The 128,250-nt window shown below is 39.0% G+C and overlaps 8 protein-coding genes and 1 long non-coding RNA gene across 14 annotated transcripts; 2 read left to right on the top strand and 7 right to left on the bottom strand.

Annotated features, from left to right (window-relative positions):
* Positions 1 to 6,175: 6,175 nt before the first annotated feature.
* LOC116246403 (40S ribosomal protein S18) lies at positions 6,176 to 9,934 on the bottom strand. Its single transcript, XM_031618270.2, has 4 exons — positions 9,782 to 9,934; positions 9,385 to 9,545; positions 8,651 to 8,839; positions 6,176 to 6,435 (listed from the first exon to the last, which is right to left on the bottom strand). The coding sequence occupies exons 1-4, from the start codon at positions 9,782 to 9,784 to the stop codon at positions 6,330 to 6,332; spliced, it is 459 nt and encodes a 152-aa protein (XP_031474130.1). The 5' UTR covers positions 9,785 to 9,934; the 3' UTR covers positions 6,176 to 6,329.
* Positions 9,935 to 11,717: 1,783 nt separating this feature from the next.
* On the bottom strand, positions 11,718 to 17,277 carry LOC116261534 (cysteine synthase). The gene is made up of 11 exons (XM_031640342.2): positions 17,125 to 17,277; positions 16,262 to 16,310; positions 16,058 to 16,167; positions 15,912 to 15,969; positions 14,962 to 15,225; positions 14,743 to 14,880; positions 14,583 to 14,634; positions 13,322 to 13,401; positions 12,858 to 12,917; positions 12,500 to 12,580; positions 11,718 to 11,961 (listed from the first exon to the last, which is right to left on the bottom strand). The coding sequence occupies exons 2-11, from the start codon at positions 16,301 to 16,303 to the stop codon at positions 11,869 to 11,871; spliced, it is 978 nt and encodes a 325-aa protein (XP_031496202.1). The 5' UTR covers positions 16,304 to 16,310; positions 17,125 to 17,277; the 3' UTR covers positions 11,718 to 11,868.
* Positions 17,278 to 27,679: 10,402 nt separating this feature from the next.
* Positions 27,680 to 41,567, bottom strand: LOC116263813 (receptor-like protein 7). Its single transcript, XM_031643638.2, has 4 exons — positions 41,217 to 41,567; positions 40,734 to 41,146; positions 30,605 to 31,060; positions 27,680 to 30,296 (listed from the first exon to the last, which is right to left on the bottom strand). Exons 1-4 carry the CDS (start codon positions 41,565 to 41,567, stop codon positions 27,680 to 27,682), a joined length of 3,837 nt encoding a protein of 1,278 aa, XP_031499498.2.
* A 7,390-nt stretch (positions 41,568 to 48,957) lies between these two features.
* On the bottom strand, positions 48,958 to 50,403 carry LOC116263732 (UPF0481 protein At3g47200-like). The gene has a single exon (XM_031643525.1). The coding sequence runs from the start codon at positions 50,401 to 50,403 to the stop codon at positions 48,958 to 48,960; it is 1,446 nt and encodes a 481-aa protein (XP_031499385.1).
* Positions 50,404 to 55,684: 5,281 nt separating this feature from the next.
* Positions 55,685 to 56,878, bottom strand: LOC116263659 (receptor like protein 26-like). Its single transcript, XM_031643419.1, has one exon. It carries the CDS (start codon positions 56,876 to 56,878, stop codon positions 55,685 to 55,687), a length of 1,194 nt encoding a protein of 397 aa, XP_031499279.1.
* Positions 56,879 to 63,420: 6,542 nt separating this feature from the next.
* Positions 63,421 to 64,725, bottom strand: LOC116263478 (probably inactive leucine-rich repeat receptor-like protein kinase At3g28040). Its single transcript, XM_031643253.1, has 2 exons — positions 64,176 to 64,725; positions 63,421 to 64,061 (listed from the first exon to the last, which is right to left on the bottom strand). The coding sequence occupies exons 1-2, from the start codon at positions 64,723 to 64,725 to the stop codon at positions 63,421 to 63,423; spliced, it is 1,191 nt and encodes a 396-aa protein (XP_031499113.1).
* Positions 64,726 to 66,743: 2,018 nt separating this feature from the next.
* Positions 66,744 to 80,613, top strand: LOC116264021 (uncharacterized). Of its 2 annotated transcripts, none has more exons than XR_007574508.1 (3): positions 66,744 to 66,894; positions 68,204 to 68,350; positions 79,814 to 80,613. It is a non-coding gene; the product is annotated as an uncharacterized LOC116264021 (long non-coding RNA). The 2 variants fall into 2 exon arrangements; XR_007574507.1 differs by lacking the exon at positions 79,814 to 80,613 and adding an exon at positions 70,731 to 71,240.
* An 8,768-nt stretch (positions 80,614 to 89,381) lies between these two features.
* Positions 89,382 to 91,053, top strand: LOC116266146 (uncharacterized). 2 transcript variants are annotated; one of them, XR_004175277.2, is made up of 2 exons: positions 89,382 to 90,047; positions 90,267 to 91,053. XR_004175277.2 is itself a non-coding variant. In XM_031647253.2 (2 exons), exon 2 carries the CDS (start codon positions 90,136 to 90,138, stop codon positions 90,742 to 90,744), a length of 609 nt encoding a protein of 202 aa, XP_031503113.1. In that variant the 5' UTR covers positions 89,737 to 90,047; positions 90,129 to 90,135; the 3' UTR covers positions 90,745 to 91,016. The 2 variants fall into 2 exon arrangements, 1 of the variants encoding a protein (XP_031503113.1); XM_031647253.2 differs by having other exon boundaries at positions 89,737 to 90,047; positions 90,129 to 91,016.
* Positions 91,054 to 98,517: 7,464 nt separating this feature from the next.
* On the bottom strand, positions 98,518 to 102,303 carry LOC116249625 (uncharacterized). Of its 4 annotated transcripts, none has more exons than XM_050076545.1 (3): positions 102,170 to 102,303; positions 99,389 to 100,205; positions 98,518 to 99,307 (listed from the first exon to the last, which is right to left on the bottom strand). In XM_050076545.1, the coding sequence occupies exons 2-3, from the start codon at positions 99,603 to 99,605 to the stop codon at positions 98,847 to 98,849; spliced, it is 678 nt and encodes a 225-aa protein (XP_049932502.1). In that variant the 5' UTR covers positions 99,606 to 100,205; positions 102,170 to 102,303; the 3' UTR covers positions 98,518 to 98,846. The 4 variants fall into 4 exon arrangements, with proteins under 4 accessions (XP_049932502.1, XP_031478652.1, XP_031478660.1 ...); XM_031622792.2 differs by lacking the exon at positions 102,170 to 102,303 and adding an exon at positions 102,023 to 102,150; XM_031622800.2 differs by lacking the exon at positions 102,170 to 102,303 and adding an exon at positions 101,909 to 102,144.
* Between the last annotated feature and the right edge of the window lie 25,947 nt (positions 102,304 to 128,250).

The raw sequence follows: 128,250 nt of genomic DNA, 5'->3' as shown, positions 1-128,250 counted from the left end.
CAAAACCCAAAACCCATGCACATCTTGAAAATGTCATCTATTTTAAATATCTACCAAGTTAGTGGTACACTGTCACCATGTCCGGGCTCTGACTTCAATGCAAGCCAAGAATTTGGAGGCGAATAGAATGGCTTTGGGGTTTTATGCGCGTCTTGCATCTCACTTAGTTTTCATGATATATATATATATATATATATATAAAGAAAATTATATAGTGATTCTAGTTTTTTCCATCTAAATTTGCATTGCTCTATCTAACATGATGGACTGTTAAGAAAACAAAGAGTATTTTTGTCATCTAATATTAATTTAGAATTTTTTTTTGCTTTTTTGTCTCTAAATTATTCCAAGATGCTTTGGATGGACAGCCTTATTTTAAAGATCTTATTATGAGATATACTTTTTTTTCCTCACATCATCAATTTGCATTGAGGAGCCAGCCAACGAGGGTTAGCTGGAAATGTAAAAGCTAATTCAAAGAGAATGGCTTTATTTTGCACTTTGGCTAATAATTTTCTTATTGAAAAAAAACTTTCTTTTTTTTTTTTTTTTTTGGTTGAGAATGCTTCAATACAAAACCCTATGACAGTTTTTTCTTTCTTGAAGAATACTTCAACAAACTCAATCAATTCACCGTCTTTGTGGTGCACATGTGAATCTAATGAAGTAAGCCGTTGTGGATCCACGAATAGGTCTACGACTAGGCACGTGAAAGCAAGGACTCCTAAAGATTAGGGGACCAGGAACCGATAGATCGGGTTGGAACCCAATGTAGCCATTACCATATCCAAGAAGGAACTATGCTCCACCGTATTCAACTATTTTGATATTGCTTAATAACAGTTGAAACTAAATTCAGATGTTAATGGAATTCGATATTTATTCGACTGGGTATGAATAGCTCGACGTAGTATTTTTATCCAGTTATTCATGGGATATGGTTCTTTTTTATCGAACCAAAATCTTCAATTTGAATTTTAAGTCAAATAACAAATGTATATAGACCATTAACATCTAGACTTAAATAAATTGTTCTGGACCGTGGAAAGGGAGAAGAAAGAGGAGCTTTATATGTAAATTTAAAAAAAAAATCACTTATTTTATATAAATTTTTTGGAAAATGATATTTTGACTTTAGTTAAAATTTATAATTTTTAATTCAACCCCCTTCGTAAAAAAAAATTGGTTTCGATCCTGGGTTTATGTGAAAATATAGGAAGTTTAAACTGTTTAAAAATAATGTAAAATAAATTTTAAGTGGGCAATCCGCTGACGTTGTAGCAAGGGAGAATAAACAATGGTGCTGACATCCCCAGCAAGTTGGCGGCTTGACTTTCGTTTCTCCTTGCGCTTCATATACCAAATTGTTGGGCGCATCAAAAAAATGAGAAGCGTAATTGGATTTGGTAACACCTCTGCTGTCTCCTTTAATAATACAAGAAAAATGACCACGGTTTGTTGGATCCAAGCGCCCTGCGAATAGCTTCACATGGGAAGCATGGTGGGGACGACGAACCTGTAGGTTATTGATTATTGTAAGGGCACTTGGTCTCAGTGGTTGAGCTAAAATCCAAAGTAACTATATATATATATATATATATATATATATATATATATATATATATATAGATGTGTGTGTGTGTGTGTGTGAGAGAGAGAGAGAGAGAGAGAGAAAATTGTGCTCCATTTTGCCATTATTAGGTGTTTGTGTTTCATGCATTTCTGATACCAGCTGATCTGATAGCTTAGCAGCTTAAGCCTTGAAGATTAAATTGATCTTGAAATATTGTGTTTGCTAGATGTGGATCTCAAATCTATGGTGATCTTTAATTACTAAGGATCTCATATGTGCAGCCAAACAAAATGGACCTCAAATTCATGGTTTTTTACAAGTGTGGCTCTAAGATTCATGCTGCTGCTGAGAACTCTGGTTCGTTTAAATAGTGGATCTCACGTAGTGCGGATTTGATCCCACTTCAAAATATCCAGCAGCTGCTTGGTTTTTGTATAGCTTCTTCTTGATCAACAAAGGTTAGGGAGACCTCTCTCTCCGCAGGTTTGCATTGAAAGTGGTGTAGATTTGAAGATCAGCTTTGGATGCGAGATTAAGACTATCAAACGCCTTATAAAAACTTCAAAAAACTTTTAAAAAAGGAACAATAAATAAATAAATCAGGATTCGTATTGTATCGATCTGATTGGATTGGAATCAGCCTATCGCACCCTAATTTACTGACGCAGCCCATTGCTCACACCGATCCAATTTGTTTTCTTTACACATTGATATCTCAATTCTTTTTATTTTTTTAATATCTAAGTGCCCTTTAAAATAAAAAACTTAAAATATTGATGCGCATTTAAATAAAAATTTCTCTACTACTTGTGTGGTTCCTCTTCATTCCAAAACATTTTGGAATGCCCCACATAAATTTAGTTCAGAAAGCCACAACACTTGAAAAGAAAGGGGAAATAAACAAAGATGAGGAGAAAAAGGAGCTAGATTCCCTGTCATGGAAAGGACAAGCTGATGAGAAGGATGACCTACCCAGAACAGATTACCAGCATTAGAAAAAGGCGCACACAACTCAAGGGAAGCAAGAAGTTCAGATCCAGAAAGATTAATATAAGCCATTTCCTGGGTTTGAGGTGAGTGATTGTGTCTAAAGAGACAAAGAAAGCAGAAATTATATAATCTCAAGAACACACACACACACACACACAGAGAGAGAGAGAGAGAGAGAGAGAGAGAGACTCAGTTTTAAATGTTTATTAGAGCAGAAATAAAACTTTACATGACCTTCCTGACCTCAAAGGAGAACAGACGGAAAAAGCGATGGTAGAAGCTCATGACTGAGCTAAAAAAATTGAAGGCCCCAGGAGCAAAATTTTTAGAAATTCAAAATTTTACATATAAATTTTAAAAATTTTAGTCTAATTTATATAAAAAAATATTTTTTAAATATTGAAACTATAGTTTAACCCTTGCAACAAAAAAATATTGGCTTTAACCCTGCTTGAAGCATCTAGAAAAATGCAATTTCTAGTGCAGGATAATTATGTAAAAAAAAAAAAGAGTCCATACCTTTTTTTCTCAGAGGTTCACAAAATTTTATTTTAGAAACTCATTTGATGGTTTCTATGCAGTAGTGGGTGTTTGGATGACCCCCCAAGGTAAAAAAAATGGTTTTACTTCCAAATCACCATTTTACGAGCAATTGGATGACAAGAAAGTGGGTTTCAATAAATTCTTGGCAAAAATAATTTTTCAGAAGGGAGTGAATAACCTGGCACCCCCAAGTTATTAAAAAAAAAAAAAAAACTGTTTATGTTCTATTATCTAAACGCACAAATCATTTTTCCAAAACTGATTAAAAAAAACTATTTTTCATAAAACTTTTTTTTTAGTGTGCCATCCAAAGTTTGACCATTACGAATAAAATTACAAAATTATGGAAAAAAAAGAACAACAACAACAACGAAAGCAGATCATGAATCTAAAGTTTCTCTTTGGGCGTCCTTCAAAGGACGATGTTTTCAACCTTCAGTCGGTTGAATGCTACTACCACCTCTAATATTATTACGAATGCAAAGGTTAATCTTCTTTTCGAAAGACTTTCAATTATACAAAATACAGCGAAATACCAACAAAAGAAAGTTAAAAGCTTAACCTGGATATATCAATCCAGAATGTAATCCAACTTGAAATCCAAGTTAATCTGTCTACCATTTTGTCATTGCCTTCACGATCAGATCCGAAAATCTGGATCCAGTCTAGCGGGGGAGGAGCCAGGGGTGTGGCGTCAAGGGCAACGGCCCTCCCTTAAAAAAAAAAATTTTGAAAAAATTCATTTATCCTACATAAAACTTGTGCAAAATGATATTTCGACTCATGTCAAATTTTTAAAAGTATGCCATAGTTCGAGAGAGGATGAAGCCCCCTCCTTCTCCTGCCTTCCTCAGGTGCCAAGGTTGTATGCCTCAACTTGTGCATGACTGTTTATTCTTACCTACAGCACAAGAGGAGAGCAACCTTGCCACTTAAACTAAGGACCAGGCGCCTACTGACCACTGACCCGACCTAGTCGCACTACACTGCTTAGAGTGCTGCAGTCAAGTTGGACTAGTCAACTGAAACTCAGCTCCAGCCCGGGCAGTCTCAGCTCAAGCTCGACTTAAGTTCAAGTTCAAGCTCAAAATTATTTGCCCAAGCTTAACCCGGCTTGGGTTTAAGAAAGCTCGAGTTGGCTGAACCTTGTACAAAGGTTCACTTAAACAAACTGCGACCATGAGTCTTGAACCAGAGCCTCTTCCTAAATAAAGAAACGGCACTCGTTCAACTCATCATTTCTCATGGCAATGTGGAGAAACATATGTTGCAGACGCATATTCAGGAGCTTGGTCAAACTCAATGGAACTGAGCCTGCATAGCTCGAGCTTGGTTCATATCACTAGGTGGTATCACTGTTAAGCATGTTCTGGACTTATATAATGAATGAGTTGAACTTGAGCCAGGCTTATATCAGTTGAGCTCGAGTTCCTCGACTCGTTCTCGAAGGCTAAATAATAGCTAAGGAAGCAACCTAGTTTCGTTGGTCAAGCATGTAGCTCATGCGGGCTAAATAAAAAGACCATATTTCAGATTGCTTATCAGGAAATCTGATTCATGTCTAGGCAAGAAAACGTTACTTTGTCTGATTGTTGTTATACTTCTGGAGCACAACCCGGATAGAATATGTCAAGCAACAGACCGGATTTTTTATTTTGCTCTATGCTTTTGAAATACTTACGAAATGAGCATCTTAGGCAGTTTCAAGATACCAATTTGTATTATGAAAATACGTTGTTTTGTATGTTTGAAGACAACACCAAATTATGTTTTGCCCAGCAACTTATATTCGACAGAATTATGAAAAATGGTCAGGCTGCCTCAAGGAGAATATCCTAATTTGTCGGGTTGTGTGTTTGTGAAAAGATGGATCTCTAGTTCGCGACTCATGGCCTTCATGGACACTATATTTTGTCTCTTAAGTGGCAAAGTGTAGTAAGTAAATTGAAAGGTGCACCATTGCTTCGACCTCATAGGTAAGGAGAATGGGGTCACCTTTAGGTTTTTCGTTTTTCATATGATGAGTTGTTATCTTTTTAGGCAGAAAAATGGCTAAGTTAAACGAGTCAGCAATTCAGTTGAATCGGTTACAAATCTTGGGAATGGTGGCACTTCCATTTCGCCAACTGCGTGCTCAAACCAGCTTGAACCACATCTGCTCTGATAAAATCACCGTTGATCCTAAAAATGGTGAAGCCAATTCTGAAACCGTGCTTAATCCAACAGCTGGCTATACGAATGGTGTACCCCATTCTTCTTACCTGACGCACTTCCTCACTACCACATCTGATTTAAGGCGAAGGAGGGCATCCTCCTTGATGGTTAGCCTACAAAAATTACAAGGAAAAGTTCCTCACAAGCAACGCCAGAAGCAAACCTTTCGTTTGGACATAATCCATGAATTTTCGCGAGAATCTCTACTCTTTCTTTAGCATCTGAGAAGCCGATCACACTTTGCCCCGACTTTCTTATTGGAAGGATCCCTCATGTTATTGAAATGTTTTACCAGGGAAAGTAAGGCAGCCAATATGAAAGGCCTGTAGTCACTTAGGCCGCACCTGGCACCATATGAACGACGGTAACGGCCTTCACCGCAGATGATTTCACTGCGACGATAGAGTTGCACTTTATGACACCAATTGGCGCGACCTGTTCAGCACTCTTCACGAGGTGACCACAAGAACTTATCATATCAGGCGAAAGTGGTTTAGACAGTTTTATGGCAGACCAGGAAGAAACGAGAAGCCCATGTGAGAGGACATGTAAAATTGGAGTAATCAGGTGAAAAAGGCCGTCCTGTACTTTCGCATGAGGCCATAACTAGTATTCCGGATTCTTGCAGGTCTGCAATAAATACTTTTGAAAACAACCGAATCACTTAAAGGAGATCTAATGCATCTGAAACAATCTCAAAGACAAACCAGCAGCCCCCCACCCTCTCTAAAACACACGGATCAACTAGGATTGACCACGTCATTTTGGAGGTCGACGGGGGAACGCCAGGCTGAGACTTGGCCATCTCGTCAGCGTGCATCTTATACTGTATAAAAACACAACCACGAAACAAGGTGAAGGCAACACTGGACATAATAATGTCAAAATTCAACTCCCATAGTTAACATATATGACTCCATCAAAAAAGAATGCGGACAAGTCGTTCATGTGAGAAACCCAAACAAAAGCAGCAGAGGCTCGCAAAAGCAACAGCGGAATGAAAGACTCCTCATCGCTTCTTTGACACACCAACAGTCTTCCCGCGACGGCCGGTTGTCTTGGTGTGCTGCCCACGGACACGGAGGCCCCAGTAGTGACGAAGACCACGGTGGTTCCTGGTGAAACCAAAGAGAGAAAATAAAGTAAACATCTCAGGGACTAAATATCCCCACTGTGAAAAACAAAATTAGAAGCAAGAATATCAGAAAAAAAATCGTCAAAATAACATACAGATTCCAAATGAAGATGTGGTTAGGTTTTTCGAAATTTAAATGAAAAATAATGTACAAACACCACCTTAGCAAGAAAGAACAAGCACGCATCCTTGCTTTAGTCAAGGGACGATGGTAATTGTTCTATGCCCGCAACGGAACCGAACAGCAACAGAAATAGGCATGACGGTTCTTTTAAAAGGCAATTAACAAACATTTTCTTGTATCAACTTTCAGGACAATCACCAGGCATGGTTTTCCAAATTTCTTTTCGATGGGAAGCAGAACGCAATCCCTTACAATAAATTAAAGTTTAAAGCTTGTATTGTTACAAGCAGCATGCTGGAATAGAAAAAGCTTAGGTTTCTCCACAAGACCCCGTCGCTGGACTGTAATGAATTTGAATTTGGGGTAGTACCTAGAATTAAAACATGATAAGAACATGTAAAATTTTTCAGGCTACCGCAGGCAATATAGGCTGGGTGAAATAGAACTCTTGCACATAGATTAATGGCAAGACTCTTTGGATCAGCCATGAAAATAGTATCACAATTTGCGGATGACAATGTGCTTGTGTGTGCACGAACTAATGCACAAGATGTGAACACGAGCAGAGTTAAAGCCCAAGTAGGCAGGAAAAAAGTTGAGACAAGTGTCACAAATATAGCATTTTATTTGAAAAAACGCACAATACGTCAAATATAAGTCAGCTGTACAAAACGTCAAGAAAAGTCTTTCTCAAAGAGACGTCAGAAAACAAAAAAACACGAAACAGAAGAGAGGGAGAGAGATAATGGAGATTAATTATTAATAAAGAGAGAAATAGATTACAGAAAACTGGATGCAATAAAGAAGAGAGGGAGAGAGAGTCCAGCGGTTCATAAGAAACCCCTAACCCATAAGTCCATAACCCATTGCATTAACTCCTTCATTAACTCAGCCTTCATATCATGCTTCTGAATAAATTAGGTCTAGCATAAAGACCAAACAAATTCATTATTTTGTAAAACTTACACATGGCTATATTTTTACCTTATTTTTATAATTTTTTAATTTATTAAAAATTTTGCAGAGATATATACTTTTGCCATATTATACCCAAGAAATAACTCGCAATGTACACTATATATATATATATATATATATATATATATGTGACAATGAGTCAAACTAAGCTCACCCCCAATTTCGGCTCAAGCTCAAGTCCAACTCAATTCAGGCTTGAACCTACGAGCTCAAACAAGCTCATGGTAACTCAAATTCAGATTCATTAAGCTCGAGTGTACTCCAGCCCTAAGCTTCACTTAATGCCATCAACCGAGATGAGTCCAGTCAACTGAAAAAGAAAATATTTATCTTTGGGAATAGGTGATCCATGACCATCCGATTGGAATGGAAACACTTGGTATAGAAGTTACTATAGACCCGTTAATATGGTACGTAAATGGGCTAATATATATGCATTCTTTTATTATACAAGCTTACCCTCACTTAGCGGGTCGAGTTCACTGTAGCACTAACTCGATCCATTGGGCTTTGCCACCTAGTCCGGCACTTTCAACTACATAACGATTAAGTTTAAAAAACCAGCTGATCACAACATAGTAGCAGCAATTGACAATGCTTGGCTCTGAGAGCCAGCAACCCAGAATAAGAACATTTTGATTGATAAAAAAAGGTAATATACAGCTTACAAACAACAGAAGCTTTCAAACCAATATAGTAAGTAGAAGATGTACCTTTCGAACAAGCTAAAGCTTTTCACAGCTAGAAAAGGGAATGGCTTTCAGAAAGGAATTGATCTCAGTCCGGGAAACTCAAAACAAAATATCAGCTTAGAAAGCAATTTTGTTTTGCCTTTATGGACTGTTAAAGAAAAAAGCCTCTTTTTCGTTCTTCAAATCACACATATGTGCCCAGTTTTGAGAAGGAAAACGTGCAAGACCTACTCAATGCGAATTAGGTTAGTCTACTGCATTATTTTCTTTACCTAAAATCATATGTAGAGCAACAGACAGGGATAAGGAAGCTTAAGTGAAGCAAACGAATGTAATTGTAACCAATACATACATGTGCATAAACAAAGAGAATGAGTACAAGGTCTAGAAAAGGAGTATACCTGATCTTCTTCAAACGCTCTAAATCATCCCTCAGTTTCATGTCCAACGCATTTGAAACAACCTGAGAGTACCTCCCGTCTTTGTAATCCTTCTTCCTGTTGAGAAACCAATCTGGGATTTTGAACTGCCGGGGGTTCGCAACAATCGTCATAAGTTGCTCAAGCTCAGCAGCGGACAGTTCACCAGCTCTATATAATCAACAAAAAAGAGACAAATATATCATAAATTGCTATCCATCAGCACATGTTCTAAAGAGAAATCACAGATGATCTCACAAAGTAACTGAAAGGATGTATGGTACCATTCTCATCCAGAGTTCGCAATTTTCCCGACCCAACATACTTTTCCGATATAAGTGGACCGCCTACCCAAGACTAACTTCGCAATAACCCATACCCACATTTCAACAGGCATATCAATTAAACTTTAAAGGGAAAAAATACCCTGCTTGATGAACCTCTGAAAATAAAAACTATTACATTAAGCTTAGGAGGTGAAGGCAATACGCCCAACACAACTAATCTACCCAGAGAATGAAAATCATCGAAAAACTAAGGAAAACGATCTAAAATAATAAAACAAATTAAAGAAGAAAAAGCTACGAAATGCTAGTTCAAAAGAAGATCACGATATCAAAGAACGATAGGAAGACAGAAAATTACATAACAACAAATGCATAATCGATCAGAAAAGAAGAAGAACAACAACAGAAAGGAGGATAGCAGGAACTAACCTCTTGTTCATGTCCACATCAGCTTTCTTGCAGACGATGTTGGCGAACCTGCGCCCGATACCCTTGATGGAGGTGAGAGCGAACATGATCTTCTGCCTCCCATCAACGTTAGTATTCAGGATACGGAGAATGTGCTGGAAATCTTCGTTCGCGATGAGAGACTGCAAAACCCCCAAAAACATAAGGACGATAAAAATAAAAAAGGCAAAAAACAATAAAAGAATTCGAAACTGCTCAGCAAGAAAAAACATAAAAAAGGAGGAGGCTTAACTAGGGCTGTTTAACCAGAAAGAGAGAAAGATGTGGAAGGAAGTAAATCAGGGTTCCCTGATCTGGAAAAGGGGGTTTAAAACAGAAGAAGAAGAAGAAGAAGAAGAAGAAGAGGAAGGACGCTTACCATTGTCGCTCTCTCTCTCTCGCTCTCTCTCTGCTGTGAGACGAAGAAGAAAGGGAGGAGCAGACGGCAGGGTTTTAAAGAGGGGAGAGCGAAGGGGACTCATGAAAACCCTAAAAATGTCATACGTATAAAATACGCCATACGGTTCCAACGAATGGGTCGGACCTTATTCCACCAGATACGATCCGTTCGCTACTTGATCCGACCGTCAGCCATGGTGCTCGAGCTCGGGCTACGGATGTAAACAGTAGGGGCTCACATCAAATTCTCATATAATTGGATCTGGATTTGGACTTCAGTTTAAACTCTAATTCTTAAAACTGAACCCGAATGGACTCGGATCGGCTCTTTATGGAAGTCCAATCAAATATTGGATTAAAAGAAAAAAAAAAAACGCTATGAAGGTAAAATCAATTACTCGTAGAAGTGAATCTTTTTATTTAACATAAAATGAGATTCCTATAAATAACTGAACTGTGCTCATTCCAAAGCTTCACTCGTTTGGTGGAACCATTTGGTCCTCTACAGTGAGCCAGATTTGGGTTGAAGTATCGGGCTTAATACTCGATCAGTTCGACTGGATAAGGCAAGTTTGGTCCAATTACTAATGCAGTTCAGATCTTGTTTGTTGCATGTCATTCAATCAACGTTGCAGATGAATCTAAATAAATGCCAAATGAATCCGAGTAGCCTGCATCTTGTCCATATCCAAATTACAAGTCCGGTCAGGTGAGCTGTATATAGAAGATCTGCAACATCAAATCCACGAAATTCAAGGGTTTCATATTGAGATATCAGTGGCTCAGGCATGACCCAATCCGGGATCTGATTTAAACGAGATTCAAAGAGCTATCCAGATCTGAGTAACGATGCTGAGTATGGTTTGGAAAGCTTCGTGTTGCACCCAAATCCAAACGTGGATTGGTATCAAGATCCAGAGGCTGTGAATAACAGTAGTAATAATAACAATAGTTGATACTTTGGAAAGGGTTCATAGAATATACTGAACTCAGTAAGTATAAGAAGTATTCTGACCGAACATAAGTCAGTTGATCATCTTGGTGAATAATTTATAAAGTTGGTTGTTGTTTTTTTTTTAACTTAAAAAAAAATCAATGTTAACATGATACTATGGATTAACAAAGTTTTTCGAATAACTCATAAATCAATTCATATAGTCATCATATTTACTATCCAGTCGCTCGGCATATTTCTAAAGCGATTTTCCGGATTGTAATCTTAAATTGATATCTATATCAAGGCCAATACCTTCTTAATTTAGGCAGATCTGAGCATCAACTGCTGACCTCCTCTCGTACCTTAAGATTTACCATTAAGAAGGCATATTTAACCTTGCAATGCGGTCCATAACACTCCCAAATTTATACCATTATAAAAAATGACACCTTCTGTCAACTAAACCTAAGTTCTCACCAACCTCAAGTTAGCTTCATGAGATAAAATGACTTAGATAGCTCCAGTATAAACAAATTTCATGTTTACTGGTTCAAATTGGTCTCTTTAACCATATACATTTGTATTCATATGTGTTAAAAATATATATCCAAATTTTATTATTATCTATGTAGAGTCATTTTCTTTTACTAATGACAGAAAGTTGGTCTAGAGAAACTTAGGCGTGCCCAGAAAATCTAATATTTTAATATAATTTCTTAGAAGGCCAAATGGTAATTGGTAACCTCCAACGGACTTGATAGGACTTTTGTTTGGGAGAAGGTGCGGCTGATGCTACAAGACCTCCACAGAGTTAATAGATGACTTGGCAAATCTTTGGACAACTAGCTAACCGGATGCTTCAGTGTCCACAATTAACTGTCAGGATCGACTCAGTTGCTTTCAACAGCGGGACAACACCAGATATTAGGGCAATCAACCATCTCGCCAGAGAGATTCTCAAACAGTATGACACACTTCATGACGGAGAAATTTCACGAATGTCCAAGCACCACCTTCAATTACAAATTAACATCCTTGAAGAACAAGCTATGTTTATTTGGATGCCATTACAGCACAAAATATTAAGAAAACAAACACCAGGTGATCTGTAGTCGGCATTGCAAATTCTTTCAGGGCTCAAAAGTCATGCTCTCGGCTTCTTTCTTGATGGAGTCGAACAGCACGGAGGACAAGTAACGCTCACCGAAGCTGGGGAAGACAGCCTGAAGGAAAGAGAGAAAGTTCAGTAACAGATGTAAACTGCTAGTTCACCGACAAAGTAAACAAGCTTAAACGAGTCGATTCGAGCTTGAGCCGAACAATATATTGGTCAAGCAGACCGAACTCGAGCTCAACTAGGGTTGTGTACAGCCCTAACTGTAGGATTTTCTCATAATTTTACGTTCAAAGGACCAAAATCAGGATACAAATTCCACGATTTGGCGTAACAACCCAAAACATAGCAGTGGTAAAAGTTCCTGCTTGGGCATGGACATATGTGGAAGCAAAGAACACACATACATACATACATACACACACACACGCACACACACACACAGGAAGAGAGAGAGAGAGAGAGAGGCCTATCATGCCTCCGTTGTGTACAGAACTAGCTTGTGCTGTTTTTACTGGAAAAACAGCCAAACATTCAGGATGAGTACATCCTTCTTGCATAGTAAAAGTTTGAGACTTGTTAAAGCAACAAGGGTTGTGTCGCTCATAAACTGCTATTGCATAAGAAAAAAAGGAAAAAGAACTTACAACTATGAGTTTTCCTGCGTTCTCTGGTCGCTTGGCAATTTTAATTGCAGCAGCAGCGGCAGCTCCTGATGATATACCCACCTATTTGTCATCAATATAGCCGAACCAATGTCAGTGCATCAACAAACGAATCAAGCATAAAGAATAAACCGCTGAAAATAGCTAATTATTTGCGTTTTGCAAGATGGTAAGAACGGCCCTAATATAGTTGACAAAACTGGAACACATCAAAGTGCAATTGACTTGTCATCGGAACTCCAACCATTGGAAAATGGACTTACAGTGTACATATTAATCAAGCAAATGCATTATATGTTCCAACAGTAGTTGCAGAATGAGGTACAAGAAATTAACTCACCAGAAGGCCTTCTTTCAAAGCAAGCAGTTTTGCAGTTTCAATAGCTTCTTCACTTGATATCTGAAAAACGAAACAAACATTCGATCATATTGTGAAAACAAATCTGGATTGTTCAATACGGCAGAATGGTAAGGCAGTGCTTCTAACACATGAAACAAGAAGATACAGAGTAGGAGTGAAACTGATGATGTGAGAATATGTCAACTGATTCAATGTTTCTTCAGAAAACAAAAGTTCCATTTTGAAATTATTTTTTGCTCAAAACTGCCAGTAATGTACCTATGTATAATAAAGATGTTTAGCTCATTCTTTTCAGACTTGCTTGGAACAATAACTACTACTATTGACATCATATGAAAACAATAAAAGTAACCAAGATGAGTAAGATCCAAAAAAACTAAAGGGAAAGCAACAGATAGGGTTGATCTTCAAGCCAAATTACAGAGCCAGAGACAAAGATTTACCTGAACAACTTCATCAACAATATTGACTTCCAAAACCCCTGGAATAAATCCGGCACCAATTCCTTGGATCTTATGTGGACCTAAAACATTTTGGCGAATAGCATTACACGAAGGCTAAAAGGATCACATAACAACAAGATATGCAGTCATTTCAAGGAATGAACAAAGTCGGACACTGGAATATGACTGCTCCAGTTGAAATCCACACGATGTCTCTACCATAAAGGGAGTTACAATTTGCTCTTGGCCATTTACAGCATATGGCCTCAAAATATATCGTTTATTCAAATGCCTATTTACAGCATATGGCCTCAAAATATATCGTTTATTCAATGTCTATCTTTCTTATGATGAATATACTAAAGCAGCAGATGCATGGGAGGAAAAAATCAAATAAACAAGATCATACATCATCCTTCTAAGCCCTGCACACCCTGGTTTCCACCATCTGCCCTCTTAAGACCATGCATGCATTTGCCTACAAACTCACCAAACCATTGTTGCTGTCTTCTATTAATCAAATTTACCTTCTGGCTTTCTAAGTAGTAAATTGTTACATCAACATCTCTAAATATATTTATCACACAAAAGGTAACACGCTGGATTTTGTGAGACCATCTCACAAAGAGATCATCAATACACCTCCCTGAAAGATAAAAAATTGCTTCCTCATTGAAAGCATGAGTCATCATCCATTCATGCTAGAGGGAAAATGCAGTGGTAACAAGAACGGGAGAGCTTGAATGAAACTAGTGCCTGTGACAACTCAAGGCTGATGCTTGAGATTCGTAGAGTACTTCTCCAGGAAATTAATCTTCTTCTGTTTCATACTTAATCTTCGTAATGAGAAAAATAACTTATTATACATCTGCTTTTATGATTCTGAACATGTCGACCAATTAACCACAAATTATAATAACTGCATGTGACCAGCCATGTGAATGCCCTCACACATTAAATACCCATTCAAGTGCACATCTTAAGGGGTCATGAGATGACACTGAAACAGTTTGGTGAGCTTTTTCTGAAAAAAGTTTCTAGGAAAAGAAGTCGTACCTGATAGTTGGAAGTGAAATTTTGGCAAAGCCGTAAAATTCAATTGTCAGATGTAAAAATTCTCAAAAAATATTTTCACTGCTTTAGTAAGAATAAGTTTGTCTAAAAGTTACATTTCATAGGAAAAAATAATTGCTATTAAACAAACCCTAAATCAACAAATAGAATTGTAAAGCAAGACATGCTACCAGCTACAAATGCTTACCTGGTTTTCCTCCAGACAAAATAGCGCTTTCTTGTGGTTCTATACCATAGACCTGAAGCATACAACAGAACCACAGAAATTGAGTAGCTTCAGTTATTAATATCATCAAACATTCAGCTTAAAATATCAAGCATTGAACTCAATATGAGTGCATGCGAACCTTTAAATTAGGATTCTTTTCCTTAAGATATCGTCCAGTACCCGTAATGGTACCGCCAGTTCCAATTCCAGCGACAAAAGCATCAACTTTACCAGAACAGCCTTTCCAGATCTCAGGTCCAGTTGTCTCATAGTGAACCTATATGGTTGCCAACCTTTTGGTTATCACCAGAAACAATCTACATAAAGTTTTTTGTTAAAAGATATCTCAATTCTGTACCTTCGGGTTAGCGGGATTCTCAAATTGTTGAAGCATATAAGCATCGGGAGTCTTGTCTAGCAACTCTTCAGCTTTCTGAACAGCACCTTTCATGCCTTTAGCTGGGTCTGTGAGAACAAGTTCAGCTCCAAAGGCCCGGAGGATAGTTCTTCTCTCAAGACTCATAGAAGAAGGCATGGTGATTATGAGCCTGTAGCCTTTGGCTGCCGCAATGAATGCTAATCCAATACCAGTGTTGCCACTAGTAGGCTCGATCAGGACACTCTTCAGCATTCAAGAAAACACAAAGAATGAACACGTCACACACACACACACACACACACACACACACAGCGATAGAGAGAGAGAGCTAGCTAAAACCCCAAACATGGCACCTTAACCAGAACTGAAAGCAGGAAGCGTAAGCAAGAGAAATATTCCATGCTATGTTGACTGAAAAGTTAAATCCAAGGTCGAGAGATAAGAAAATCAAGTAAACATATTCTGCAACGAATACTTATGTAAAGATTGATTCAAACAATGCAACTAGAGGGATCAACTAGCAAGATACAATGACAGGGATGAGGCCCTAAGAATCAAAGTCATCAAATGCCGATATTTCATCAAGGCAATTTCTTACGATTATGTTATAAATCTTTATCTCAGAGATATCTAAGAAAAATCTGGACCTTTGAAGGAAGTAAAACAACAAAGAGAGAGAAAAAAAAGAAAGGAAAATCGTTTCCTGTTTGTTTACATGGCAAAATGCAATAACAATAACAAAATTGTCAAAAAGTTGAGAAAGATAGAGAAAACTACCAGCAAAAGTGTTTGTATAAGTGACACTTTTTCAAACATGGTTCATAAAAGCCTTGCAGAATTTTGCAGAAATTGCTCACTATGTCTGATGCTCACGCAACAAGGCAATTTACAGAGACCGAGATTAGATGAAACAAGAAAAAATTACCAACCTTTCCAGGAGTTATAAAGCCCTTCTCTTCCGCATCAGCGATCATACTGTATCCGATCCTGGAAAAGCAAATCCAAACACTCTGAGTACGGGATGTGGAGTTAAGAAGAAAAGGTAGCTGAAGAATTTATATATTCATCTTCATACCTATCCTTGACACTAGAGCAAGGCTCCATCATCTCCAGCTTAGCAGCAATGCGAGCAACACAACCCTCTGTAATATTGTTGAGATATACTAATGGAGTTTTGCCAATCAACTGCTCAAATCAGAATAAATAATTAGCATAGTTCACAAAAGCCATAAAGGAAACTGACGATTCTTCAAATGGAGACTTGAATAGGAAGGATCACCTCAGTGACATCGTGTGCGATTCCAGGAATGTCTTCCGCCATCTTCAGACTGTAAAGAAACAACAGAAAACAGAGATAGGCCTTAATTCTCCCAAACGCCACAGGTACTTATAAATGCAAACGTTGATGATAATGGCAGCATGTTTAATACTGAATCGACGGAGCGATTTCTTTACTTTCACATAAAATATTGTAAAGATTTACTCAAACAGCCAGAAAAAGCTTCGCATTCTTCGATCAACTTTATAAAAGGGGGCGTGAAAAAGGGGGGGGGGGGGGGGGGGGGAATGTGGATCATAACAAAATAAATGACAATTAATTACTTCTTCAAAGAGCAATTTTCTCCGCTAAAACATAGATAGTACGATAAAAGTACCGTTAAAAAATAAAATGAGGTAACGAAAAAAAAAAATCTCCAGCCGAAAAATCCACCGTAGATTAACGAGAACTCCAGTAAAACTGTAAAACTATCGAAAGAAGCACCGCAATGTCTTCATTTCTTAGAATACCGAACGCGAAGTGTCCAGGATCGTCAAAATACCACAGAAGTTAGTTCCTTCGAGTGATAAAAGAGGAAAACGCAAGCCATTATCGCCCGGAAGTTCTCCGGAAGAGAACCAAAAAGCTTCTACAATTATACAATCGCAAAAAAGGTAGCAATTTCGTAAAAATTCAGAACTTTCATTTACATAGAAAAGCATCATCCATTCATAACGACTCGCTCTTTCACTCTCTCTCTTTCTCCCTCTCTGCCTACTAACCGGGAAAGAGAAAGGGCAAAAATTCTCTCACTGGCCTGAAAAGAGCACTAGAAAATGGAAAGCTACATCATAGAGTAACAAAGTTTCTCGCAATTCTTTTACCGATCTTCTCTTTGGCTGAAGGCTGCAACTCTTCACACTGAGATGGACGAAGCGAGCGAAGGAGTTGTGATTCGGAAGGCGCAGAGAAGGTACTCTACTTCCCCATTTTATAGCGGCCGACGAGAGGCGTGCGATTTTTAAACTCATTTTATAACCCAACCCAAAAATGAATAGAAAATCTCTTCCCCTCTCTCTCTCTCCTTCTCCCAGTTTCTCTTTCTAGATTTTTTTTTTTATTCGGAAGTGTTTGACCCGGAGAGTTGCAAAAAAGGAGGAGACGAGGGGCGGCACTCTATCAATTTTGCAAAACACGACGTCATTATGATAAAAATTCCGGAAGCCCCTCAGGTTGATTCGAATCTTCGTTTTAAATATATTATATTACATTAATGTTCTTTTAACTTTTTCGTGGAAGCCGAATTATAGCTTCAAAACTTAACTTTATTAAGAGTTAAAATATGTTTTTTTCAATTTTTTTATAAATTAAATTAAAATTTAAATTTATATATCAATCACTTATCCAAGATTTCCCAATTATAGCTTCAAAACTTTATTAAGAGTTATTTTTTTTTTCAAAATTCTTTTATAAATTAAATTAAAAATTTTAAAATTTATATATCAATCACTTATCCAAGATTTTTATATGTTAAATTTGGAGACAAAGAAATACGAGTTAAGGCATTTTGAAAAATTATTTTACAGGAATTTGTACCACAATGGCGGCTTAAGAAAGGGACTCACACGATAAAATGAGAAATATATAATAAGGAGACAAAAAGTCTCCTACATACAAAAGCAATTGGCAAAAACAAAAGCAAAAAGATGAAATATACAATACAATGCACAATGAAATAAGAAAGGTATGAATAGAGAGGAAAGAAAGAGCGGCACCGTCACCCAACCGCAGACGGACCATGGCGCCTTAGCTGAATGACAAACTGGACATCCCCTGCACAAGACAAGCCATATAATCTGACGAAGAGAATGTGTCCCTGAAGACCTTGTTGTTGCGCTCTTCTCAAATGCGTCACCAAGTTGAAATGAACCACAACCTCCAAACACGACCCGAAGAAGCAGACAAGTGGAGAGAAGGACAAAAGAGGAAGAAGAATGCCTGTTGATCAGATAGGTCTAAAGTCTGTCCAATATTTTTTACTTAATTTCAGAAAAAGGGTTTAATGTTTTCTCCATTGATCGAAAGCTGATGCTAGGGGCCGAACATTTAAGCCAGTGCTATATGATGCAGCTTGCATGTTAGGCACATACGATAAAGCGTCGTGCTATGTTGAATTAGCTGTCCTTGTGAACTTTCAAAGACAAAGACATAAAACTTCAAAACATCACTTTTTCCAAACCAACCCATTTGACTAAGTTTTAATTGTTAGGAAAACTACAACCCACATTAAGACATTTTATGAATAAGATAATTTTAGCTACTATAGTGCAAGTTGCTCAGCCAATTCACTTTTTTTTTTTCTTTTGAAAACAGCAGCAGCTTCATAGATTGGGGAATGGGTCAATATTTGATTTATTTTCTTCAACTTGACGCTCTTCACATTTTTTTTTCTTTAGATCGTAAAAGTTTCAAAATTGAATCTCTCGCTGTATGACAAAAGCAAGATGTCCTTATTAGATTTCGTACCCGGTCGCCTAAGCTATATAATTGGAGTTGTAGCCCTCTTCTTTTATTGGTTGTGACCAAATGAATTCAGAGACTTGGAGTAATTTCTACTGAAATAATAAATTAACGATTATCGTGAATTGTTAAGCTTGCCACATGCCATCTTTTGTTTTATTTATTTTATTTTATTTTTTCCAAACAAATAAATCTTCACTATATACTAAACTGTAGAAGCTGTTGAACTTATCAGTTATTAATAAAAAACCTGCTTAAGTTCTTAAATTTTACATTCAACTGACGTACTCACTTTTAATATATATATATATATATATATATATATATATGTGTGTGTGTTAGTGATTGGTAGAAACCAGAACCAAACCCTTTAAATATAATATTTAAAGTATTTTTTTTTAAATCTAACGTTACCAATATAATCTTAAGAACAAGTTGATGCAATATATATCTTAAGTTGATCATCTTCTGGGTTTTAATAATGTTTTTTATAATAGAAAAAAATGAATGGCTCTCATAGCATCAACATTTTGACGATAGAAAAATCAATATTTTTCATAAAAATGACTTTGGATTCAAGGCAACGTTTTATATCAAAATAATTTCTACAAATATATTAAGATGTTTATGTCTTATTCAAAATAAACTTTTAGTGACCTAAGTATCTTAGCTTTTATCAATCTCTCCCTCCCTTCCTCCCTCCATATCTCTCTCTCTCTCTCTCTCTCTCTATATATATATATATATATATATGCGTGGGTGTGAGATGCAAAGCACATAATGCAGTCTGCACCCAACTGGTTGGCCACAGGCATGGTAGTCCACCCAACTGCTGTAAACTGGTCGGGATTCTGTTTCCATCTCGGGTTTAACAAATCCAAGCTATTGGGATTTTGCTTAAACAAATGCAAATTGAGAGCTAGATCATATGGAGCCAGCTACAACTAGACTAAGGTCTGCCTAATATAACACCCCGACTTTTAAGCTTAAAGCCTTAAACGCGATCAGGGCTTTCTTGAAACTTAGTTGTAAATCCAAGACTACTTATATTTTTTCTTATCATCTATGTATTGCCTTTTATGTGATCCCAGATAATTGGATTTAAGTTAGAGGGAGGATTTGATTAAGTATGAACATTTGGAATCGATCAAGTTGGGGGTTATTAAACTATGGGCTAGAAAATCTGCCCCTAGAAAGCAACAAAAGGCTCACCCAAGTCTAACCCAACAGTCCCCACTTGCGCAAGGTTTGGTGCAACCATTTCAATGTGTAACCTAAAGTTTGCTCTCATCAATGTGACTTTTCTCCTTGAGAAACAAACCAATAGCTGCTCAATTTTGACATATTTGGAAATATTCCACTTAATATTTAATAAATCGCAAATACGTTCACAACATAATTCACATCCACACACCAAGAAGAGACTAGCAACAAAAAAAAAAAAAAAAACCTTTGCAGATTGTAACGTTTTAATGTCTGTCACTCATAAAGAGGATGTACAACTTACTTGATTAAATTACACTCTTATTTATAATTTTGGAACAGACAGGCAGCATTTTATGGGTACATGAAGAGATGAGTTTTTAAAGGTTTGGGTGGGCAGGTAGGGGGACAACCTCAGTGAGATTTGAACCCGGAACCTCTTGATTGGTGTTGGGCACATTTTGGATAAGGCGGAACATGTGGGGAAAGCTTTTCTTTAATAGTGGCAGAAGGTTGAAAGCATGAGGACTCACGCATGCAGTGACGCCATCCTGGGGAATTATTGAGACTGTATAGTTACCAAATTGCGTGCTGCAAGGAAGGAAGTCGTAGTAAACAAACTCACTAGGACCCACAACGGGTTCAAGATCTGCATTTATGGTTAGGTGGACCGCGTTGATTGTTTGAGATGTTCGATCCATAATCGGCCGTTTGAATGCAGACAAGGAGAACGTTGGACATATTCAGAAAGTGTGTGTTTTTAGTAGTGGATTTTTAGTTGGATTAGACATCTTTCTTCTAAATTTGTTGTGTGAGCAACTGGTTACATTTATGACGGTCGGAGAATAGGATTGAAGGTTCCTTTATTCTTTCTGCCTATGGGGTCGTGGGCTGCGTCGAAAACTGGTGGAGTCTATTCTCCCTCTTCTTGGAGTCTTGGGCTGCACTAGAACCTCGGTAGGACAAATGTCTTGTTTACTCTACCAGGTCCTCACATAGCACAGGACCCACCACAAACCTTTTTTGGAGGTTGAATTGTTAACCTCCTGCTCGCCTATAAAAATTTCACGATGTTCAAGTCGAGCTTCTACTAAAATATTTAGACGACACCATTAAACACGGCTTTAGAGGCAAAACGAGGTTTTTCACAAACCCATTTTCAATTGTCATTCAAACACTCTTAAACGCCATTTTTGCTGTCAAAATGGCATCATAATCTGGCTTCTTCACACAAAACATTGTTTTTGGTCATCCAAGCACAACAGTAGTCAACATAAAGTAAAAATTATACAGGTAATCAAACACAACCTTAGAGTCCCAAATCAAGGTGAGTCCTCTTTTAAGTATATTTGCAGGACAATTTGCTTAAGGAGGCGGCCCAGGAGTTCTGCAACAGAAACAAAAAAAAAAAAAACCGTCACTTTAAAAATAAAGAACTCAAGTTTCCTTGTTATTCGTGAGTGCAAATAGCTAGTAAACAAATTTGTAAATTGACATGATTAATTCTACGAATTTGCACGAGTAGGGTCCATGCGAGTGGCTGTAATCCTATCATTTAACAATTGAGTCAGATGTAGTAATAGTTTCACCCGACTACATTATGCAAATCTTATTTACCCAAGAAAGAAATGCCTGAATAAATGGCAGATTCCAATCTTAGTGCTAGTAAAAGGCTTGAATAACCTGACTGTTTAGGTTTGAGAAACAAGCCGAGCTGCAGTATAAGAATTGGTTGAGCTTATGAAAATGCATGTTTGTATTGCATACATTCACATACACACATATGTGACATACGCACATATGTATATTTTTTTTATAATGTTTACGAAATCGCCTTCCACGCAAAACCTCTTTCAAGACTACATTCTTATATCTCTAAGGTTTTGGTTTGCTTTAGAGTCCACTGTTTACAATTTAGAGGAATAACATACCGGGGCATGAAGTAGCCATTAGATTCGAACTCTAAACCCATTGGATATGAGTTGTCCTGCTGCCCAAGGGCGTAGCCGGTGGAGAGGGAGAGCACAGGCCTTGGCCCCATTTAATATATATATATATATATATATATATATATATATATAAATTTTAGAAAACTTTGCTTGTCATATATCAAAATTTTGCAAGATGATATTTCGGCCCCAATCAAAATTTAGAAACTTTAATTCGGCTCTTCTTATAAAAAATTTCTAGTTTCAACCCTCGTACAACCCTTAAGGCCACACACAGCTGTACGAGTTAAGCTAGTTTGAGCTTGAGCCTGAGTAATATATAAGTTGAAGAAAACTTGAATCGGCTCGCCCGAAGTTTGTCGTGGCAGCTTACAAAACCTTGATTTTACATATGGGCACCTGAACGATTTATTTATTTTTATAATCCAAAATTTCTGGTTCCACCACTAGATGTACACTGGTATTTTGAAATTTGTCATGGTACATTCTACTTGCCTTAATTTATAATTTATAAGCCCAACTTCTCACAGCTTCCAATTTGTTGCAAATTAAACTTGAAATTAACATCCCTTTCAACTTGCAAGTTTTTTAATTGAAACATTTGGTAAAACCAACAAAAATTTGGCTGAGTCTTACCATGTTGATTATTTCATGGTGGCTGTACTTGACCATTCTCAGCGGTCAACTTGGTAGATGATACTGATGCTGAAGGGTCGAAGCTGTCTCCCTCAACTTAAATTCTTGGCTCCGCCACTGCTTAAGTACAGATTAATTAATTTGGAAGGGATCAATTTAGATCCGCTTAGTGCGGCACGGGCGCGGGCGCCTGGTAAAACCATGTAAATAAATGAGAGCGATTAAATTTTCGAGGGTGAAGCGTTCAAGTCAAGGGTCCGGCATCTATCCACCGGCGACCACACCATTTGGTGGGTTTGCTTTCATGGAACCGAGTCCGCGCTGCCTTCCTTTCCATGGTAGCGTTTCACCGAAGTTGAGATTGGGCAGCCTGGCCTGATAATGAGTCATGTTAAGGGTGGGCCGGCTCAGCTGAGTTATTTATATAAATATAAAATAATACTGTGAATAAAATTGTCACCTCCCCTAATCAGCTCTATTAGAAAGCGCGTTAATGGTATTCATTAGAACTTAAAGATCTCTGGGGCGACCACCGCTGCAATATGGATGTCAGATTATGAAAAGTCAATAAATACAATGGAATTGGAGCTACACTTAAAATATGATAAAAAAAAGAGACCACAATAAAGTTCAGTTTCAAAAACCAGCTAATTGGCAGAAATAATCTTTCTTTATGTACAAAAGACGATGCGAGGACCGGTAGGTGGCCGCTTTGAGAGACAAGAGAGATATTGATATGCAAAATTGAAGCATAGCGAAGGCGTTAACTCGATGCATTGAAAGTACCCTTGGGCTGTAAAGAGTCATTTGACAGTTGAAACACTATGTGAGCTGATGTTCATGAGTCGACCCATGCAAAGATGCCAACAAATATAATTGCATAATTATAAGGCACCTCCAAAAAGCATACTTCAACGCAATAAATGGCACATTCATTTTTGAGTTTGCGCAATTACGCTATGTAAAGTAAAGTTCACCCATTCATTTGAGCCTGAAGTAAGGATTCTTGCGCGAAACCCCTTAGCGACGGGAGACATAATGTCATTGTGGACATTATTTTTAGGACCAATGATCAAACGCTAGGCACAATGACGGTGTGTCGAAGTACAACGGAAATGTATATGAAGCGCACAATATTATTCTAGTTAAAAACCTTCTTAAAACAACCAATTAAAAAACTCTCCTTATTCCTCACTTGCTTGTCCATAAAGAAAAAATTCATCTAAAAGCAATTGGAGACTAATTTGAAAGAAATTTACAGTTTGCTATTGAAAAAATCTAATAATTATTTTGGAGCCAAGCAAACCCTTTTTACTTTGGATCCGACTTCTGAGATGAATGAGATCACTAAGGTCATGTTTGATAGCCTCTGATTTGAGATCCAAGGCTGATTTTAAATCAATAATTAGGTTAAAATCCACAGTTTAGAAAATCAAATTTGTGTTACCTTATTTAAACAATCAAATGTATCCATGGTTTTAGAATCCGATTTAAAATCCAAGGCTATCAAACATAGTCTAAGGATCTCAGATTGGAGGACTTGAGATCAAACCCCGCATCCTTTGTATCTTAAATACGAGGCTTTGGCCAGACTGAAGATCTCAAATTCTCATTTTTCTATCGATCTGAAATCTATTGTTTGTTTATTTTGTGAATCCAACATAAAAAGGGATGTCAAATGAGTGACAGATTCGAGACCATAGACTTGAGATATGAAGCTACCAAACACATTAATAGAACATAGTATCCTCTGAATTCTATTCCTTCAATGGCATTACAGTAATGTGCTAGTGGGTCTCACAAACTACGCAACATTTTCATATGCAAATAAGAACATGGACGTGGAGACCGTGACGACTTTCTCTTGTGTTATGCATCTGGAATGTAGCATCATCTAGGTGCATTTTCACGGGAAAAAAATACGTTAATCCTTAATAAAAAATAAAATAAAATAACTACTTATTATGCGTATATAGTTAGATATGGATGCATAATGTCCTCGTATTATGCATCTTTGGCGACACACCATCTAGGTGCATTTTCACCGAAAAAAACGAACTTTTTTAAAAAAAATAAAAAGCACCGTGTTTTATGCATATCAGCATACATAACCAATTAAATATGGAGGTGTTAAATCATCAATACGAATACGAAGACCATGACTTGCTCTTGCACTATATATGCATCTTCCGCATACCACCATCTAGGTGCATTTTTCCCGTAAAAAAAAAAAAAACCGATATGTAAAGAAAAAGAAAGTCAAATTTTATGGGGAATTAAAAAAACACGTCAAAATCACGTTAAATATTCTCTTTTCCGTTGACATCAGGTTGGATCCTCACAAGTCACAAGTGTCCATATACATTGCTCTCGAAATATTCCAGAAAATAAAACTAACCTTCTAAGATTGCGAAGCATAATTTAATAAGAAGTTCAAGCGCACGGCAATAGGTACACACATAATAGGAAATTAGAAAGGACTTGACTTTTCAAACATGCAGATAATGGATTTATTGTTTTATCAAAGCAATGTTTTATTAAATGCACATAATGGATTTAGTCTGGTCGAGCTAAGCTAGCATTCTTTGTTAACTTTTTTAATTAAGCAATTGTCTGTCTTTGTTTGAGGACATTTGGAGCAAAGTATGAATAACGATATGAATCTTTCTTAACCCTACCATTTTCATGGCGAAGCATATATTAAGTACTATTATTCCTTCACCTTATGGTCATCCCAAAGGGGGAAAAGAAGAAATCACATGACATTTTAGATGATATCCAAAACTAGGCTCTTACTTGTCTTCGTCATCATCAAGATGGGCTTAATCAGCTGCAAACTTAGTTGGTGAGAATCGAGACATTTATTCACTCTTAACAATTGTTGAGTGCATTACATCGTCGAAATATTCTTTCAGCGTTTAGTTGATTGCATTGCTGACTATATATATATATATATATATGCACAAATTTTCGAGCCAACTTAGGCGTCCTTTAATCATGGCCACTCTATGCAATACATCAAGTTTACATGATTAAACATACAGCTTGATGCAATATATTGGGTAGTGTGTTGCCAGAGATAGAAATATTTATCCATTCAAACCCAAACAGAGGCATATACAAATTCTATATATGAGAGACGAGTATTTCTGTATCTAAACCTGGACAAAGAAATTGACAAATCATGCATATGCATATAAATTGAAAATTTTGGCTGCCAAATGTATTATTTTTTTTTTTAATCTTCACTGAAAATCCCAGATTCTGCTGGTAAAAATCTCGAAAAGCCATGGTTCAACAAAAAACCGTTGCTAATGCAGTAGGCGGATTTTAATTCCACTATATATCTGCACAATTTTTTTTTCTGCTAAGCTGATTAATAACACTTGAATTCATTAGTGACACAAATTCGATTTTCAATGTAGATTTGAAACTAAATAATCGGAAGGGAATTGAATATTTGGAGTTCATGCAAGGAAGCCTCCATGGCGATAAAATGGTCAAAGGAGGTGGAAGTCAGTTAAAGTTTGAGGACGGTCATGATTTCTAATTTGAAGCAGGATCTTACCATGGTGATGGCTTCTCCGGGGTTGTGTGGATTGGCCCATGCCGGCCGGCCCCCTTTGCTTCCACTACTGCACTTACTCATCAATAAGCAGATTTCTTAGGGAGTTTTTTGGATGACTTCCTCATCTAATATAGTTTCAAATATTCAATATGATTCCACAAGATCTATTTTCGTTCAAGTAACGGATTCTAGCCAATTGAAAGGATCTTCTGATCAATCCAGAGATCATTTCGATTCCATTAGGAATGAGGATTCAGAATATCACACATTGATCAATCAAACAGAGATTCCGCAACTAAAAGAAAGATTGATTCTTTGGGATCCTTCCTCTCTTCAAACGGAATGAACAGAGATAGAATCAGATCGATTCCCGAAATACCCTTCTGGATATTCCTCAATGTCCCGGCCATTCACGGAACGTGAAAAGCAGATGAATAATCATCTGTTTCCGGAAAAAATCGAAGATTTTTTTATGAAAACTTGGATTTATAAAAATGAAGTACTCAATGAACATTAATGAAACGAGATCATGGTTTTCTTTTTTCATTTTTTTATATGACACAGTTTTTATGGATAACCTGCAGAAATTTCACTTCCTTGGTTTTGCCCAGGCAGAGTTTCCCTTAGTACAGCCTTGATGGCATCCAAATACTATATAATAATCTAAACTTCGTTTTACAGAGCCATCCAAACATCCCATTTATGTTGCATTGGAGAGCGAGCAGTGAAAGATGAAAGAGTTATAAAATACGCGAAGGAGGGACCTGAAACCATAACTTTTAATTTAATATCCGATTAATTACTAATAATAAATTTATTAAATTAAATTAATTTATTATATCATTACTAATAATAAATTTGTTGATGATAATATATAGAAAGCAGATACTGAACAGAAGGTGCCCATTTAATTCCCAGCCTTTCTTGGTCAAGCAGAGATTAAAAGGGCCAACTCTTAGTCATTCACAAATCACACACCATAAGATGGTTGGTGAGTCGGTGACATGGTTCCTAAGAATTACCAAAGAAAAAAGAGGACAGTGGAAGCAACATAGAAGAAAGTTGTGCTCTTGTTCTTAGGTTTTCTAAAACGAAAACTTTTTTTTCTATTTTTCAAGAAACTGACCACCTATTTCCAAAGAAAATCGCTTTTTTACTTTTCTGGTTCTTTGCCCAAATGCCATAACGTTAAAAAAATTAGCTTTTCTATTTTAAATGTTCGATTCTTTGATATTTGGGCTAACCAAACAGGTCCTACTGCAGTGTCCATAAACAAGTCAATACGTGAAACAAGAAGAGAAGTTTTCCACAATAAAAAGGTCACATTGCATAACAATATGAAATACATGAGAACATGCCGTGGTTCTTATTTTTAACTAAAGATGACTGACTACAAAGCACAGAGTTGACCTTCCCAATGAACAAAGTGGACTGCTTTATTTTTGAGAACTTCCTGAGCCAGACGCCTTGCAACAATAAGAAAGAGGATTAGCCGTCCCTCGAAAACCTGTGTCGCCCTCTTGATTATGTAAACAAGCCTTCAAACTTATTTATGTATCTAGATTAAGCACATGACCAGTAGCATCTTCTCCAAAAGCTGTTGAATCCCCTCCCATTATTCAAGAAATATGAAAAGCTGATTGCGGTGCCAAAGCCTGCCCCAAAACCTAATCCCATTGATATGTACTTCCACATTGTCTCTTCATCTCTTTTTCCCAATCCAACAAAAGGAAACAATGTGGCACCGTTATTGGCATCACAACCCAGTGAAAGTGGTGGCCCACAAAGACTAGGATTCCCTTCAAAGCTTAGGGCACCAAATGTGGAAAAATGTGGCGACTGAGGGATTCTTCCAGAAAGATTATTGTATGACAGATTCAGATACCCAAGAGAATTGAGTGCATTAAGTTCTTCTGGTATTTCACCTGAGAGGTAGTTATGAGATAGATCCAACGATTCCAGATGTGTCAGGGCACCAATGCTCTTGGGAATTGGGCCTTTGAGCTTGTTATTTGAAATCCTTAGTGCTTGGAGGCCCTCAAGATCTCCAATTTCTTCTGAAATCTCATCTTCAAAGTAGTTGTTGGAGATCTCAATTGTCTTCATGATTGAAAGCATTCCCCTTTCATAGGTCAAGTTTATCCCCTTGGTGTTCAATGTCACTTCCCAGTCTTCATAAAAACCATCAGTCAACTCTGATTCTTTGCTGCCAATTGTTCCCCCCCATCCTTCCGAATAACGACTCATGAAATGCAAAGGGATGACAGATTCGGGGCTGAAAGACTTCATTGCATTGAGACTTAGCAACAAGCCAAGTGGAAATTTTCCAGTAAATTGGTTGGTGGAGATGTCGAGCACAAGCAATTCTTGGAACATATTCTTGTCGACGGTGAAGTTGATAGCACCATTCAACGAGTTGGACTTTAGCACAAAAATTTTCAGTTGTGGAAGTTTTGCAATCCACGAAGGGAATTCACCACTCAATTTATTGTATCCTAAATTTATGAATTCAAGATTTTTGCAGTTCCCAAGGGATGTCGGGATATAACCCACAAACCTATTAGCACTTAGATCCAGTGTTTTCAATTCAGTTCGTGTCTGACAATCAAATTCTGGGATTTGACCTTGCAATTGATTGTTCTGGAGCTTGACTTCAACCAAATCCATATGAAAGAGGCAATCAGGTATTTGCCCACTCAACTTGTTGTTCGACAAGTCTAGTGATAAAAGCATAGTGAAGTTGCACAAGGAAGTTGGTATTTCTCCCGTGACACTATTGTTCTTGACTGAAAAGTACTCCATGTTGTCAAAGAAACTTCTGTTAGGGGAAAGAAATTTTGGAAGTCTGTTCAACATGTTGTAGCTCAAGTCAAGTTTCTCAATGTTGAGAAAAATTTCTTCTTCAATGCTTGTAATCTTGTTGTAGGAGATGATCAAAGACCTAGAAAGTCTTAACCATTTTGGAATTTCCCCAAAGATCATGTTCTTTGAGAGGTCCAAGGTCTCAATGGGTTTATGGTGAAGAAGGAATTGGGGGAGCTGGTTGATGTTGCATGAGACCAACCTCAGCTCCTGTAAGCTTGGAAACTTGAGGGTTGGGTCGTGAACATCTACAGTCCAATTATTCTTTGAAAGTGATAAAAAGTAAAGGTTCTTCAAGTGTGCAAAAATTCCGAGGTTAAGGTAGCCATGAAACTTGTTGTTAGAAAGGTCAAGGTATTGAATTGGGGATTGCATGAAAGATGGACCATGTGTTAAACTAGAAGGAAGAGTTCCTGTCATTGAGTTTCTAGAAAGGTCTAATATTTCTATGTTAAGGAGGCTGTATGAATTTGGGATTGGGCCACTAAAATTATTGTCATTGAGATGGGCACTACGGAGATGGTAAGGTAAGGATGGTAATGAGCCGCTGAACATGTTTCCAGAAAGATCAAGGTAGGTTAGGTGGGTGAGGTTGGCAAAGAGTGAGGAGTCTATGCTTGTATAGTTGCAGCCGCTCAAATCCAAGTGAATTAAGGTTGTAAGTCCTCCTAGCATAAAAGGAACACTACCTGAGAAAGGGGTGCTAGAAAGAGACAAGTGTGTTAAAGCTGTAAGGTTTGCCATTGTGATAGGAAGATTGCCGGATAGAGCAGCATAAGAAAGATCCAAGTGTGCCAAAGCTGTAAGATCTCCTATTGTGGTAGGGAGGTTGCCAGATAGACCAGTACCATGAAGATCCAAGTGTGTCAAAGCTGTAAGATCTCCTATTGTGGTGGGGAGGTTGCCAGACAAATTTGTTGACCAAAGATCCAATGACCTTAAACATCTAAGGTTACCAATTGTGATGGGTAAGCTACCAGAGAGATCAGTACGAGAAAGATCCAGCTCAACTAAGGATGTAAGGTTAACAATCCAACTTGGAAAGCCTCCTGACAACATAATGTTAGAGAGCTTAAGAATTTGGAGCTTACTCTTTGGTAACTTGGTAGGCAAAGGACCACTCAAGTCAGTACTATAAGTCAAATCAAGAACCTTCAAGAGTGGAAGCTCAAACACTTCAGTTGGTATGTGGCCAGACAGGCTGGTTAGAGCAAGACGTAGAGATTGGAGATTGCTCTCTGGGGGAAAAAACGATGGCATTAATGTTCCATTTAGATAATTATTGTACGATAGATCAAGAGCTTGAAGATGTGGGAGCCTGAAAATATGAGGAGAAATACTGCCATGAAGATGACAAGAAACTAAACTGAGGGACAATAGATTGGGCAATGCCGCTGACAAGCTGATGCTCCACGTTTGTGAGTTACGCAGTTCGATAAGAACATAATCCAAGTGGAGGTATTTTAAATGCTTAAAGTTCTTCACAAAACCTTCTAGATCCTCTAATGCTAGGTCATATAGTGGAAAAAGATGGAACGTAGTTTCATGGACATCAAAATATAAGCGTGAAATGTAGGAGAGGTCTAAGGAAACCAAGTTGAACAATTTTGAAATCTCCCAAGGAACCTGACCTGAAAACCAAGCATGGGAGAGGTCAAGTGGGTGAGCTGGGCAAGCTGTGAAGGTATGGCAGACCCATTGAAGTCACAGCCATAGAGGTCAAGGCGCTGGAGATGGTGGAGCTCAAAAAGAGCCGGAGGTACTCTTGATCCTGAAATATCACGAGGGTCTGCATGACCATTGACCTTAAGCACACCGTAGTCATGCCATTCCAATTCAGGATCAATATCCAAGATAACACGAGGAGTACTCTCACTGGTAGTTCTACCACGAAGTTGAAGGCCGATGATGCGTCCAGTTTGGGGATCGCATTCAACTCCCTCCCACAAGCAGCAGTTAGACTCATTTCCGCCCCATGAACTTAGCCTTCCATTAGACAAGTGGAGACCCTCCTTGATACGCAGCAGGATGGAGGCTTCACTGCCGAGACATGAAGAAGCACCCGTTGCACCTCCATCTATTCTGCTCAATAAAGAAAGTAATAGCAGTAAATCCAATGTTCTTGCGATCGAGGGAGCCAACCTCGAGGGTTTGCAGCTTTTCCTAGTATCAAGCACCATGACCGACGTCCTCTGCAAAGAAATTGGAGATCAGTTCGAACTCATGACTCCAAGTGCTGCGCCAGCATGAAAAAAAACACCAAAAAACAGATATTTGTGTGCACAAAGCGATTCTAGAGGTGATCATAGAGTCGCCAAAAAACTGTGGTGACAGAAAGAGGCATACCTTTGCGCATTCTACCTTTGCGCATTCTAGTTTATCAACGAGGCACATTGCTTTTAAAACATGACGGATCGAGAAGTCATCTTTGACGTCTCCAAAAAGCAAACTCAATGCTTTGAAAAGTCATCATGGAAGGTTTAGTAGTACGGCATGCAGAAGCTTCAGTATTCACATAATTAGTAGACACGTTAGTGCACGCGCTGCTTATTTTTTGACCACGCTCACATAATTCTAACCCGAACCTGTTCATAATAAATGCATTCTTCCCACCCCTACCAGTCCCTTCGGTTCCGAACTAAAGGTCTTAAATGTGTTCCAGAATCGAATGAATCAGTCTCCAAAGAAGATTCGAAAATTGACTGCAGTGAATGGAAACCAGAATTACTTGTGAACTATGTTCAAATTAAAATTAAAATTTAAAGAGCACAAAACTAGAACAAATCAAAAACAAATTAAGGAAATCAATAAAAAGCCAACAAAGTATGCTGGCTGTTTCCAATGAATTGGATGTTACAATTACCATCCGAAATTTTTTGCTCCTTTGGAACTTTTTTTTGTTTATTGGGAGACTTGACTTTGAGAGTTTCATTATAGGACAAATAACGGTATGGTCTTTAGGGCAATTGGTACGATAAAATTCAGCGGTGGAAAAAAAAGGTCTTTTGTTCCCTTTGTTTCTCGTCCATTATGGTCTGCCCATTGTTTTTCAGCCATTAGAGCATGCATTTTCCCTTTTCCGTTTTTTTCTTCTTTCAACTGCACAGCTTATCAGGCAAACAAATGCTGTAACTAAAACACGCATCAAATAAGACAATAAGACATGATATATGAAAGGTGGAACTAACTTTTGTTCCACCTAAAAACTATCTGATATTAAATATCCAGCATTCTGATGCCCAAGTATTTAAGATAATGTATCCAAAATTTAGTGACAATAAAAACTCGTAACGAACCCATGCAATTTCCTTACATAAATATTCATATCTTGTAATCATTTACTTTATTTATATATTAGCCCTTTCACGTTTTTACCAAATATTTGAAGAGTTCAAGAGTTTCTTTTGGAGGGAATAATGGTTCTTATACATTAACGCGAACAGACAATTTCTCAGTACTGAATCATTAATGATGGCAATTCTAGTCCGTTGGTTTCAACCCAAGGGTCAGGGCCAGAGGACTTGACTCAAGTCAATAGTTTAAAAGAGCCTCATTAAAGTCCCCTTGCCCAATATATATACATATGATTCGATCTTTTAAGGCTTAGAAGAGAAAAAAGGCTAGCTAGTGGTTTAAATTTAGTCAAGTGTCACATTTTCCAGAAAACTATAGCTAGTGGTTTAAACTTAGTCAAGTGTCACATTTTCCAAAAAACTATGTGTGATGGGAATCGTGAATTTCACGGCATAATTTATTTCCTCTGCCTTGCCGAAGTTGGGCGAATGCGCAAGGCCGTAAGGGTGTCATCAAGGTAGGAGATTATTTTTATGATTTCCCTCCTTTTGTACTCTACTCAAGAGTTTATTACCTTCAATCTGCCAATATTTATATTTCTGTTGGTATGTTTTGTGGGAAATTCACACCTGGATATAACTCAAATACAAACAGCAAATGCAATCCCAAGTCCTAAAATATTAAGACCTTGTGCATAGGAAATCTTATTGACATCCGATATCTGACCAAACTGTATAACAAAAATAGGATAACCTAAACAATTTTGACATGCGATTAATAATAACTCGGATCAGACTCGAACAAAATAAATGTCAATCGATCCGATTGGGATTGGGATTTGGAATCAGTTTAAATTGTACGGTTATACAAAATTTCCTTGTCAACTATAGAAAGTTCTGGTTATCGAGCACAAACTGCTCGGAGTTGAGAGGCAGCGCGCAATTTTCCTCATCCCCCTTTTGGCCGTCCGCATCTGTTAAGTCGTCGCAGCAATATTGCTCTATCTGCGTCTTAGCCAAACCGGGAGCAAAAACTACCACAGCTTTATAATTATTACCCGTCTTTGCTTTCACTTGACGGAAAAGTGCATGAATCTTGTTGCATATCGAGTTGGCCTGGCTCGTTTCTCGTGACCATGGAATAGAACTGGCAGAAGATTGTTGAAGGAAGAAGCTTCTTGTTCAGGATGAGAATTTTCAAACGAGTCCGCAAAGCAGCTTTGGTTTATATCAACTATAGACATTTTCTATGTTTATGTTATTATTTTCTCACTTATTTTATTTTTTCTCATTTTTAGTTTTCTTGTATTTTTCAAGCTCACATGTATTATATATATATATGAGAAAAACATCACCGTTTAAAACTCCGAGACGTTATTTGTGATTATGTTTCAAAATAATGTTCAGGTAATCTAAATGCAAATAAGGCTACCCTTCCAACTTGCTTCAAAATTCTCTCCCAAAGGTGGTGGCAGAGAAGAGAAGTTCCGCGTAATTAGATGACCCAATTAAACAAGGTTTTAAAGGCAAAACCAGGTTTTTCACATACCCATTTTCAATTGTCATTCAAACACTCTTAAACAATGACAAGGCGAGTCCAGGTTTGCAGGACAAGGGCAAATTAAGCAATGACAAGAATTTCCTTGAGGAGGGCGCCAGGAGTTTTGCAACAGAAAAAAAAAAAAAAAAAAAAAACCATCACTTTAGAAATAAAAAACTCAAACAAATTTGTAAATGGTCATCATTAGTACTATGAATGTGCACGAGGAGGGTCCATATGCATGTCGTGCGAGTGGCTGTAATCGTAGTACTTAACAATTGAGTCAGATGTAGTAATAGTCAAAGCCGAGCTGCTGCTGCAGTTTTATGAAAATGCTTGTTTGCATCGGGGTTTCGTTGAACTTTCAATGCATAGATTCGAACTCTAGACCCATTGGATGTGAGTTGCCTTGCTGCCTAGTTATAGTACAGCCTTGGAGGCTACACACATATATGAGTTAAGCTAGTTTTATTTTGCGAGCTGAGCTTGAGTCTAGTAATATATGAGTCGAAGGAAGCTTGAATTGGCGTGCCCGAACTTCACTTGACTTGTGTACAGCAATAGTGAACCAACATGTGAGATGTATGTTTGGCATTAGTCATACCAGCCTACAAAGCCTTGATTTTACATATGGGTACCTGAACGATTTACTCATTTTTATAGTCCAAAATTTCTGGTTCCACCACCGATGTACACCCGTATTTTGGAATTTATCATGTTACATTCTGCTTTGTCTTAATTTATAAGCCTAAATTCTCACTGCTTCCGATTTGTTGCAAATTAAACTTGACATCACTCTCAACTAGCAAGTTTTTTAATTGAAACATTTGGTGTTATAAGAGCCGTTCATTTTTTAACAATTGAAAAAGCATTATTTAATTAAGAAAACATCAAATTTAATATATGTTTTCATCATGTCACTCTTAAGATCATATCTATAAAGTTAGATTTCAAAAAAGAAAAACATCTTAATAATTAATTTCAATAGATCCTGGTTTTTGTGTATGTAGATATAAGAGAGAGAGATTGAAATCAGCCAACTGACAACCATGGTTGGATGGTGTTCTTATATTTTGTAACGCTAAAACCCGTCGTTAGTGATAGTTTAAACTTTAAAAAAACAAAATGTATCCTGCAGTCACAAAAGTAGGCCGCAGATTTGAATTATCTATACATATCTTACGTAGGCGTCTCTGAATAATTAAAATGGACGAGATGTCTTATCTGGTTGGGGCATTAATAGCTGTAGATTTGCAATTTTTGACCAAATAAATCTTCTTTCCGTGTTGAAGCAGCCAACCGTTGAGCAACTAAAATGCCGATGCGAATCGTTCAAATGCAAATTCCAGGGCCCCTGATCTGACGCCTCTTTAAAAGGCCATAATGGAGCAACTCAATTTCTGCTTTCTTGGTAAGAAGCTGGAGTTAACAAAACTAGTTATTAAAGGCCATTCTCAGCGGTCAACTTGGTAGATGATGATGCTGATGCTGAACGATCGAAGCTGTACTTAAATTCTTGGCTCCGCCACTGCTTAAGTACAGATTAATTAATTAATTTGGAAGGGTTCAATTTAGATGCGCTTACCTGGTAACACCAAGAAAACAAATGAGAGAGATTAAATGCTCAAGGGTCAAGCATTCAAGTCAGTAGTAGTCCGGCATCTCTCCACCGGCCACCACACCATTTAGTGGGTTTGCTTTCATGGAACCGAGGCCGCACTGCCTTCCTTCCCATGGTGGCGTTTCACCAAGTAGAGACTGAGCACCGGGCCAGTGCGGCCTGATAACGAGTCATGCTAAGGGTGGGTTGGCACAGCTGAATTATTATATATGAATATAAAATAATACTGTAAATATAATTGTCACCGCTGCTAATCAGCTCTATTAGAAAGCACGTTAATGGTATTAATTAGAACTTAAGATCTCTGAGGCCACCACCGCTAAAATATGGATGTCAGATTAAGAAAAGTCAATAATAAATACAGTGGAATTGGGGCCAGACTAGGAATATGACAAAAAAAGAAACCACAATAAAGTCCAGTTTCAAAAAAACCAGCTAATTGGCAGAGATAATATTCCCTTATAAACACATCTTGGAAGAGGTTGGCACAAATGGCGAGGCGAGGACTGGTAGGTGGCCTTTTTCTATTTCAAACTTTGATAACATCAACTTTCAATGTCGTAAAAAGAAGACATTGATATGCAAAATTCAAGCATGGAGAAGGCGTGATCCGAAGTATTGAAGTAAGAAGTTATTTGATAGTTGGAACACTCTGTGAGTTTGGATGTCCATGAATCGACCCATAAAAGCATATCAAGTACAATTACATACACCTTCCAAAAGTATACTTTAACGTAAGAAATTGCACATTCATTTTTGAGTGGTGCAATTAAGCCATGTAAAGTACACAGAGATCGCATTGTAGCCGTATTGATCCCATTTATTTGAGCCTGAAGTAAGGATTCTCGTTCGAAATCCCTTAGCAACAGGAGACAATGTCATTGTGGACATTATTTTTAGGACCAATGATCAAACGCTAGACACAGTGACTGTGTGTCGAAGTACAACGGAAATGTATATGAAGCACACAATATTAATCCAGTTAAAAACCTTCTTAAAATAATCAATTAAAAAAGTCTCCTGATTCCTCTCTTCTTTGTCCGTAAATAAAAGATTCACCTAAAAACATAATTTGAAAGTAGTGTACAGTTTGCTGTTGAAAAAGTCTTAATAATTATTTTGGAGTCGAGCAAACCCTTTTTACTTTGTATCCGACCTATGAGATGATTGAGATCACTAAGGTCATGTTTGATAGCCTCTGATTTGGGATCTAAGGCTGATTTTAAATCAATAATTAGGTTAAATCCACAGTTTAGAAAATCAAATTTGTGTTACCTTATTTAAACAGTCAAATATATCCATGGTTTTAGAATCTGTGGGCCTCCGATTTAAAATCCAAGGCTATCAAACATAGTCTAAGGATCTCAGATTCGAGGACTGGAGATCAAACCCCGCATCCATTGTATCTTAAATATGAGGCTTTGGACATACCGAAGATCTCAAATTCTCATTTTTCTATACATTTGAAATCTAGTGTTTGTTTATTTTGTGAATCCAACATAAAAAGAGATTTCAAAGGAGTGACAGATTTGAGTTCATAGATTTGGGATACGAAAATATCAAACACACGAAAGAGAACATGGTATCCTATGAATTATTCCCCTTCAATGTGCTAGTGGGTCTCACAAACTACGCAACATTTTCATATGCAAATATGGACGTGGAGACCATGACCACTTTCTCTTGTATTATGCATCTGGAATATAGCACCATCTAGGTGCATTTTTACGGGAAAGAAAATGCTAATCTTTAACAAAAATAAATAAATAAATAAATAACTAGGTATTATGCATATATAATTAGAATGGATGCTTAATTCATCAATATGCACGTAAAGACCATGACTTGCCCTCGTATTATTCATCTTTGTCGACACACCATCTAGGTGCATTTTCAGCCGAAAAAACGAACCTTAAAAAAAATAAATAAATAAAAAGTACCGTGTTTTATGCGGATCAGCATATATAGCCAATTAAATATGGAGGTGTGAGATCATACGAATAGGAAGACCACGACTTGCGCTTGTATTATATATGCATCTTCCGTATACCACCATCTAGGTGCATTTTCCCCCAAAAAAGAAAAAAAGCCGATATCTAAAGAAAAAGAAAGTCAAATTTTATGGGGAATAAAAAAAACACGTCAAAATCACGTTAAATACCTTCTTCCGTTGGCATCAGGTTGGATCCTCACAAGTCACAAGTGTCCATATACATTCTTCTCGAAATATTCCAGAAAATAAAACTAACCTTCAAAGATTGCGAAGCATAATTTAATAAGAAGTTCGGCGCATGGCAATACGTACACACATTGCCTAAACAAACAAATATGAAATTAGAAACAACTTGACTTTTCACACATGTTAGATTACCTTAGGATGAGAACCGAGAAGCCATAGACATCAAAGCAATGTTTTAATAAATGCCCATAATGGATTTAATTTGGTCGAGCTAAGCAACCATTTTTTGTTAACTTTTTTTAATTAAGCAATTATCTGTCTTTGCTTGAGGACATTCGGATCAATGTATGAATAACGATTCTTAACCCATCTAAGTCCCCAAGTGTTAAAAGACAACCATCCTTTTTTTTTTTTTTTAATCTTAAGAGTCTTCCATTTTCATGACAAAGCATATATTAATTACTATTGTCGCTTCACCTTATAGTAGCGGACGGCACTATTTTGAAAATTAAACAAAATGGTTGACAGAGTTCATTTGGTCATCCCAAAGGGGGAAAGAAGGAATCACTTGACATTTTAGATGATATCCAAAACTAGGCTTTTACGTGTATTTGTCATCATCAAGATGCGCTCAATCAGCTGCCAACTTAATTGATGAGAATCGAGACATGTATTAGCTCTTAACAATTGTTAAATGCATTACGTCGTAAAATGTGCTTATTTGGCATCAAAATATTCTTTCATCGTTTAGTTGATTGGATTGCTGACTACAATGTATATATATATAATGGCAGCCCTGCCGTGCCTGACTTGACAAAGAAACGAGAGAGTCTGTGTTGTGTGCGTGTTTGCGTCTGTCTGTTTTTTTCCCTGCTTCTGCCTGTCTTTGAGCATTTAGACCTGTTCTTCAAATATATTTGCTCAAGCCTTTCGAGTGTCTACGTGTTTGCACACACTACACTAATGAAAGAAAGATTCGAAATTTTAATATATATATATATATATTATATATATATATATATATATATATATATCAGTTTTTTTAAATAGCATATTCATGACATGTTTTATGAAATCATGATATAGTATTGTTGGCACAAGTGTTTGTAAGAAAATGTGTTCTAAGAACATAATGTTGTTCTTATGAAAAATCGAATAAAAAATGAATTTGGTCCTATAAACCAGATCTGATCTATCTGTAAGCCAAGCTACCAAAAAGGAGATGAAAGGAAAAATCAGGTTTGATGCATGCATAAGATCATAATCATACGTTGTTCAATGCAATACATCAAGTGGAAATGGTTAAGCATACAGCTTGATGCAAACATTAATGAGATCATGGTTTATTTTTTCATTTTTTTTATATGACACAGTTTTTATGGATAACCTGGTGGGATTCAGATTTTTCACTTCCTTGGTTTTGTCCAGCAGAGTTTCCCTTAGCACAGTCTTGATGGCATCCAAATACTATATAAAAATGTAAACTTGGTTTCACGGGGTCATCCAAACATCCCATTTATGTTGCATTGAAGAGCAAGCATTGAAAGATAAAGAGTTGTAAAAAAACGTGAAGGAGTGACCTGAAAGCATTAACTTTTAATTTGATATCTGATATATTGTCAGCGTTATTACAAAAAATATTAAATTAATTTATTATATAATTACTAATAATTAAATTTATTGATGATAATATATACAAAGCAGATACTGAGCAGAAGGCGCCCATTTAATTCCGAGCATTTACTGGCGAAGCAGAGATTCAAAGGTCCGGGCCTTGATCTGGGTCCCTTATGTGGTTCACACACCATAAGATGGTTGGTGGCACGGTAGCTAAGAATTACCAAAGAAAAAGGAGGACAGTGGAAGTAACATGGAAGAAAGGTGTGCCCTTGTTTTTAGGTTTTCTAAAACAAAAACTTCTTCAATTTTTCAAGAAATTAACCACCTAATTTCAAAGAACATCGTTTTTTTTTTTCCACTTTTCTAGTTCTTTACCCAAAAAACATAATATTAAAAAATTAGCTTTTCTATTTTAACATTACATTCTTTGATATTTGGGCTAACTAACCAAACAAATCGGATACGGTCGTATAGAAAACCCCATTACAAATGGTGAATTTCAAGTGCCGAAGACACCACATGCATGAATTAAATGCACAACAAAGTACTTGTCCAATGTGAAAAATATGGTGTAAATGTAAAATGAATCTGTGAGGTGGGCGTGAAACGTCATAATGTGAACCTAAAAACAAGTTATTGACGCTGAGATATGAACTAAGTCAATGTAAATTAGATTATGCGCATAGAAATGAAACAATTCATGTGTGATGTAAATGCAAAACAATGTAGAAATGCGAAATAGGTTGCGATGTCATAGTGGATCAAGTTCATATATATATGCGCAAATAGTTAAAATATTAAGTGCAAACAAATTATATTAGATCCCTTAGAAAATTTAGTTTTATTTTAAACTGTAAATAAGTGACAAACCAATGCAAACAGAGGTCTTATGGACCTTCAAATGACGAAATCCGGCTAATTTCATTTTACTTATTTCACTAAAAATCCACCACTCGTTTTTCAAAAAACATCCTTTTTTTTTACTTTTCTGGTTCTTTACCCAAACACTATAATATTAAAAAGTTAGCTTTTCTATTTTAAATATTCGATTCTTTGATATTTGGGCTAACCAAACAGGTCCTACTGCAGTTTCCATAAACAAGTCAATATGTGAAAGAAGAAGAGAAAATTTCCGCAAGAAAAAGTCACATTGCATAACAATATGAAATACATGAGAACATGCTTATTTTTAACTAAAGATGACTGACTACGAAGCACAGAGTTGATCTTTGCAATGAACAAAGTGGACGGTTATATTTTTGAGAACTTCCTGAGCCAGACGCCTTGCAACAACAAGAAAGAGGATTAGCCGTCCCATGAAAACCTTTGTCGCCCTCTTGATTTTGTAACAAGCCTTCAAGCTGATTATGTATCTAGATTAAGCGCATGACCAGTAGCATCTTCTCCCAAAGCTGTTGAAGCCCCTCCCATTATTCAAGAAATATGAAAAGCTGATTGCGGTGCCAAAGCCTACTCCAAAACCTAATCCCACTGATACGTACTTCCGCATTTTCTCTTCATCTGTTTCTCTCAATCCAACAAAAGGAAGCAATTTGGCTCCGTTATTGGCTTCACAAGCCAGTGAAAGTGGTGCTCCACAAAGACTAGGATTCCCTTCAAAGCATAGAGCATCAAATGTGGAAAAATGTGGCGACTGAAGGATTCTTCCAGAAAGATTATTGTGTGACAGATTTAGATACCCAAGAGAGTTGAGTGTAGTAAGTTCTTCTGGTATTTCACCTGAGATGTAGCTATGAGATAGATCCAACGATTCCAAATGGCTGAGGGCACCAATGCTCTTGGGAATTGGGCCTTTGAGCTTGTTATTTGAAATCCTCAGTTGTTGGAGCCGCTTAAGATCTCCAATTTCGTCTGAAATCCCACCCTCAGAGTGGTTGTTGGAGACCTCAATTGTCTTCATGATTGAAAGCGTAGGAGAGGTCTAAGGAAACCAAGTTAGACAATTTTGAAATCTCCCAAGGAACCTGACCTGAAAACCAAGCACGGGAGAGATTAAGATGGGTCAAGTGGGTGAGCTGGGCAAGCTGTGAAGGTATGGCAGACCCATTGAAGTCACAACCACTGTGGTCAAGGTGTTGGAGTTGGTGGAGCTCAAAAAGAGCCGAAGGTATTCTTGATCTTGAAATATCACGAGGGTCGGCATGACCATTGACCTTAAGCTCATTGTACTCATAATCTTCCAATTCAGGATCAATATCCAAGAAAACACGAGGAGTACTCTCACTGGTAGTTCTTCCATGAAGTTGAAGTCCGATGATGCATCCAGTTTGGGGGATCGCATTCAACTCCCTCCCATAAGCAGCAGTTACACTCATTTCCGCCCCATGAACTTAGCCTTCCATTGGACAAGTGGATACGCAGCAGGATGGAAGCTTCACTGCTGAGGCATGAAGAAGCACTCGTTGCACCTCCATCTATTGTGCTCACTAAGAGAAGTAACAGCAGTAAATCCAATGTTCCTGCGAGCGAGAGAACCAACATCAAGGGTTTGCGGCTTTTCCTACTATCAAGCACCATGGCTGACGTCCTCTGCAAAGAAATTGGAGATCAGATCGAATTCATGATTCCAAGTGCTGCGCCAGCAAGAAAAAAGAAAACACCAAAAAACAGATAGTTGTGTGCACAAAGAGATTCTATAGGTGATCATAGAGTCGCCAAAAAACTGTGGTGACCAAAAGAGGCATACCTTTGCGCTTTCTGGTTTATCAACGAGGCACATTGCTTTTAAACATGACGGATCGAGAAGTCATCTTTGAAGTCTCCAAGTGGTAAAGTCAATGCATGGGGAAACTTCAGTGTGGAAGGAAGAGGCGCCCTTTGACCCGAGCTGGCTGCACCGACCGATTTGAAGGAAAGCAAAGCGGCAGCAGCAAAAATGTACCAGTCTTGCCTTTTCTTTTGTCGTCGTCGACCCAGAGCTGGAAAATAGTTAAAATATCTAAATGTTCTTCCATAAAAGGCGCAAGGTAGGTTCAGACTTAAAATGGATCGGACCCATTTAGAATTTTAGGCAGTCCTCCCCGCTTGAAGTCCAATGGCGGAGTTGTTGTCTACACCAATGTCATAAAGTTTAATAATTTGATATATTTGAATATATGGGTGCTCCTAAAAGCGTTAAAATTATTGCATTAAAAGAAAGAGTTACAGCGTCCAGTGTTTAAATAAATGTGGACACGTTAGGACACGGGCTGCTTATTATTTGACCACGCTCTCATAATTCTAACCCAAACTTGTTCATATGTAAATGCGTTCTTCCCGTTGCTACCAATCCCTCCGGATCCGAACTAAAGGTCTAAAATGTGTTTCAGAATCGATTGAATCAGTCCCCAAAAAAGATTCGAAACCAGAATTACTTGTGAACTATGTTCAAATTAAATTTATATTTTAAAGAGCACAAAACTAGAACAAATAAAAAACATATTAAGGAAATCAATAAAAAGCCAACAAAGGCCGTCTCCAATGAATTACCATCCGAATTTTCTTGCTCCTTTGTAATATTTTGGTTTATTGGGAGACTTGTCTTTGAAACTTTATCATTATAGGACAAATAATGGGCTGTCATTTAGGGCAATTGGCATAGCAAATTCGGTGGTGAAAAAAAAAATCTTTTGTTCCATGAAAAAAAAGTGATGGGTTTGAAGTGGCGGACACGGCATCTTATGTGAGAAATTGAAGGCCGTAGAAATCCCATACTTTTCTAGCGAAAGGGAACAAAATTTTGGACGATTCACACGCTCTTTGTTTGTCTCCCGCTGCCTTTCTGTGTCACGTGTACCTTCACTTTCAAGTTTTTTTTTGTGTTTCTGCATGCCTTATATATATATATATATATATATATATATATGAACTTCTAAATTTTGTTTTTCGAAATAATTGTAAGAAAAAGGAAAAAAACAACAGCGAGAAGAATAATTATATTTATACTTTTGTTCTAAAGTTGCCTTGTTCTCTTTGTCACACTTGTAGCAGCCATGCATATATCTACGAGTGTGCTTGTCTGTAGTTTTAAAATGAAGCTGATTTTTTTAGAAATTTTTCAATCAAGATGTTCAAAAAGGGGGAGAAAAAACTGAGCAGATATTGATTAAAGTCAACAGTAAGTGTGAATGCACGTGCGATGCAAGTATCATTTGTGAAAACTGGTAGATGCTAACCACTTAATTTTTTTTTTTTCAAATCAATGGTTTAGAGAAAAATAAAGAAAAATTGTGAATTATATATAATCTATATAGACAACTTCTGGTTATCGAGGAAGGTGTAAATCACTGCACTCCTTTTGTACCTTGGAGAAATGAGAATGAGAAATTTGGTCGATGAAGGTGGAGGGCAGCAGCAGAGTCATACAAAAATAAATGAAGGAAACTTATGCACAAGCAGACATTGAGAATGATAAACCTCTTCAAGTTGCACTTGCATCTCCGTCCTTCGTCCAGCTTGGGATTCTCATGTCGCTTCCTATGATGATGGAGATCGGATTACAGAAAGGATTCAGAACTGCACTAAGTGAATTTGTTCTTATGCAGTTACAACTTACAACTAGTGTGTCTTCTTCACATTTTCTTTGGGGACATGAACTCACAAACTAGGAAACATTTACATATGCAAATATATACGTAGAACATGGACGTGGAGACCATGACGACTTTCTCTTGTATTATGCATCTGGAATATAGCACCATCTATGTGCATTGTCATGCTAATCCTTAACAAAAAAAATAAAAAATAAAAAAGTACGTATTATGCGTATATAATTAGAGTGGATGCTTAATTCATCAATGTGCACGTAAAGACCATGACTTGCCCTCGTATTATGCATCTTTGTCGAGATACCATCTAGGTGCATTTTCAGCCGTAAAAAAATAATCTTAAAAAAAAAAATAAAAAGTACCGTGTTTTATGCATATCAACATGTACAGCAAATTAAATGTGGAGGTGTTAAATCATCAATACGAATACGAAGACCATGACTTGCTCTTGCACTATATATGTATCTTCCGCATACCACCATCTAGGTGCATTTTCCCTCTGAAAAAAAAAGCCGATATCTAAAGAAAAAGAAAGTCAAATTTTATGGGGAATAAAAAAACACGTCAAAATCACGTTAAATACCTTCTTCCGTTGACATCAGGTGGGATCCTCACAAGTCACAAGTGTCCATATACATTCTTCTCGAAATATTCCAACATACAGTTCAGAAGATTAAACTAACCTTCAAAGATTGCGAAGCATAATTTTAATAAGAAGTTCAGCGCACGGCAACACGTACACACATAAACTAAACAAACAAATAGGAAATTAGAAACGACTTTGACTTTTCAAACATGAATATTACCTTAGGATGAGAACCGAGAAGCGATAGACATCAAAGCAATGTTTTTATGAAATGCCCATAATGGATTTAATTTGGTCGAGCTAAGCAAGCATTCTTTGTTAACTTTATTTAATTAAGCAATTGTATGTCTTTGATTGAGGACATTTGGATCATTGTATGAATATCGTTATGAATCCTTCTTAACCCATTTAACTAGAGAGAGAGAGAGAGAGAGAGAGAGAGAGAACAATTGGTAAATACCATAGCATTTAAGTAGGAGATAAAAACGGGACCTCTTAATTTTGTTTTAAAAAATACTATAATTTTGATATTGAAAAGGTCTAATAATTATTTTTGAAGTCCAGAAAATGCCTCAATCAAGGCATTGGTGCACTATGGATCTGACTTAAACCACAAGGTCATGTTTATGAGATGTAAGGCTGATTCTAAATTCACGTTAGTTTAAATCCACAGCTTAAACAAACAATAGATTTCTTAATTGGGAATCTCAAATCTGTGTTACCTTATGAAAAAACTGTTTGAATATTATTTTATTATTTTCAATAAGTTCCTATGTTCAGGGAACTTCAGATGAATTGTGACTCGAAATGGAGCGTTCACAAGATTGAACGAACCGGGCTTTAGCTTTATTTAAAGATGTAAAGGGTTTCAGATATAGATTTGGACCTACGCTTTGCCAAATGTGACTTTGCTGGACTTTATGTAGTCAGGCGCAAATTCGGTCTCAAATCTGAATTTTATTTCCTAAAAATGAAATTCAGCATAAGAGCCCACTCGTCTGTGTGTATTGGGATTGGTTCTTTACTCGGATTTCAGATTTGTGGTATATCAAATTCAAAGATGACTTGTTCTCCAATCTAGAATTCTTTTTTTAACTGGTTCCACTATACGGTTCAAAATCGCATTAATGTTGTTCATTTGAACAGCAAAATTAGGATAAATTTGGCTGGCTCTTCAACTCTCAAATATGCCGATGAAGCCTTTTTCTTACGCATGCTGGTATGAAAATTAATGCTGCAAAATCTGTGAAACTGTAATATAAGTGACTGGGACAGTCCCAATGTAAAGAGACTCCTTGGTTGCAGCAGGGGAGTTTTTCCTACAGTGTACTCTTCCCCGCACCTTTGCCAATTTCAGTTTGGGATGAAATTTTACCTGAAGTATAGAAAAGACTGAACACTTGGAAAGCCTGTATCTTTTGCTAGTAGAATGTGTTTAATCAAGACTGTTCATTATGGTCTGCCTGCATATTGGTTCTTGGACCTAAGACGTCTTCCTATTATTGTCAAGAATTTGGGGAGTCTCTTCATAAAACTTTTATGGGAAGACATTGATGGTGACTGAAAATCTCACGTCATGTGAAATCATGAAAATTTTTATCCTCTCCTGTTAAGGAAGGTCGACTTGGCTTCAGAAAATTTTGATGAGAAGGATGTGCCTTATTTGGCTTATCTTGCCTGTGTAGCTTTGACCAGCAAAAATCTGACGCCACTAGTTGTAGATCTAGACATCTGGGCAACCAGTCTTCGGAACTTCAAGACTCGGAAAGAATTTTCTCCTTTATGGAAGGGTTTGGTACTGCCAATAAGACAAAGAGACCTAATAGCCGAACATGTAGTTGTTTCAACATTGAAACTTTCCTCTGCCTTTCATAATAGTTTTATATGCACTGATTTGTGCTTCGTTAATAATTAACTACGACAACCATTTCAGTCGTGAGATGATTCTATGGGGGCATTAAATAAGTTACGGAACACCATGTTCTTGTTCTAGTTTTTTTAAAAATACTGGTGATATACTCATCGTGCTTTCATGATAAAGTTCACATTGGTAGCAGTAAGAAGATGCAAATCACCAGCACCAATCATGCCGAAGAAATCAAAGATATGAGAGTGACAGGAGGAAAACAATAAAGGTTTGATGACAAGTCTTGCACACCATAGAATACTTTGTCACTCCCTTCCACTGACATAGACCTCATTTTAGAAGTGAACCATATAATTTTGTTGGGCTTTTCTGCATCAGTAAAGTTACTTCACAGGGAACCTATAGTGCTCATGCCAGCATTTTATAATTGAAGTTAAGAAGAACATTCATATTTCACCACGTTCATGAGACCAAAATGCTCTAACTGGATGCATTCCAATAACACAAAGTTTCTCTTAAAAGTAAAACTCTACATGTCAGTGCTTCCAATAGTCTCTTCACATTTGTTTTCTACTTTTTGGATTGATGGTACAGATTTTAGGGATCAAAACGATGAACGTTGGAGAAGGATCAAATGGTTTAAGAAAATGGGGCGGAAAGAAGTTATGTAGTAGGAAAGTATCTCATTGCGGAAAAGTGTCAGGGCATGTCCAGCTCCAAAACTACCTCTTAGATATTCAAATGCATCATTCCTAGGAGATACAAATTCACATTGAAAAAAAGATCAGATGGCGCAGATAAAAAATGCTTTAAACTGAAAATATAAAAATCAGAAACACGAAAACCTGAAAATTTCAAAATTTTAGAAAAGTGAACTCAGAAAAATGAAATTTGTCATTTGAAAATAAGAAAAATGAAATTGAAAAAATTCAAAATTTGTATGTAACATTGATGAGAATAACAACATAAAAAGCTTCAAGTTCAAAAATTATAATACAAATTTGAAATTGATCAAAGACACATAAGCCAGGTACACATAATTCAAAGCCTTCAAATCTAAACTTAAACTAAGAACCATAATTTTAAAAAATATATATTTACCTAACAAGAAAGTCTTGAAATCTAAAATTCAGTTAAAACCCACAATTTATGAAAGTATTTAACAAGAAAATTCAATTGGAAGCATAAAGAAGCAAGAAAACGAGAAATTAAAACTTGTAGGACAAAAATAGAATTTACTAATATTAACTTTTCATTGGAAGGTGTACAAAATCAGAAACAAACCATCAAATTTTAACAAAATATGAAAAATATCAGTTAAAGAAAAAAAACTTGAAATATGAATTTCAAACTTAAAAGCAAAGTTCCAACATTCAAGTTCTAAAGATGAATATTAGTGGTACAAACTCTTTAACAAATGGAAAGGTGAAAATTTTAACAATTTTAGCTGAATAAAAAAAATTAAAATTATGAACTCATAGAATAAAATATAAAATTGCTATTTAAAGTTAGGTGAAAATTATGAACCCATAGAATAAAATATGAAATTGCTATTTAAAGTATGGTGACTTGAAACCCTAAAGGTTTACACCCACGCTAGAAGCTTGATTTTAATTGAAAGAAAAGATTGAAAAGCAATTGCTGAAGAATAAAAAGTAGATTATAAAATGAGATGCTAATATACATAGCTACGGATACGGGTCCGGGTCCGGATACAAGTACGGTAAAGTGGATGCGGGTAGGGGGATTTTTGAACATCTTGGTATGGTGGTATGGCGAAAAAAATGTCTGAAATTCTACAAAAAAATAAAATTGAAACAAAATTCATTCTATTTTGGTTAAAAGTTTAAAACAAAACAACATCATATAAAATTTATATACAAACCACATGCCTATAAGAGGTTAAACTGGCACATTTAAATACAAATAAGGCAGAGCCACAGAAAATAAACCCCAGAATGATCAAATACTTGTCAACTACAGATAAAACAAAACTAGGAAAAATACGGCCGTGAGAAACCTAAATCGTGAAGGAACTACAATAGTAATAACAAAGGAAACAAAAAAAAAAAAGGGAAAGAACATATCAAAAACAGAATTAAATGAGAAAAAGTAAAGGAAAAATAGCATATGCAAAACAAAAAAGGAGAAACAATGGAAAAAAAAAATCACCAAAACAGAGTCAAATGAAAAACAGAAAAAGAAAACATATGCTACCGGCAACACTGAAGCCGACGTGGCCGGCGAAACTCCCCACTAACAGCCACCTGCTTTGATGTTCTGTTCATGCTAAGAAGAAACCGTGAGATGTGAAACTACATAATCGAAAGGGAAATGAATATTTGGAGTTCACGCAAGGAAGCCTTCATGGGGATTAAACGGTCCAAGGAGTTGGACGTCAAAGTAAAAGTTTGAGGATCGTGTGGAGAGACAACCTTACGGTCATGATTTCTAATTTCAAGCAGGATGGGAGATTTCGTGTGGCAGCAGGATCCTAGGGTGGTATTTCGGCAACTACAGAACATAATTAATTAGGATCAAATAATTAATTAATGATCAAACATTAATTATTTATTTAAATCACTGAGGTTCACCAAACAAACCACGATACACAACATACATGAAGTTGTACATTTTCACTTTTCCTTTTAGCAATTCCCGCATAAGGCTACAATTTTGGAAACAAGAATACACCAAAAGGCTCCGGATCCTAAGAATAGATAATATCACTTGCCATTTTTCACGGCTAACACAGAAAATAGGGTCTGAATAGATGTTAAAACCAGCAAGACAATGGCAGCGAGTAGAGACAGAATAGACCACGGGTTTTGGAAGTAGTTTCGGTTCAAATTTGCTCTCGCCGCATTCCAATCTGAGGCAACATAAGACTGCAATTGCTCATAGAGTTCATCATCTAGGGAGTATGTAATGCCATCGCCCATCTTGTTGAAGACATTGGCAGCACGCTCGTCACTGCCAAGAAGGTTCATCACGATCCCTCGAGAGCACAGCAGGCTCACGTCTTCAGCAGTGTCTATCAAGTCGATCATAAAGGACACATATGATGTCACTTCAGGATTCCGAAGTTTTGGGTGCATCCGTTCGAAGGCCATCAGGTTCATGTATATTGCTGCTGTGTTGACATCTACTACAATGAAAGGAAGAGTAAGCACTCCGTGTTCTTCGTCAAAAGTAATTTTTAACCCGCTACAGGGTTTCGCTTTCTTGAACTCAACGCCTGCTTCATGAAACCTCATTGCTGATCGCATGTTTCCTGGTTTGTTAATTTGTTTGCTTAAAAGCCTAAAGACGAAGATGGGGATGCCGAGGAGCATACGCTTAATTCCTTTGCCGATCACATGCAACCATGGTTCATATCGCATGCAAACAGACTTAATAAAACCTTCTACAGAAGCGGTTGTTTGTTCTTCCATTGTACTGTCCATTATCAAGCACTTCCTGTAAATATCTAAAATATGTAAAGCAGGCCCATGAATCGAGAGGGATTCAAAGCAATAAAAATCGCAGATCAAGTTATTGAGATATGCATCATCGCTGGTCTCTCTCCTTTCCTCTACCTCGAGCAACTTTCTTAGGACACGGAGTGGGATTTGGTTTTCTAGCAACAGCATGTCTCGAAAAGCCAGAGTCATGGTAAGCTTCCCGAATCTGCTGAAGATGGGTTCGAAGGCGTCAAACCAATTTTCATTTGAGATGCAACTGCTACGTAGAATTTCAAGTATGAAGCACCCATCAAGCAACATCATTCTTAAAAATGAATCCGTTGGCAATTTTGGTTCAAGATTGTCGTAGCTATCCCTAAGTTCTTGCTCTATGCCTTTCAAGGAGTCAAGGAAGCAATAGAGTGAAACCCCGCTCCTCTTGAGGATCCTATAGAGAGCTCGCTTTTTGTGATGCTCCATGGGCTGCAGGTGCTCCTTCCTATGGTGGTAGGGACCAAGGGATGCCATGTGAGGAGTGCGGTGCTTGGACAAGCTTGATGTAATGACAAGGTCATTAGGCCATCTGTAGATGCACTTTCTTTCCAACTTCAACACATATTCAGAAGGATCATAAGATTCATATTCCTCTTCTATGTCAGTGACCCAAATTGGCCAAATCTCCTTGTTCTTCTTCTCTTCTGCCATTCTTGTTGTATTTGTGTGTCCCATGGTCGCCATATAGAAAGAGCCACAGCAGAGGCAGAATACCTAAAGCAAATAATGAAAACTTGTAAGCAACATCTTCTGTGGGCCAAGCCACAGTAGAGAATTGTCGGAGAAATTGTTAGAGCAATGACAAAAACTCAGCCTGCTTCCTATGATGAAAACGCATGCAACAGTACGCTATTTATAAAGAATTTAACTGACCACTGAGAAAAGCTAAGGCACCATTTAGATGATAGGATAAAAAAATGAGTTTTCCAAAATTCAAATATTTGTAAAAATCTGGCCTGTATTCAGGTTTTGCTATTGATTGGTATCCTTGGAATGTTGGAGACAGAAATTTTGGGCAGGGAGGCACTAGTTCAAAAATATTGCATAACTTAAGAAGCACCAACATGTATAAATAAAAAAATAATTAAAGGCACCCATGTAAAAATAAAAGAAAATTTATGGGGATGGCCAACCGATATGTGACTCTGCTACTCACTTTGAGTTTTTAATGCCAAGTCAAAATTTGTTGCATCTTTTGCCTAGATATAATATGGTCACTTCCTTATTAGATTTCGTACCTTATAACCTAAACCATATGATTCGAGTGCTATTAGGAGTCGTAGCTCTCTTCTTTTGTTGGTTGTGACCAAATGAGTTAAGAGACTTGTCGGATAGTACTTGAAGCATGCAAATAATTTCTACTAAAATAATGAGTTAATGATTATCGTGAATTGTTAAGCTTGCCACAGGCCATCTTTTTATTTTATTTTATTTAATTTTATATTTTCCAACCAAATAAATAATCTTCACTATGTAATAAACTGTAGAAGCTGTTGAACTAATCGGTTATTGATAAAAAAAAAACCTGGCTAAATTCTTAAATTTTACATTCAACTGACGTACTCACTTTTGAATACATATCCCAATGCTCTTAAACAACATTGTTTTGTTGTTTTCTTAATGCAAATCAACAGTAACGACATTCATAGAAGTAGGATTTACCGTAACTATAATGTAGGAACATGACATAATTACAAGGAAATAGTCGATTCCCTTTCTTTTTTCCTGGGTGTGCAGAGGCGGATTTGGATGAACTTATGGTTATTTCCTTTCACCTCTAAAATAGCATCTCTCACTTTTTGCAGTTCAATATTGCTTATGTAAATCTAACTAGTGACCAAACTCTCGCGGATCCACTACCTTGATCAGTTATGCTATGTCAATCACAACAATTCTTAGACTTCATATGTGGCTGTGAATAGTTAATAAATTAAGCAAATTTTCATAAATTATAATATATATATATATATATATATATATATATATATATATATATATATATATATATATATATATATATATATATAACCAGAACCATAAGTCAAGGACAAAAATCAAACCCTTTAAATATGATATTGAAAGTGTTTTTTTTTTCTGAAATCTAACCTTACCAATATAATCTTAAGGACAAGTTGATGCTATATATATATATATATTACGTTGATCATTCTTTGGGTTTTCATAAATGTTTTTTATAATAGGCAAAAATGAATGACTCTCATAGCATGAACATTTTGATAATAGAGAAATCAACATTTTTCATTAAAACGACTTGATTCAAAGCATGGTTTATATCAAAGTAGTTTTTACAAATATATTAAGCTGTTTATATTTTTTTTTAAATAATTTTTTTAGCAGGTTTGGTTTTTATTTCTCACCTAAGTATCTTGGTTTTTACCAATCTCTCTCTCTTCCTATATATATATATATGCGTGAGTATGAGAGACAAACACATAATGCAGTCTGCAGCGAACTGGTTGGCCACTGGCGTGGTAGTCAACCCAACTGCTGTAAACTCGTCGGATTCTGTTTCCATCTCGGGTTTAACAAATCCAAGCTATTGGGATTTTGCTTAAACAACTGCAAACTGATACCTAGAGCATATGGAACCAGCAAGAACTAGACCCTGATCTGCCTAATATCTCCCCCAACTTTTAAGTTTAAAGCCTGAAACGCGATCAGGGTTTTAGTGAAACGTAGATGCAAATCCAAAACTACATATAATTTTTTATCATCTATGCATTTCCTTTTTTTGTTCGTTTTTATGAATCCCAGATAATAGGATTTCAGTCGAAGGGAGAATTTGATTAAGTATGAACATTTTGGAATTGATCAAGTTGGGGTTCTTAAACTATGGGCTAGAAAACACCCTTCTCCCCTGCCGCCCCTAGAATAGAAAACCAAAGAACACCCGATGATGTTGGCCTTGCAGAGACAGAAAGGAACCTGCGCCTTCCACTTTCAAAGTCAAGAAAAGGTTCACCCAAGTCTAACCGAACAGTCCCCACTTGCACATGGTTTGGTGCAACCATTTCAATGGATAACTTCAAGTTTTCTCTCATCAATGTGACTTTTTTCCTTGCGAAATAAACCAATAGCTGCACGATTTTGACATATTTGCAGATATTTCACTTAATATTTAGAAAATTGCAAAAATATGTTCGTAACAGAATTGGAGTGAAGGCAGAAATTTTTCATGAAAAAGGCTGAATAAATGTTTCAAAATTTTAAATAGGGCCGAAATATCATTTTTCAAAATTTTTATATAGAACAAGTGAAGTATTTTTTTTTTTTGAGGTGGGGATAGAGCCCATGCGGGTCCTACCTTGGCTCCTCCTCCTTTAGTTTGTAGGTTCCCTTAGAGGTCTTTTGATTATAGGACAGGCTGGACACCTCGGACTTAAACAATAGTATAAATTATCTTTTTGTTCTATTCCGTTCCGACCCCATTGTTTTCTCTCCTCTGTCTCTGCCCCCAAGCTGCCCTAGCTCTTCCTGTTTCTCTCCTTCTCCTTCGTCCCCGGAGCTGCCGTAGCCCTTTCCGTTTCTCCCCTTCTCCTCCATCAGTGCCTGAGGGCGACTGCCTGGAACAAAACATTTACCATTTTCTTGTTATTAAAGCGATTAATAAATTTTTAATTTATTTTCTATAATGTGTAAAACTAATTTTTCTCTTTGGTTTTCTTTTTTTGTCCTGCTTGTTTCATCGTCTCATTTCATCGTTTTCCTTTTCCTAGCGACATCATATTTGTCTCCATAGTTAGTGTGTCATTTGTAGGTTATTTTGCTCTTTGGTTGAAGGGATAATGTAATTGTTTCGAATACAATGTTCCTATTAAATTACTCCAAAAAAAAAATTCAGAGCGAATTATCAAATTGTTTTTAAAATTGGCGCACAAAGTCAAAACCTAAAACAGGAAAGGGCTGAACAAAATTAAGAAATTCACCATTTTAAAAGGGATGTCAATGTGTAAATGAAAAGAATTGCTCACAAATATCAATATGAAACTAGGAACTTTACTTGAGATTAGTGTGGGCAATTGCCCCGCTGGTAGTCCACACCAACCTTTCCCCTGCTTTCGAGTTAGCGATGTTACTACGACTCAAAAGGAGTCGAAAGCCCCTCCCCCTTGTCCCTAGTTCTATGAATGCCTGTGAAGGAGAAGCCCTCTCCCTTGTCCCTAGGTCTCTATGAAGGCATCGGTGCTCGGTGTGAATCTCAATGTGATGATGGAGAAGTTGAAGAAGGAAGCAACAAAAATTCCTTTCAGATACAGTCTCCTTTTTTAAAAAATATATATATATGCTGTTTTTCTGCTTCTCGTGGGGAGATCCTTTTTCCGTTCAGTACGTTTTTTTTTGTAGAAATCGATTGATATTTTGATTGTGTGATACAGTACAACTGGGAGAGAGTGGTTCGGTAGTGGACTAAGGAAGAAAAGAGTTGGAGAGAGAGACACAAGCCCTCACGGGCTAATATATATATATATATATATATATATATATATATATAGAGAGAGAGAGAGAGAGAGAGAACAATTGGTAAATACCACCACGCCACCACGCCACTTAAGTAAGAGATAAAAACCCGACCTCTTATTTTGTTTTAAAAAATATTATAATTTTGAAATTGAAAAGCTCTAATAATTTATTTTGAAGTCTAGAAAATGCCCCAATCAAGGCATTTGTGCACTATGGATCTGGCTTATGAGATGATCTGAGACCACAAGGTCATCTTTATGAGATCTAAGGCTGATCTTAAATTCACGTTAGTTTAAATCCACAGCTTAAACAAACAATAGATTTCTTAATTGGGAATCTCAAATATGTGTTACCTTGTGAAAACCGAGGCTATCAAACAATCTATGGTAGCCACCGATTTAAAAACCGAGGCTATCAAACATAGTCTAAGGATCTCAGATTGGAAGATTTGAGATCAAACCGAGGCTATCAAACATAGTCTAAGGATATCAGATTGGAAGATTTGAGATCAAACCGAGGCTACCAAACATAGTCTAAGGATCACAAATCTTCATTTTTTTCATAGATCTGAGATCCAGTGTTATTTACTTATTTTATTTTGTGAACCCAACTAAAAGGGATTTCAAATGGGATTCAGATTTGAGATCCGAAGCGCACTAATAGAACCTAGCACCCTTGAATTATTTCCCTTCGGAAAGGTCGTGGTGGGTAGGGGCGTGTGACATGACATGGCCCATTCCACTACTGCTCTTACTCAATACGAGACTAAATAGTCAATAAGCAGATTTCTTAGAGAGCTTTTGGATGACATCCTCATCTAATATAGTTTTACGAAAACTTGATTTTATAAAAACAAAGTTTCGATGAGCTAATGAGATTATGGTTTCTTTTCTTTTATACACATATATGACAGTTTTTATGGATAACCTGGTGGGATTTAGATTTTTCACTTCCTTTGTTTTGTCCAGGCAGAGATTCCCTTAGAACAGTCTTGATGGCATCCGAATACTATATAATAATATAAACTTGGTTTCACAGAGTCATCCAAACATCCCATTTATGTTGCATTGAAGAGCAAGCAGTGAAAGATAAAGGGTTATAAAAAAAGCGTGAAGGAGCGACCTGAAAGCTTAACTTTTAACTAAAATATTAAATTAATTTATTATATAATTACTAATAATAATTTTATGGACATGTCAATATGTGAAAGAAGGGAAATTTTCTACAAGAAAAAGGTCACATTGCATAACAATATGAAAGACATGAGAACATGACGTGGTTCTTATTCTTAACTAAGATGACTACACTGCACAAAGTTGATCTTTGCAATGAATAAAGTGGACGGCTATATTTTTTGGAACTTCCTGAGCCACACGCCTTGCAACAATAAGAAAGAGGATTGACCGTCTCATGAAAAGTTGTGTCGCCCTCTTGATTATGTAAACAAGCCTTCAAACTTATTTATGTATCTAGATTAAGCACATGACCAGTAGCATCTTCTCCAAAAGTTGTTGAACCCCCTTCCATTATTCAAGAAATATGAAAAGCTGATTGCGGTGCCAAAGCCTGCTCCAAAACCTAATCCCATTGATACGTACTTCCACATTTTCTCTTCATCTGTTTCTCTCAATCCAACAAAAGGAAACAATGTGGCTCCGTTATTGGCTTTACAAGGCAGCAAAAGTGGCGGTCCACAAAGACTAGGATTCCCTTCAAAGCTTAGAGCATCAAATGTGGAAAAATGTGGCGACTGAGGGATTCTTCTAGAAAGACTATTGTATGACAGATTTAAATACCCAAGAGAATTGAGTTTAGTAAGTTTTTCTAGTATTTCACCTGAAAGGTAGTTATGAGATAGATCCAATGATTCTAGATGTGTCAGGGCACCAATGCTCTTTGGAATTGGGCCTTTGAGCTTGTTCTTTGAAATCCTTAGAGCTTGGAGCCCCTTAAGATCTCCAACTTCTTCTGAAATCCCACCCTCAAAGTAGTTGTTGGAGACCTTAATTGTCTTCATGATTGAATGCATTCCCCTTTCATAGGTCAAGTTTATTCCTTTGGTGTTCAATGTCACTTCCCAGTCTTTATAAAAACCTTTCAAAAAAGAAGTCCAAAATTGCAAAGGGATAGAAGATTCGGGGTTGAAAGACTTCATTGCATTGAGACTTAGCAACAAGCCAAGTAGAAGTTTTCCAGCAAATTGGTTGGCCGAGATGTCAAGCACGAGCAATTCTTGGAACACGTTCATGTCAAAGGTGAAGTTGATAGAACCATTCAACGAGTTGGACCTCAGCACAAGAATTTTCAGTTGTGGAAGTTTTGCAAGCCACCAAGGGAATTCACCACTCAATTTGTTGTGCCCCAAATTTATGAATTCCAGATTTCTGCAGCTCCCAAGGGATGTAGGGATGTAACCCACAAACCTATTATCACTTAGATCAAGTGTTGTCAATGCAGTTCCTGTGTGACCACCAAATTCTGGGATTTGACCCCGCAATTGATTGTTCTGGAGCATGACTTCAACCAAACTCATATGAAGGAGGCAATCAGGTATTTGGCCACTGAACTTGTTGTTCGACAAGTCAAGTGATAAAAGCATAGTGAAGTTGCACAAGGAAGCTGGTAGTTCTCCCATGACACTATTATTCTTGACTGAAAAATACACCATGTTTTCAAAGGAACTTGTGCTAGGGGAAAGAAATTTTGGAAGTCTGTTCAACATGTTGTAGCTCAAGTCAACTTTCTCAATGTTGAGAAAAGTTTCTTCTTCAATGCTTGTTATCATGTTGTGGGATACGATCAAAGAATTAGAAAGTCTTAACCATTTTGGAATTTCCCTAGTGATCATGTTCTTTGAGAGGTCCAAAGTCTGAATGGGTTTATGGTGATGTAGGAATTGGAGAAGCTGGCTGATGTCGCATGAGGCCAACCTCAGCTCCTGTAAACTTGGAAACTTGAGGGTTGGGTCGTGAACATCTACAGTCCAATTATTCCTAGAAAGTGATAAGAAGTAAAGGTTCTTCAAGTTTGCAAAAAATCTGAGGTTGAGGTAGCCATGAAACCTGTTGTTAGAAAGGTCAAGGTATTGAATTGCGGAATGAATGAAATATGGATCATGTGTTAAATTAGAAGGAAGATATCCCGTCAATGAGTTGCTAGAAAGGTCAAGGTATTGAATTGGGGATCACATGAAAGATGGACCATGTGTTAAATTAGAAGGAAGAATTCCCGTCAATGAGTTGCTAGAAAGGTCTAATAGTTCTATGTTAAGGAGGTTGTATGAATTTGGGAATGGGCCACTAAAATTATTGTCATTGAGATAGGCAGCATGGAGATGGTATGGTAAGGATGGTAATGAGCCACTTGTTATAGTCGTGTCCCCCAACAAGAATGCTTCAACAACAATAAAATAGGGCAAACCACCACAAAACTACTGAAAAACGGAATTACAGGGCAGCGTGCATAAGATCGAGATTCCAACACCAATGTTGCAGCAATATATATCAAAATATATGCTAGAGATGCAAGAAAAAGGAGACACCAATTTACGTGGAAAAACCCCCAATAATAGGGTAAAAAACCACGGGCAAGAGAGACTTTCTATATATCAAGAAAGGGAGCCAAATACACGAGCAACAATATCCCTACTGTTTTAAGAAAAACAGTGAACTCAAGAGAGCAATAACAATCTCTTATACGAATGAAAGAAAGAGCCCCAAAGATTCAAGAAAGAAATCACCCAATGAAGACTCCCTTCATTTTCTCTTTCTTCTTTGTCTTTCTTCTTTCTTCTTGGCGTGCCAATCGACCCACGCACCTTGCTGTGATTTCTCCTTCTTCTCCTCCTTGCCTTTCTCTTCTTCCTCTCCTCTTGATGTGAGCAGCCACAAGAGGAAACCCTCTTCTTTTTCCCCAAATGAAAAACGAGAGAGAGAGATGTGTGAGGCGTCATAAGAGGGAGGGGCACCATCGGGTGCCTTCTCCTTCACCCGCCCGTCACTTAAGTGACGGGCCGGGTCGGGTCTTCTTTTGAGGCTGGACCCGACCCAACAAACTCCCCCTCCAGCCTCAAGAGAGGGATCATACCTGCAAAATGAACAAAAATTAATACACTGCCTTAAAGGCAGTCATCCCAACTAAGTCTCTACACATGTCATGCTTCTCTCTAGGTAGAGACTTCGTCATCATATCTGTAGGATTCTTCTCTGTCTGTATCTTCTCTAACTGAATCAATTTCTGCTCAAGCACATCACGAATCCAATGATATCTAACATCAATGTGCTTGGTCCTTGAGTGGAACGCTGAATTCTTCGCCAAATGTATAGCGCTTTGACTATCACAATGCAACACATAGGTCTTCTGACTAAGGCCTGTCATGAAGAAAACTCTTCATCCACAACAACTCTTTACAAGCTTCAGTTGCTGCAATATATTCTGCCTCTGTAGTAGAAAGAGCAACACACTTTTGCAACCTGGACTGCCATGATACAGCTCCCCCTGCAAAAGTAAAAACATAACCAGAAAGAGACTTCCTAGAGTTCAAGTCACTTGCCATGTCTGCATCAACAAATCCTTGTATCTCTGGATTAGATTCACCAAAACATAAACAGTAAGTACAAGTACTTTTCAGATACCTTAGGATCCACTTCACTGCTGTCCAATGCTCCTTGCCTGGATTTGACAAGAACCTGCTAACTACACCAACTGCATAAGCCAAGTCTGGGCGTGTGCAAACCATAGCATACATGAGACTCCCTACTGCGGAGGCATATGGAACATTCTCCATTCTTTCTTTCTCATCTGCTGAAAAAGGACATTGTTCATTTCCCAATTTAAAGTGTGCTGCTAAAGGTGTACTTACAGTTTTGGCATCTTTCATGTTGAACTTGCTAAGCACCTTCTCAATGTATTTCTCTTGTGATAACCACAACCTCTTGGTCTTCCTATCACGAGCAATCCTCATGCCTAACAATTGTTGTAATGGCCCCAAGTCTTTCATATCAAAGAACTTGCTCATATCGATCTTCAATTGGCTAATCAATTGACAATCCTGTCCAACAATAAGCATGTCATCTACATATAACAATAAGATAATGAAGCTACCTGATGAGAACTCTCTGATGTAGACACAATGATCTACAGCTGACCTGCGATACTTTTGATTTATCATAAATGCATCAAATTTCTTGTACCACTGTCTAGGTGCTTGTTTAAGTCCATACAAGCTTTTCTTCAACTTACAAACCATGTGTTTCTTCCTGGCAACCACAAAACCTTCTGGTTGTGTCATGTAGATTTCTTCCTCTAGATCTCCATGAAGAAAAGCAGTTTTTACATCTAACTGCTCCAACTCCAAGTCTAGACAAGCCACCAAACCAAGTATTACCCTGATAGATGACATTTTAACAACAGGAGAAAAAATTTCATCAAAATCAATACCTCTTTCCTGCTTGAAACCTTTCACCACTAACCGAGCTTTGTATCTCAACTTGCCTTGACCTTCATTTTTAAGCTTGTAGACCCACTTGTTCTGCAACACTTTCTTACCTTTTGGTAGCTCTACCAAATCAAAAGTGTGATTCTTGTATAAAGAATTCATCTCATCCTTCATAGCTTTAATCCATTCATCTTTATGCACATCATCTAGCACTTCTGCATAGCATTCTGGCTCTCCACTATCTGTAAACATAATATATTCATCAGTAGAATATCTAGTAGATGGTATACGTGTTCTTTTACCTCTACCCAATTGCTCCTCAATTGGCTCTGAATGCGAAGGAAGCTCCCCCTCCAACTCATGCTCATAATCAGTTTGAGTCTCTATAGGGCTGCCATCTGTATACTGCTCATCTGTCTCTCTTTCTTCTTCCTCTACATCTTCATCAGTTTCACCATGCTCAGATGAAAGTTCTTCAGGTTCTGCATAGGTTGGCTCATGAACACCACTAGCATTCACACCTGACTTCGTGTCTCCCATGACATCTTCAATAGTCTGATCCTCTCTGAAGACAACATCACGACTCCTGTAGATTTTGTCATTCTTTGGATCCCATAACCTGTAACCAAATTCATCATCTGCATAACCAAGAAATATCAGAGGAATAGCTTTATCATCTAGTTTGGTCCTATGTTCTTTAGGTACATGCATAAAAGCTTTGCAACCAAAAACTCTGAGGTGATCATACTTAACCTCTTCATCTGACCAAACTCTCTGTGGAATGTCTCCATCTAGAGGCACTGAAGGAGACCTGTTTATTAAATAAACTGCAGTACGCATTGCCTCTGCCCAAAAATACTTAGACAACTTAGAGCTAGATAACAAACTTCTAACTCTCTCGATTATTGTTCTATTCATCCTTTCTGCAACTCCATTATGCTGTGGAGTATAAGGAACTGTCTATTCATGTCTAATACCATGCTTTAAACAATAATCTCGTAAAGAAGATGCTATATACTCACCACCATTGTCTGTACGCAGTCTCTTCATCTTCTTACCAGTCTCGCGCTCAACTGCTGCATGAAAAGTCATGAAGATGCTACTTACTTCACTTTTGCTTTTCATTGTAAAGGCCCACACCTTCCTAGATGCATCATCAATAAATGTAACAAAATAGGATGCTCCACCTTTAGATGTCACATTTATAGGTCCACATACATCTGAATAAACTAAATCTAAAACATGTTTAGTTTTTGAAGAGCGCTTTTTTTGAAAAGAAACTCGATGCAACTTACCAACCAAACAATGATCACATGGAGATATCTGTGCACCATCTGCCTTTGGTAACAAATTCTTCTTGGTGAGCAAGTCGATTCCTCTTTGACTCATGTGACCTAACCTCTTATGCCACAAATCTGACGAAGTACCACCAGTAACTGCATTGACATCCACACTACTGATTCGAGACTTCATCCTATACAAAGAGCCAAATCTGTCACCTCTAGCCAACACTAGTGCCCCCTTGGTAAGTTTCCAACCTGTCTGACTAAACGAATTACAATATCCATCTTCACTTAGTCTTCCTGCAGAAATCAAATTCATTCTCAAGTCTGGAACATGTCTCACATCTCTCAAAGTCAACTTGCATCATGTGCTCGTCTGAATGCAAACATCTCCTATCCCAACAATCTTCGAAGTGTCACTGTTGCCCATGTGAACTACTCCAAAATCACCTGCTCTGTAGGATAAGAATAACTCCCTACATGGTGTGGCATGATATGATGCCCCTGTATCTAAAATCCATGTAGAATCACCATTCTGAACTGTAAGACAATCATTTTCCTCAGATAAAAATAACACTACATCATCATCTGAAGCAACTGCAGTGTACTCTTTTGGCTTCACATTCTCTTGAATCTTCTTTTTCTGCTCTTTTTCTTCTTTCCATTTTCTGCAATCAATCTTCTTGTGCCCTGGAATACCACAGTGAAAGCATTTACCTGTCATCTTTGGTCTTGATTTGGACCTGGATTTTGATCTGTCTTGCCATTTGTTACGGTTCTTCTGTCTGCCCCTGTCTCCCATCACTAACACTTGCGAGCTACCAGTACCAAGAGACTTTCTCCTTGTTTCTTCATTTAAAATGCTGCTGGTTACATGCTTCATCGTAAGCACACCATCTGGAGCGGAGTTGCTCAAAGAAACAACTAAAGTCTCCCAACTGTCGGGAAGAGAACTGAGCAACAAGAGTGCCTGTAACTCATCATCTAATATCATTTTCATGGCTAACAACTGATTAATTATGCTTTGTACTTCATTCAAATGCTCTGACACTGGTTTTCCCTCTCTAAGTTTTAGATTTACCAATTGCCTAATCAAGAAAGTCTTGTTCCCAGCTGTTTTCCTCTCGTAAAGATCATGCAACTTCTGCCATAACGACTTCGCGCTCGTCTCTGCGGATACCAAATGAAAAACACAGTCATCTAACCATTGTCTGATGGTGCCAATGGTTTTCCTGTCCAATAACTTCCATTTTTCATCTGTCATATTCGCTGGCTTTTGGTTCTCAATTGGTGCATACAGGTCTTTACAATACAGCAAATCTTCCATTTTCGCTTTCCATATAGTCCAATTGTTTCCATTTAAAGAGACCATTCTAGTAGGGGTCGACTCCATCCTTTAATAAGAATGTTCACAACCACGCTGGCGCTAACCTGGCGCTAACTTGGTGCTAACCTGGTGCTAACCTGTCTCTGATACCACTTTGTTATAGTCGTGTCCCCCAACAAGAATGCTTCAACAACAATAAAATAGGGCAAACCACCACAAAACTACTGAAAAACGGAATTACAGGGCAGCGTGCATAAGATCGAGATTCCAACACCAATGTTGCAGCAATATATATCAAAATATATGCTAGAGATGCAAGAAAAAGGAGACACCAATTTACGTGAAAAAACCCCCAATAATAGGGTAAAAAACCACGGGCAAGAGAGACTTTCTATATATCAAGAAAGGGAGCCAAATACACGAGCAACAATATCCCTACTGTTTTAAGAAAAACAGTGAACTCAAGAGAGCAATAACAATCTCTTATACGAATGAAAGAAAGAGCCCCAAAGATTCAAGAAAGAAATCACCCAATGAAGACTCCCTTCATTTTCTCTTTCTTCTTTGTCTTTCCTCTTTCTTCTTGGCGTGCCAATCGACCCACGCACCTTGCTGCGATTTCTCCTTCTTCTCCTCCTTGCCTTTCTCTTCTTCCTCTCCTCTTGATGTGAGCAGCCACAAGAGAAAACCCTCTTCTTTTTCCCCAAATGAAAAACGAGAGAGAGAGATGTGTGAGGCGTCATAAGAGGGAGGGGCACCATCGGGTGCCTTCTCCTTCACCCGCCCGTCACTTAAGTGACGGGCCGGGTCGGGTCCTCTTTTGAGGCTGGACCCGACCCAACACCACTGAACATGTTTCTAGAAAGATCAAAGTAAATTAGGTGGGTGAGGTTGGCAGAGTGAGGAGTCTATGCTTGTAAACTTGCAGCCCCTCAAATCCAAGTGACTTAAGGTTATAAGTCTTCCTAGCATAATAGGAAGACTACCTGAGAAACGAGTGCCAGAAAGATTCAAGTGTGTTAAAGCTGTAAGATTTGCCATTGCGATAGGAAGATTACCAGAGAAAATAGTACCAGAAATATCCAAGTGCGTTAAAGCCGTAAGATTTGCCATTGTGATAGGAAGGTTGCCGGATAGACCAGTATTATGAAGATCCAAGTGTGTCAATGCTCTCCTATTGTGGTAGGGAGGTTGCCAGACAAATTTGTATTAAAACGATCCAATGACCTTAGGCATCTAAGGTTACCAATTGTGCCAGGTAAGCTACCAGAGAGATGAGTACCAGAAAGATCTAGCTCAACTAAGGATGTAAGGTTACCAATCCAATTTGGAAGGCTTCCTGACAGCATAATGTTAGGGAGCTTAAGAATTTGGAGCTTACTCTTTGGTAATTTGGTAGGTAGTAGACCACTCAAACGATATCTATAAGTCAAATCAAGAACCTTCAAGAGTGGAAGATCAAACAGTTCAGATGGTAGGTGGCCAGACAGGCTGGTCACTACATGACGTAGAAATTGGAGATTGCTCTCTGGGGGAAAAAACGATGGCATTAATGTTCCATTTGGATCATTGTACGATAGATCAAGAGCTTGAAGATTCGGGAGCCTGAAAATATGAGGAGAAAGACTGCCATGAAGATCACAACAAGCTAAACTAAGGAACAGTAGATTGGGCAATGCCGCTGACAAGCTGATGCTCCACGTTTGTGAGTTACGCAGTTCGATACAGACATAATCCAAGTGCAGGTACTTTAAATGCTTGAAGTTCTTCACGAAACCTTCTAGATCCTCTAATGCTAAGTTATCTAGTGGAAAATCATGAAACATAGTTTCTTGGACATCAAAATATAAGCGTTAAATGTAGGAGAGGTCTAAGGAAACCAAGTTAGACAATTTTGAAATCTCCCAAGGAACCTGACCAGAAAACCAAGCACGGGAGAGATTAAGATGGGTTAAGTGGGTGAGCTGGGCAAGCTGTGAAGGTATGGCAGACCCGTTGAAGTCACAGAGGTCAAGGCGCTGGAGATGGTGGAGCTCAAAAAGAGCCGGAGGTACTCTTGATCCTGAAATATCACAAGCGTCGGCATGACCATTGACCTTAAGCTCATTGTACTCATGGAATTCCAATTTAGGATCAATATCCAAGAAAACACGAGTACTTTCACTGGTAGTTCTACCCTGAAGTTGAAGGCCGATGATGCGTCCAGTTTGGGGATTGCATTCAACTCCCTCACACAAGCAGCAGTTAGATTCATTTCCGCCCCATGAACTTAGCCTTCCATTGGACAAGTGGAGACCTTCCTTGACACGCAGCAGGATGGAGGCTTCACTGCCGAGGCATGAAGAAGCACTCGTTGCACCTCCATCTATTGTGCTCAATAAAAAAAGTAAAAGTAGTAAATCCATTGTTCCTGCGAGCGAGAGAACCAACATAGAGGGTTTGCGGCTTTTTCTACTATTAAGCACCATCGCCGACGTCCTGTGCAAAGAAATTGGAGATCAGTTAGAACTCATGACTTCAAGTGCTGCACCAGCAAGAAAAAAAAACACGAAAAAACAGATAGTTGTGTGCACAAAGTGATTCTAGAGGCGATCATAGAGTCACTAAAAAATTGTGATAATTGAAATCATGGGGAAGCTAGGATTTTCTTTAAGGGCGGGCCCACAGTCCCCTCCCTCTGCCTCCCCTCCGCCTCGGGTCGATTGAAAGCAAGAACTGTGTGGGGAGTTAGGTCGTTTTCCATTTCGCACCCAGTTTGGTAGCTTATCGATTCGTCTCATCAATTCTATCATCCACCACTTAATTTGTTTCTCAATGTTACATGTGAAAACCAAGTTCAGTTTTGTCTCACATGATCAGTATCGATTGTCAAAATGGTTGTAAGATCACGCGGTCTCTGTCTCTCTGGAGCAGTACCAATCGCGATCGATCGACTCATCTTTCATGCCGCATCAACTTGGTGACATTTCGAAAACACCCACAGCCAAAGTGAACTGAGACGATCAAAATGATACTTGTGAGATTGTTAGCTTTCATCTTGGGTATCTTTCGCTCAGGCTTCTTCATCTAGTACATCATCGTCTCTGGCTTCTCCGTCCAGAAGCTGCCCAACTCCACCGTTGTGGGGCATATGATATGAATCTTTAGGTATCAGTGTATGGTAGGCCAGAATTCTGAAGGAACGGAGGTTGAATTTCGCCGAGTCCTGAAAGTTTGTACTAAATAATTTTTGTACTTCACTTGGTTACGCCTAGCTTCATACACATGGCTTCGTTTCATCTCATTTGACAGCATTGCTTCCTACCAACTTAATTACAATCCAATATTTTCTTCCACAATTAGTGGTCTCGGTAGTAAAGTTTGATCTGATCACGTCTTCCTGGAATCAGAACATAAACTCAGCCGAGCCTTTACTCGGCTACCCTGAGCCGTCCACGCGGATGGCCATTTTTTTTTTTAATAGTTTAAGAAACAAAGCGTCCGGAGGAGGAGGAGGGCTCCTCCCTCGGCGGTCTCCCCGCTAGCTGCGGAGCGACAGCCCCGCCGGTGAGAGGAGGCGCCGCCGCCGGCCCTTCCTTTTCTGAGAAATGGGAAGGGGGTTCAGGGGTGGGCCACCGGCGGCCTCCCCCAATCTCGCCGGAGGGCCGGCGGTGAGGGACCGCCCGCCGGCGAGATGAGGGCCTCCGCCGGCCCGTCCTTTTGTGAGAAATGGGAAGGGGGTTCAGAGGTGGGCCTCCTGCGGCTTTCCTGCCTCCAACCCGCTCGCCGCTGGGGCGGAATCCGGTGGTGGAGATAGTATTTGTTAGATTACTGAATTATAATACTATATATATATCCTATTGCTAAAAGTGGCTCTCAACAGGAAATCTTGCAACAAAGAACGAATCTAATTTACTCAATAACAAACAATTATAATTGATCAACTTTAACTTTAATAGTTAATTTAAAAAGGCAAAAAAAAAAAAAAACTTGCCCTTTGGGGTGAAGGAACATCCTACAAAGAGGCCCTAACCTCATACTCCATGGCTCAATATATCATATATTAGTGTAATGTTTCTTCATCATTGGCATAGACCAGTTGCACTGTAGTGTTGTCGTATCATTAAATGGTATTCTCGATGTCAGTATATTTAATTTGGATAGGATGTTTAACTAAAAGATTCAAATTTCAATATATATAAATATCTAATTTGATTTAGTTTTTAAAAGATATTTTATATCAAATGATTTTACATTTTAAAAATCGGTCAGATTCTCAGTGATTCCGACTCAGTGATTCGCACCTTGTTTTTCAAATGAACCAAAGGGTTTCCACTTTTCTCTGTTTGAACCATCCCCGGTGGTCATTCGGGCGTAACGAGTGGCTGTTAAGTCAGGGATCTCACGAGTGGAGCCATAACCGTCCGATCGATAACGATCGGACGGCTTAGATTTTAAAATAGAAAACGGAAAGAGAAGGAGAGGGGGTCTCCATCTCGTCGCTCATTTCCCCTACTTCACTCTCTCTCCTCCCTCACGCTCTTCACCCCTTTTCCCAATTCTCAGCACTCTCTTCTGATGCACTCTCTATTGATGGAGGCCACAGCTGTCAGCAACCATTTCCGACCAAGAAAACAGTGATCGGGACGAACTTACAGGTATGCCTCTTCCCTTCTCTCTCTCTCTCTCTCTCTAGTTTTACTTCCACCATTTGATGTGTCATGACTGATTCCCTTTATTTTCTTGTTTATTCGAATCTCTCTCTATCTCGTAAATGGTGCTATTGATTCACTGGCATTGAAAATTTAGTAGTGAGGCCTCCACATTGTGGTTTATCAGAGTGGTCTCTAGTTAATTACAGAAAGAACCAAACAATGACAGAATGTGAAAGAATTTGCAGATGGGGGCTGACACACAGAAAGCGAGAGAGAGATTTGAATGTCACAAAGAAAACAAAACGAAAAACATCGTTTGGGTCCGAAGTTCTTCAAAAAACGGTGAGGAATAGAAAAATCAAGAGAAGCAGCGTTCATTCCCTCCATCATCGCCCACCCACCTGCATCGGACGGTTATGGCCCCACCCGTGAGATCCCTGGCTTACATCGACTGGTTACGCCCGACTTTTTAGTAAGACAGAGAAGGAGAGAAACAGAGTTGACGTTGGCTGAACCTGATTAAAACAGACTACCTCTCCGCAGGGCCTCGAAGGGGCAACGATGACGTGCTTGCCGTCCGAGAGAGAGTTTGGATCCTGCCACTGCGTCTCGAGAGAGAGTTTGGATCCGGAATAATCTTTGTTTGCTGATTCAGTTCAGTCCCGCTCTGAACTGAAACGTTTTAATTGGATCAATAAATGTTGGACACTGGGTCTGAACCATTTATTTCCGCCTTGCCCACCTTTAAATCCACTCCAGCCGCCTTCTGGAGGAAAAGAGGGAGAGCGAGAGAGAGAGAGAGAGAGAGAGAGAGAGTTCTGGAGATTCTTTGCTAACGATCTTGGTGGCCTTTCGTAATCTTCTCTTCACCAACTAAATAGATTGAAAGAATCATAGTCTTGCTTGACATTCTTGCCGATCGACCCATTTCTGGAGATTCTTTGTTGACGATCTTGGTGGCCTTTGGTAATCATTTTTCTCTTTTCTTGAACAGTTGTCGATGTCTTGTAGGTGTAGTTTCATCCCTTGTCGATTTCTTTTATGTTCTCTTCTTCTATTTGTTTGTTTGCATTAACGTTTGTAATTGGGAGAAGTCTTTGTGGATATATGAAGGAAACATGTGATACCTGTGGTTTTTTCCTGCTGCATGTCGAAGAATTAAGGTTTCCAGATCAAATTTCAAGCAACGTTAATCGTTATCTTGTTGACATTTTGGATTTTCGGATTCTTTCTTTTCTAGATCGCATATTTCTCTTTCATTTTGGAGAGAAATATGCGTTTATTCACTAATGGTTGTTCTTATTTCTTCCAGATTGTGTCGGCCTACCAATAGACTTTATCATCAAGAAATAATAATCCCTATCCACAACCACAAGACATTCTTTCTCCTCATCTAGACAGTATGAAGCGAGGCAACCTTTCCTTCTTGATCGCAATGCAGCGATGGCTGATGCATCAGGTTTGATCCCCAACTTTTCGTTCTTCCTATGGTGGTGATTTTGGGCGGTTCAGTGAGGTATCGTCTTTCCTTTTTGGCTGTTCTTTTTCCATTTTTGCTGGCTTATGGTGATCGTATTTATTGTAGCGAAAAATTCTGTGGATCATGAAGAAGACTTGCAATAACTGCCTTTCTTCCAATCGCTTATCGCGTAGTTTTTCACGACAAATTTCCAGCAACATTAACCGTTTTCTTGTTGAGATTTTGCCTTTTCAAGCATTGTTTTCTTAATCTCAGATTTCTGTTTTATCTCTTGCTCAGCTAGTCAGTGAGATTGGCCAAGTTTCACCTCTTATCGTTTATTCTCTTGATTTATTGACGATCTGTCGAAGAGACTTGCTTTTCGTGCTTTTTCCCAGTTACCTATCTGAGAATTAGGGTTCTGAGAGCTTCCTATAACGTTGGCGGTTTTGTTAATGGGATTCGGTCTTTTCCTTTTCTCATGTTCTTGCTCAATTAATGCCGGCCTATTTCGCTTTCTTCTTTGTCTGCGGCAGTCCGTGAAATTCGACAGTAGGGATCTTCAATTTCTTTCTTTGTTATTCTTATTTCACTGTTGGAGTCACCTGTGTTTCTACGTTTACTTGTGTGAAAATCAGGGGAAAGAAACAAGTCCCACTCAACATTGGCCATTCTCTTTATGTTATTTTCCCCTTTGTTTTTTCATGCAGCTATCAATAATAGATAGTGGATCGATGTATACGGGTCCCTTTTTTTGGCACTTGTATTTATTATATACGTTCTACTTAATTCCTTGAACCTGAACCTCAAGCACCCTTGCGCAAAAATTCGTCGTCGGAACCCAATTTCTCCTCCCATTTCTCTGATTTTGCTTTTGCTGATCCTCTTCCATCTAGATTAGCGTCTCACGTTTGTAATGTTCTATTTTGTGTTCTATTCAATTTTCTTCTTCTTGGTATTCTTTTCCCCTAAACTATTCAAGGTATTTGCGGAGAGTGTAATTGCGGTTTCCTTTTTTCTCGTCGTCTTCTGGAGCCATATTTTTGTGCTTAGTTTATTATTACAGGGAGCTTGTCTAGCAATTGTTAAATTAATTTCCTTAGCTCTTTCTTGCTGAAGATTCCCTCTCCAGCATGTTTTGCAATATAACTCTTGTGTTATCCCTCTATATAAGGAACCATTATGAAACAAGTTCCATGATTTGCTTCAGACTTCTTGATCTTGTGTTGTTTAAATACTTGTTCTTGTATGGTGTGTTGCATATATCTGAAAGCTTGTACTTGAAATAATGAAAGTAGTCAGTAGGACCTTACATCACTATGTTATTTTATAGCCAACATGACGTGCATATGCTCGTCTAATTATATATTTTACTAGGATCCAATTCATCTATGAACTCGTAAATTCACGTGCATGGGAAGCATTGACAAACCACTATGAATATGCTTCCTTTGCGTAAAACGGGTCAGATGGCCCATGCTTTTGTTAAAATCTTGTGTGAAACACTAAATTTCCACAATTTCAAATTTCAAAGTTGTTTATTCATCTCCAAAAATTTCATTGGGTTTTCAAATTAGAATTTCAAGAAAAACTTTTGAATCAAATTCGAAAATTTTGATAAAAGAACTTTCAATGATAACGAGAAACCTGATAACCGATTTCCAGCTTTTGCATCCAAGTAGTATCCAACTTGAGCATCAATGCTCTTAGCTGGATGCTGGATTTAAGTTTCTGCTTACGTCTTAAAATTCAACATTGAAATTGGACTAAAATAGAAAGTTTTTTGTGAACTTGAAATTGTGATTTGAATCCAATTATCAGTCTTAAAAACAATCAAAATTTCATACTTCTAATTTATGAATTGCACATTTTAAATTTTAATTGGATTTCACCTTTTTGGTTCAATTCCATGGGCATATTTCAAAGTTAAGTTTTAATTTTTCACATTTTGTGTTAATTTATGTTTTAACCATAATTTTGGATTCTTCAATCATATTTATAGGTTTGATCTTCCAAAATTTTGGGTTCGTTGATGTACTTGATATCAAAAGGCTTGTTAAAATTGAAGTGCTTATTTTGTTTTTACTCGAAGATCAGTTTCACATTTCAGTCCTGAGATTTTGACATTATGCATGAAATTAGATTTGCTTACTAACCTTATTTTTGTGATTTCTAAGCTTCACTTATTGATTTCATGTTTGAATTTAATCCAGTCAAAATTTATGTGTTTCAAATTTTAAGTCATTTTACTAATTCATCATTGAAGTCTTTTAAGTTTTGAATTTGTACATTTCATGTCCAAATTCTGATTGTGAAGTTTGAAGCTTAGTTTCAAATTTGAAATTTGTCTTTATTTTGTTTCTATATGATCATCTTTCAGTTTTCGTTTTTGAGGAGCGATAAAAAAGATGGTTTGCGGTTGTCAAGCTAGATGAGGATGAAAATAGAACCACATGAGGTTACACTCCCGATGGAATAAAATGTGCTTCTTAAACTGCTATGATGTAAATTAGAACTTGTCCAAGAATGGGAAATGCGTCAACCCGCCAGTTAGTGTAAGGGTGTTATGTTATTTGTAACCTATAAATACTATTTGTCTTTCAATTTCTTCCAATTCAGATGAATTTTGATAAGTATTGCTGTTGCCTACACAGCAGTATGATAGTTTTGAGGTTTGCCAACATTTATTGATCTCTCAAAAGCTTTCAGAGGAAAATTTCCTTCGTTTGTGCTGAGTACTATACGACGTTGTTGTGCTGCAGACTTGATAACTATCAAAAGCTTATTGGGTTTCAACTACACGTGGGCATTGTGCTTGCCCCCACAAAAGCCGATTCGGGCTGGCTCAATATTTGAAACCCGAGCATGGAAGCTCGGATTCCATGCTTGAAAACCCAACAGAGATCGAGCTTAACTCGATTATAATAAAAAATAATTTTTAATATAAAATAAAATTTTAAACATAAAATATTTTTAATAATAAAATATAAAAGATGAGAGTCGTTTTTTATTTTTTAAAAAAATATTTAAATGATAGATAAAAGTACAAAAGCTACCCTTATTTTGGTAGCCCAAAACTAAGGCCGGGGTCCCATCCAAAAGGTCCAGCTGGGTTTTTTTTTTTTGTACGACAAATAAGTTCTGTACTTTTTATCTATTTATTTTAGTATTGTTTTTTATAAAGAAGCCTGTTCGTGAGTCATGTCGATACTTAGATTCAGGCGAAGACGAAGCAAACTCATCCTAATCAGTTCTGTACTTTTTATCTATTGTTGGCCGGGGGAATAGATTTGGGAATCGCCCGATTGGCTTATGAGTGAATTTTTACTGGGCCATGAGTCATGACCCAAAGCTAGTCAGCACCAAAACTCCAGCCACTAGATCAAGAATTGGCTGATTTCTTGAATCGGTAACTCCAGCCACTAGATCAAGAATTGCCGACTGAATTGGTAGAAGACATCAACCGTAACAAACTTTGCTATTGGTGCATATGTTCCATTGTAATCAATACCTTCAACTTGTGCATACCCTCAACTAATCTTGCCTTGAATCTTTCAACCTGGCCATTTGCTTTGTATTAGATGTGGTAAACCCACTTACAACTTATGGGTTTAATATCATTTGGAGGTTCAACTAGATCCCAAGTTTTATTAGCTTTTAATGCTTTAATTTTAGTTTGCATAGCCATTCTCTAATTTGGATCAAACTCAGCTTGACTACTAGAAGATGTGAAATGTTTAACAAGTATGCTGTGTGAGCTGATGAGAAGCAGAAAAAGGGACGACTTGTGAAAGAGGATACCTCGACGAGGACTTCTTTCCAGTAGATGAAAGGTTGGGTCCATCTTGAGTGGCCAATCCACAACAATACTCCTTTAAGATAATAGAAGGTCTGGGCATGCGGGTTGATCTTTTGAGCGTAGGTGGCTAAAGCGTAAGTGTCAGTTTAAAGTGTTTCAGTTTCCCATACAGCACACCGAAGCTGCTGTTTCTAACAACAGCAAGAGATGATGTTCAGGTTTTTGTGTAAACAGTAAGTACCAAGTACCCATGCACCGAAGACATTCAGAAGAAAGTACACACTTAAAACATGGTATAGTAACATATTACAATTAAACATTCAACTTCATCCTCAATATATCTTTAAACTACTAGACAACTGGTACAGAATAGCAAAATCCGTTTGAACATGGATGACCAGCCTCATACAACATATCTCCGTATATTGTACAGATAGCGAGATGGAATGTCTAACATCTCATATATGAAGGCAACAAAAGATGTGCTGCATTCACTCTTCAGGAGCATATATAGGTAAATCTTACCACCCCAGTCACCTGGTTTATAGTCTGCCTTGTCAGACTAAAATAGGATGTGAGCAGGTAAGGATCAGTCAAATCAGAAGTCTGATCTTACATTTGAGATAGTGTCTGTCGGTCGTTAACATTGATAACAAAGTCACCTTCAACTCATGAACTTAGGGTTTCCACATGCAACCACCCTCGTTCATTAAGAAGGCAAATAATAAGCATGGGCGTAATGCAGGTTTGGTGCAAGCATGGCTATCACAAAAGAACTTGGACGTCGGTTCAGCAAGGGTCATGTAAACAAAATAATCTTATATATATATATATATATATATCTAAAAGACAACTATAAAATTGAACTAGAGACCATGCCATAACCAAGTTAACTTAGGTGCAGTGGCCTGTTTGGTGACTCCTGTACACATAGGTAGGAAGAAGTTGAGAATAGACTTGCACCTAGAAAAGCTAACAGTTACCACCATCTAGGGCCGGTCCCAGCTGCGGCCAAAAAACGGTGCCGAAGGCCGACTCTAACACTCCCAGAATCAATTGGAGGGGGCTAATCGAAGTCCTGAAACATCGATGCCCAAATAATTAAGCCAGGACAAGTCCGACTAGACCAAGCAAGAGCAGGAGGCACCTGTCTCTGTTCACAGGAGGGGGCGGAACTCTAAAATTCGTATAAAATCATCCGGGCCTCCGATTGATTTGAAAATTGGTGAGCAGCTCCTCCAAATGGTTATGAAGGGATGCCCAGAAGATGGACTCCAACCGAATCCTCCATAGCCCACTCGTTGGGCATCCAGGCGAAAATCTTGCAGCTTTCAAGCAGGTTCAGATGACTCACCGGGTGCCTCGAACTTCAAAATCTATATAAAATCACCCACAGCTCAGAATGAGCTGAAATTTGGACTGTAGCTTCCTCTTATGATTAGGAACAAACGCTCCAAAAATGGCAGCAATCTGAGCACCCTAAGTGTCACTCGTTGATCGATGAAGGTGCCGAACTGTTACACAGTTCGGTTCTGTTCTGAGCAAATGCAGAAGACAGGGTAGCAGACTGCTGATCACAGAACCTGTCGCACTTCAAAAAATCACAGAAATTCGACCTCTACTCCGATTAAGCTGAAATTTTGTCTGAAGGTTGGGGACATCCCAGGGAGTAGACGCCCCAAGTTTTACCTCAATTCGAGCTCTCTACTGGTCACTCGTTGAGATTCAATCCTCCAGGTTGTCGCACTTCAGAACAGGTGTTGAATAGAGTAGACCGCAGCTCCTCTAGTCGATTCTTCACAGAAATTGGGGATTTACCCCAAATCGAGCTCAACAATGCAAATTAACAGTTCAGAGCCCTAATTAAGAATAGAAGGAGCAAGATTAACACACCGGTTCGAATGGAAATCGCTTCAGAGGCCAGAAATCAAGGATCCGCCAAACCAATGGCGAGTTGTTCTTCAGCTCTGCCAGCTATTGCCGGATTCCGTCCAAAAGCCATAACTCTCTCAAGCCTTCACGGATTTCGCTCATTCTTGGCTCAGAATCTCCGTTGAGAAGTTTGGGAGATGACCATGAAGTCCGTTTGTGCACAGACCCTCCCAATATCTACAGATTTCCGCCTGATCAGAGGTGTCTGGGAGGCAGAACAGGGGAAGACAGCAGCGCTGGTTCTCCCGTTCTTTTTTCCTTCGATTCCTCCTCCAATTGCCACGAAACTCGCCCAGAAGGTAGATAATAATCCGGAAAACTGAATGGACGAAGTCTCCTTGGCTGAACTCGCGTGGGATTGTCTGGAATCAGTGTTAGACCGTTCGCCCGAAGGAGAACTGAATGTGCTGATCGAGACGCTCTTCACGTTTGATCAGTCCTTCAATCAATGAAATACCGGTTGGAATAGCCGGTGCTTTAGGCCAGAACTAGCTGGGATGCGCACAGGAACTCCTCCCGTTGAAGACATTGATCGGAACAAGAATCCCCAAAGGTAGAATCGCTGGAGTATCGATATTTACCTTCAAGACTGGAGACTCTCGGATGTGAATGACAAAAATGTCAATCGACACCTTCTTCTTGGCTGGTTTCAGTCAAGGTAACCTATCCATTGGTGATCTGCCGTTGAGGCTGAGCGCCTAGCCGGAAGAGAGCCACCGTTGAGGCTTCAGAAATGGTCGATGATCCCTTTCTGCCTCCCTATGATCGAACATCGCCTCTCGGTTCCTCTATGGTTGAAGAACCCGAACGGTAGTTCAATCTCTCTCGAATGAAAATAGGGAATGGAATCACTGCTCGATCGCCATCCACACTTACCGATCAATGCACCTAGCCGCAGGTCGCCGGAAGCAGACCTCTGTTGAGGTTTTTGGTCATGGTGCTACAGGAACACCATGGCTGAAACTCTTCGCGGGAGAAGAAGCTTCAGACTTTCAAACCAACACTCCTTCCAAGAAGACTACGTTGATAAAAACTTAAGTTATTACACTCATCCCTAAGCTTATATAGCTTAGGCGCGACCGGGACGTGCCCTGTCTCGTACCGAGACGCTACAGAAATAAAAGAACCAGTATTGAAATAAGCTGTACAAAATATCAAACCGAGTCGGTAAACCTCTACTGAGTTCACTCCGAACTCACGCCTGTGATAACTCCCTGCTGTGATGCTCTAGTTGGGCGAAACCCACTTCACCTAAACTCGGTCTAGGTGGCCTTCAAACGGGACTGTCTTGGTGTCCTCGCCTCAACTCCTCCTGCATGTCATTGTGCTGTCGAGTCTGCCAGTGTAATGTCCCTCTGTCCCGAAACAGTCTGTTCCTACGCTGATTGTCTGTCCAGGTGCAGCCTGGCCCTCCTGTCCCTGTATTGTTCAGTTCATCCCGGTGCTGTCTCTCTGACCTGGAACAGTCTGTTCCTGGGCTGACTGTCCGTCCTGGTGCAGTCTGTCCTAGTCCTCCTGTTCCTGAATGGTCAGTACTGTCCTGTCCAAAGCATTCCGGTCTGAGGACAGTCTGTCTCCGTTCTGGACGACTGAACACTTCCTCATGCTAGGCCTGGTGTGATGGGCCCTCTAGACTCCGCTCGAGTACGAGTGGCTAGAGTTGGGTGAGGAAGGTAGCCTCACTTCGCCCGAGCACTGTAGCATTCGTCTCTTTGGTGGTTGTGGCTATAGTGAAGGATTTAACCTCACTATTCACGTGGACGTCGTCGCCCGCATCTCCCTCGGATTCTTGGTGCTTGCCGCGGTTAGCCTCCCTTGGCTCCTGAACGCCTACTACACATGGGCTAAGAAAACCGTTAGCTTCACAACAAAATACCTTGACGGTCTGGCCCACAATGGGTGTGGCTGCCTCGCTCGAAATAAACTCACATCATGCATGTCCTCGGGTTTCAATTGCGCCTAGGATGTTGATAGTTTGTGTGATAACCTCACAATCCCCCAAGCGTCCTACTGTGACATGCAGCTGGTCATCTCCCTCCTTAGCCTCCCTAGACGTTCGGCTGCTATATGCTACTCTCCCGACCAACTGAGCACTAAAGCCTTGCAATGCCTTAGCCTCGCAATGCGCTAGGCCATGCATCTCGACGTCTCTCGGCAGTCTCGAAGGTTGGCCTGTAACAGATCCACCCTCCTCAAAATGAGCTTGTCCCCAAGCTCTTTCTTGGCTCTTTCCAAGGGTCCATGGTTTCAACCCATTCCGATCTATGCCACACAACCGGTCATCTGACGCACCCACCATGCACTCTTGGTTTAGAGTAGGTCCATTGTCTATTGGCAGGGATCTCAACAAGGACACTCTTGGTTTAGAGTAGGTCCATTGTCTATTGGCAGGGATCTCAACAAGGACCTTTGCTGTATAGGCAGTCCTTGGCTCCCTCCATAGTCACCTACTACGAGTTTACCACCTCTACGTCCACGGTCTTGGGCTTGCCATAATCGGCTTTCTGTTTTATCTTCAAATTCCTCAACAAGGGACATCTTGTGGTCCTTGTTGACATCCATAGTACCCCATGCTTCCGCTATGCGTTCACCCAACATAAATTGCGAATTGTGCTGGAATTTGGGACTTTACGTTAGTCACTCCATACTCAGGATACACCTGCCATGGATGCGGTCCATAGTCTCTCCGCAGCAGTCCTAGTAGACTAGTAGTGACCTTTTTGGCCTCGAAACATTGAGCATTCACCCATTGTTATTGTGCCCAATAACTTCCCACGATCATAGACCTGGCCTTTAAGCCTCTTGGCCTCTTCATATGGCTGAAAGAATGCGGATCTGCCCCTTCGCATCATGGGACCGAGGTTGATGTAATCTAGTAATAAGGATGAAGAATCTAGACCCAAGATTTTCGTTGACTGCCTTGGACCTTTTAAATCTTATTTGCCAATGACTACCACATGTAATGCTCAATTATTTTTTTCGCCAACTTACTAGTATAATGCCGTGACCCAAAGAAGAAAAGAAAAAGTCCATGTCAAAGGACAGATACAGCTTTACTCGGTGTTATTTGTATCTTATGACATGCAACCATATCTTACAATCTGTATCCTATACGTCCGAAAAACCTATATGATACAAGCACGATACACAAAAATGCAAGTGCATCGTCCCCGTGTATCCGGCCATACAGGCCATATCTTATGTTAAGGTTCTGTTTTTCAAAAAGAGGTCCGATGTCCCTCATAAAGAAATCATTGTCTTAAGGAAGAAATCACAAGCTTGAAGGGACGAGGATGAAGATGAAGAAGATAATGATTATTGTATCGATTGATAATAATCATGATTGTTATTTATTCATAAACATTATTTCAATTCTCATTTGCAGTGAACGAACATGGGTTATACGTTTTGATGTGACGTAAAATACCCTAAAGTTCAGTTAAACTTTTTTTTTGTTAATGTGCCATTACTTATGAAAGATAAATCATGAATGTCCATTATGTATGTAATGAGTTTTTTATATAGAACACATTTTTCTTAATTTTGTCTATTTTTCTCATTTTTATGAATTAAAAATTAAATATAAAATATATTTGCGATTTGCTTACAATGTGTGTATAGGTCGGCCCGACGATACACCTTTCACAACATTGGTTTTGGTTTTACTTCCTCGAGGACTCCAGGAAGTTACAAGCTGGGATGTGCAATCTAACACATTCATTTACTTTATCTAAATATACCAAAACACTTGCTTGCCTAAGACAGATATCCTGGTTTAGTTTCTTGTATAACACAAGAACCAATAACAACTTATACTAAGCAATATATTAGCTACTGCATTCACTTACTTCACCTTAATCAGTGTCACAAAAAACAAAAAGGTTTTTTTTCGCTTGTTCATTTTTTTCATGTTCCTTAATGCCAAACAATTTATTTACTTTCTATTTTTTATTTGCTGCAAGTCGACTTATTTTTTCATTTTTGTTTTAGTAATCTTTCACTTATTTTATTTTTCTCCCAGTTTTAGTTTTTTAAGTTCTTAAAAATTTACCATATTTTTCCTGGTTTTTTGAATCTCGCCATATATACCCGAGAAAAACCTCGTCGTTTAAAACTCTGAAACGTTATTTGTTACTATGACCTTAATATAGTATAAGGGCAAGAAATGACAACTTGTGAGTCATAACAAGCCGGACTCCTGTTCCTCAAGGGAGCTAGTGATGACATATTAAGTGTTGAGTATCGACGTGGTTTGAGATTAATCATGAATCTATAACTTTAGGAAAGTTGAATGACATATACCTGAATTTTATACTACCTTGTGCCTTGGTTTGTGAACCTTTTCGAGATGTGAACCTGACTGAAAATGGACGGATCATATCCATCAAAATCTGTCCTCAATCAGTTTGAGATAAGCATCAAATAAATGAAAAAAAAAAAAAAAAAAAACCATTTCCTTCCGCATATATCAACCATGATGAGGTCAAAGGCATAAAAATTGCAATGACAGAACTGATAAAAAGATATGGAATGGCCTACATGTGGAAGAAAAAACCTGGAGATACCTTTACCAAGAAGCTGGGTGGGGTTTTCTCCTCAATGTTCGATTGGGATTTCATATTTCCATGTAACCCATTCTCTATAAGATTGTGAGCTAAGCACAATGTCTAGATCTGCTGTGTTAGATTTTTATATTTAAACACATGTGTCCTCTTTATATATGTGTATATATATTTCATTAATATGCACACAGTGCCACACACACACACACACAAAATAGTATGTACATACTGTATAGTGCACCATAGGTATATATGTAAGGGTATTGGTGCAATTCTAATGTGCAGTTGGTTTGCTTTTTTTGTTTTCAGGTATTTTCTATTTTTCATTTTTTCCCTTTATCTGTCTGGTCAGACACTTGGGTCATTTGGACTGAAACAGTTGACCAGTCTCAAGAGGACAACCACTGATCGAGTTACTATCCCTACCTTGAGAAACTAACATTTCATTTATTTAATAACTGAAAATGCTAGAAATTTCATTATGAGATGATAGAGGTGTACTAGAAAGGCCCAAGGATTCCTTGCCTCAATCCAGGTTGACCCTACCAAGAAAAATTCATGGTCCTTTAGCTAAAATGGTCCCAATCATATTACCACCAAAGAGAATTTCCACAAATCATATTGATACTACAAGCTCATGTATCTCGAAGAAATGTCCTATGCATATAGGACGCATACCAATAAATGAAAGAGTTTGCCTTGGAATTCATCTCTATGATCCTTCACGTGTTTGCTAGCTAGGCAGATCACCTATCAAGCACTTGCGAGCAAAATGAAGTATCTAGAAGATTTTTCTTTTCTTCAAAAGTGTTATTCTACATTCAAGCAGATCAGATAATGCACACAATATTCATTTCTTAAACAAGCTTGCTCTCCAGTGGCTTAGAAATATCTACCTCGCCAAGGGTGGGAATGGTAAAGTTTACATGTGAGATGAGTATTTGATTGTGTATTTTGCATGATGCTATCATCTATTCAAATCCGTCCTAAAATGGTGACCATGGTGCATCACTTCAGATGAAGCACCATCTTGGCGCATAAAGTTAGGGAATTCATCTTGGCAAACAAATCATGGTAACTAGTGGTTCCACATTTTTGTTGCCTATTGTAAATATTCTGATTTAGCAGTAATAGCAGAGACCATAACTTGTCCCATTTCTTCTATGACAGGTTCAACTGTCTCAAGGCTATGATTATGTTGAATTGAAAGCAAGATGCTGAGAAAGCCCACCTTTACAATGTTTACATCGGCTTTTTGCCTTTTTGTTTTTTTTACCACTGAACCATTGTAAACATGATGTTATTTCGTGTTACTAGATACTTCAGAAGTACAAAATTATGATTGTATTCACTCGTGGCATTATGATATTCATATTAAAAGTGAAATTTCAGTCCTTAATGTTAGCTACGCATTTATTTCCTTGCATATGAGATACGAAATTTTTATCCTATGGTATCTAAACTTGCGTTACAGCAAAAGTTCCTATCTGCTAATTCCTTCTGAAGCATCGTGTTTTTCATTATTCCATCTATGCGGCGACCTTGTAATTCGAGGATATCGGTTAGATTTCAAGTTTACACTTTCTTAACTTATCCTTCATGCCTCTTAGGTTGAATCCGCTGAGGCAGGAATTTCATCAGATCAAACCAGACCTAAGGTTATCAATTCATGTTTCTTGATAAAGATGGATTTGTTCCTTAGAAATAGCATTTCACTTTCTATAAAATTAATTTACATAAGATTTTTTTTTTTAATTTTTAAGTTCTTACATGCACCATATATTTAATGAGTCATTTTGCCAGTTCCCATGTGTATATTGGACTTGCCTAAGTGCTCGGTTTGTGGTGCTAACTCGTATCAATCACCTTATTTTGAAGGACAAAATAAAGCTAAATTCTAGCAAAGATGCAACACGAAGCACCGTAGAATCAAGCAACTTGCACTAAACAACTAATAACTGTATTGATAATTGCACGTCACTCCTTCAGAAGAAGACTATTACAGTTTTCTTGGCTTACTTTATCATAAGGTAGGAAGCAGCTAAAGAACTCCCACGAACTCAAGAACTCCACGTTTTCTTGAGGGCGAAACTCAATGAGCTATTGTGCTTCTCTACGAACCCATTCGGAAGCAACATTAAAACCTTCCCTTCAATTGTTTTTCTGTGTGGGTGAGATAAAGAGCTCATCCTTACAAGACCATCTTCTAGAAGTGAAGCATCTAAAACAACAGTAATCCGAAGCCATCTCTCTCTACCTAGAGAGATGGTCTGAGGCAAATTCTCTTGTTCTCGCTCACAAAAGGAGGAAGATGTCTACCTTGTATCCAATATGCAAGCCTAATTAACTAGAGACCACTCTGATAAACCTCAATTTGGAGGCCTCACTACTAAATTTTCAATGCCAGTGAATCAATAGCACCATTTACGAGATAGAGAGAGATTCGAATAAACAAGAAAATAAAGGGAATCAGTCATGACACATCAAATGGTGCAAGCAAAACTAGAGAGAGAGAGAGAGAAGGGAAGAGGCATACCTGTAAATTCGTCGCGATCACCGTTTTCTTGGTCGGAAATGGTTGCTGACAGCTGTGGCCTCCATCAATAGAGAGTGCATCAGAAGAGAGTGCTGAGAATTGGGAAAAGGGGTGAAGAGCGTGAGGGAGGAGAGAGAGTGAAGTAGGGGAAATGAGCGACGAGATGGAGACCCCCTCTCCTTCTCTTTCCGTTTTCTATTTTAAAATCTAAGCCGATCGATCGTTATCGATCGGACGGTTATGGCTCCACTCGTGAAATCCCTGACTTAACAGCCACTCGTTACGCCCGAATGACCACCGGGGATGGTTCAAACAGAGAAAAGTGGAAACCCTTTGGTTCATTTGAAAAACAAGGTGCGAATCACTGTGTCGGAATCACTGAGAATCTGACCGATTTTTAAAATGTAAAATCATTTGATATAAAATATCTTTTAAAAACTAAATCAAATTAGATATTTATATATATTCAAATTTGAATCTTTTAATTAAACATCCTATCCAAATTAAATATACTGACATCGAGAATACCATTTAATGATATGACAACACTACAGTGCAAACTGGTCTATGCCAATGATGAAGAAACATTACACTAATATATGATATATTGAGCCATGGAGTATGAGGTTAGGGCCTCTTTGTAGGATGTTCCTTCACCCCAAAGGGCGAGTTTTTTTTTTTTGCCTTTTTAAATTAACTATTAAAGTTAAAGTTGATCAATTATAATTGTTTGTCATTGAGTAAATTAGATTTTTTCTTTGTTGCAAGATTTCTTGTTGGGAACCACTTTTAGCAATAGGATATATATATAGTATTATAATTCAGTAATCTAACAAATACTATCTCCACCACCGGATTCCGCCCCAGCGGCGAACGGGTTGGAGACAGGAAAGCCGAAGGAGGCCCACCTCTGAACCCCCTTCCCATTTCTCACAAAAGGACGGGCCGGCGGAGGCCCTCATCTCGCCGGCGGGCGGTCCCTCACCGCCGGCCCTCCGGCGAGATCGGGGGAGGCCGCCGGTGGCCCACCCCTGAACTCCCTTCCCATTTCTCAGAAAAGGAAGGGCCGGCGGCGGCGCCTCCTCTCGCCGGCGGGGCTGTCGCTCCGCAGCTAGCGGGGAGACCGCCGAGGGAGGAGCCCTCCTCCTCCTCCGGACGCTTTGTTTCTTGAACTATTAAAAAAAAATGGCCATCCACGTGGACGGCTCAGGGTAGCCGAGTAAAGGCTCGGCTCTGATTCCAGGAAGACTTGATCAGATCAAACTTTTAAGCCTACCGAGACCACTAATTGTGGAAGAAAATATTGGATTGTAATTAAGTTGGTAGGAAGCAATGCTGTCAAATGAGATGAAACGAAGCCATGTGTATGAAGTTAGGCGTAACCAAGTGAAGTACAAAAATTATCTAGTACAAACTTTCAGGACTCGGCGAAATTCAACCTCTGTTCCTTCAGAATTCTGGCCTACCATACAATGATACCTAAACATTCATATCATATGCCCCAAAACGGTGGACTTGGGCAGCTTCTGGACGGAGAAGCCAGAGACGATGATGTTCTAAATGAAGAAGCCTGAGCGAAAGATACCCAAGATGAAAGTTAACAATCTCACAAGTATCATTCTGATAGTCTCAGTTCACTTTGGCTGTGGGTGTTTTCGAAATGTCACCAAGTTGATGCGGCATGAAAGTCTGATGAGTTGATCGATCGCGATTGGTACTGCTCCAGAGAGACAGAGACCGCGTGATCTTGTGATCAACCAGACAACCATTTTGATAATCGATACTGATCATGGTGTGAGTCAAAACTGAACTTGGTTTTCACATGTAACATTGAGAAACAAATTAAGTGGTGGATGATAGAATTGATGAGATGAATCGATAAGCTACCAAACTGGGTGCGAAATGGAAAACGACCTTGTTGCTCTAACTCCTGAAGTGGAGGAGCTCGTGGGAAAAGCGTGAGTGGGTGAAGGAGTGAAAAGTGAAAACAAGAGAAAGTGTGTGTGGTTTTAAATCGTGGGCAGTTAATAAGGAGTGGAGAAAATGGCGGAAGCTGAAAGAGTTGAAGCTGAGGAATCGTCGATCTACGAGTTGCTAAACTTACTCGTTAAGTTTATCAATTTTTTTTATTATTTTCTTTAAATGTTAGCTTTCTTTTTACTCAAATGAGTTGTTGAGAAGTTAACGCCAAAAGAGGAGAAGAAAGTTTCCTTCTTTCTCTCCCTCCCTCTCTCGCTCTTTATTCTCTCTCCTGCGGTCCTTGACTCTCTCTCACGCTGCCCTAGACGCAGCTTGCTTCTCTCTCTGCCGGAGTACTGCTGCTCCCTCTCTCTGCACTTTCCCTCGTTGGTGTGTTGCAGTCTACGGTCCCCTCTCTTCATTTTTCATTTTGCCATTACCAAAAGAGAGGAGATTGAGTGTGAATCGCGGGACAACGCCAACATTTGGTATCAAAGCCAAGGTTGTATGCCAAAGCTCCCTCGATTCAAGCCGATGTCGATCATCACAAACGAGGCAGCGCGGGAGATTGCCAGCGGGACGTTCCAATATCCGCTGCTCACGGCGACCAACTACACCGGTTGGGTGATTAGGGTCCAGGCCATGATGGAAGATCAAGGTGTTTGGGAGGCAGTCGAGCCGACGGCCGGTGTGGCTGTCGACACGAGGAAGGACAAGAAGGCGAGGTCGCATCTTCTCCAAGCCCTCCCAGAAGATCTCCTAATGCAAGTGGCGAAGAAGGCGACAGCGAAGGAGGTTTGGGATTGCCTCAAGACGAGGTTTGTCGGGGCAGATCGCGTGAGGAATGCACGCCTGCAGACGTTGAAGAGTGACTTTGACGCCATGAGGATGCAGGAAGGAGAGTCCTTGGATCAATATGCGGGCAGGCTCACTGGAATGTCCGTCAGGTATGCCAACTTAGGGGGAACCCTGAGTGATGCTGCCTTAGTCAAGAAGCTATTTGACACCGTTCCAAATCGGTTTCTTAGCGTAATCGCGGGCATAGAGCAGTTTTGCGACCTCGACACAATGTTGTTTGAAGAGGCTGTGGGACGACTCAAGACGTATGAAGAACGCTCTTGTCCCCGAGCATTCGGTACCGGTGGCAACGGCGACGCACAACTGCTTCTCACTCAGGCTGAGTGGGAGGCACGGCAGAAGAGAAGCGGCAGCGACCCGTCGTCGACCCGAAGGGAGACGGGTCACAGGGAAGGAGGAGTTCGCAGCCGGGGTGGTCGCGGGCGCGATAGAGGGCGCGGGAGAGGTGGACGAGGCGACTTCCCACTGAAGGACAGAGCAAGTGGCTCTGGAGGCGATGGTCGTGACAGGAGTCACATCCGTTGCTTCAATTGCAACGAATTGGGGCATTATGCGGACCGGTGCAAGGCTCCCAAAAAGAAGGAAGAGGCGCATCTCACACAAACTGACGACACCGAACCAACTCTGTTGCTTGCAGAGTTGGAAGAAGCAATGCCCGCTGCACCTGAGAAACAAGAATGGCAGGAACGACAGGAAGCCGTCCTGCTGAATGAAGAGCAAGTATGGCCTGAACTGCACGGGACCGAGCACGGTAAGGAAACTACCGACACCTGGTACCTGGATAACGGTGCCAACAACCACATGACCGGAGACAAGGTCAAGTTTCGGGAGTTGAACGAGGCAATCACCGGCAATGTGAAGTTCGGCGACGGCTCATCGGTGCAGATCATGGGTAAGAGTTCAATTCTTTTTAAATGCAAAAATGATGATCAATGGCTGCTCCAGAAAGTATATTATATTCCAAAGCTTCGCAGCAACATCGTGAGTCTCGGGCAACTCACTGAGGTGGGCCACAAGGTGGTTATGGATGAAGACAAACTAGAGGTATTTGTCAAAAATCCAGGGCAGTTGATCATGAAGGTGAGACGCACGCCAAATCGTCTCTATCGCATCGAGCTGCAGATTGCAAGGCCAGTGTGTCTCTTGGCAAACTTCGAGGATCCGGCATGGTTGTGGCATGCTCGTCTCGGCCACGTCAACTTTCAAGCATTGAAGATGCTTGTAAACAAGAAGATGGCAACCGGGGTACCGCCTATCTCTCATCCCGCTCAGTTATGCCGGGAGTGTTTGGTGGCGAAGCAGACGAGACAGTCGTTCCCGTCGGCAGCCATCTATCGAGCGAAGGAGCCACTCGAACTCTTGCACGCTAATCTTTGCGGCCCGATCACGCCACCCACCCCTGCCGGTAATAGCTATTTCTTACTAATAGTTGATGACTTCACTCGTTGGATGTGGTTGTGCGTGATCAGAACAAAAGACCAGGCATGCTCGGCGTTTATGAAGATCAAGCCGTTGGCTGAGAACGCGTGCGGGCATCGCGTCAAGACGCTTCGGACCGATCGTGGAGGCGAGTTCCTCTCTCTTGAGTTCGCCAATGTGTGTGAACAGGCGGGCATTGTGCGACACCTCACTGCGTCATACTCACCACAACAAAACGGTGTGGTGGAGATGAGGAACAGGACGGTGATGGCGATGGCAAGATCTCTCCTCAAGAGCATGAGCATGCTGAGAAGATTTTGGGGGGAGGCGGTACGACACGCAGTTTACTTGCTGAACCGCTTGCCTACGAAGGCCATGGGCGAGCGCACCCCGTATGAAGCTTGGAGTCATAGGAAGCCGGATCTTGCACATCTTCGATTGTTCGGCTGCACAGCGCATGCCATGGTGACAACACCACACCTCAAGAAGCTTGATGATCGCAGCCAGCCAATGGTGTATCTCGGCGTCGAGGATGGCTGCAAGGCACACAGATTATTCGTTCTGCGGCGTGGGAGAATCCATGTAAGTCGTGATTAAATTTGAAGAAAAATTAAAGTGGAGTTGGAACATGGATGCAGGAGGCAGTGATTCGTCGAATTTCACTATTGAGGATGAATCAAAAGTGGACAACTCAGTTGCAAGCGAACAAGCAGGAAGGTCGCTATCCATGGATCTAGGCTACCCTACTTCTTCATCGACATCGATGGGTGGCGAAGCAACGCCGGTGGTGACGCCGGCTCGGAGATTGCTGGCGGATGAAACTGCCGCAACCTCGGAGATGAAGGACAGTAATGACGGACCCGTTCGGTATAGACATATAGATGATATCATGCGAGACGCTCGGCATGTCGAGCTCGATGTTGAAGACGTCGAAGAAGAGGCCATGCTTGCGGCAATAGAGGAGCCATCGTGTTACCAAGAGGCAATGGGCCAACCGGCATGGGTGGATGCGATGGCCAAGGAGATTGAGTCCATTGAAAAAAATTCGACCTGGACGCTGACAACCCTACCGGTTGGAACCAAAGCAATCAGACTCAAATGAGTGTTCAAATTAAAGAAAAACTCAGACGGAGAGGTGATCAAGCACAAGGCCAGATTAGTCGCAAAAGGCTATGTTCAACGACAAGGGATCGACTTCGATGAGGTGTTTGCGCCAGTCGACAGGCTCGACACAGTGCGAGTCATCCTTGCCGTCGCAGCCAACCGTGGGTGGCAAGTTCATCACCTCGACGTCAAATCAGCATTCCTCAATGGCGAACTTGAGGAGGAGGTCTATGTAACTCAGCCAGAAGGTTTCACGGTGAAGAACAAGGAGCATATGGTGCTCAAACTAAGCAAGGCATTGTACGGCCTCCGACAAGCACCTCGTGTTTGGAACACGCAGCTGGATAGAAGCCTGAAGCACCTTGGGTTCTCAAAGTGCGCGCTTGAACAAGCCATGTATACGAGGGGAAAAGACCGCACTGGTATCATCGTCGAAGTTTATGTTGATGATCTAATTGTAACAGGGGAGGATTCGGAGGCAATCGCATCATTCAAGCAGCAGATGATGGCTGAGTTCGAGATGAGCGACCTCGGCCTGCTCACCTATTACCTTGGGATTGAGGTGGAACAAGGTGAAGACGGTATCTGGATCAAACAAGCAACCTATGCCAAAAAGGTACTAATTCAATTTGGCATGTTTGATTGCAATCCTACTAAAATTCCTATGGAACCAAGGTCACAGTTGAACAAGGATCCCGAAGGACAACCGGTGGATGCAACTGAGTATCGACGATTCATCGGATGTCTAAGGTATCTTGTCCACACAAGGCCAGATCTTTTGTATGCTGTCGGTGTAGCTAGTAGATTCATGGAGAGACCGACAGTGATGCACCACAAAGCAGTGAAGCAGATTTTGCGTTATTTAAAAGGCACAATCAACTTCGGTCTTGTATACACCAGAGGAAAAGGAGAAGAAGTGATTGTCGGGTTCACGGATAGTGACCTGGCGGGCGACGTCGATGATCGAAAAAGCATCGGAGGCATGGCATTCTATGTAAATGAAAGCCTAGTCTCATGGAACTCGCAAAAGCAGAAGACCGTTGCTCTGTCTTCATGCGAGGCTGAGTTCATGGCAGCAACTGCGGCGGCATGTCAAGCACTTTGGCTTAGAGGACTCTTGGACGAACTGATTGGGAGAGAGCCGCAAGTGGTAAAGTTGTATGTGGACAACAAGTCCGCAATCGCACTGATGAAGAACCCAGTTTTTCATGGACGTAGTAAACACATTGATACAAAGTTCCATTTCATTCGGGAATGTGTCGAAAGAGGACATATTATTGTGGATTTTGTACGCACAGATGAACAACGAGCGGATCTTATGACAAAAGCATTACCAACGGCAAAGTTGGCAACAATGCGACACGTACTTGGTGTTCGAGAGCTCGGGCCACATCAGGATTAGGGGGGAGATTGTTGCTCTAACTCCTGAAGTGGAGGAGCTCGTGGGAAAAGCGTGAGTGCGTGAAGGAGTGAAAAGTGGAAACAAGAGAAAGTGTGTGCGGTTTCAAATAGTGGGCAGTTAATAAGGAGTGGAGAAAATGGCGGAAGCTGAAAAAGTTGAAGCGGAGGGATCGTGAGAAAGCACGATCTACTAGTTGCTAAACTTACTCGTTAAGTTTATCAGTTTTTTTTATTATTTTCTTTAAATGTTAGCTTTCTTTTTACTGAAATGAGTTATTGAGAAGTTAACGCCAAAAGAGGAGAAGAAAGTTTCCTTCTTTCTCTCCCTCCCTCTCTCGTTCTTTATTCTCTCTCTCCTGCCGTCCTTGACTCTCTCTCACGCTGCCCTAGACGCAGCTTGCTTCTCTCTCTGCCCGAGTACTGCTGCTCCCTCTCCTTTCCCTCGTTGGTGTGTGCAGTCTACGGTCCCCTCTCTTCATTTTGCCATTACCAAAAGAGAGGAGATTGAGTGTGAATCGCGGGAGAACGCCAACAGACCTAACTCCCCACACAGTTCTTGCTTTCAAATCATGGTTTCGACCTGGGGTGGAGGGGAGGCGGAGGGAGGGGACCGTGGGCCTGGCTTGAAGAAAATGCTAGCTTCGCCCCTGGTTTCTGCACTAAAGACACAGGCAACTAGATCTCTAGATAGATGCAAATGCATGATTGAGCCTTTGATTAGTATCTCTCTTTTGTCCACTAAAATGTTCCCCTTGAACAATATTATTGCTTTCCAAGTTGCTGTTGGACATGATTGAAGTGCAATATTATGCGTGTTAGCAAGAGTTGAGTATCACTATCTCTAAAGATACTTATGAGCTCCCAATTCTTGTGGTTGCCCATGATTATGTTACATCAACCCCTCATCCGACCTCAACCATTGTCGGCATCACAAAACAAAGCTCCGTATCTTTAACAAGATGGCAAGGCGGATACGATTGATAGCAGTCCTGTTTTTTTTTTTTTTTTTTTTTTTTTTTTTTTTTTTTTTTTTTTTTTTAACACGGCGATTAGGCCTGAGCATCGGGGCCCGATGCTTGGCTCGGTCGGAAAACGTGCTGAATCTAACCGGCCTGCGAGACACTTTGTCCCTCACCTATGTTCTTATCTGTTTGGGATTTGGACATGGTTGGCAACTGATGAATTGGAACACTCAAAGTTATCTTTTGGGATGCTCCTCAGTCGTTGCCTGTTATGATGAGAAGAATAAAATCATTACTTTTTTGTGATCTCACTAAGAAAATCTCTGTGGTGGCTGGTAGGGAAACAAACTGAAACAAATTGACATCTGATTGTTGGCACGAACGACTTCTGCCGCGGGAACAAGTGGCTTCTGAGTCAAAGGCTCGGGATCACCACAAGATCCAAAATCAGATCTGGATTCAAATCCGATGTTCGGGTACGGGTCGGGGGAGTCTTCGCTAAACCTTGTCGTGGTTGGGCGTTGTGCCTTCATCAGGACGTGCGATCGCTGGGAAGGTACTGGATATGGACTGGACCCGTGATGTTTCGCTGTTATTGCTCCCTCAATTTAAAAGGCAGTAATCGGGCAGGACTTCTTCTAGGCCTTGTCACTCGGCCAAACCTACTCGTTTAGGTACTTGGTACTCAGAAGCCCCGTCATAATTATTTAAAATTAAATCAATGATTGTTATTGAAGGTAATAATTTTTTTATAGAGAATGTTGAATTAACTAATGTCGAAATATCATTTCTTTAAATTTTTATATAAAACAAGTCAATTTTTTTTTAAATTTAAATATACATTTAGAAAACAAAAAATTTATCTGGACCAAACGACCGTACCTCGCTCCCACTAGCCCCCTTTCTTTGACTGCAACTCTTTATTGTTCAGCAGCCTCTTCTTTTTCTTCTTCTCCTTTTCTTTTCTTCCCACCACAACTTCTTCTTCTCACTGGTTGTCTTCTCCCTTCTGGAGTGTCAGAGGAGTCTCTCTTCTTCCCACTCGTTGTCTTTTCCCTTCTGGCAGTGTCAGAAGAATCTCTCTGTCTCTCCTCTTCCCTCTCGTCCCCTTTTTGCCTGCGTATAGGCACCGGAAAGCAAGCTGACCGATCCTGCTACTTAATTGGTAAACTTGTGAGCCGTTCGTCTATTTTACTCCCTCCGCAAGCCAGTGGATCCCATTCCTGAACCCCCTTTTCATTTTCAGAAAAGAAATGGCCGGCGGCTGCCCCTCCTCTTGCCGGCCCTCCCGTCGCTCACCCTCCTGCGAGAGGCTGAGTGTTGTCCATTATTTTCAGATTCTCAAAACAAAAAAATTTAAACGTTTTCTTTATATCTTCTGCAGCGAAAATGGGGAAGAACGAGGAACTGGCGACGGCGACGGCGACGACGACGGCGACGGCGACGACGACGGCGGCGGCGACCGCGACGATGGCTGCGGCGACGGCGACAGCGATGGCGATTCTGCTGCTGCTTATGTCCATGATAGCCGGCATCTTCCTCATAAACGACCTCGCAAGCTGGGCGGCTGCACCGGTGGATCCCCACTTTTTCCTCCTGGAAGATCTCCAGGTATTGCTGATCCTTCTTGGGATCCTAATAGCCTGGATTGCCTCGCTGCTCGTTGTCATACTAGCCGATGCGCTCACGGAAACGTCGATCAAGACCTTCCTCCTGATCTCCACCCTTTCTCTTGTCCCTGCTCTCGTGACATTGACGATTTCGATGACCGGAACAACGCCCATCCTGCGTCGGACGTCATAGTCGTGCAATCTAACTTGCGGTTCCGGCCGGTCTTCTCCCTGTGGGCTCGTCCAGCATAGAACAACATCATGTTATTTTATATGGGACGAGGAGGCAATGTATTGATGAAGCAATTCTGAAAAAAAAGCTCATTTTCAGGTCAGATTCAGAGTCTGTTATTGTCATTGCAGTAATAGAAATGGTTAGAAGGAATATGTACAGTGTGCCAAAGTGTGAATCTTGTAGGTATATCTGTATTTCTCTATTTTTTTTGTTTCTAGTGTTCATTTGTAACATAATTGTTGACATAGCCACCATTCGAGTAATGAGAGAATGAGCTTTTCTCATCCAATTTTTGCTCTGCTCCGTATTCTTGAGCACATACTCTGTTTCCACAATTTTTTAAGTTGTGTCAGTATTCCACTGGTGAATACCCCAAATTCTTCGTCTGCGTCTCATCACCGCCCTACATGTAGGGCCGTATAGGGCTGTCGTTGTTTTGAGACGAGCAAGTGTTGCTGTCATCCCGTACAAGTTGCCTATTTTCTATGAGGTTATATCATGGTAGGGTCCGTGTGTGAAAGCAGGAAAAAGTTTTCCTGATAAGGACGCTTGTCTGCTTCATGTGGACACTTACATCTTTAAGTTAAGTCTCTTTCCCAGGTTACATGGTCTGTTGACCACAAATGTGGCCGTCACTAACCGGCCAGTCCATGCCTGCATGGTTGGTTGTTGCTTCTGCTTTCACGAGCCCACACTTTACACATGTTTGATGAAATAAGGCAAGAAGATAAATAAAAAAGACCCTGTGGTAGCTGCTGGTTGACAGCCACAGACTTTTAAAAGAAATCAGTCTTCGCTCTTCACGGATTACATAAGGGAGAGAAGAGTGTAAGAGACTCTCCACTATATATATATATATATATATATATATATATATAAAAGCCACTGAAGAGTGTAAGCTCAGTTTCTGTTTTAAATAGTTTTAAATTGTCGGGTCGAAGGAAAGCCACTATGATTAAGTTGAAAATAACACCCAAGGCGCCAAAAAGGCGTGGAAAACAAGCCATGTACGTTATAAGAATGGAAGGTTCGGTAAGGTGAGAAATTATGGGCGTCAAAGCTTTTTTTTTTTGTTTATTTCTATTTTCAAAAGTCTACGTGGGTCCAAATCAACATTCTTGAAGAATATTATTATGAACTGTTAATATGGAAGTGTATATAAAATTCGAGTCAATGGATTGCATTCACAAGAAAAAGTGTTTCAATACCAGATCGGCTGGAAGCCTTCAAAAGAGTCCTTTCCTTCTTACGTAGTGCTTACGTAGGCACAATACGCTGCGCGCGTGGTTTGCCTCGTGTAAAATAAAGGTTAACGCCTGGAAGAGATTAAATATAAAAAAACGAAAGAAAAAACACGTAGATGGTTAGATGACTTCATGTTGAATCTCAATATCAAGTCCATCATCTCATCGGGAACCAGCGCCCAAGGTATTATCCGAGAAGCTCGTCAGATCTACAGTTTGTCATAAATGTCGGTTGGGCTCAATAGCGGACCCCATGTTCATGTACCGGCTTTAGTTTTCGTTTTTCTTTTCATAAAATTAAAAATTATAGGCATTTTTATCACGCATGAAAGAAACCCAACTGCTCACGCATGAAAGAAACTCAACTTCAGATGCTTAGATGACTTCGTGTTGAATATCTCCATCACATCGGGGACCAAGCCCACTAGGTCGTTAGATCTACAATTTGTCAATAATGACGGCTGGGCTTCAGCTTTAGGTGTTTAAAACACATAAATGGTTGGAAGACTTCCTGTTGAATCTAATATCAAGTCCATCATCTCATTGGGACCCGACTCATGGTATTCCCGGAGAAGCTCGTTAGATCTACAGTTTGTCAAGAATGTCGGCTGGGCTTCAGTTTGAGGTATTGACAACACTGGATGCTTAGATGACTTCGTGTTGAATCTCAATAGCAAGTCCATCATCTCATTGGGGACCAAGCCCACTAGGTTGTTAGATCTACAATTTGTCAAGAATGTCGGTTGGGCTGGTCTGTTTGGTAGGAGGGAAAGGGTCTGTTTGGTAGGAGGGAAATGGATGGAAAGGAAGGAAAATGAAAGGAAAGGGAAATGAATGAAATGAAAAGAAGTGATTAAAAAACTTGTTTGAATACAAATGAAAGAAAAGAAAATGTTAATACTTTACAATAATACTCCTAACAGTCAAAATGTTTAAAAAATTAAGAACGTGAAGGAAGGGGTATTGTGGGCAGTCAACACTTTTGCTCCTCTCTCCCTTTCCTTTCCTTCCCAATCCGTTCGATTTGGGTGTGATTGCATTTACACTACACAATCTTTTTCTTTCCCTCCTTTCTCTTTCCTTCCGCTCCCAACCAAACACACTTTGCCCATTTCCCTCCTCTTTAGTTAGCCAACCAAACAAAGGAGGGATTGCTCAATCCCTCCCTTTCCTTCTCTTTCCCTTCAACCAAACAGGCCCTTAAGTAGTTACAAGACAAGAACGATTTGTACTAGACAATGGCGCACCGAGGTAGCAACAGTACAGGGCAATGGCGGAAGACGGGTTTTGAATACCGGGATCTTGCAGAAGGAGGATGGAAAACCGGAAACCGGACTAAACCCCCGTTAGGAAACCGGAGTTGCTTTCTCTACGACGAAATCGATGACAGCACGATCAACTTGCCCTTTGTTTTCAATGAATTTCTCATTTCGTCTTACCCTAGGAGAGGCATATAGGAAGCTGGCTTCTATGCGGCTATCGTGAGCTAATTAGCCCTTTACAAAGTGTGTAGTGGCAGCTTCATTTCGCGTGCTGCCAATGTTACTCGAGATTCCTGCAACTTTTTGCCATCGCAACCTTTAAATTAAAATATTTCAAAATCATATGCACCCTGAATACATAAAGAACAAAAAAACAATAATTTTATAAGCAGAATCTGAACTACTTTCTTCTTTTTTAGGAATAAAAAAGGAAAATCAATTTCTAAACCTCATTCATGCAAGAAAGAGTTGAGCTGATGTTTAAACCCATGAAGAAACAGTAAGTTCAAAAAATAAAAAAAATATTATTTTTTATTTTTTATATTTTTGTAAAAAACTACTTTTCACTGCAATAGCATGTCTACAAGTATATATATGTTTGTGCGTGTGTGTTTTTCTTCTTTTTATTACTTGAAAACTCTAAGCTATGCAAAGACAAAGACTAATGGGAAAACCCCTGTGCACAGGAAAAAAGAAAGTCTAATATACAATTCTTTAAAAAAAAAATCAAAAATGCCTCAAATTCATCCCCAAAAACCCACCCCACCCATCAGGCATTTCGTCAAACACCTTTCTTGCACTCTAGACTCTGCATGTTTAGCATACCAAGGGAGCAGAGAATTTGCACCGATGCGCTTAACGTACACAATGATTCGAAGCCAGTCGCCTAGATGCACCTGAGTGACGTAACTCATCGAAAGAATTTTTGCTATGACTATGAGCGGATATTTGCTTTTATTCTCGATCACATACTTTCTCTTTTCACGGTGACTTGTTCTGTTGACTGGTTTGAGCCTGCGATTCCAGCCTTTGTTTGAAAACAGAGTGGACGATGGTCTATGAAACTTGGTGGCTTCTGCTCATTTGATCAAGAGTTCCATTTCAGCCTCGTCACTACCAGTAACAGCTCTTTCTACTTCATCACAGAGGCGGCTGTGGTCTTTCTTCCTCTACACCGCAGCCACCCATCTGCTTAATCCTTTCTTCATTGTAATGATACGGAATTCACTTCTTCCCTCTTCAGGGATGTGCTTCATACTGCAGATGATATTGAACTGACAGCACCGCTTGGAATTTCTGATCTGCAGTTATATCCTTGGGCTGCCTCCGCGATGGTATTCTCGACACTCCCAGCAACGAAGAAGTACTCATCTCAAACAACTTAGTTTGAAATAATTCCACCATGTCACTTATCCTCCCATAGCTTTGCCTTCTCGCCATTTCCAACACGCCATTGCATCTCTCCTTCCTTTTGATTCAATATCCATATGCCCATGAATGCAGGTCCATGTTCTTGCCATGTTCTTGCTCATTCTCTTGTTGTATTTCTTCCTAAGAGCCCATTACAGTTTCATAAAGGACTATCATTGCAACTGTCCTAATAAATAAAAGCCTATCTGAATATGGTTCCTTTGTCGGAGATCATACTTCTAAGCCAACAATGTGGAAAACAACAGGCTTATCTGGTTACGAACGTGGCTAGATGCTCAACTTCTCGGCTCTGGAGACCAAAAGTGAAGTTCTACAGCTCAAGACCCTCAAATTAGGCATCTAATTAATGAAGTATGTTACATAAATTAGGCATCAAATTCGGCTTTATTCTATATGTAGATGTATTTGCATATAAGAATCTTATAAAAATCGTATGATGAAGTACCACAGATCTACTTATCAAATTACAAGCTTCAACTGAGATTAAAGATTTAATAGACTTGGAATGTCAGAGCAGCTCACTTCCAGTGTGAGTATTTGACTATATCTATAGATTTGCAGTCGGTGCTTTTAATTGAGAACTCTCAAACTCTCCAACAGATGGGAGTTGTCGCTTTGTTTTATATTGTCGTAAAAAGAGAAAGAGTTCGGGAAAAATTTTAAAAAAAGTTTTATTAGCATCCGTTTTACGGAATTTCCATTTAAAAATTAGAAAAAAAGAATGATATTTGAGCTGCATTGGTTGTTGTCCATGCACAACATAGAAGCCTTCTTAATTCTTATAACTTTAAGTCACCACCAATATAATCTACATTTTGAAAATCTCGTGCACTTATTATGAAATTTTGAAGAAGAATAATGTACTATGGAAGATTTTCAACATAACCCCGAACTTGAAAAGTCCATGGAAGTCATGATATCTTTTGCAGCATTAACAAGAACTTCGCATTCGCGATGTGTTATACACACACTGTAACAATATTTTATATTATCGGATAGATTTTTGCATTTGAATTTTTTGATATTTTTCCGGCATTTAACCAAGGACGACAGAAGCTTCTAGTTTAACACAACTTGATCATGAGATCTGTAGATATATCCCAAAATTATTTCCTGCATTTCTGAAAACATAACCCTGCAAAATGAAAACCTGAATGTGATTAAAAAAAGTACGGAGAACAATTCAAAAGTCCTCAATTTTAAATGTCAGTTTCTAAGGACTGGAAGCTTGAACATGAAATTTTTGGCTCATGAAACTGTTCCTCACATCCCCAGTTAAAAAAAAATTATTATGGACAGAAAACATAATTTTTTGCAAGAAAAAAATAACTGGAAGAAGATACAAACGATGATCTTCCCTCAAAAGGGTTGATTATGTAGAACCATTTTCTAACCTCCCAAACTGCGCCTAAACATTAATTTGAGAACCGAAAAGATAAGATCTAGAAGGGAAGGATCAAAGAAATCGAGCGAGAAGCCAAGACTTACGAATCAGAGGCTCGAAATGGGACGACCGCTACATGAATGTTCAATTAGCCACATCATACGCCATATCAAAACTTGCCATTGAAATGAGAAAAAAAGTGCCCACTACGTGAAGACCAAGCCTCAAGAACAAAGTGGCAACTTCCGAAAACCCTAATGCCCAAACAAGAAAACGAGATCGGAAACAATAATATGCGATTGATGGAAATACCTAAAGAAGCGAGCATGTTTCAGCGGGTGTTGGAGACAGAGGTGACGATGGACTCGAAGCCCTCGACACTAACAAGCTTCGCAATGCCTTCCTTCATCACCGAACAATCCATTCAGGACTTGGCAATTTCAGATGGGAAAGAAATGACGAAATCAGAGTCGCTAAATCGGCCCAGCATGGTGACATTGGTACCATGGCAGAGACGACAAAACCGAGTCCTGTTTGAATTTAGTCTGTTGTCATTCCCTTTTAATTGAACCGTTCTACGGTGGTCTCCGGCGTGTCTCTCTCCCTCTTTGTTGATAATCTTGACGGTTCACTTTAACGGCCTGTTTGGTTGAACGAAACCTGTTTGGTTGAACGGAAAGAGAGAAATTGAGTAACCGCTGTTGAAGTGTGGAAAATGAAAGGATAGATTAGTGTAAATTTAATCCCTCTCAAATCGAACGAATTGAAAGGGAATCGGACGAATTGAAAGGAAAGGAAAAGGAAAGGAAGATGAAAAGTTCTTTTTGCCCATAATACCCATTAAGACCCACTTCTAGAAGAAAAAACGAAAAAGATTTTAGTCTTTCCTTTCATTTCAAATAAGTTTTTTAATCACTTCTTTACTTTTATTTTCATTCTATCATTTTTCCTTTCCTTTCCGTCCATTCCTTTCCCTCCAACCAAACACTAGCTTTTCCGAATTCATCAACCGAACATTGTGAACGCACAAGCTTGTGCTGGTGACGGTGGTGAGGAAGCACCGACTGCGACAGGTAACGAGACTGTCCATTGGCGGCCTGAAAAAACAGAGCAACGATTTCACTTGAACCAATTTTTGGTTTGCCTTTAGATTAGCTCGAATATGAGAGACCGCCGTGGATCTTAGATCTGCAGTTGTGAAGTTTGGCTTTTTAATAACATAGTTTTACACTACATCACGGATTTAAAATCTATGTTAGATGTGACTGCTGAAATCTACAGTTTTATCGGGTCGATCTAAAATCCCTTCAGATCTGAGATCTATGAAAAATCAAACGCAACTTAACGACCACTAACTTCAATAATGAAAAATGAGACTCCGGCAAGTATTGTTAGATACTAATAAGAAAATTGCCAATTAGAATATAACTACATAATTCAGAATGAGATTCTGGCAAGTATTGTTAGATGCTAATAAGAAAATATCCAGTTAGAATATAACTACATAATTCAGAATGTAAATACTAAACAATGAACTTGATGGCGCATGTTTGAAGCGTTGTGAAAAAGGGGCAAGAACTTCCACCGAGAGTTGGATCCAGACCCAGATATGAGTATTAAGCGTTAACCATTTTTATAAGTCTCTTAAAATTATTCACAATTAACCCCCTTAAAGCATGCACTTATGTGAGTGTGGGACTTCAAGCTTAAGTGTTAAACCTAATCTGATACAAAATGTTATGACTTGATTTGACAAATCTCAACCCACTCAGTAATTTTATCATAAAAGATATTACAAACAAAGACAACCAATCACTTAATAAACCCTATTTATAAATCCCACAAGATTTTCACAATACAGTCCAAACCTAGTCCAGCCCTAACAACCCAATCAAACACTAGACAATTCCAAGAAAACTGAGCTGAAATAAGATGAATGGAACTCAAAGCCAAATAATTGTCCACTGCCGTGGCAGCTCTAGCTTTCCTATATAGAAGTTTAACCGGCTTGGCTTTAAAGAAGCCACCAAGTGGTAAGGGTTTTACTTGGTTGTGTGAAAATTAGTTTTGCATGCACCTTGACAATTCAATTAATTCCTTCATACGGATGGACAGAAATTTGCCTAGAGTTTGAAATTTTGATTCATGATATCAAGAAGAAGGAGATAATGTGGGATGCTTTCAATTAGAAGGAGGAGGAAGGCCGAAACAACCCCAACCATGCTAGAGGTTCTTTGTCCCAATAATATTAATAAAAAAAAATAGGATAGATAGAGTAAAGCAGACTATACAAAAATTTCTTTGCAAAGATGGGTTAGCTTTACCAAACACAAACCGCTGGGCGAAATCAGCAAATTTTGGAATGCATTCTGATATCAAATGTTTTGATTTGATTTGGTAGCAACTCACTTCTAAAAGTTTCAGTCCTAAAAATTATAGGAATCAACACAACTAATCACTTAATAACCATTTTCATAAGTTTCTCAAGATTCTTCACAACATTAGACACAAGACTAAACTTTTATGATATTACCGTCCAGAGCTTATAAGCCCAACCAAACTGGAGCAAGTTCTTAAGGAACTTTGCCGAAAGAAAATGGAAGGAAATCAAAACCAAATAATTGTCCATAGCCATGGCAGCTCTGGCCTTCCTACAAAGCAGACTAACCGGCTTTGCTTTAAACCAAGCGCGGAGATTGCACTTGGTTGTGGGAATTGGTTTTGCATGCTCAGAAACTATAGACGTAGACGGAGGTCCGCAAGACACGACCACTAAGACACCCAATGAAGTGGTTGGATTACACGCAGACGGTGCTAGAGTTCAATCTAGACATCGTTGGACGCATATAGCAGTCAGAAGTATGGCAGCATGGTTCCTCCCCACAATGCATGACCACATACGAAGAAGGCACGGAACGACAACCAAAATTAAGATGACCCGGCTGGCTGATGAAATTGGGGACAAGGTTGCCCTGCAAGCCAGAAATCGCCAAAGCCAGGACCACAGAGGCAAGAGAGACGGTTGAGATCGAAATGCAGGCCTTGACTGTCGTTTCCGTCAGCCGATCCCCTAAAAAGACCACGACCGCCGAGGCAACCCACGCAACTTGGACGCCAAGAAGGATCAGCGTGAAGTACCGGAAAAATTGAGGATCTGTCATTGCTGCAGCGCTGTTTTGGAGGTCGTTTAGAAGGAACATGCCGGCTGCCGTGGACAATATTAACAGAAGCATTGCCAGTGTCTTCTCCGCCATCGCTGCTGCCAAATAACTAGAAGTTATCTTATGCGACAAAAAGATGCTCGGTAACACTGGTAAAGAGACACGCTAGATCTTGCCACCTTGGAAACACTGATCAAGGAGTGCCTCCTTGGAAACACTGATCAAGGGCAGCCCAACTGGGTTCTGCTTCTCCATTTTGTTGTCTGTACACTGTTGTTCGTAGATTTTTTCTCTGATTAAGGAAGGAGAATCCCTCAGCCCATTTTCATCGAAAATCGAAAGGACACACCGACTGGGGAGGAGGCGAAAGAGGGGAGAGGACGGAACTTCGATCATGAGCTGGTTTATGTGTTTATGTGAAAACCAATTTCTTTAACGAAAGCCTGCTTCATGTGTTTGGATGCAACTGCCAAAAACCAAGTTTTCAGATTTTTGAAACGTGGTTTTCGTTTGGAAGAAAAAAAAAAAAAGAGTATTGCATCGTGCACTTAAAAGGGGCATATGGATGACACTCCTTAAAACCTAGTTACGAAGAAACCTGGTTTTCTAAACCCAGTTTTAAAAACCAGCTTTTCTGTTTGGATCACAATATCCAAACCATGTATTAACTTTTAAAATTTGGATGACAAAAACAAAGTTGTTGATGAAGCCAGAAGAAAGCACTTTCAGCTGAACATTGAGGACACTTAAATTACAGTTGGAACAAATACAACCATCATCCATAATACCATTCCAATAGTAGATCACAAAATTAGTACGCTCATGAACATCTGGTTCTTCTTGCTCTTACTTGGGCAGCCCATAACATAACCAGTACACTCCATGTATAAGCCTAGGGCAAGAGCCATGATAATGGAATATCAGGACTGGAAAATTTTCCTCCTGTTCCAACCAATCAAGAATGGAAGCGCCACTAGAGAGATGCTTAAGCCAAGCCTGCATAAGCATCGGAAATCAGTAAATACAAACAAAATGAAACTAGCCATTCAGATTCTAGACTATTGATGTGATTATCGTATGAAACCAATTCACTTGAGTGAGACAGAGGAGAGTGGAATTTCGTGTTAGCACTTGGATGCAATAACTTTCGCAAATAATTGAAATAGGTGGTAAATAGTCCAATTAATCTAGCAACAGGAACTCCATTATAGCAATAACAATTAAGACCTTGTCAGCAAGAACTTGTATCAAAAAGTATATCACTTTCGTCTAACAAGAAAATCAGGTGGTAAAATTGCTGAATTTTACATGCAGTTAGAAGTGTGTCGTGAGCCAACCCCAAAGAGCCATCATAACAAACATTAGACATTTAAGAATGAATTTCAGATCCAAGACCTGTTACAGACGACACACTGCTAATAACTTGAATATGAGATACAATACATCCAAACAATCCAGATTTAAAATAATTGCATGACTCCTAAGCAACTGTAGATGGCTTACGCTTCCTTGATTTTCCATCTACTCTTTGTCCATTCTCATCTGTAACTCTAGTTGTAAAACATAAAAATACCTCTGTCATATTAAGTCGAAAGATTCCTTGTTGTAGATCCACTGATTTTGTGCTATAAGAATAAAATCCAGTGCAGAAGAAGACATTCAACATCTTCATTTAAAGTTTATCTAATTTGATATTTCACAATACAGAAAGCCTACAAGGTAACTGTTAATTCCCTGCTAGAAGGTTCTAAATATCACCAACAAAGATCTCTTTGGTCGACCTAGAGTTTGAAGGTTTTTTTTTATCAAAAGTGTTTTCAGCTACATATGCAACTGAAAACAAATCCTAATTCATTAACAGAAAGAATCGTTAGCACCAAACAAATGAAGATTAGCATAGATTGAAGACTAGAATTCTTTTGGCATAGCATTTTTGACATATTAATGACCTTCCTGCTAATAACCACAAAACTATGGCAAAAGAAGTGAAGCATCAAAACCTCTACTTTGCGAGATTAAACGTAAACCACAAGTCAAATTAGCAACTTCTAATAAAAATCCTCTATAAGGAAGCAACATAGAACTCGTGTGTTGTCTAAGAAGTCTATGCTGGGTACACCATTATTAGAATATGACATTTTCTTGAGTCATAAGAAGACACGCCCAATCATCTAACGCATCAAAAGGTTCAACCAGATACTGATACCGAAACAACGGAAAGAACCTTTCATTATTCAGAGCCCAGAAGAGGAAATAATGATACCTCTATGAACTGGGAACCGCAATCGATATATACTAGTCAAAAAACCTCAACTGAGATTAAAATCCTAAACTGTAAGAAGAAAAAAACAACACATATAATTCAAAAGAAGAGAAATAAAAGAAAAAAGAAAGCAGACAATTTTGTACAAAATTCTGCACTACAAGAAGCCAAGAATCCAAAGCCTAAGAATCTCCACTGATCAACATATAAGAAGCACCAAATCATAATAACCTCAAAACAAAGAAAAGAGAGGCTAGAAGAAACTGCCGTGAAGATTGGGGCACTTTCGTGGTACCTCAAACTTTTGAGGCATAATCACTGGACAATTACAATGGGTGCCAAATGAACCCTAAAGGAACTCAATTGAAGAAAATCCCCAGGACAAAGTCTTCTTCAAAACGAGGGGAACAAAGAAAAGAGAACACTCGCCACTCACTGGCACGAAGAACTCGTCGTATGATCACCAACGCCATCGCCAACCAACGAAAAACAACAGAAGGACGTCCAAAAAACCCCAAGCACATCAAAAAAAAAAAAAAAAAAGGGAGACCTGTGCACGCGCCGGCGCTCTCCTCAAAGAACGGAGGAGCGGAGAGAAATGAAGCCTGCGTGGAGAACGAAATGGACGAAGGGAAAAGACAAGGAAAGAGAAGAACTGAAAGAAGATTAAAGTATAATGGTAATGTGAAGAAAATACCTATTTGCTCGTATTTATGGTAGAGGGAACAACCTCTACGGCTCTACCATCACTTTTTCTATTTTTCTAGAAGATGATGAGCCGGATTCAACACACGGGGTCTACCAAAATGGCTCGAATAAATAAGATACCGGCTGAGCTCGACGGTTGAAACTTGAGTTTGGGCTCGGTTCGATATTTAAAATCTGAGCTTGATTAAAAATTTAAAAATATTTTTTAAAATGTAAAATAATAATTTATAAAATATATTTTTAATAATAAAATATACATACATTATTAAATAAAAAATAATATAAAAATAAATCAAGTTTAATTGAGTTCCGTCGAGCCGATCAAAATTAACCCCATGCATTATCGAGCTGGCTTGAACAAGTTGGATTCTGAGATTGGAGCTGAAGCCCCATATACCGGATGCCCATTAAACACCGGGTCCCAAGCATTAAATACCAGTTCGTTTTTTCTTTTGTTTGTGTTGACACATTTTGCTTTTAATGAATTTTTATTTTATTGGCTCTTTTATATATATATATATATATATATATATATATATATATATATATAATATATATATATATATATATATATATATATATATATATATATATATATATATATATATATATATATATATATATATATATATATATATATATATAATGTTTTTTACTTGATTTTAGTAGTTTTACACCTTGCCCTTTGTTTTCAATGAATTTCTCATTTCGTCTTACTCTAGGAGAGGCATATAGGAAGCTGGCTTCTAAGCGGCTCTCGTGAACTAATTAGCCCTTTACAAAGTATAACTAGTGGAAGCTTCCTCTCACATGCTGACAATGTTATTCGAGATTCCTGTAACTTTTTGCCATTGAAATCTTGAAATTAAAATATTTCAAAATCATATGCACCCTGAATACATAAAGAACAAAAAAACAATAATTTTATAAGCAGAATCTGAACCACTTTCTCCTTTTGTGGGAATCAATAAGGAAAATCAATTTCATTTAGATGGATATACAACCACCATACTCCTTGTGAAACTTGAATATCTTTTTTAGCACCTCCAACTCGCTTGCAATGACCCTACCTCTTGAATTCAAGAACGTAGACACACCATTAGCTCGGTCACTAAAATAAAGGAAGATGGCAAGAAAGTTCCTGGTTGAGTGGTTTCACACCAAAACGGAACGTCGTTTCTTACCCAAGGCGTGCCGACTTATTTGCACTTGGAAATGATATTCCATATTGTAGCGGACGCTTGGACAATAATTCGTAGCTAAGAACTTTTTTCTTTTCCTTTTTATTTTTCAAGGAGCTTTTTTTTACATCTTTAAACTTGAGGGTCTTAGATGTGGGGCCTTAAAAGGTGAATATTCTAAGTAAACTGGCTACATTTACTACCGTGGATGCTTGGCATTCTGAGATTTACTAAAGGAACAGTGTCCTCAACAAATAAATGCAACTAATTAAGCTTCATTAAGTGAAGTATTGCAAGTTAGAGGGCAAGTACAACCGTTGCAACACGATCAAAAGAAAAAACAGACGAAAAAAGTTTTTTTTATCATTGATTTTGTGAATTTAAAAAAACTGAAATAAGCTGTCTCCATATATTCTATTGGACAAATACAAAACAAATTGCCCTAAAACTTCATGCAAAATGTCTCGCTTTCAGCTTTCGATGATAAAAGTGGTGCGTGCCATGGCTTACAGCCAAATGCAACTTGGAGTTGGTTTCGGTGGTTCGTCCGGTTAGCTAAGGCCAAGTGTGGAGACCGAATCATTCTACATTTGCATTTAATGTGAAACACCACTGAAAATGTATACACAGTGGTTGGTGCACCAAAATTAGTGCATGGGCGGGTTTGAGGAGAAACTGCTTGAAAGCATCTCCCTAGCTGATCTGATCACTACCACCATTTGTAGGGTAGAAGGACGGAGTGGCAGCAACCTCATGGCTCGATGTCCATTAAATACCAATAATGAGACTCAGCACCCCATGCTAACCACATTTAGCTTGAACAAATGTAAACGGAAGATGTAATTCCTTGTGCGCGTACAACTATACAAGTGGTTTCCAATGCAGTGGTTTCCAATGCAGTGCGCGTACAACAATTCTTTGCAAAAATTGCAGATTTTTCGGTGGAAAGATGTGGGCATTACAAGCATTGATTTGTAATTCGGTGGAAAGATCTAATTTTCAAACTTTTAACGAAAAAAGAAAAAAATTGATAATTACGGACACGTGATCCGTTCTCTTTTCTTTGTCCATGCCCCACATCTTCTTCTTTCACCGGTCTACTGGATTGGATTCCAATATTTGGTTCAAGGGTATTTTCGTCATTTGACAAAAAACGCCTGATAGGCTGACGGCGGATTACGCAGTAAATTCAGCTGACCATTTTATATTCATTCTCCGGCCCGAGCTGAGTCGGAGCTGACTCATAAAAACTCAATTGACTAAACTTGAATATAGACACAAAACTCATTTAAGCTTGAACGTAGACATTTATAAATAAAAATGTTCCAAGGCTTTAATTAAAATCAATGTTATTAGACGTGCATGCATCACTGACTAATGTGTGTGCATCATGCGCATTATTTCCATGAACGTACCAAAAAATAGGGTTAATGTGCCATCAACCTGGTACGTGCGCATCACACTAAAGCACGGTTCACATTTTTTTTTATGTTTTTTAAATATTTTACCTTTATTTTCAGTTTTTCACGTTAGGTTCTTCTTCTTATGTTCTTATGTCTTTTTTGCTCTAATAGTGCATTCCGTTCGGTATGATTCTAGAAGAATAATGTCTTTTGGAATCTCTCCTTACCTGAAAGTTTGATGCTATTGTATCTTTCCAATTCTATGAAAATTAGCTATGTGATGAACACCTCGACCCGCTTATTCTTCTTCTTCTTCCTATCCTCTTATTTCATTTTCTTATATTTTAGTTTGGTTTTTAGTTGTCTTTTGTTGAATGGTATAGGCTCTGGTTTCTTCCTTTTTTTTCTCTCTCATGCAAGACTAAGTCCATCTCATTCACGAGCTAGTAAATCGCTTGAACTCCTCCGCTAGCAAATTTGTGCTTCTGAATTTGGATATTATATGACAACGTCTTCATAAGCGTGTTTTCCGTTTTTGGTCAAATTTACTGTCCTTTCCATTAAAAAAATTAAAAGCGCTCATGGCACTTGAAATGCTTTGGTTGTCCATGCACAACATAGAAGTCTCGTTAAGATCTGAAAAGATTGCCACCAATAACATCTGCATTTTGAAGATCTTGTGAGCTTATTATAAAATTTTAAAGACGGATCATGTCATGCAGAAGATTGCAAGATTTTTTTTCGACATAACTCCCAGTTTGAGAAGTCCATCGTAGTCATGATACTTTTTGCTATTTGCATATGTACGCTACACATTATTTTGCAATTTCTTATATTATCTTATATATTCTTGATTTTTAATAATTTTTTGCTATTTTTCCAATATTTTCCCAAGGGTAATAGAATTTTTTGTCTTAATACAACTTACATAACATTCTCGCTTTTCTTTTAAAAATAACGAGAAAGTCAACCAATAGTTTCGTTTTTTCAAAAAGAAAATGGGTGGGGGGAGGGGGCGGGGGTTGTTGGGCGCAGAGGAATCTATCGATCTTATTTCATCAACACATTCTGTATGGAATAAAGACGACAAATATCTGATTGCCAATCAAGGAATATATTACCCAGAAAGTGAATTTGATGTCATATATTTCCTTTTTGAATACTTGAATACCCGAACCAAAGAATTTCAATTAAATATCTACTGGCTGTAAAGGACATACCATGACCGAGCAGCCAAATGGATTCAAGAGGTTTGAATCTTATGGCCATTGCCACACTTCGGTGTGTTGTTTTTTTGAACTGAAAACAGTAACAAGTGTGACACCCGAGAGTAAATTGACATATTAGCAAAAAAAAAAAAATGAGGTGTAAAAGTATAGCTTGGGAGTTTTACGCTGTAGATGGTTTTACCAAATTTTTCTTGCATGTGGAATGTCCAAAAAGGTGCTTTGCAGCGGTAATGTTATCAAATCCGGCTTAATGGTGATTCAAATTGGATCCTTTTAGCATCAAATATGACTTTTAGATCTTATTTAAATTTACATTAACATAGTTGGAGTGGGGTTTGATCGAAATTGGGATAAGAACACTAAACTTCACACCAAATTGAAATTCATAATATCCTAGTCGGTATCTGAGCTGTAAGATCGAGGTCATAGAACTCAGGAGTGGAGGCAGGAGTAGGTTTTTAGAAAATCAAAATTTTATATAGATTTTGGAGCAGGGGAACTTAAATCCATTTCTAGATTATCGAATCGTGCCCCCACTGACTACAGAGGAGTGGCTTAGTTGTGGGTCCCACCGGTGCCTCGAGGGCTGGAGGCTATGTTCCGTTTCGTTTTCCCCTGTTTTTCCGGCCGCGGGTGGCCCATTACCGTTATCCCTCGCCGGTCGTGCTTGCGTAGTACCGCTACCGGGAAATTGCAGGCGGCGAAAATGCACCAACAAACTTCGGCCTTGTCTGCGTTGACGACAGTAAGCGGACGACTTCGATGCACAAAGTGAATCATAGAAGAAGATGTATACCAATAGGCAATAGATACAATAAGTCGTCATTACCATGAAGTAAAGCAAAACAAAGGGCGAAGCGGACAGGGGGAATTTAACACATACAAAGACGGACAGACACGCCGGAGACGACCGGAGAATTGATGGAGTCACACAGGGACGACGACTGAATTCTTACAAGCAGAAACCAATGCGCAGATTAACATCAATCAAAGGAAATCCAACCTACAGATATGTGCACCCGTATGATGACCCTGAACAGCAAGTTGGATAGCACGAGTGGTTGAAGGAGGTGGGCGCAAGATGGCCGCTGCTCTGCTCACCAGAAGTTGTCGTTAATGCCAGAAATACACAGGCAAGCGAAATGGTGGAGACGAAGAGGCAGGTCCTGACGGTAGTCTCCCTAAGCAGATGGCCTAGAAAGACAGGGACGAGTGAGGCAATCCAGGCGACTTGGATTCCAAGGAGGAGCAGCAAGAGGCGGGATTCTTCGGAGATGAGAGATTGGTGACCTGTCGTCAACGCGGCGGCACCGGCACCGGCAAGCTCATTGAGAAGGAAGATACTGACCATCATGGAGGACAGTAACAGAATCATTGCGAATACTTTGCTCTGCGGCATTGCCGCTGCCAATACTTTCCGCGACCGCAAGGAGACGGATGAAAAGCCCCTCGCGTTGCCTCCCATTTATAAATCGTAACACAGGAGCGTGCCGACTTATCGTGTAACTCGTTTCTGGAAATTGGCTTATTCATTATGTTGTTTTATTGTAAGTATACATTTTTATTCGACCAAGGCATCATATTTGTCTTTATTGGCTTATTCATTTTTTATTGAATTTGATTCATTTGTTTATGTATCGTGTAACTTTTTTTTTATGTTGCTTTATTGTGTTGTTATTTTGTATATTTTATTATTTTAATTTTTTTTAGGGGTTGTTTTTTTTCTTGTATCGTGAAAACTTTTTATTTCTAAATTTTGTTATGGATTCCCCTTTTAAGAGGTTCTTTTTTTTTTATCTGTCTCCACATTAAAGGGCACGAAGCTTGCGACATCTAAGGATTTGGTCCTAACATTTGCCCATAATGGACACTTCAGCCTCTTTGAAAGTTAAGGTTTTGTAGCTATTACCTTTTAGTCCAAATTTTTGTGTCTCGATCCGCCCTTTGAAGTGTGAAACTGTTGGCGAATTTTTGCAGTGCCTCCATCAGCAACTCCAAGTGTGAAGGTTTTATAATTATAGGCACCTAACCAAATAAACAATAAATAGCAATGTGAATGGGAAAGTTAGCCTTGTGGAAATGAAAATCAAAGAAGGAGACGGTGGATTTTTTTCTCCTTCCATCCTTCCGTCCTCAAATCCAGACCAAAAAAAGGGTAGATGAGGAGTATGAGAGAAAAAAGGGCAAGTGAAGGAAGAAACTCGAACAAAGATGGCCGTTCTCTTCTTCCTTCAATAAGAAAAGAACTGATTTAAGAGTCGAGGGAAGAGGGACAGATCTTAAATTAAATCATGACTTACGTTTCATCAATTAAGAGGCTTAGATCAGACCCAAGATTCATCAATTAAACATGAAAATTTTAATAGGTCCACCGTCACGGAAATTTTTTTTTTAAAAAAATTGTTGTCTTTTTCTTTTTTCATGTCATCCTATGCTTGTAGGTTCCAACCTTTGTTTATTGATACAAAAACAGTTTCCATTGTGGTACAGTTAAAAAAGTTGAACTGAAAAAGTTCAAAAGTTGAAAAACAGATATTTTTTTTGAAAAATCTTTAAAATTCCCCAACTCTTGCCGTCTTTTTGGGGTGCATATATGTTGCATGCACCACCCTTATGCATACAACTCACTCTCTACTCTAGATCAAAGCCTATTGGATGAGATTTCTTACCACCATGCAGTTTCATTTATTTAAATCGAGTAGACATCTTTTATTTTATACTAACTTGAAGGAGAATCAAACTCATTGTCACTATCAAACAAAAACACAAGAAACAAAACGAAGAGAAGATTTAGATGATGCCCAAAACTAGTTTTTTAAGGCTAAATCTGGTTTTGATTATATAACTAAGTTTTTGTAGTGTTTAGGTGCAATCAAAATCGAGTTTGAAAAGAACCTAATTTTGACAAAACCTGGTCTTGTAGAAAGGATTGAAAAATCTAGACTTAATCAAATTACTCACAAAAAGCCAGGTTTTAAAAATGTCACCTAGACAAACAACCGCAATATTCAAAACCCACTAAAAATTTAGTTTTCATTGAACCAAGCTTCCATAAAACTAAGTTAGATCAAGGTGCCATGGGCCTTCAGAACTAAGTTTTTGAAATGGTTTGATTCATCCATCACCAAAACCCCGAGGTGGCCGCCTGCCCATCAGTGTGCCTCAAGGGCTTCAGGGAGGACTATGAATCTCTGTTCCTTTTCCTTCCCCTGTTTTTCCGGCCGCCGGAGACCCATTCTTGTTCTCCCTTGCCAGCCGTGCTTGCATAGTTACGCCACCGGAGAACTGCAGGCGGCGAAATTGCATCAACAAAGCGTCGGCGTTGTCTGAAATTTCAACACAACTTTGCGCGGTTTGTGTGCGTTGATGACAGTAAGGGCACGAATTTTGATGTATAAAGTGAATCGTAGAACACAAATACATACAATGAGACATCATAACTCATAACCATGAAGTAAAGCAAAAGTAAGGACGAAGCGGACAAGGGGCAACTTAACACATACAAAGACGGAAAGACACGCCGGAGACGATCGGAGAACGGATGGACTGACACAGGACGAGGCTGAATTCATACAAGCAGAAAGCACACGTAGCGACTGACACAGGACGAGGCTGAATTCATACAAGCAGAAAGCACACGTAGCGTGACAGCAATGGAAGAAATTCCAAGCTACTGAATATATGTGCACACATACGAAGACCCGGAACAGCAGATTGCATCGCACGACTGGTTGAAGGAGCTGGGCAGAAGATAGGCGGTGCCCTGGCCACCGGAAGTAGTCGCAAATGGAAGGAGCACAAAGGCAAGAGAAATGGTGGCGACGTGAATGCAGGTGCGGACGGTGGCCCGTGTAAGCCGATGGCCTAATAAGACAACGACGAGTGAGGCTGTCCAGGCGACTTGGATCCCAAGAAGAAGCAACAAGATCTGTAAATCTTCAGGTAGGAAAAACAGGGGGGCTGTCATCACCGCAGTACCGCCGCCAAGCTCGTTAAGAAGGAAGAAGCCGACCATCTTGGAGAAGAGCAACGAAAGGATCGCGAAGAACATGGTCAGCTCCATTGCCCCTGCAAAAGATATACAGCTAGAAAGTTACGTTATGGCATCCAATTATGCGCAGAAACACAGGTTCGACGTCGCCTGGCCGTCCATGAACAAAAGACACTGATCACAAACATACCGACCAAGGGGGAGGAAGAGAAAGAGAAACTCTGTTCGCAAAAAAATTAAACAGAGATGGAAAACTAAGTACAAAGGCGACGTGAACGCGAAATGTACCAAATGAAACCGCAAACTGAACCCGGCCGAAGGAACAAGCGGTGTACAAATGGACCAGTCCAGAGAAGGGGCACGAATGGAGACGATGGAGATTCGAAGGTGCCCTCTCCTTAAATAAGCATTTTCCGATCGGAAGGTGCCCTCTCCTTAACGTTTACCATACGGTCCGTATCATTACTCTGGTTTCTTGTGAACGTGAGCTTGGACTTTCCGCAGTGCCACAGCATCTTCAGTAGCGTCGTCGATGTTGTTCGTTGGCCGCAACATGCGGTTGGGTTAATGTAATTACATTACATGCATCAACTCTGTCAAACTCGAGTCACTGTCCCAAAAGCCAATTAGAAACTTGCTATTTATATATTTAATGTCTCGTAAACAAAAATATCAGGTCACGCACTCTGCACCCAAAGAAGTTTTGAATCTTAAGGCAAGTTGGCAACCATATATTCCACTTCAAAGTTAAATTTACATCCTCGTTTTAAAAAATGGTTGATGATGAACACATGCTACCTAGAGCGGATAAATTATAGTTTCAAAAATATAAATTTTTAAAATTTGTATATAAGATAAATATTTTTTAATTGCATGTAATTTGTTTATAATATAAAATTAAAGGAGGCGAGGTCCCAGCGGCTCCCCATTCCCCTCCTCCGCCCCTCAGGCTACCAACGTTGAAGTGGCAAACGGCCACCACCATCCATTGAGGAGACATTGAAGCCTGGAAACTGTCTTGTACTTTCAAAATATTGCTCAGCTAAAGGTGGAAGGAAAAAAATCGTTAAATAACAAATTACAAAAATGCCCTTTTACTTTAGAAAAAAGACCTCAAAAAAGTCGGACGTAACCTAAAATGAATAGAATACATAACCTTTATAAAAAAAATAAAACACCTCCCAGTCTTTCAAGCATGTTATTTGTTAGGTAGAATGTCTTAACACTCGAGTCATCTTCTTTTCTTTTTTCTTTGTTTTCTCTTTTTTCCATTGATTCTTCATCACTGTTCTTCATCCATCACTGTTGTGTTTGACTATTGTGAATATAAATCTGTGATGATCTCAAATCACTGAGGATCTAAGATCTGCAGTTTTCAAATTCGACCTCCCTTCTGTCCTATCTCAAATCCATGCTTTTTACATGAAAGTGTGGATTTGAATTTCAAAGTAAGGATGGATTAAGAAATCCAGCTATTATAAATTTGAGATTCTTTGAATTTGTGATCCACGAGAAACCAAAGAATATGACTCTTTGATAAAACAAACACCCGCAGGATTCAGGAACGGGAAAAACAAAAAATGACGGCACCTGAAGAAAAGGCCAATTTCCGGCAACAGGGAGTTGCTGACTTGCTGTGCAATGGTGGAGCCACGTGTAGTTGTATAATCTCGGGATGAACATTTTATTTCGTTTGGTAATTGGTAAATGCTAATAGAATTAAAAATATATAAACGGGAAAAAAAATGTGTTGTTGCTGTTAATAATCACCTAGTTGTGCAATACTTACAAAACCGGAATGTTTCAGATATATTATCATTTTTCATTGCTTTTTTGGTCTTTGAAAATTTCATAATACACAATAAATTTACGGTACTTTTGCCAATATTTATTATATTATTGTGAGATGGGTAGCCGTTGGATTCTCAATGCATTAAAAAAAAATTGTTCCACAAAAAAAAAATGTTCCAAATAATCGTGTATCATATTGAAGCTGTTTTAGAGTGCGTTTGATTTCGGTTGTCCCCATTTCTGTATAAATGGATGAAAGAAATCAAAGGGAGCAAAGGATGGTGACCTGCGTCCTTCTTCCAACGATTTATTTTGTTCTCGTGTTAAGCAATCGATTTAAACATCCTTTGATTTTGCATTTTAGTTGTTATATTTGATCTGCTCTTCGATTTAAACATCTGCCTTCATGGTTGATTATTCTCTGTCATTTTCACATGTTTATTTGTGTTTGTAGCTCTTTACTGTTATTGAAAAAGGACATTGGAGTATCATCACAGTAATTCCAAATCTTGGGTGGCCTATTTGCTCACCAGAACTGGAAAGTTAAATTTTTTTTCCATGTCAATAATCAAATTAAGCAATCTAATAGCTTATATATTTTGTGGCATTTAGAAGTAGTTTGACAACAATAACAATAACACATTGTTGGTATCTCAAGAATATGTCCCAAAAAATGAGGTAAAAAGTAGCAACCCACTTACATATAGTAATTTTTAGAATTTATGATAGTTGGATCTGGGTTTGGATTCCAAATTGGTACCTCAATCCAAATTTAAATCCAAATCCAATTATATAAAATCCGATTGAGACACTACTCGAGCCCACCTGTTCGTATCGTTGCATCTGGCCCGATGGAGGCATTGAACTCGGAAGCCGATTCCATGGCGGCCCGAACTTTCATTGACCAGTTTCTAGTACATTTTCCGATACTAAGAGTTTCAGAACTGGTTTAAGGACCCGGATCCGAAAATAACGCCTACGTTGGCAACCCGTTTTGAACCATGAAAGGGATTGGGTTCCTTTGATTTTCTTTAACCCGGAGCCAAGCGTAACCGGCACAGACGAGACCAAATTTCTTACATGCACTCATATTTGTCTCATATACCACTTCAGGCCAGGTCTGCATGCACAAAACCTAGCTACCCTTTTTTATAAGATGTAACGTATCCGCTCTCTCTATTAACTAAAAATTTGAAATTATAAAAATTATGCTAACCGGATACGAAATTCACATGAATAAATTAGTTTATGGGTTTCTCAAAATGGTCATTAAGGTATTCACAACAACGTTTGTGATTTTATTAAGTATTACAATATTATAATGTGTTTTAGAATATAAACATATAAAACATGAGAATTTATATGTGCTAATTATATAAACATATAAAACATGGGAATTTATATGTGCTAATTTCAACTATTTACTTGATGTTTACAAACGAATAACGCTTCCCAAATGAATGTTTAACACAGTTACCTTTTATTGTTGCCTTTTGATATCGGCCGACCGCCGATTGTAGCTGGATGACAAATTTTTTGAAAACCGATATGAAAAATATCCATGGTATAACAATAAATTTTTATTATTTAGCAACACTTTTATAATGCTTTTTAATGGTAAATTTAAATATCTGTTTGAATAAGAAGGCTTACGTCCATTTACTTGTAAGGATTTTATTTTCTTATAAAAAGTTCTGCGTCTTTTCACGTAAAAATGCAAATTCGTTTAATTTAATCTTTACTTGAATGTGTAATAAGTAGCCACGAGTGAAGGCGTTATTGAAATTATAGGCCAAATTTTAATCCATACTGAAATTTTCGTTCCGTACGACCCCCGACGTCGCCCATTTATCTCTGGAGGCCGATGCCCCACAGCGTCTCTTCTTTGGCAAACGGTGTTGGTGCTCGGATAAATTCTTCATTTCCCTATTCCGGTGTCTTCTGGCGCTGGCTCACCGGAAATATGGCCGGGAAATCGTCTTCGCATAAACTCTCGCCCTCGCCCTCGCCCTCGCCCTCTTCCTCCGGACACCGCAAAAGCCGCTGGGACGGCAACAACCCCTCGGCGGAGAAGTCGTCTGCGGAACCCAAACCCTCCAAGGAGGACGTTTCTCGTTCACCAGCCGGCTGCTTGTCCGTCGAAACTTCCCGTAAATCCCTCGCCTCCTCCCGCCTCCGGTGGTCTGCCCTTATCCTTGCAGGACGCCGGTCCTGGTGGCGGAGGCGGGTTTCCGGTCCCTCCTCCGGCCACCGCGTACGGCTTTCACATGCTGGAGCGTCGGACGATTGTCTTGGCGGATGGAAGCGTCCCTTCGTACTTTGCTACCGCCAGATTGGCCGCTACATCGGAGTGTGTCCGATCTTCCCCCTGGGCGTCCACCGGCCGATGATAGGCTTTATCCATACGGGCCTCCTCATCCTGGATTAGGTGATCCGCGGGGCCTGGACCGCATCGGGATGGATGAGCCCTTTCCCCGAGGTTTAGCCCCGAACGTTTCGATTCTGGTTTCCCACGAGAAAGAGACCGTGAGGATTACCGGAATTTGGATAATCCTCTGAAGAGGAAGTACGGGGAAGATGATGCAGGTTTTGGTGAGCCTGACAGGTTCTACGGGTCACGTTTCAGAGACGAGGAGATCGCCCGGCAGAGGCATCAGCAGATACTACAGTATGGAAACCCTAATGGCCTCCCCGGGGTCTCCAGCAACCCGCTGATTCCGAGTTCTGGCAGGGTGATGGACGAATTACGCATGCCGAAGGTTCAAAGGCATGGTGATATTCACGGAGGACAGAATGAGGGCCTCCTCATCCTGGATTAGGTGATCCGCGGGGCCTGGACCGCATCGGGATGGATGAGCCCTTTCCCCCGAGGTTTAGCCCCGAACGTTTCGATTCTGGTTTCCCACGAGAAAGAGACCGTGAGGATTACCGGAATTTGGATAATCCTCTGAAGAGGAAGTACGGGGAAGATGATGCAGGTTTTGGTGAGCCTGACAGGTTCTACGGGTCACGTTTCAGAGACGAGGAGATCGCCCGGCAGAGGCATCAGCAGATACTACAGTATGGAAACCCTAATGGCCTCCCCGGGGTCTCCAGCAACCCGCTGATTCCGAGTTCTGGCAGGGTGATGGACGAATTACGCATGCCGAAGGTTCAAAGGCATGGTGATATTCACGGAGGACCGAATGAGGGCGAGGGAAAGAACACATTAGAGGTGATTCTGGATGTGGACAAGGTCGCGTTGAGGAAAGCTTTTCTTAGGCTAACTAAGGTTTTAAACGAGAACGTGGCACAGAGGAAGCTATGTCTAGATGATGGTAAATCTGGCCCTGTACGATGCGTCGTCTGCGGCAGGTTTGTTAGTAGAACGAATGGGTTTAATTATGTACGTTGCTTTTCCGACCTCTTTGATGTTTCTTTTCATAATTCATCAACAAAGGTGTTACCAAGTCATCAAGGAACGCGAGTTTTGCAGGGCGAATTTGTTTTTTAGGATTATCATTTTGAGCAGTTGTAGGCAATTTTGATGCACATCACGTAACACTTTCCAGGTTCTCGAGGTCCCAGCCGATGTAATTGCTTGGAGGTGGACTTGGCATTGCTTTTCCGTTTATATACTCATAGTAATTACTGATAATTTCTTCTGTGCTGTGGGTTCGAAATATTTGTCATAAAGTGCGGCAGGTCCTCTTCCATTCAATTAGAAGGTGATGTGACTGGAAGATGGGCGAAAGGTGGAGAAATAAGTGATAGAAAATTTATAATGCAAGTTTTCTGAGACGGATCGGTTATTAGTAGAGACGGCTAGTGAAATTGGATTTGTGTATTTGGAACAATTGAAATTGGAATCGCTTCTTCTTTTTGTGGGTCATGTACAAGAATGTGATTGATTTAATCGTCCGTCTCTTTGCTGCTTAGATGTTTGCTATTATGCAACTGCTTGCTGACTGTGTTATGGAAAATGCCTGCCGATTGTGTTAAGCGACAAAAGTACATGATACTGGTGGGCATCAATTGCATAAAAACTTGAGAATGCCATGCACATGATCTTTTCATGGTCATGCACGTGGAGCTACATTCTTAAATGGTGCCAGCGAAACTTTGTGGTTTCGTTGGGATTTCTTTTTTCTTCTCGTTACTGGTATTTTGCAGATACCATTGGTACCCTCCATACCACGTGAGGAATCGGATCTGCTCACTTATGTACTGGATAGTGTTATGTATGTATGTGTAAGATGTAAAATAGGTATGGTGATTGTTGAACATGGCCTTTGATGAACTTCTTTATGGACTTCGTTTGCTGTACTTGGTGCAGTAACTGACATTTCCTATAGTCATCAAATCCAGCTGTTTCTTACACTTTCAGAGTTCCAACATACTACAGTCTATTTGCAGGCAACGCTAGCAGGAATTTTGTGGAATTGCATGAAATTGGGACTTTGCTGCTTTGCCTCGTTATTAATTACCTTTCAAGGGTCAACCTGTTTCTATTTATCACTTCCAAGTGACATATCAAATTGTCAAGGTTCCTGTACGTTCGCACATTTTGTCGTAGGTCTATTTATTATAATTTTTCCATATTGATTATAATTTTTTGATGTATAGGCTTCATCATTTCAAATCGTTGGAGTGTCAGCCGCTGCGCGTTAGGTTGCAGTCGGTGCTAACTTTTTTCATTATTCTTTGTTCATGCGTCTCTCCTGTTCCATGTCTACTACTCTGATGACTGGTTCTCCCTCTTCGTTCAATTTATTCATTTTGTTGTTGCAACCTTGCACGAGTTAGTCCTTGTAAAGTGTTTCAGAACTTTATGTACTTTCTATCTGTGGAGATATTTAGTTACATATTTACTTACAGGCTTAAAGATGGTATTACATTGGCTTTTCTTTTCTCTTGCTCCTGGAGACAAATGAGACAGGATTATGTCTCGGCCAGCTTTTCTACTTATTAAGCATCTGCTAGTTATTTGCTTGCAGTTACTGCATTTGATGTTGTTGGAGATGCTTTTGGTAAGTGAAGAAAATTTTTTTAACTCAATGAATCTCAGAAAAGAAACAAATTAAGTAGTAGAACATAGCATAAAACAAAGTCTGATATTGGCAGCTCTTTATTCGATTGAACTTGACAAAACCTGTGATCTTACTGATGTTTTGTTCGCTCTTCTGTATTCGATGTGGTGGGATGTTCTTTCCAAGGTTGTCATAATCTAGTAGCAGAATTTAATTCTTTTAATGGCAATATCCATTATGGGGGGGGGGGTGTTAGACTGTTATTTTTTTTAAATAATCAATTGTATTATTGTAGTGCTTTTGATGGCAAACCTTCCTTGATTATTAAGTAGTAGTTTGTTATTAGACTAACTTACCTTCATTTCAGCAACTAGCTTTATTCACTTGTTTGTTGTTTCTATGTCACATGGGCATGGGTGCCAGTCTATGTCACATCGGTACAGGTATGAGTACCAGGAAGCGGGTATAGCAATTTTAGAAAATCTTGGTACAGGGGTATGGCAAACAAAAGTGTGTGTGTGTGTGTGTATATATATATATGCACATATATACAACACATTGTTAAGACATTTTTTTAATAGTTAGTTTCACGATTTTACATATAATCTCATAAAACATAAATAAACCAAAAAAGTATCGTTAAAATGTAAGAAAAATGAGAAAAAAATGGTACTGGTATGTGCGCATATCCCACATACCACTGTGACATAGGTTGTAGTGTGGAGAATTTTCAAAAGACTTGTATGGGAATACTGCCATACATCTACATCTATGTATATATATATATATATATATGTATATATGTATATGTAAATGAAAAAATAAGAATTTAAAGTTTAAACAAACACAACAACATAGTCTGAGAATAAAATTGCTGTGAGAGCACAAATAAATAAGGCAAAAGAGGAAAAAATAATAAAGAAACTATCAAGGAATTGAAACTTGTTGTTAATATGTTATGTAATCTTTAAGAACTTAAGAACATCTAGATAATCTGGTATAATGGTAAAAGATAGTTTATTCTAACAACCCCGTAGCACAAATTTATTTTGCTTTCAAGAAAACATTAAAACACGCCATTTCAGTCATCCTTAAAAGTGTTGACCCATTCAGCCGTTCAATGGATTAAAAACAATAAAACATCACTTTATTAACAAGAAAAAAAATGACAGCATACTCGTTTCCACACGATGCTAAAACGACAAATAATTGAATGAAAGCAAGTTAACAACTGAACACACAGTCCTTTGTCAATGTGCCGTGATGCTATTTGGCAACACACAGTTCCACTGGCTACGCACAGTCAGTCCCACATGATTTTTCTGTCGTCTTCATGCTTGAATTGATAAAAAAGAGAAATAATTGATTGCAAAACTAGGGATCGCAGGAGAAAATGGAAAAGTCTACTCACTGGAGAAGATTCTGCTTTGCCGGAGGTCATCGGAAGTTGCTCGATGCAGGTGGTTGTTGGGGACCCATGGCCTGCTCCTCCAACCCTTTGATTTCCGTCTAGGATTGGAAAATGACCATGTTTATTCGTAGTGCATTAAAAAAAAAGGGTCCAATTTTTGGATGGTCTTAGACTCAATCAAGTTTGACCGAGTCAAAAAATAGATCGATTCAGACTTGGGTACGTTGACCATACCTGGTACAGCCTTGATTGTATCTAAAGATTCTTAACTATACCTAAGGCCATACCAGGTAGCCGTATCAATGTCGTACCTATTGGACATCGGTACTGCGTCATTAATAGCTGTGTGACATTTCAAAGTTGTTGTGAATCTAGGCACAATGCAAGGTGCATAGGACTGGAATTTAGAATACCTTTTTTCCTTTCTTTTTTGATAGTGTCTGTTCCTTTCTCCAACAACTTCCTTACCCCCCAAGTCCTTCCATTTTCCAGTCTTCAATGAAAGATGCTCTCATTTCATAAAAATTATCTTTGTATTTTTGTTTATTTTTGTCAGGATTAAACAAATAGCTATTTGTCATGATTGATTAAACAACATGGATATGGATTTGGATCCACCTTGATAGTTTTAGATGAATTTTAGATCCAATCTTCTGTTAATCGGATCTTATACGTCTAAGTTCTAGGTAGTGTTTGACAACATTAATTAAATCATCGTGAGTGATACATAGATATTCAAGGATATGGTGTTTGGTTGTTTGAATAATACAGGTAATTTATATGGTTTTATTTTGTTCTTGTGCTTGAATGAAAGAGTGGGGGCTCAATGGTCTTTGTGTTGGTTGAGGTGGTGTTAGTTTTCCTCTGACACTTTCCATTCACCATGGAAGCACTTGATGTGCCATTAGTTTTGGAAGATGTGGGGACAATGGAGTCCTTATTGATGTTCTTTCCTACCCCCACCACCCCCCAACCTCACCAGCAAGCATACTAGGCCAGATTTTTTTCACTATTCTTCTCTCAAGCTCCCACTCCTCCAACGCCCTTTTCTCTTGTGCTTCTCTTCTTATTTTTCTTCTTGTTACAAACTCAATGAAATTCTCCCATTCCCAACAATGTTTGGTTTCTGGCAAACCCACCTTCAAATTTGGGGAGAAAAATGCAGCCTTATACCCCTACAGCTACATGCTTGTTCCTGCCTCCGAATAGTGCAAACTACATATGTAGAATTTTTTTTTGTAGTGTTTGACTTTGAGTGCAGCTTTTGAAGGAGTTTTTTTCTGGATTGTTGGATCTGCGGATTGGATTTTATATTTTTTCTTTTCTTACCTAGATCTTCTCCCTAAATTGTCTTAGAAGTATCTTTTCATTCAATTTCCTTGAAACTCAAAATCCATCACTTGGAGTGAGGTCTACATATGCATGAAAGTATGAGTGCTTGAAATGCAATACTAGCATGGAAAATTGTGGATCTAAAATTGCTCCATCAATACCCCTTGGCCAAAGGATGAGGTGCTGCTCCACAAGCTTCATCCAACCGAGGCACATCCTATGTGTTCTTCTTTTTGTTATCTTTTGCTTACAGAAAGCGAAGCTTTCTTGACTATTGCCATTCTTCTCTCTATCATTATCTCCAATCCTCCAATGTTTCTCTATTCTCATGATACCTTTTTTCTCTTCGTGGTTTCATAACCTTTTTTTCATTGTAGTCATTTAATTTTTTTTCTCTTTTTCATGTTCGCCTTATAACTGGAACAACATCAAGTAGAAGCCATGAAAATGTAGGTGTTTCTAAAAGTTTGAATGGGCTATTTTGTTGTTTTTTGCTTTTTCAAACCAAAATTCATGGTTGTATGCAGACCTTTCTCTTCATTGCCTGTTTGCTTCTTCTTCTTTCGGGCATGTAGCGGTAATAGTTTATGCCCTTCTGTCAATATAACAAACAAGTTTAATGTTGTGTATGTGTGTTTTCATTCATAAGTTGATGTTTGATGTCTTGCAATCATCTCGCCATAAGGGGGTATTTGTTGTTGTCTGGAACTTTTGACCTTTTATTGTAGATGCCTAAACTTTTAATTTTCAAGTAAATAAAATATGATTAATTTTTTGGTGGCATATGGTTGGCTCATGCTCTTCTTTGCATCAGATTGTGGAGGTGACGTTTCATATGCTAGTCAGTTCATTACATGGGATAGTCTGAGTAGATAGGAGTATGTTCTCATAATTGTCATGGTTATGCAGTTATAATGGTGGCACGTGCTTTGGCATGTCTATCTTCTGTTGCTTTCATCATGCTTCTGTGGGTGGTGCAGTGCCAAGTCACAACCATTCTTTTGGAATAACATTGTTTGCTTGTGGTCTTCTATCATCTTTTTGGATGTGACAAGGACATGGGAAATTGCTGCAATTGAGTAATAGTTTCACATTTCGTAGACAATTATGTGGCCATTCTGTTAGCTAGACTGGCTGACTGTGTCTAAATGTTAAACTTCATAGTATCATGTCCTAATATCTAGCTTAATGGAAGTTTGAGTTGTTATTTGTTAAGTTCTGAATATTGTTCTATGTTTAACCGAGTGGCATAGCTAACTTCATTGATCTTCAATTCCATCCTTGCTCAATTCTTAAAATACACCCATTGATGCCTGGATTTGTGCTGATCATTTCTCTTTGTTAATTTTACTAGTGGAAAAGCATTGGGATGATGATGCTGATCACTACTAGTAGGCTGATATCATTGGGTGATTTTGGAATAGTTACACTTTAGCTACTATTTGGGGTTTAGTCACTTAATATTCTGGCTTTTCAGCCTCATTTTCTTACTTTGTAATTTGTGAATCTATTTTTTGTCTGATTCTTGGTTTAGAGTCTTTAGTCAATGTGTACGTTCTTCTATGAGATCATACTGATTTTTTAATTATGAAGTATGGATAAGTGGTGTATGGGGGCAATTTCTTTACCATTCAACAAGGAATCTTTGTTGCTCTGCCTAGGTGCATAAGTCATTTAATTATGGAAACGGTTGTACCCATATATTATGGTTTTTTTTTTGAATCCTGTCTTTCTGGTTTGAATATTCCATCATGGCAGTTTTATTAAAGTTCCTTTGAATTGTCATAACACTGAAACAGGACATCCAAGGAGTTCACAGACATGCATTGTCTTATCATGCATGCATTTAATGCACAAAATCCAGACTTACGCATCGATCACCTCGGCTTGCACAAAGCTTTGTGTTCTCTGATGGGATGGAGCTATATACGAAGCATTCAGAGAACTCAAAAATATATCAGTTGCTATATGCTGAGGATGCAGCAGCAAACAGAGATGATCTCGTTATATGGCCCCATTGGTCATTATTCAAAATACTAATACTGGAAGGAGAAAGGATGGTCGCATGGATGGTATGGGCAACAAGGAGATGGATATCAAACTTAAAGATGATGTAAGTTCTCTTTTCTTTTCTTCAATTAATTATGTAGTCTTGGAGTTAACTGGCGTATGAGAGGTGAATAGGTAAATTTATTGGGGCCACATTTGCCACGTCAATTTTTTTTCATTTCACCTTCTTGTGTGTGTTTCCAAAGGGCTGGTGAAAAAAAAAACTACTTTCTTGGTAGCTGAATAGTTTTGCTGGCAGTCTTCCTGAAGAACAATCAGCTACTTTAAATCATGGTGACAATTATCCTGCTTGGCTATTTTCTGAGAAGTTTATTTACTGAAATTCTTTTAAAGAAATTAATAAATTCTACAAAAAAAAGGGTAGAGGATAATAGGAAAAATCATCGAACTACGAGTGTTCTACTATTTTCTTGCAAAAGTATTGACAATTGAGAGTTTTTTTTTTTTGAATCATAAAAGAAGCAATCCAAAGAACTAGTGTGTTTGTTTGTGTGTGTTAGAGTTTCTCCTGAATTATACAAGAAAAAAGAAAACAAAGAGTGCATGTTTTTGTGTGTGTGTGTGTGAGAGATGCTTGGATGGGGTCTAGTCTCTTTTTTAAGAAAAATTGCAAAAGTATTGACAATTGAGAGTTTTTTTTTTTTTTTGAATCATAAAAGAAGGAATCAAAAGAACTAGTGTGTTTGTTTGTGTGTGTTAGAGTTTCTCCTGAATTATACAAGAAAAAAGAAAGAACAAAGAGTGCATGTTTTTGCGTGTGTGAGAGAGAGATGCTTGGATGGGGTTTAGTCTCCTTTTTAAGAAAAAGGTGGTTACCTCCATCTTCCTTTTTCTATTTCATTTTTAAAAGGACAATAAAGATCTGGACCCATGGATGAAACCTAGGGCTCAAAGTGTCAGTTGTCGGACCAGTTAAAAATGGAATGATTCCTGCTCATCTCTCTCTCTCTCTATATATATATATATATATATATATATATATGGAACTATGTCACATAGGTGCCGCTACGGGTTCAAATTATTTTCAAAAAAGTAGGGTACGGGGTATGGCTGTGTGTGTGTGTGTGTATATATATATATATATAAACATAAGACAAGAACTCAAACAAACAAAATAACACATTCATGATTCAAAATTTATAGGTTCTAAAAAAGGAAACTTGAATAAAATATGAAAAACGCAGCTCTGTATCCATTTCCTGAGTGTAAATGGTCTAAAAAAAATGGAAATCCTAAATTTTTGATAGGAAAGGACTCTGTCAACTTTTCGAGTCCTAAATCGGATGGATGTTGTTCTGGGTACGTTGACTGTATCCAGTCTTGTTTGACCAGTACCCAAAAAGTACGCGGGACAGTACCAGTACTGGTGTCTTACCCAACTGATACCGGTATGCTGCCTTCACAGCATTACCCATGTGGCAAAGGTTCGGAAACGGAAAATATTGTGATATTGGAATTAAGTAAGATTTTTATTTTGTGGTGATGTTTTTGCCAATACTGTGGTATTGCTTCAAAACATTGATAAATCTTGATGTTTCGAGAACATATTACTGTACCTAGTTTATGTATTGTTGAATGATGTTGCTTTATGATATCTGTGCTCGATCGATGAAACTTTTGTGGGTTGTATTACTTCCTTCTTGGCTACCGTTGGGACCTTTAAATTCTGCTTCTAACATGTGTAACATCCTTTTTCAGTTGACATGTTAAAGTTTCTGTTGCTCTAGCTACCATTGGAACCTTTGTATTCCACTTCTAACATATTACAAGTAGTGCTAGTGCAACGTTCTTCTTTTGTTGAGATATTGAAGCATTTTTTAATGTCCCTTTGCATTCCAATTCTAATATATTACAGGTAATAATAGTGCAACACATCCTTCATCCTTATTTTGTTGACATGTTGAAGTGTTTTTAGATATAGAAACCACTCTGGGGTTTGAAGATCTAGCATGCTGGTTTAATCTGGCATATACCTACATTACCTCCCCAGTAGTGTAAAACACTGAGGGCACGGTTCCCTAAGAATTTTTTCCAATGCTTGGACTGGTAAATTCTGCCCCCAGAAAATTCTTGTTGAGGCTCGAGTGACCGAGTCCATGCAAGCTGCCCATGGTGAAGGCTCCCCAGTTGTGCTAACTCCTGATCCTCTGTTAATGGCATTACATTTTGCTTTATTATTTCACGTTGGCAACAACCTTCCCCCTGGTAAACTGTTTCGTTGTCCCTGTGTTCTGTTTCTGAAATGTGGGTTCACTGTGTACTGCTTGATTGAGCATGTCGCTGTAGTTCCTACTTGTCCTAGAAGGTCTTCACTTGTCTCTGTTTTGTGTTTTTCTTTGGCATCACTCAGTATGTTTAGCAATTGTTACATCTATGAGAAGTGATGCACCATGGTCACCATTTTAGGACGGATTTGAATAGATGATAGCATCATGCAAAATACACAATCAAATACTCATCTCACATGTAAACTTTACCATTCCCACCCTTGGCGAGGTAGATATTTCTAAGCCACTGGAGAGCAAGCTTGTTTAAGAAATGAATATTGTGTGCATTATCTGATCTGCTTGAATGTAGAATAACACTTTTGAAGAAAAGAAAAATCTTCTAGATACTTCATTTTGCTCGCAAGTGCTTGATAGGTGATCTGCCTAGCTAGCAGACACGTGAAGGATCATAGAGATGAATTCCAAGGCAAACTCTTTCATTTATTGGTATGCGTCCTATATGCATAGGACATTTCTTCGAGATACATGAGCTTGTAGTATCAATATGATTTGTGGAAATTCTCTTTGGTGGTAATATGATTGGGACCATTTTAGCTACAGGACCATGAATTTTTCTTGGTAGGGTCAACCTGGATTGAGGCAAGGAATCCTTGGGCCTTTCTAGTACACCTCTATCATCTCATAATGAAATTTCTAGCATTTTAAGTTATTAAATAAATGAAATGTTAGTTTCTCAAGGTAGGGATAGTAACTCGATCAGTGGTTGTCCTCTTGAGATTGGTCAACTGTTCCAGTCCAAATGACCCAAGTGTCTGACCAGACAGATAAAGGGAAAAAATGAAAAATAGAAAATACCTGAAAAGAAAAAAAAGCAAACCAACTGCACATTAGAATTGCACCAATACCCTTACATGTATACCTATGGTGCACTATACAGTATGTACATACTATTTTGTGTGTGTGTGTGTGTGCATATTAATGAAATATATATACACATATATAAAGAGGACACGTGTTTAAATATAAAAATCTAACACAGCAGATCTCGACATTGTGCTTAGCTCACAATCTTATAGAGAAGGGGTTACTTGGAAATATGAAATCCCAATCGAACATTGAGGAGGAAACCCCACCCAGCCTCTTGGTAAAGGTATCTCCAGGTTTTTTCTTCCACATGTGGGCCATTCCATATATTTTTATGAGTTCTGTCATTGCAATTTTTATGCCTTTGACCTCATCATGGTTGATATATGCGGAAGGAAATGATTTTTCTTTTTTTTTTTTTCATTTATTTGATGCTTATCCCAAACTGATTGAGGACAGATTTTGATGGATATGATCCGTCCATTTTCAGTCAGGTTCACATCTCGAAAAGGTTCACAAACCAAGGCACAAGGTAGTATAAAATTCAGGTATATGTCATTCAACTTTCCTAAAGTTATAGGTTCATGATTAATCTCAAACCACGTCGATACTCAACACTTAATATGTCATCACTAGCTCCTTTGAGGAACAGGAGTCCGGCTTGTTATGACTCACAAGTTGTCATTTCTTGCCCTTATACTATATTAAGGTCATAGTAACAAATAACGTTTCAGAGTTTTAAACGACGAGGTTTTTCTCGGGTATATATGGCGAGATTCAAAAAACCAGGAAAAATATGGCAAATTTTTAAGAACTTAAAAAACTAAAACTGGGAGAAAAATAAAATAAGTGAAAAATTACTAAAACAAAAATGAAAAAATAAGTCGACTTGCAGCAAATAAGAAATAGAAAGTAAATAAATTGTTTGGCATTAAGGAACATGAAAAAAATGAACAAGCGAAAAAAAAACGTTTTTGTTTTTTGTGACACTGATTAAGGTGAAGTAAGTGAATGCAGTAGCTAATATATTGCTTAGTATAAGTTGTTATTGGTTCTTGTGTTATACAAGAAACTAAACCAGGATATCTGTCTTAGGCAAGCAAGTGTTTTGGTATATTTAGATAAAGTAAATGAATGTGTTAGATTGCACATCCCAGCTTGTAACTTCCTGGAGTCCTCGAGGAAGTAAAACCAAAACCAATGTTGTGAAAGGTGTATCGTCGGGCCGACCTATACACACATTGTAAGCATATCGCAAATATATTTTATATTTATTTTTTAATTCATAAAAATGAGAAAAATAGACAAAATTAAGAAAAATGTGTTCTATATAAAAAACTCATTACATACATAATGGACATTCATGATTTATCTTTAATAAGTAATGGCACATTAACAAAAAAAAAGTTTAACTGAACTTTAGGGTATTTTATGTCACATCAAAACGTATAACCCATGTTCGTTCACTGTCAAATGAGAATTGAAATAATGTTTATGAATAAGTAACAATCATGATTATTATCAATCGATACAATAATCATTATCTTCTTCATCTTCATCCTCATCCCTTCAAGCTTGTGATTTCTTCCTTAAGACAATGATTTCTTTATAAGGGACATCAGACCTCTTTTTGAAAAACAGAACCTTAACATAAGATATGGCCTGTATGGCCGGATACACGGGCACGATGCACTTGCATTTTTGTGTATCGTGCTTGTATCATATAGGTTTTTCGGACGTATAGGATACAGATTGTAAGATATGGTTGCATGTCATAAGATACAAATAACACTGAGTAAAGCTGTATCTGTCCTTTGACATGGACTTTTTCTTTTCTTCTTTGGGTCACGGCATTATACTAGTAAGTTGGCGAAAAAAATAATTGAGCATTACATGTGGTAGGACACAAATCAATGGCATGCATTTGGTTAGACTATGGACAAGGATGTCATGATTAGCTCCTATGAGGAACAAGAGTCCTGCTTGTTGTCTCTTCTTATACTTGTACTAAGATGAAGTAAGTAAATGCAGTAGCTAATAGATTGCTTATTGAGTTATTATTGCTTGTATCACTCAATAAAGTAATGCGGCATGTGTGTCTAGGCAATGTTGTACAATCAAGTTGATATAGCATGTGTTTTGCTATATTTAGGTGAAGTAAATGAGTGTGTTTGATTGCATATCACAAGTTGTAACTTCCTGATATCTTCAAGGAAAAATTGTATCTGTTCCTTTGACATGGTTCTGCAGCTGCGGTTGTCCCCCTTTTTCTTTGGGTCATATGTTAGCCTGGCCCAAGATAATTGAATTATTGGGTAGGGCACTAATCAATAGCATATTTGGTTAGACTGCGGACAAGGATACAAGGTAGTAACAAAACATAGTCATCCACCTACAAACGGAAACCAGCAGAAACCGAGACAGCCAAATGTACTCCCTATGACTGTCGTGATTTTAGTACAGGCCACCGAGTGGATGAGTTAGCCGAGGATGTGGTAGTGGCAGTGTCGGATGTGTCTGAACCGGTGGTAGAAACTAGCGAGGAGGGTGAACCTCAACTCTCTTCCCAAAACACTAAAGACCCACGGCAAGCTGTGGAATTAGCTGATCAGGGCCGAATTCCTGTGAGTCCCGAATGGCATGAGATATCTATGTCTGGAAAGGCAGAATCGGCTGAATACGTGGAAGAGAATAAATGGCCTATTTCAGCCGAGCAAGCTGAAATTTCTGTAGATAAAGAGTTTGAGGTGACAGAGCAAACTGAAATTCCTAAGGACACCTCAATGGGATACGATTCCTTAAACGAGTGCAAAGGTGCAAGGAATAAAAATGACAACCTGGAATGGGCAGACTTGGAGCCAGATGAGATACCGGGTGCAAAACCTGTAGCTGGGAAAAGAAAGGAGGCTGAATCCTTAACAAGTTCAGTCCCAACAGAAATAGAAGGAGAACCACACCACTGCCCAACGATTGAAGATCTTGCACCAGCCAGCTACGTGGTATTGGCATGCTACAAGGCGTCAGGTGAGCTTACGCTAAGGGCCACTTACGGCCAAGAGGAAATTTGGTGTGAGGATATGTCCATAATGCTTAAACCAGATTTGGATCCGAAATCTTAAACTAAGGTCCCAACTCGGAATGATCCAGAGAGATTATGGACCAGGTCATTGGCAAATAAGATTTAAAAGGTCCAAGGCAGTCAACGAAAATCTTGGGTCTAGATTCTTCATCCTTATTACTAGATTACAAGGCTGGGAGGTATCACATCAACCTCGGTCCCATGATGCGAAGGGGCAGATCCGCATTCTTTCAGCCATATGAAGAGGCCAAGAGGCTTAAAGGCCAGGTCTATGATCGTGGGAAGTTATTGGGCACAATAACAATGGGTGAATGCTCAATGTTTTGAGGCCAAAAAGGTCACTACTAGGACTGTTGCGGAGAGACTATGGACCGCATCCATGGCAGGTGTATCCTGGGTATGGAGTGACTAACGTAAAGTCCCAAATACCAGCGCAATTCGCAATTTATGTTGGATGAATGCGCAGCGGAAGCATGGGGTAC

Source organism: Nymphaea colorata, chromosome 1, assembly GCF_008831285.2.
Source record: "Nymphaea colorata isolate Beijing-Zhang1983 chromosome 1, ASM883128v2, whole genome shotgun sequence".
Classification (NCBI taxonomy): domain Eukaryota; kingdom Viridiplantae; phylum Streptophyta; class Magnoliopsida; order Nymphaeales; family Nymphaeaceae; genus Nymphaea; species Nymphaea colorata.
Note: the sequence above shows the minus strand (reverse complement) of the source record. Positions and strands in the feature narration are given on the sequence as shown.

Excerpts from the sequence above, each read along its gene's own strand:
- LOC116263732 (XM_031643525.1), bottom strand. The coding sequence starts at position 50,403 with ATGGGACACACAAATACAACAAGAATGGCAGAAGAGAAGAAGAACAAG.
- LOC116261534 (XM_031640342.2), bottom strand. The coding sequence starts at position 16,303 with ATGGCGGAAGACATTCCTGGAATCGCACACGATGTCACTGAG. Across the intron at positions 14,881-14,961 it reads AGAATCCCGCTAACCCGAAG|GTTCACTATGAGACAACTGG; the intron begins GTACAGAATTGA and ends GCAACCATATAG. Across the intron at positions 12,581-12,857 it reads CTTTGAAAGAAGGCCTTCTG|GTGGGTATATCATCAGGAGC; the intron begins GTGAGTTAATTT and ends GATGACAAATAG.
- LOC116266146 (XM_031647253.2), top strand. The coding sequence starts at position 90,136 with ATGGCCGGCGGCTGCCCCTCCTCTTGCCGGCCCTCCCGTCGCTCACCC.
- LOC116263813 (XM_031643638.2), bottom strand. The coding sequence starts at position 41,567 with ATGAGTGTAACTGCTGCTTATGGGAGGGAGTTGAATGCGATCCCCCAA. Across the intron at positions 41,147-41,216 it reads GTGCTTGGTTTTCAGGTCAG|ACAATTGAGGTCTCCAACAA; the intron begins GTTCCTTGGGAG and ends TCAATCATGAAG. Across the intron at positions 31,061-40,733 it reads GATGAAGAGAAAATGCGGAA|AATAGATGGAGGTGCAACGG; the intron begins GTACGTATCAGT and ends TTTATTGAGCAG.
- LOC116246403 (XM_031618270.2), bottom strand. Across the intron at positions 8,840-9,384 it reads GATGTGGACATGAACAAGAG|AGCTGGTGAACTGTCCGCTG; the intron begins GTTAGTTCCTGC and ends TTGATTATATAG. Across the intron at positions 6,436-8,650 it reads GAGCGTTTGAAGAAGATCAG|GAACCACCGTGGTCTTCGTC; the intron begins GTATACTCCTTT and ends TGGTTTCACCAG.
- LOC116263478 (XM_031643253.1), bottom strand. The coding sequence starts at position 64,725 with ATGGTGCTTAATAGTAGAAAAAGCCGCAAACCCTCTATGTTGGTTCTC. Across the intron at positions 64,062-64,175 it reads CTCCCGTGCTTGGTTTTCTG|ATAACTTAGCATTAGAGGAT; the intron begins GTCAGGTTCCTT and ends ATTTTCCACTAG.
- LOC116263659 (XM_031643419.1), bottom strand. The coding sequence starts at position 56,878 with ATGGTGTATTTTTCAGTCAAGAATAATAGTGTCATGGGAGAACTACCA.
- LOC116249625 (XM_050076545.1), bottom strand. The coding sequence starts at position 99,605 with ATGATCGAAGTTCCGTCCTCTCCCCTCTTTCGCCTCCTCCCCAGTCGG. Across the intron at positions 99,308-99,388 it reads CCTTGATCAGTGTTTCCAAG|CAGCGATGGCGGAGAAGACA; the intron begins GTGGCAAGATCT and ends GTTATTTGGCAG.